Source organism: Sciurus vulgaris (assembly GCF_902686455.1).
Source record: "Sciurus vulgaris genome assembly, contig: HiC_scaffold_331_arrow_ctg1, whole genome shotgun sequence".
Taxonomy (NCBI): domain Eukaryota; kingdom Metazoa; phylum Chordata; class Mammalia; order Rodentia; family Sciuridae; genus Sciurus; species Sciurus vulgaris.
The window spans coordinates 732,536-876,714 of NW_027632716.1; the positions used below are offsets into that span (position 1 = coordinate 732,536).

The 144,179-nt window shown below is 38.4% G+C and overlaps 1 protein-coding gene, 1 long non-coding RNA gene and 1 pseudogene across 3 annotated transcripts; 1 reads left to right on the plus strand and 2 right to left on the minus strand.

The window, feature by feature from the left end:
- Positions 1–12,042: 12,042 nt before the first annotated feature.
- On the minus strand, positions 12,043–12,496 carry LOC306652612 (small ribosomal subunit protein eS17-like; the record flags this gene model as incomplete). The annotated part of the gene is made up of 1 exon (XM_079125412.1): positions 12,043–12,496. One exon carries the CDS (start codon positions 12,494–12,496, stop codon positions 12,089–12,091), a length of 408 nt encoding a protein of 135 aa, XP_078981538.1. The 3' UTR covers positions 12,043–12,088.
- Positions 12,497–40,248: 27,752 nt separating this feature from the next.
- On the minus strand, positions 40,249–108,210 carry LOC306652618. Its single transcript, XR_013761497.1, has 3 exons — positions 108,122–108,210; positions 107,854–107,947; positions 40,249–40,566 (listed from the first exon to the last, which is right to left on the minus strand). It is a non-coding gene; the product is annotated as an uncharacterized lncRNA (long non-coding RNA).
- Positions 108,211–129,499: 21,289 nt separating this feature from the next.
- LOC306652616 (valacyclovir hydrolase-like) lies at positions 129,500–130,531 on the plus strand (annotated as a pseudogene). Its single transcript has 2 exons — positions 129,500–129,586; positions 129,754–130,531. The product of its transcript is annotated as a valacyclovir hydrolase-like (transcript).
- Positions 130,532–144,179: the final 13,648 nt, after the last annotated feature.

Here is a 144,179-nt window from a genome sequence, read left to right on the forward strand (position 1 = left end):
CAGTGCAGATCTGGGGTATTGCATATTTCCCCCTATAGGCTTATAGTGGCCCTGTAGGTTTCCAAAACCCTTTGTTTAAGGTGAGATCAATATTAACAGTGCCCAATTCAGATACTATGCAATCCTAGACCAAATAGCCCCTATGAGGACAATAACAAAATTATCATAATAAACAGAATGAGTTCAAATATTATCTTCAGCAAAACAAACAAATTTGCAATAAGGTCTGCTGTTTCAAATGGAGGACAAAGAGGATGCAGAGGGATGTAGAATGTGGCTGTTAATGGGATAAGAAAAGAATATACAGATGTTCTACATAATAGGTTGAGAGTGTAAGCAAAAGAAATTGGATGTTAGCATGCAAAAAAGGGAGAAAAATTCTCTGAGGGAACAGGTAAACAAAAGGAAAAGAGAGCAAGAAAATTAAAGAAATAAAATCTTAAAATTTTTCAATAAGGAGAAAAAAGTAAATCTACAGTATAACAGTCATATATTAATGAAACCTCACAGAGTTCAGTAGCCTGATGCATGAGAGGTACTTGACAATGAGCTTCAAGCCTTCAGCAAGCATCTAGGATGGGTTTTGTCCTACCTAAAGATTGGAGCTACAGCTTCCCTAATTATCCAAATGGCCGCTCTGGCTTCGAAACATGTTGGCAAATGGGGAGCTGCAGCTCAGCATGTGGCCGTGGTCAGCTGGAGGTCCTGGAGGTGGGATGAGGTTAGTCAGGCAGGGGTCCTGGAGATCGGGTGTGTTTGGTGTGGTTGCGGGATCCTGGAGGCTGGGTGCAATCAGTCAGTCTGGTGTCCTGGTAATAGGGCACTGTCAGTTTATCTGGGGGTCCTGGTGGCAGGGAGCAATCAGTTGATGCGAGGGCCTCAGAGGCAGGGAGTGATCGGTGGGGCTGAGAGATCCTGGAGTTTGGGCTCAGTCAGTCCAGTCAGGGCTCCTACAGGGCCTGGCTGTTGTCTCAAAATGGCAGCAGTCACATGTAATCAAACCTGCATGTGCTGTCACACTGAGCTTCCAGACAATAGCAGGCAGCTGGCGCTCCACTGGTGGTTGGTAATCAGTTTGCTGACTGTTGTTGGATGATCGGGAGGTGAACCTCATGCGTTGGGTGATGAATAGGAGTAAGGCAGGCGATGGACAAGCGAGAGGCAGGCATGGTGAATGATATGCGCCTGACAGTGAGCAATGAAGAAACAGATATCCTCTGCTTGAAACCGGAGTTACGAAGCAACCAAATGATCATTTTCACACAAGCAGTAATAAAAAATATTGATGAAGACAAGGTGAAAAGAAAACACACCATTGCTGGGCATGCAAGTTAGAGCAACCACTATGGAAAAGTTTATAGAATCCCCAAAAAAGTAAAAGTAACCAGTTATGGTGGCACAAAACTGTAACCCAGTGACTTGGAAGACAGACAGGAAAACAGCAAGTTCAAATAAATCCTCAGCAACTTACCAAGGCCATAAGCAACTCAGTGAGACCCTATTCCTAAATAAAATATTTTTAAATGGATGGTGATGTGGTTCAATGGTTAAGATCAAATGCCCTTGTGTTCAATCTACAATTAAAAACAATAAAGAAAGAAAGAAACTTGAAAAAAAAATAAAACTACAAATAGCTGAACATGGTACAAATGACTTATGAGTCTGAGGTAGGCTTATAGCAAGGTTGAGTTCAGCCTGGGCCATCTACCCTGTCATTGCCTCAAAACAAAATAGAGCACTGATGAGAGGCTGGGCATAGTGGTAAAAACTATAAACCCAGAGATGTAAGAGGATAATTCAGGAGGATCAAAATTTTATAACATCCTAGAAAAAGTAGTGAGATCCTGTCTGAAAAATAATTTAAAATGGACCTGGGCATGTAACTGAGGTAATGTGCTTCACTAGTGTATGCTTCACTAGTGTATGCTAGTTCAATCACTAGCACATAAAAAATTGAAAACATAATCACCATGTGATTCAGTTATCCTACTTCTGCATGCATAACAAAAGGGAATTTAATTTGCATGCAAAAGAGATGCCTGCATTCCCATGCTCATTGATTCCCTATTCACAATTGCCAAGATATGGGATTGTGCTATGTGCTAGTCAAGGGAGAGATGAATAAAAGAAAATTTGGCATGCCTATATATTCACACACAAAGTGGAGTATGATATAGCCACAAAAGAACTGAAATCTGTCATTTTTTGCAAGTTGGGTGAAATTAAAAATATCATGTTACAATGAATAATCCAGATACCAATAAACCATGTTCTCTCTAATGCTTAACAGCCACAAATAATCAGCATGAATGTATAATGGTGTTGCAAATGGGTTGGGAGGATAAATGGAAGCTGAATTTGATTAGGGTATGTGATACACATGTATTAAAATATCATGCTGAGCTCTGTTCATGTGTAAAATTATAACTTCAATGAAAAGTTAATATGATTTTGTACTAGGATTTTAACAGGTTGCTTTTCCACTGAGTTACATACTTAGTCATTTTAATTTTTTTTAAATTCATTGTTATTGTAAACAAATGGGATACATCTTGTTTCTCTGTTTGTACATGAAGTAGAGGCATACCATTTGTGTAATCATACATTTACCTAGGGTAATATTTTTTTATTCATTCTGTTATTTTTTTCTCTCCCTCACCCCTCCCACCCCTCTTTTCTCTCTACACAGCCCCTCCTTCCTCCATTCTTGCCCCCTTCCCACCCCTTATATGTGTCATCATCCACTTATCAGTGAGATCATATGTCCTTTGGATTTTTGAGATTGGCTTATCTCACTTAGCGTGATATTCTCCAACTGCATCCATTTGGCTACAAATGCCATAAATTTATTATTCTTTATGGCAGAGTAATATTCCATGGTATATATATATACCACAATTCCATCAATTGAGGGGCATCCAGGTTGGGTTCACAATCTGGCTATTGTGAATTGAGTAGCTATGAACACTGTTGTGGCTGTATCTCTGTAGTATGTTGATTTTAAGACCTTTGGGTATAGACTCAGGTGTAGGATAGCTGGGTCAAATGGTGGTTCCATTCCAAGTTTTCTAAGGAATTGCCACACTGCTTTCCAGAGATTTTTTTTTTTTTTTTTTAACCACACCGCTGGTTAAAACTAAAATTTTTAAACTTTCAGTAATCAGGACTGGGTGGTATTTATATAAGAATAGACATAAATCAACAGAAAAAGCTAATCACAATTGTTCATTCCTATAATGTCAATACCTTGGAAAGCTGATGCAGGAGGATTTATAGATAGATGCCAACTTCAGCTACTTGGAAACACTTGTATGAAAATTAAAGAAATCCTCAAGGCTGTGGATGTATCTCAGTGGTAGAATGGCCCTGGCTGATTTTTTTTCAACAAGGTTATCAGAGAAATTGAATGTTTTTCAATAGTCTGAACCAAAGGCTATATTCACATATATATGTGGACAACTACCACATACCATAACCAAGAGTGAACTAAAAATGAACAGCATATGGGACTATCAAAACTGAAATTATAAAACCTTAAGCAGAAAATAGAAGTGTAAATCTTGTGACTAAAGTTTCTTAGAAATTATATTTATGCATGCAAGGGAAGTTGAACTTTATCAAATGTCAAATGTTTATTTGATTTAAATGATATAGTTAATAAATAAAGGGAATGGGATAAAATCAATACCAATCATATATTTTACAAAGGTCTAATATCAAAACATAGTTGAAGATCATTTTATTCAAGAGTGAAAAAAAGCAAAATTTTAAAAAGCAAGCAAAGAATTTAAATACACATTTTTCAAAAATGAGAAAAATAACAAACAACAAATGAAAAGACACTCAATTTTACCATGAAAAGTTTTAAATTCTGTAACTTGCAGAAACAGATTAAGTTGTAAAACTTTAGATAATGTTAAATAACTGGATAGGAAATAACAAGCACTGCATGTTCTAAAGAGTAAAATTCATATCATAAAAACAAAAGAGTAAAATAATCTTATTACTTTCTGATCACTTCAAGGGGGTGGAGAATAAAATTCAGAGTGGTTAAAATACACAGGAGAAATGAATTTTTATGGTCCTAGAATATAGTTGGATAACTATACTTGTTAACAAAGTGCTGTGTTCCATGATAACTAGATTAAAGAATTTTTTATGTTCTCACCATGAGAATAAAAAAACAAGGTGAAAGATACTAAATATTGACTAGACTGATTGCTTGACCACTTAGAGAAATGAATAGTTAAGTAAATTTAAAGACATCCTTACTTTTATCTATTTAGCCAATTTTAGTCATGTAAACTGAAAGGCATTTGGATCCATTTTATTGTAAATTTATTAATGCTTATTTTTCTATATATGCCAATTTTGGCATGATATACATAATATATAGACAAAAGCATATATGTAGATTCAACATACAGTATACAGTTATGCACATATATGCATACAACTGATATAAAACAAAGAATTTATAGTTTTAGATTCCCAGTTATGAAACAAAGTATCTTCAGATGTTTATTGCACAGAATGTCATATTTAACCACTGAGAAATTAAAATAAAGCCTCTCACAAATTTTTATAAAACATGCATAGGACCTTTGCAGTTGAAGACAAAAGGTGTAGAATCTAACAGCCATAGGGAAGACTAAAATCAAAGGTTCGTATGGGCTATTCATTCTCCAAGGTGGAAGATTTACTCTCATTTTAACCATTGTATATTCTCTATCCTTAGGTATTTTCAAAAGGAATATCTTCCTTTCTAGTGTATTTATGAGTTAACTTTTGAATAATTGGACTCAGTAGAGACAGTAGAAAACATTAGGCAAGAAACTCCAGGAACACAAAGCAAGACCAACTGATGCAGGACCAAAGCTGAATTCACAAAAATACCCTGGAGCTCAGAAGAATACAGAGGCTTTGAAATATGACACAGTATGAAATATTACACAACTTGATCAGATTAGAATCAGCTCAGATATAAAAAAAAATTCTGGGAGAACATGAGGTCCTCAGGAGACTCTTTGCAAAGACCATATGTACATATGGGACCCTTTTAGTTTTTCCTTACTGTGAATATCTGGAAAGAAAAATGCATGGAAATTAGAGAATTTCCTGACATTCTCAGGCCTGGTGCTCATGGCCAATCCAGATTTTTCTTTCTTTATTTCCTACTTCCTTTCTTTTCTTTCTTTCTTTCTTTCTTTCTTTCTTTCTTTCTTTCTTTCTTTCTTTCTTTCTTTCTTTCTTTCTTTCTTTCTTTCTTTCTTTCTTTCTTTCATATCATTTTCTTTATCCCTTAATGTAGAACTAACACAAATAACAGAATTGCAGAGTATAGAAAAAGAGAAATCAATCGTTTACAGCAACTTTGATTTAAAAGTGACATTATATTTCCTGTGGTTTTGAATCAGTTTTGGCATTAGCTGATGGGACTTTCATTACATACAAATATTAGGCAGGCAGTAAAAACTAAGGGAATATAACATTTTGAACATGATACTAAGAAAATTTATACATAACACAGTTTGACCATTTTTCTCCATTTTTGTAAAACAAGTTCTTTTATAAGATAGGATAATAATTTATGTTTTTTCTTCAGAGACCATTTTTTCCATTCCCTGACAGGTAATCAAGTCAGGCTCAGGTGCAGAATAAACCCAGTATTTGTTTCTTAATGTTTAGGGAGGTGTTTCCAGAGAAGTGTAACCTTGCATCCAATCTATGAGGCAGAGGAAAGACTAAGGTTATCTCCTGATATTCCCTGTCTCCTGTGAACCAGACTGTGAAGAGTGGTGACAGAGGATGGGAGAGCAGTGATTGAGACTGAGGCTCTCTGATGACCTCATGACTGGGGCATGCCTGGTGTTTTGGAATGTTTCTGTGAAATGGCAGAGGGTGCTTAACTGCTGTGGCAATGCAATTTATGAGCAGGCTCCATTGAATAGTCCTATCAGCTCTGACCTTGATCTCAGGCACAGCTTCTGGGAAGGAAGAAATTCTTATGCTAGACAACCAAAATGTTTCATCAACTCCACTTCTCTACTTCCTGCCTAGCTTATAGTAATTTTTAACAATGGATTTTCATGAGAGCTACACAAATCTCCTAACATTGCACTTTGAAACTGTGGCTTGCAACTACAGAAAAACAACATAGGATGTCTTAGTTTCTGTAACTTTCTTGAATACAAAGAATAATGGTTGTATAGTATTTAACCTGATAATGAGACATATATAAATAAAGATTGCTTGCATAACTCTTTAGATTTGCATCTGCATCAGAGAGCAGAGCTCCACCTGATCCCAGCTTAATCTTCAAGGTCTGTGTCTGTGAATATTTTCCAATCCCCCTTTGCTGCTGGCTGGACCTGGGAGTTTGGTTGCACTGGTTAAGACAGTTAGTGGCCCATATGGATCCAGACCCAGGGTAACTTTCTTCAACCATTAGAATAGGGGACACTCCTGGAGGTGCACCTTATAAGTCAAAAAAAAATCTCAAAGTTAAGGAGGTTGGGGGAGTGAATCAGAGTCAGGTATAAAATACAAAATATACAGGATCCAAAGAAAGGGATCATTATGTATCTGTCCTTAGAGATCTGCATAGAAGGAGCAATTGTTCAGTTAGACAAGCACAACTGTTAGAATTTATAAACTTTACTACTAAAACACTGTCCCACTGTTGGTGCAGTCTCAAAATGACTTTACCAAGACTCCCATGCTTAGAAAACTGGCAGAAAATGTTATGAGAATGCCCTAATTATTGCTTTTATTGTGTAGTCAGGGCTGGGGATTCACTATGTTGTGGTTAGTCAATACCAGAAACATTCTGATCCAGTGTATAGACACATAGTCACAAAGATTAACTTTGAACCATGTGCATTTACCTTTATATAATGTGTTTTCAGTTTGCCTTCTTTGTACTTTATGTAAATGGTCCTATAAAAAGGGCTATGACTGTGTTTACATCAGTTTATTCTGTGTTGTGACTAAAATACTTGACCAGAACAATTAAAAAGGAGGAAGATTTTATTTGAGAGTTCACAGTTTCAGAGATCTCAGTCCATGGAAAGCTGGCCCATTCTTTGGGCACTGAGATGAGGTTAAATATCATGGCAAAAATGTGTGGTGCAGGGAAGTACCTAATATGAATGAAGCAGAAAAAAACACTCACTCACTAGCTACACAATGTATACAACAAACAAATGCTTCCAATGAAACAACTCCTCCAGTAACACCCTTTCTCCTTTCAGTTACCACTCAGTTAATCCCATCAGGGAATTAATTTATCAATTGGTTTGGAGGATAAGGAGAACTTTCTGAATAGTTTAGGTGCTTCTCAAAGAAGTGTGGAGGAAGTGTCCCTAAAGTGAGTATGTACAGCACAGCACTTTCTATTGTATAGGAAGGTGTCTTGATTTAATTAGGGAGGGATTATTTAGATGTGTAGGGAAGTGTGTTTCTGGTGGGTAGGAAAGTTTCTCTGAGGAGGAAAAGTGGCTTCTTTTCATTGTGTAGTGATGTTTCTTCAAGGCATGAATAAGGGGCCTTCTGAAGGGTGTGGGAAGGCTCCTTTATGTATGTGGAAGGGCCCACTGTTTTTAGTTGGAAAGGCTCACAGAGGTGCATATGATATGAATAAGGAGAACACCAAGTTGTGATGGGAGATTTCTTTGAGAATAGTAGAGGGAATCTGTGGTGTTAAGGGAGGTCAGTCAAAAAAATTATGAGAACTCTCTGGTGTCGAGGTATAGCCTTTGGAAGTAAGTAGGGAGGGCACTTTGGTGAGCAGTGAGGTCGATCTGAGATGTTTGGTTAGGGTTTGCTGATGTGTGTATGTAGGACTTGAAAAGGTGTATGGTGTGTACTCACTTAGCTCTGTAGGATTTCTTTTCTAAAATGTGTAGATACAGATTGCAATATGAGTAGCAAAGACTTTTTATTATGTCAACATTTCACACTGATGTTTACAGGATGGGCTCCTCGATATTTGTAGTGAGTGTCCTGTGTTCTGTGTAATGGAAACTTCATGAGGTATTTAGGAGGATTTCACAATGTTTGTCTGAGTGCTCTTTATGTTTCTGGGAAGGACCCCTGAGGTAATTTGGGAGGGCTCACAGAGTTACATAGGAATGGAGCTCAATGAATGATAGAAAGAAATCAGTGAGTTATTTCCAGAGGGCTGTTTGATGTGAGTAGTGAAAGCTCAATGAATTGAGAGGAGAGGAAAAACTGATGTGGAAGAGAGGGCAATATGAGTTGAGGGTTATGGTTGGGCCTAGGGTAAGTGTTAGGTTCAGGATCAGGATTAGCACTTGTGGTGTACAGGAAAAGTCTTTGTTTTGATTTGAAAGGCTTCTCTGTGGTTTGTATTGAGGGCTCTCAAAGGTGCATAAATAGACCCTCTGTTGCTTAGACTGAGCTTGTGGAGAAGTATACTTAGTAGAGAGGGCCTCTATAACAGTATAGTTTGTACACACTGAGATATGTAGGGATGACTCTGTGTGGCATGTAGGGACTGCTCTTGAGTTGAGTAGGAAGACTTCCTTTAATGTGTATGGAGGGTACACTTACTGTTGCATAAATGGTTTTCAGACTTGTATTTTGTGAGATGAGTAAAGAGGGCTACATGAAGAGTGTAGCAGGGTTCTGTTATGTGTGTCAGAGGTCCCTTAGAAGTGTGTGGGAGGACCCTCTAAGAAGCATTTTGATGATTCACCCAGGTGCATAGGGAATGCATACTCAGATGAGTAGAAAAGACTCAGTTGTGTTTTGAAGGCTATTTAAAGTGAGTAGTGAGAGCTCAGTGAGATAAGTATTGAGGACAAAATGACATAGAAATGAGGAACTTATGAGTTGTTGATTGGGTGATCTAGACTGTGTGTAAGTAGAACTACCCGATACAAGCAGGTAGGGCTCTGTGAGATTTTAGTGTAGTTTCTTTGAGGTGTAAAAGTAGGGGTCATTGAAATACATAGGGACAGAACTCTGAAATGCATAGGGAGGGCTTTCAGAAGTATTTAGATAGGTTCCTATTAAGGTGTGCAGAGGGACATATGAGAGGTGTAGGAAGGCTTTATGACTGATTAGAAAGTCTATCTCAGTTGTGTAGGGAGGATCCTCTCAAGGCAACAGTGAGATATATCTAATATGAGTAGGGAGAACACACTGATCTGTGATGGGAGTGTTTATTGAGGATAGTGGATGGAATTGGAGGCATTTTAGGAGGGCACTTAAAGGAATATCTGAGGTTTGTACTTATGGTGTCTGGAGGTGTATAAGGAGGATATTTTGCTGGGGAGTGAGAGTTAGTTCATAGATGTGTAAGTAGAGTTTTTTGAGGTTTGTTTAAAGGGCATTTTAAGGTTTGTATGGAAGTCTCTCTGAGATTTGTAGAGAGGACTCTTTATTGGGGTGTATAAGGATGGTGCTCTTAGGTGAGTATTAAGAACTCCCAAGTTGTGTAGGAATGTCCCCCTAATGTGAATAAGATCTCTGAAATGAATTGGGTGGATTCATTGAGGTTTGAAAGAAGAGCTCAATGAAGTTGGTTATAGGCCCACTGAATTTTAAAAGTAGGGCATTGTGAGGTGTGCAGAAATGTGGTGTTTGGTTTTTAGTGACAGTTCTCTGAGATGTGTAGGAATTGCTCAATGAGGTGTGTGTAAAGTATTTCTGAAATGTGTATGGAAGGCACTCTGAGGTGTAAGGGCACCTGTTGTGAGCAAGAAGGGCTTTCTCAGTTGTATAGGAAGGTGTCTGTAACATGTGTAGGTAGGGTACTCTGAGGTATGGACAGAGGTACCCCTGAAGTTTGCAGTTCAGGTGCTCTGATATGTGTTGGGAGGTATCAGGTGTGCAGCAGAAATCTCTGTGGGTGTAAATGGCTTTTGTCTGTGTAGGAGTGCCATCTGGTTTGTGTACCAGGGTCCTTTGATGTTAATAGTGAGATCCATCTGAAATGAATAGGGAGAATATACTGAGGTATGATAGGAGTGTTCTTTAAGGATACTACAGGAGATATCAATGCTATTTAGGAAGGCCAAGTCAAGGAGTATCACAAGTGGTCTTTGAGTTGTGTAGGTACATCACTCAGAAGTAATTAGAGAGGACTTTGTGGTACATAGTGAGATCTATCTGAGATGTGTAGGTAGTGTTTGCTAAGGTGTTTAGCAAAGGCATTCTGTTTTTTTGTTGTTGTTGTTTTTGTTGTTTTTAAAGGAGAAAAAGTTTATTTGAGGGCTTACAGTTTCAGAGGTCTTAGTCCACAGAAGGCTGGCTCCATTCCTTGGGGCTGGAGGTGAGGCAGAATATCATGGCAGAGGTGTGGCAGAGGGAAGCAGCTCACACCCTCAGGAAGCAGTGTCTCCACTCAACAGATACAAATATATATACCCAAAATCATGCCCAGATTCCAATCTCCTCCAGTCACACCCTACCATTTCAATTAATACCACCAAGGATTCATTCACTGATTGGGTTAAGACTCTTACCACCTGTCATTTCTGCTCTGAACCTTCCTGCATTGTCTCTCATGTGAGCTTTTGGGGCACACCTTGCATCCAAACCATAGCATTCTGCCCCTATCTCCCAAAAGCTCACAACCATCTGACATTTAGTCCATGAGTTCCCATAGTCTCAACAGTTCTGAGATTGCTCAAAGTTCAAGTCCAAAGTCTTTGAGGCTCAAGGCAGTCTCACATTGTGAGCTTCTACAAAATTGAAAGCAATTTACAAATATCCAACATATAAAGGTACTGAGTAAACATTTCCATTTCCAAAAATAGAGGCATAGAAAGAAGGGATGGGACCAAAGAAAGACCGAAATCCATCTGGGCAAACAAGACGTGTAACTCCATGTCCTGTATCTGCAGCACATGGCATCTTGATTTTCTCTCTGAAGGGTTATGGAAAATAATGTTCTGTAAGACAGCTCCCCAAGAAAAGGGAGGGATGGTGAGGCTTGGAAGGAGGGAGGAGAAATTGGCCAAACTGCAAACCTCTCCCAGAGCATTCTTTCCTGATAACAATGGACCCTGGGGGAAACGGGCCACACCCAATGCTGGGTCTTAAAACTTGACCTTCCCCCATGGTGAATTAGTCCTAAATGACAATGGGCAAGATTTGAGTACTTATCCCTCAGGATCCAGACTCTTATTTCCCCAGTGAGTTTCGGCCTTTTTACAACTTCCCTCCTAAAATTAAAATTTTAACCTGTACGACTAGCCCCTAACGGTCAAAACTGCAGGTACACAGCTTCCAACGATTATATCATTGCACCCTGTAAAATCAAAAATCCCCTCTGAGGGCTATTTTCCCATCTGGAAAATTGGCCCCAAGGGTGCCCGAGTCCCTGAAGGAAGAAAAGCTTCTCTGAATCTGTTGAGGTCTGCTTCCATCCTTTTGCACTTACTCTCTCCAAATGGCATGCGTAGCTCCACCCCTGTGGCCTTGTTCCTAACAGCTCAAGTGGCCTTTCTTTTGACTTGCCTCTGCTCCTTTCCTGCGGCTTTCCTAGGATGATATCCCACGTTACTAGCATTTCTTAATTTTGGGGGTTCCGGCAGCTTTGACTTCCTCCTCACCTCTCCACACTTTGACTTCTCAGGGGGTGCCCTCAGGGACTCCGACCCTGCTGCACTTTGCCTGGCCTCCTAGGCCTTCATTGGAAATCTTGGTGGAAACCTCCATGATCCCTTAACTCCAGCATCCTGCATTCCTGCAGAACAAGCCCCATGTGGTTCAAACCAAGGTCTGCTGCCATCTCGAATAGTAGCCAAGCCTCCAGGAACCCTTGCTGCTGCAGCCTCGGAGGGTCTGGGTGGCTGAGCACGTTGAAAAAAACTTCATAGACCCCCTCGTGCAAGAAGGGTGCCCCACTGGTCTCTTCTCAAGAGAATTTTTACCTTTCGTCCCTGGGGCTTGAGATGGGGGTGGTCTTGCCAGCTCCTGAGATGCCCTCCAGCCCTCCAGCCATCTTTCTCAGTGTCTCTGGGTAAAGTCTTTAGCATTCCTCTAGTGGCAGTAATGTCTTTTTTTTTTTTTTAGTCCCAGGTTTATTGAAAATATTACAGCATAGCAGAAAGATTCAGACAGCTCCACGTGGCATTTTGAAATTCATCCCCACAGTAGGCTGAGTGACCTGCAAGTTGGAGAGAATGCCGAAGTCCAAAAGCTTCAGCATTTCCTTAGTGTCAGGATCTACTTCATTGATCCCCTGATCCAAGGCAGAGACCTCAGGAACATAATTATCTCTCCTTTCTCTCTCCTCTTCCTGCAGCTTAATGGAGATGCCTCTCACATGGCCTCTCTGAATCCCCTTCATCAGATGTGTGACATACCCTGCGATCTTGTTGCGGAGTTTCTTTCTGGGAATAATGGCGATCTCCTCGCACACGCGCTTGTCGGTATGGAAGTCGTCGCCCAGGAGTGTGTAGTATTTCTCCATAAGAACCCGGGCGGCCTTCTTCACAGTTTTGGTGTGAACGCGGCCCATGTTGGCGAGTCAGTTTCAGAGGTCTTAATCCACAGAAGGCTGGTTTCATTCCTTCGGGCTCAAGATGAGGCAGAACATCATGGCAGAGGTGTGGCAGAGGGAAGCAGCCCACACCCTCAGGAAGCAGAAAAAAAGCGCAAAGGCATTCTGAAATTTGAAATAACATTTCTCTGGAATCTCTAAGGAGTACACTTTGGGTTCTAAGAAGAGGGTTTTCTTTATTGTTTATGTGTTGCTCAACAGCGTGTTGAGGAAGCATCCCTAATGTGTGTATGTATTGCACTTTAAAGTGTGTATAATGGGCTCTTGATTTAAATAGGGAGGGATTAGTTAGATGTGTAGGGAGGTGTTTTTTAGGTGTGGAGGAAAGGTTCTCTTGGTTCTCTTTATTGCATAGGAGGTCTGTCTTAGATATGTAGGGAGGGCACATTGATGATTGTAGGAGGGCCCCTTGATGTGTGTGGGAGTGCCCCCTGAAGAGAGTTGAAAGGGTTCACACATGTGCATAGGGATGGTGCTCTTTGCTGGGTTGTTCACAGACAGCCTTTTGAGGTGAGTATTGAGAGCACTGTGAGATCAGTAGGGAAGACAAACTGATATAAAAGGGAAATAACTATAAATTTTGTGTTAGAGTTATGGTGTGGCTTACAGTTTTGAGTCAGGATCCATATTTTGCTCAGTATCAGTGTGAGGGACAGCCCTCTGTGGTATGTAGGGAGGGCTTGTGTTTATGGTTATGGTTAGGATTATGGTTATGTTAAGGGTCATGGTCAGTATTTTCAATGTATAAAGAATGACTCAATGATGAGTTGAAAGTACTCTTTGAGGTGTGTATTGAAAACTTTCAAAGGTGAGTAGACAGGCTCTCTGTTGTGTTTAAAGAAGGCTTGCCAAGAAAAATAGTAGGGAGTTCTGGGAAAGGATTATATTTTGTACCCAGTGAGGTATATAGACATGCCTCACTGATGCGTGTAGGAATAATTCTCTGAGGTATTAAGGACTGCACTTAATGTGGGTAAAGAGGGCTACCTTTGAATTGTATGTGGGTACACTCAGATGTGTAGGGAGTGCCCTCTGAGGTTGGTAGCATGTAGCCTCTGAACTCTGTAAAGAGGGCTTTATGAGGAGTGTAGGAGCATTCCATGATGTGTGTCATAGGACAATTTAATGTGTATGGATGTGCCACTGATGTGAGTTGGGAGGGGACACAGTAGTGCAGAGGAAAGGTGCTTTGTGATGTGTAGGAAGGGTTCAGTGAGTTTTGTTTGTAGGGCCTATTGAGGGAAGAAATGAGATCTCTCAGAGATGAGTAGGGAGGGTAAACTGATGTAGAAGGGAGAAAACTATGAGGTTAGGGCATAGGTTGTGGTTAGGTCTAGGGTTTAGGGTCAAGGTCATAATCATGATCAGTATTATTGTCAAGGAGGGCCCTCTATTTTATGTAGGGAGAGCTTGGGGTTAGAGTTAGGGTTAGGTTTCAGGTTAGGTTCAGGATCAGGATCAGCATTTGTAGTGTATATAGAAGGTCTATGTAAAAACTCAAAAGTGTTCTCTGAGGTGTACATTGAAGGCTCTTTGAGGTGCATAGATAGACTAATTTGAGGTATTTAGAGAGAGAGTGCAATGAAAAATAGTTAGCAAAAGGGGTTTTAAAACAAGTATAGTTTGTATTCAGTGAGGTATGTATAGATGTCTCTTTGAGGTTTGTAGAGATTGCTTTGAGGTGATTAGGGAGAGCTTTTATTTTGTGCCTGAAGGAGGCTCTATGGTGTTTAAGGAGGGCTCTCTGAGGTTAGTAGTGTATGGTCTTTGAGCTGTGTAGAGTACACTATGAGATGTGTCAGAGAACTCTATGACATGTCAGAGGGCTATTAGACATGTGTTAGTGGTCCAACAATGAGGGGTTAAGAGTGCTTGCACAAGCCTATACAGAGTGCTTGCTGAAATGAGTAGAAAGAACTATATTGAATTGTGCTCAGAGAAAAATTTGAGGTGAGCAGGGAGAGCTCTATAAAATGAGTATGGAGGACAAATTTATATAGAAAGGGAGGCATTATGAGGTGTTGAGTGGAGTAACTCTTTGGTGTGTAAGTAGAATTCACTTAGATAAGTAGGGAGGGCTCTCTGAGCTTTGTTGAGTAGGTTCCCTGAGGAGTTTGGGGAGGACTCATTGAAATGCATAGGGATGGCACACTGATATGTGAAGGGAAGCCTCAGGGGTGTGTAGGGTGGTCCCTATTAGGTGTGCAGAAGAATCTATGAATCTATGAGGCTTTATGTCTGAGAAAAATTGCTGTCTCAGTTGTGTAGGGAAGTCACTTTGAAGTGAATAGTGTGATATATTTGATCTCAGTATGGAGAACATACTAAAATTTGATGGGGGGATCCTTTGAAGATAGTATAGGGAATCTCTGAGGTGTTTTTGTAGTGCACTCAATGGAGTATCAAGAGGACTCTCTGAGTTTTGTAGTTTTGGTCTTTGGCAGTGAATAGAAAGGGCTTTTTCATGAATAGTGTAGGCTACTGAGATGCACAGGTAGCATTTTTTGAGGTTTGAGGTTTGATAAATGTCATTCTGTGGTTTGTATGGAAGCCTATCTGAGATTTGTAAAGAGGATAGTTGAATGGGGTTTTAGAGAGTGTCCTCTTTCATAAGAGGTATGTACTCTCTGGGGGGTGTAGATATGTTTTTCTAAGGTGAGTAATGGGAGAATTCTGATGTGAATAAGGAGGACAAACAGGTTTAAAAGGAGGGCTATTTGAGTGTGTAACAGAGTCCTCTGAATTGTACAAGTAGTGTAGAAAGGCAGTGTGTAGTATTTGGCAATTGCTCTCCCAGTTCTGTAGGGACTGATAAATTATCTGTGTAGTATGTGAATGTATGATCCTCTATTTTGTAAGAAGTGTGCTTGATATGAGTGTGGAGGGCTTTCTGATATGTGGAGGAAGGTGACTGCAAGGTACGTAGGAAGGGAAGGACTCTCTGAGGTTTGTTGTGTGAGCTCTCTGAAGTGTGAAGATAAATCTCCATTACGTGTACAGAAGCTATCTACGAGCTGTGAAGAATGGCTTTTGCCCATGCATGAGTGCTATCTCAGTTGTGTATTGAGGGCCCTGTGAAGTAAATAAAGAGTTCCATCTGATATAAGCAAGGAGAACACCCTGTGGTGGAAGGTCTCTTTTAGGATAGTAGCTGAAATCTCTGAGGTGTGCATGTAAGGCAACTGGAGGTGAGTAGGGAGAGTTTTTGGTGAATATTGAGGTCTATCTGAGATGTGTGGGTAGGGTTTGCTGAGGTGAGTAGCCCAAACATTCTGAGGTTTGAATTAACATTTCTCGGACATTTTTAGGGATTAATCTCTGGGGTGTATAAGGAGGGCTTTCTGAGTTGTTTAGGGTTTGCTCAATGAACTGTGGAGGGCATGTCCCCAAGGTGTGTATAGATGGGATTTAGAGTTGTGTAGGATGGGTTTTTATTGTGAGTAGGGAGGAAATCCTTAGATGTATAGGGAGGTATGTTTGAGGAAATTTGTATGAAATTTCTCCAAGGTGTGAAAGAGGTTTCTTTTCATTGTGTAAGGATGGCTCTATGAGGTATTGTGGGAGGGGTCTCTGAGGAGTGTAGAAGGGCTTTATAAGGTTCGTAGGAGGGCTAATTGACATGAGTGTGAGTGCTCATTTAAGGAAGTAGGGGTATTTTTGGTGTATATGGAAGGCCAGTCAAAAGGGATTTCTTAAGAGTGTAGTAAGGGTTTTATGAAGTTAACAGAAAGGTTCACTCCAGTGTTTAGAAGGGCTTGAAAAGGAGTATTGTATGTACTCACTTATTTGTCTAGGGATATGTCTGTTTCAGATGTGCAGAGAATTCTCTTGAGACATATAGTAAGGACATTTTTCAATGTGTCAGGAGGGCACTCAGATGTGTAGGGAGGCTTCTGTGATTTTTGTATGGAGATGATTCTGAGCTAAGAATAGAGGCTTAGTATTAGGTTTAAGGTTTGTTTTTGAGGTTAGAGCTTAGACTAGGGTTATATTTAGCATTAGTATTAGAATTAGGAGGTTAGTGTCAGAGTTAGCGGATTAAGATTTGGTTCAGTGTTGGTGTTAGGATCCAAGGCCTTGCATTCTAATGGCAAGGCTTTTTGGTGTGTTTAAATGGCTCTCTAAATTTGTTGTAAGAGCTCTCTGTGATATATTATGAGGGTTCCCTGAGGTGAATACAGAGGCTTTCTGAGGTGATTAGGGAAGGCTTCCAAAAAACCACAGTGAGTACTCACTGAGGGCTGTAATGATGTCCCTCTGAGGTATGTAGGGACAGTTTTTCAGATGTGTACTGAGAGTATTCTTTGATGTGTCAGCAGGAAACTAAGATGTGTGTACAGAGGGGCCTCTGAGGTTTGTAGAGAGTGTTCTCTGAGCTGTGTAGCCAGGGTACTATTATGTGTGTCAGAGGGCTCCTTTACACATGTGGAAGTGCCCCCTGAGATGAGTTCAGAGGATTCACAAAAGTGAATCAGAGAGGTGTTCTGTAAAGTGTAGAAAGGGCTCACTGAATTGTGTTTCAAGAGCCATTTTAGGGGAGTAGTCAGAGATTTGAGAGATAAGTAGGGAGAACAAACTGATGAATGAGGAAATGCACTATTATGTTAGGCTTAGGGTCAGGATTTAGCATCAGATTGAGGTTCATGGTCAATGTCAGTGTCAGGGAGGGCTCCATGGTGTGTAAGGAGGGCTCAGATTTAGGCTTAAATTAGGGTTAGTGTAAAGCTCTGACTTAGGTTCAGTATTTGCAATTTATAGAGATGGCCTCTGTGGTGAGTCAAAAGGGCTTTATGAGATGTATATTGAGGATTTTCTGTCATCAGTAGATAGAGTCTGAGATATTTATAGTGTACTTGCAAAGAAGTTTAATTAATAGAACTGCTTCACAAAGGAATATAATTTGTATAAACTGAGATATGTAAGGATATCCTTCTGAAGTGTGTAGGAAATGTATTTGAGGTAAGTAGAACCAACTTTCTTTGATGTTTAAAGAGGGTACTCAGATTATTTGGGAGGTTCTTCAGGTTGGCAGTATATGACTGTGAAGGGAGGGAACTATGACATGTGTAAGAGAGCTCTACAAATTGTGTTTGAGATCTCCTATTGGTGTGTGGCAGGGTTTCCTCAGGTGAGCTTGGATGGCTTACAGAGGTGCATAGGAAGGGTATTCTGTGACTTGTAGAAAGGGCTTACTGAGTAGTTTTTGGCCATTTAAGGTAAGGCACAAGAGCTCTGTAACAAGAGTAGGGAGAAAAAACTGATGTAGAAGGTTATATGTGGTTAAGGTTAAAGTTAGCATTAGCACTAGTAATATGTCAAGGTCAGGATCATGGTCATTGTCAATGTCAGCAAGGGCTCTCTGTGGTATGTATGCTGGGCTTAGTGTTAGGGTTAGAGTTAGTGTTGGGTTGTGGGTTGAGGTCAGTATTTTCAAGGCATAAGGAAGGCCTGTGTTGTGAATTGAAAGAGCTCCCTTAGGCATGTATTGAGGGCTTTATGAGGTGAGTAGAATTGCTTTTGGAGGGATATAGAGAGTACTTGAAATAAAGTGTAGTTAGTAAAGAGGGCTTTTAAAGGAATCTAATTTGTACTTGCTGAGGTATGTAGGGAAGTCTCTCTGAGGTGTGTAGAGCCTGCTGTTGAGGTAAGTAGGAAGGGCTTTCTTTGATATGAATAAAGTTTACTTTGAGGTGTGTAGAGAGGACTCCAAAGTTGGTAGCTTGCAGTCTCTGATCTGTTTAGAGGAACTTCTATAAGGTCTTTATAAGAAATCTTTGATGTGTTTCAGAGTCTCTACATTGTTTGTGGGTGGTCCTTCTGAGATGACTTGGGCGGGGGTCACTCAGCACTATAAAGAATGTGTACTGAGAGGAATAGAGAGAACTCAGTGATTGTTTCTGGAGGGATTCTAGCTGAATAGTAAGAGCTCTGTAAGAGAATTATGGAGGAAAATCTGTTATACAAGGGAGGATCTTATGAAGTGGTAAGGGGGGTCTATGTCACATGTAGGTCAGACTTGCTGAAATGTGTAGGAAAGACTCTCTGAGCCTTGTAATGTAGGTTCTCTGAGGTGTATAGTGAGGGCTCATTTAAATGCATAAGAATGGCATTCTTATGTGTGTATGAGGGTTCTAACAGGTGTTTAGGTAGTTTTATATTAGATATGCCAAGGAACCTATGGGGGTGTAATTGGGCCTTATGACTGGAGATGTTAACACAGTTGTGGAGGGAGGAACCCCTCAAGTGAATAGTGAGATCTCTCTGATATGTGTAGGGAGAACACTGTGTGTTTGGTGGAAGGATTGTTTGAGGAGAGTATAAGAACTATCTGAAGTGGTTGTGAGGTCTTTCAATGGAGAGTGATGGGGGCTCTGTTATGTGTGTATATGCAGCACCCACAGATGAGTAGGGAGCATTTTGGATAGAAATGAGATCTATCTGTGCTGTGTTTGTAGCACTGGTTTGTAGCATGGTCATTCTGAGGTTTGAATTAACATCTCTCTGGTGTTTATAGGGAGTGTTTGCTGGGATGCATATGGAGGGCTATCTGAGTTGTTTGGGTATTGCTCAAAAAAGGGTGGAGGAAGCATCCCTAAGCTGTTTATGGAAGACACTTTGAGGTGTGTAGGAAGGGCTCTTGGAGTAGGGTGAGATTACTTAGATGTGTAGGGGAATGAGTTTGTGATGTGTAGGAAATGTTCTCTGGGGTGTTAAAGCAGGTTTTCTTTGTGTAGGGAGGTCTCTCTGATGTATGTAGGGAAGGACTTCTGAAAGATGTAGGGGGGATTTATAAGGTTTGTCAGTGGACTTCTTGCTATGAGAGGGAGGGCTCACATAACTGAATAAATAGGACTTTTGCAGTTTATAAAAAAGTCCTCTGAGGTGAGTGGAAAGAGCTCTCTGAGATGTGTAGTGAGTGCTCACTGAGGTGAGTAGAAATTCTCTCTGAGGTGTTTAAAGAGCACCACATAGAAGAATAATTAGTACAAAGGTCTTGTATAGGAATATCATTTATACTCAGTAAGGTATATATGGATTTCTACCTCAGGTTGTCTACACAAGTAGGTACTACTCTTGATATAAGCATGGTTTCCATTGATATTTTTGAAGCATACTATGTGTGTAGAGAGTGGTCTCTAAGATTGGTAGTGTGCAGCTGCTGAGCTCTAAGGAGGTGTGTATGAATTGTAAAAGAGGGCTATATGAAGCTTGTCCTAGGGCTCCTTTTTTTCTGTGCATGGGCCCCCTGAAGTGAGTTGGGATGGCTCACAACATTGCACAGGTGTGTGCACTGGAAATTGTAGAATGAACTCAGTGAACTATGTTTGGAGGGCCATTTGAGGTGAGTAGTAAAATTTTGGTGAGGTGAGTAGGGAGAAAATCTGGTGTAGAAGGGAGAGCGCTATGAGGTTACAATTAGGTTAGGCCTAGGGTTAAGGTTTAATGTCAGGGTCAAGTCATGGTCAGTTTCAGGATCAGGGAGGGCTCTGTGGCAAGTAGGGAGGACTTAGGTTTATGTTTATGGTTAGGGTTAGGTTCAGAGCAAGAGTCAGTATTTGTGGTGTATAGGGAAGTCCATGGTGGAGAGTCAAAATTGTTCTCTGAGATGTATATATTGAGACCTCTATGAAGTGAGTATTTAGGCTCTTTGAGGTATTTATAGAGGGACTGCAAATAAACATTGTTTCTTCTTGCAAAGAAGTATGGTTGGAGTCCGCCATATTGGCCATTCAGTTCTAGGTTTCACTCTCCTGCTTAGGAACCCCAGGTTGCTCTGCTGTACAGGGGATAAAGATCCCTAGGGAGAAGGACTGGCTCCTGAATACCAGGAAATGGTTCAATAAACTGGAGAGATACTGCCCTGAATGAAAGCAGGGAGCTTTAAGCAGAAAGCTTCCAGAGCCATTCATGCAATAAAACTGATTTTATGAAGCACAGCAAGAACAGGAAAGCATTGAAATTATAGAGTTCCTTGAATTACCATAAAGGAAACATACCATGTACCATTGCTTACATCAAGAAATAGAACATTAATGATGTCCTGAGAACACCTTCTTGCCCTCTTCCTCTTAGTACCCCTCCATAATGTCTGATGCTCCCATTCTTCAGTAACCTGCTGCATGAGAGGAACATGACAATGAGCTTCCAGTTTCCAGCAGGCATCTCAGGATGGGACTTGCCCCACCTAATGATGGACACTTCCACTTCTGAGATAATCCAAGATGGACACACTGGCTTACAAGAACTATTGACATTCAGGGATGTGACCATTGATTTCACTGAAGAGGAGTGGAAATGCCTTCAGCCATCTCAACAAAACTTACATAGAGATGTGATGTTAGAGAATTACAGAAACTTGATCTTCCTTGGTATGCATAACTTCCCTTTATAATTTTTAATTAATTATGATTATTTAATTTTCTTCACTTGATGAACATCTTCTGGGAACTTCTCTATAAGAATGTTTTTCAGATTTGTTCTTCCAAGAAAAACAGGGCACTTTTGGTATAAATAAAATGTTAATGACATTTCTTTTAGTCTTTAATCTCTCCCTTCCTTTGTATGTTATATATCCTTCACTTAGGAAAGTGATACTGAGAGTAATTCAGTGATATAAAATATTGTGACCACACTTATAAGAAGACACAGTTGAGAAACCCAAAGTTTAAGAAAGAAGCCAAACTCAAAAATGTTGATGGAGAAGTTATCTAGCAGAAAAGATTTTTCAGAAGCTTATGTTTATTTCTCCTGTTATCATTGAATATGTACTTCCCTATGTTTATCATGTTTTAAAATTCTTTAAAATAACCTGTGTGTCTACAGCAATGTCCAAGTTCACTTAAATTAACCACCCAACTCCCCTTTGATAGTGAGTGACAGCATGATCTTAAATATTTTCTGTTATTTGTGGGCCTCCAGGTGATAATGTGCACATTTTTGAAAAATTCTAGGTCAAGCCACTTTAGTAAATTAATATCCTAATGCAGTTTAATATTATTTATATATTCATTAAAATTCACAGAGACTTCACAGAGAAGTCTCTGTGAAGTTGGTAGCACTTACATGTGCTCTTTATAAATAAATACTTGTTATGGATTTTCTGTGAAATGAAAGTCAAGTTTCACAATAAATGCTCTTTTGTGGTGTGTAGTAATAGTTACAGATTGTAGTTATATGAACCTGTTTGTAAATAATATATCTATGGTTGGTTAAATTTTCCTTTTCTTTATTCTTTCATTTTATAGACTACATTTCATGTTGTAGGAGAGGTTTCCTCAATTCATGTAACACTGTTTTATTTTTGTCTATATTTTATGAATTTATGACAATTTCCATTACTTCAGAAATTAGGAAATTTTGGAATAAAGATATGCTTATTCTTGTTTCTATTGCCAATAAAATTTTATATGCTTTAAAAAAAGAAGTATGGTTTTACTCACTGAGTTATGTAGGGACTTCTCTGATATGTGTAGGAACTGCTCTAGATTTGAGTATGGAGGGTACAGTTTGTTGTGTATGAAGATTAAACTGAGGTGTGTAGAGGTAGAGAAGTCTCTGTGAAGTTGGTAGCATGTGGGCTCTGAGCTGCTTTTTGTGGACTTTAGGAGGTGTGCAGGATGGTTCTATGATGTGTGTTAGAAAGCTACAAGAAGTGTGTGTGAGAGTCCTTTCAGTTGAGTTAAGAGGGCTGACTTGGGTGTACAGATAGGATGCACTGAGATGAGTAGAAAGGGTCAGTTAGTTGTGTTTGTATGGTTCTTTGATGTGAGTAGTGAGAGCTCTGTTAGTTGAGGAAGGAGGAGAAATTGATGTAGAAGCGAGGGTCCCTTAAAGTCGTGAATGGGCATGTATATGGTCTGAAGTTAGGAATCATGAGATGATTTTGAGCTTTGCCATGTAGGTTAACTGAGATGTGTAGTTAGGGCTAATTGAAATTCAGAGGGAGATCACACTGATGTGTGTTTGGAGGGTTCTCAGGGTTGGGTATGGAGGTATATATTAGGTGGGCAGAGGGATCTAAGAGGGCTGTAGGAGGCCTGTTTGACATAGTAGAAAGGCTATCTCAGTTATGTAGGGAGGAATTTCTACAGTGAACAGTGAGATCTCTGATATGAGTAGCAAGAATAAATTCAGGGATCCAAGATGGCAGACTAGAGGGAAGCTGTGTTCCTTGTGGCTCCGTAACTCCAGTTTCAAGTATAGGATATCTGTTTCATGGTGAGGCAGTTTTTGCTGCTTATCAATCCCCTGCTGTTTAACCCATTTGTCTGCTGTGATCACCCGCAGTCTGCCAGCATATCTATGACTTTTTTGAGTGCAGATTGCTCACTGTCAGGTGCCTATCATCCACCATTTGCCTGCCTCTCACCTATCCATCGCCTGCCTTACTCCTATCCATCACCCAACACATGTGGTTCACCTCCCAATCATCTGACAACTGTCAGGAAAATGATCACCAACCACCAGTGGAGCACCAGCTGCCTGCTGTTGCCTGGTAGTTCACTGTTACAGTACCTGCAGGTTTGATTACACGTGGCTGCTGCCATTTTGAGACAACAGCCAGGTCCCATAGGACCCCTGGCCAGACTGACTGAGCCCTATCTCCAGGATCCCTCAGCCCGACAGATCACTCACTGCTTCTGGGGCCCTCACATCGACTGACTGCTCCCTGCTGCCAGGACCCCCAGACCAACTGAATGCATCCTATCACTGGGACACCACACCAACTGATTGCACCCAGCCACCAGGATCCCACAACAACACCAAACACACCTGACCTCTAGGGCCCCTGCCTGACCAACCACACCTTGCCTCCAGGACCTCCTGCTGACCATGTCCACACTCTGAGCTGCAGCTCCTCATTTGCCAACACATTTGGAAGCAAGAGTGGCCATCTTGGATAATCCTGGAAGCCATAACTCCAATATTTAGAAGGGGCAAATCCCATCCTGAGACACCTGTTGGAGGCTTGAAGCTCATTGTCAGGTACCTCTCATGCATCAGGCTACTGAACACTGGGAGGTTTCATTAGTATATGACTGATATACTGTAGATTTTCTTTTTTCTCCTTATTGAAAAATTTTAAGTTTTCATTTCTTTACTTTTCTTGCTCTCTTTTCTTTTTTATTTACCTGTTCCCTCAGAGTCTCTTCCTCCCTTTTTTGTATGCTAACATCCAATTTCTTTTGATTACACTTTCACAATTTTTATTATCTAGAACTTCTGTATATTCTTTTCTTATCCCATTAACATCTACATTTCACATCCCTCTGCATCCTCCTTGTCCTCCATTGGAAACTGCAGACCTTATTGAAAGTCTGTTTGTTTTACTGAAGATAATATTTGAACTCATTCTGTTTACTATGACAATATTGTTATTGCCTTCATATGGGCTATTTGGCCTATGATTGCATAGTGTCTGAATTGGGCATTGATACTATTGATCTCCCCCTAAAGAAAATATTTTGGAAACCTATAGGGCCTCTATAAGCCTATAGGGGGAAATCTGCAATACCCCAGATCTGGACTGCTAGGGGGGAAGATACATGAGCAACAGGAAAAAACAAGGGAAGAAAATGATCCAAACAAATCTAGATTCTATATTAATAGAATCCAATGTCAGTATGTTAGAAGAAATGTCAGAAAAGGACTTCAGATTATCCATTATTAAGATGATTTGCAAAGCAAAGGATGACATAAGAGAGCAAATGCAGGCAATGAATGATAATATCAATAAGCTGAAAGAGCAACTGCAGGAAGCAAAAGATCATTTCAACAAAGTGATAGAGATAATAAGCCAAATAAACCAAACGAAAATCCTTGAAATGAGGGAAACAATAAACCAAATAAAAAACTCAATGGAAAGCATCACCAAAAGACTAGACCACTTGGAAGACAGAACCTCAGACAATGAAGACAAAATATTTAATCTTGAAAATAAAGTTTACCAAACAGAGAAGATGGTAAGAAATCATGAACAGAATCTCTAAGAAATATGGGACATCATGAAAAGACCAAACTAAAGAATTATTGGGATTGAGGAAGGCACAGAGATACAAACCAAAGGAATGAGCAACCTATTCAATGAAATAATATCAGACAATTTCCCAAACCTGAAGGATGAAATGGAAAATCAATACAAGAGGCTTACAGAACACAAAATGCACAAAATCACAACAGATCAACATCAAGGCATATTATAATGAAAATGTCTAACATTCAAAATAAAGATAGGATTTTGAAGGCCACGAGAGAAAAACATCAGATTACATATAGGGGGAAACAAATACAGATAGCAGCAGACTTCTCAACCCAGACTCTAAAAGCTAAAATGGCCTGGAACAATATATTTCAATCTCTGAAAGAACATAGTTGCCAACCAGGAATCCTATACCCAGCAAAACTAACCTTTAGATTTGAAAATGAAATAAAATCCTTCCATGATAAACAAAAGTTACAAGATTTACCAATAGAAAGCCTACGCTACAGAATGTTCTCAAAAAAATAGTCCAGGAGGAGAAAATGAAAAACAACAATGTAGGTCAGCAAAGGGAGGAAATACCTTAGAGAAAAACCAGTCAAAGGAGAAGCCAAGCCAAATTAAAAACCAAAAATAAGCCCAAATGACTGGGAATAAAAATCATATCTCAATAATAACCCTGAATATTAATGGCCTAAATTCATCAATCAAAACACATAGACTGGCAGAATGGATTGAAAAGAAAGACCCAACAATATACTGCCTGCAAGAGGCTCATCTCATAGAATAAGACATCCACAGACTAAAGGTGAAAGGATGGGAAAAAACCTACCACACACATGGACTCAGTAAAAAAGCGGGGGTTTCCATCCTTACATCAGATAAAGAGGACTTCAAGCCAAAGTTAGTCAGAAGGGATAAAGAAGGACATTTCATACTGCTTAAGGGAGCCATAAATCAGGAAGACATAACAATAGTAAATATTTATGCCCCAAACAATGGTGCATCTCTGTACATCAAACAAATCCTTCTCAATTCCAGGAATCAAATAGACCACAACAGAATAATTCTGGGTGATTTTATCACACCGCTGTCACCAGTAGATAGATTTTCCAAACAAAAACCAACAAAAGAAACCATAGAACTCAAAAACACAATCAATAACCTAGACTTAATAGGCATATGTAGAATATTCCATCCATCAATAAGCAGATTCACTTTCTTCTCAGCAGCACATGGAAGCTTCTTGAAAATAAACCATATGGTTTAAAATCCATAAATCAATAAACATTATCAATGTCAATAGACTTAAGAATAAAAATCATATGGTTATTTCAATTGACACAGAAATAGCGTTCAACAAAACAAAACACCCCTTTATGCTCAAAACACTAGAAAAAATAGGAATAGTAGGAACATACTTAAACATTGTAAGGGCTATTTATGCTAAGCCCATGGCCAACACCATTCATAGTGGAAAAAAAACTGAATCCATTCCCTTTAAAAACATGAACAAGACAGGGATGTCCTCTTTCACCACTTCTATTCAACATTGTCCTTAAAACTCTAGCCAGAGAAATTAGGCAGAACAAAGAAATTAAATGGATACAAATAGGAAAAGAGGAACTTAAGCTGTCACTATTTGCTGATGACATGATTATATATTTAGAAGATCCAAAAACCTCCTCCAGAAAACTTCTAGACATCATCAATTAATTCAGCAAAATAGCAGGCTACAATTTGGGCTATATGGCCTGCGAGAATATTTTGTAATTGTCAGAGGGCAGAATGAAGGTACTAAGTGATCAACAATAGGCACAGCGAAGGTATTAGGTGAGTGTCAGAAGCTTCAATGAGAATATTCTGAGTGTCAGAGGCCACATTTTTGGTATTATGTGCCAGAGAGCATATGCAGGTGTTATATTAGTATCTGAGTTTACGCAGAGGTTATTACATGAGTGCAAGAAATCACAGTGAGTGCATTTTTGAGGATCAGTGGTCACATTAGGGTATTTTATCAGTGACAATGTTTATACTTAAGGTATTATTTGAGTGCCTGAGGTCACAGAGTATAATATGTGAGGATCAGAGTTCACAGTGAGAATACTATGTCAGTGTCACCAGCCAAGTTGCTGACGGGGGTTCAGGCAGCAGGGAGAGAGAGGATATTTTATGTTTTAGAGGTCACTTTGATGGTTTTATATCAGAAGTTCCAGTGTGGAAATATGTCAGTGTCAGAGATAACAGGGAGCAAATTGTATGAGAATCACAGGCCACAGTGATTGTATTGTGTGAGTATAAAATTCAGAATGATATGTCAGTGTCAGACACCAAGTGAGGAAATTATATCAGTGTCACAGGTCACATTTGAGGTATTATGTAAGATTCAGAGACCTCACTGAGTATAATGTGTGTGTAGGAAGCCACAATTTTGGTGTTATGTGAGGGTTTGAGGTCACAATCGGGAAATAATGTGTCAGTGGTACCAATGAAGGAATTATGTAAGTGTAAGAGACCGATTGAGGACATTCTGTGTCAGAGGCCACAGCATGTTATTATATGAGTGTTTGATGTCACAATTTACTGTATTATATGAGGAACTCATGTGACAGTGAGTGTAATACATGAAAGACACTTTGTAAATGAGAATGTATTTTTTAAATGTCAGAGGCCACAGTTAGGAAAAATTTCCAATCTCAGTGGCTATTCTGAAAAAAATATGAATATATGTGAACATTATAAATATATTTGAGAGCATAAGATGCCATAGTGAATATATTTTGTCAATGGCAGGGGTCATAATAATATGTTACTGTCAAGGTCAAAAGGATGATATTGTATGAATGTCAACATAAGAGTGTGGATATTTTGTGAGAGTCAAAGGCCAAGTGAGGGTATTATGTGGATGTCAAAAGCCACAGTAAGGTATTATGTGAATGTCAGATGTCACATTACAGTGAGGGCATTAGTTAAGTGTCAGAAGTCAGTGAAAATGCTATGTATGATAGGCCATGGTGAGGGTCTTATGTGAGTGTCAGAGGCCAAGTAAGGATATTATGTGAATGTCAGAGGACAGAGTAATGTAGCATATCAGTGTAAGAGGCCACAGTAAGGGTATTACCTGAGTGTAAGAGATTATAAAGAGGGCATTATGTGAGTAAACCAGGCCATGTCAGGATAATATGTGACTGTCAGAGGCTGCATTGCTCCATTTTTGAAATTGAAAAAATGTTTATCTTGAAAGATTGACTAGGAAGTTTAAGGCAGATACCCAGGATTTCATGCATGCCTAGTACACATCTGTCTTGCCCATGATGATGAGAAAAATGGATGTGGGGTAAGAAGAGGGAATATAGACAAGAGTTACAACAGAAAATGCAACATGTTGAGATGAGGAGCCCCATATTCACCCATGAAGGGTAAGCTAATGGTTGCGAGGCCTGGTTCTTAGGTCTTGAAATGAGGACTGGGCCACTTTCCTAGCTAAGATCATTTTCTGAAAGACCATTTTCCATGCTAAGCCAAACTTAGACTGGTAACAAACATGCCCAAAGTCCTCCTAGCCACGGTATGTCATATCCCTCTAAGAGTCACAACTTGAGGTCAGTATACATGTGGCTAATTGAGGTTTAATTTTGCAGTTATTCCTTCTGGGCACATTGGATTAGGTGCTGAGTTGAAGGCTGGCCCAGATTCTTGTGCATGTCTGACATGGCCCACAGTCTCCTAGGATTTTATAACCAGTGCAAGTATTAGCCTTAACAAGAAGTATTGACAGTAAGGGTACCAGGGCTCTAGTTTCATCCTAGTGGTAAAAAGCAGCATATAAACATATGACCTTCAACAGTGCTGATGAAGGAACTGCCTTGTGGAGTCCTGCTAAGGGGGTTCACGCAGCAGAGAAAGAGAGAGAGAAAGACTCAGAGTACTACAGCAGTAGCTGGCAGATTAATCTGGCACCATTGAATTCCCTTATAATGCTAGAGGACCAGCCAAAAGCAAAGGGTTCACTTGTGAATATTCACCCTGGATGGTAAAATCCCTGATGTCAGGGTCAGGGCTCAATGCCCAGACAGCATTGACACATTCATTCCCATGGGAATGTTCATTTTAATTATGAATATTTAGGGGAAAACCGTCAAGATGACTTGGATTCTGCAATATCCAGTTCCATTATTCTTGGCATGGCACCTTCCATGGGGCAGGTCAGTTTAGGCATACCTAGATGAGCTTCCTAATATTAGTTCCCATTGGCAGCTATGTAGGGTTTGCAGGAGAGAGTTGGGTGTCCCAGACAGCTCTAAGTGGGGACAGTGAATCTAATCAGGCCACATATCTCTATATTTCTGCACACCAACCACACAAGTTTACTAGCAACACTGGAGTATGTTTGAGACCTTTTGCTCAACAAGTACATCATCAGATGGCACAGTAGTAATCTCTTCATACATGCAATTTACCATTTTTTTTAACATTTGAGTATTTTCTGAGTTACTTAAACCACCATATTTTTAACTATCATTCTTAAGTCTGCATAAGAGTTGTGTGGAACAATGTACCAATTAATTCAGCCATATTGCTTCTCTTGAATATTTAGGTTCCTCTAGTTTTTAGCTAGTACAAAAATAATCTGTAAAATGTAAAGATCTTACCAAAAATAGTAACACCAGAGTGACTGTAAAAGATTTTTGATTGGGGAAGGGATCCCTTTCCAACAAGACAAGTCTTCCTTGGAATCCTGTTTCCTTGGCACAAACTCGGCCCTTGAATTGTTCAGACCTTTGCCCCTTTATGCTGTTTGTGTTACTTGACCCTATTCAGCTCTCTCTTGGTGCAGTTGTGCTGAATCTTGAATAGTGGAAAGCAGCCTCCCCTCTTGGTTATCCCCCACCAACACTGGGATAGGACCTAGAGGTAGCCAGACTGAAGATCAGTTGTAAAATAGGACTGAGCAACAGGGAATAGAGTGGATGACTGTGAGAGAAAAGGGCACAGGCCACATCCTGACTCCTGAAAGACACAATGATTCCATAGTGCTTTCTAAGGAAGATAAAATTTAGTCTATGTACAGCATCTGGTTTAAGCAGTCACATAAACTCTTTCCCTTTTAGAGGATGGAAAGAGTTGGAGTCTTCAGGAGGAGGGTGGGGTGGGGATTTTTAGATATTTTTAGGTGACCCAAGCATGTAATTTCTATTTCTATAAGATCATTAGGGCCCAGCAGATCATGTAGTTCACCTCCCAGGTGAAAGAATATCATTGTGACTGCATTGTCATATTACAAAAACAAGATTATTCTAGACTGAAGGGTTAATAATCTGTCCTTGGAGCTAGAGCAGAATGTAATTTGAGGTGGAAATATTTTCAGTTTAATAAATGATAAACATGTGCCAGGAGTCAGGGAACATTGATTCAATATAGCTGTGCCCCAGCTGGTTGTGCAAGATGGGGAGACAAATACCCTCAGGGCTGGCTTGCTTCTCTGTACACCTGAGGGCTTTTTCCTGCATACTCTCAAAGGCCTTTTTTTCCTTTGGTGGCTCCTCTGTTCTTCCATGGAGATTGGTCTCTAGCATACATTTGAGAAGCAGGTGGACAGTAGGACAGTGGGAAAAGATGTGACTGCTCAGCCTATTTCTGCCAAACTTCCTGGGGACACTGTGCAAATCTAGTTTCATCCTAGAGCACTTAACAAGCAATAACCACAGAATAGTTAAATTGGGAGTTATGACATCACTCAATGATCAGGAAAGAAGGTGCTGGAAAAAACTGTGACCCCTGGATTAGATCACATCTAAAAGCGTATGTAGTTGGAAACTAAGGATGCAGTGACCAGGACCAGGAACCTGGTTTTGAAGTGTGTGAACTTGATTACATTTGGGATAGTATATTGTCCTGACCTACTGGCTAAGGGAAATTGGGACTTCCCTCACCTTTCTCTCAGAGTGCAATGGAGATTGAAGGAATGCCTATAAAGGTGCATGTGGCAGAAGAGCACAGGGGTCATATGTGTTCTGGTGTGACCCAGTATCTCCACTTCTCCAAGCTGAGTCTGAAGACCACGCCTCAGATGAATAATTTTGAATGGTGCACATATGATTGGTAATTAATTTAGTAGTTCTATGGGATTTTGAAGTCAATTTTTATTTGGGGCAAATGATACTCATTTTTATCAAAAATTGCCATAAACCACTGAGGTTTAAAATACTTTTTTGTAAGTATAACAGGCAAGGTGACTTAAGAAAAGTAAGTAAGCAAAAAAGAATTCAAGTGCAAAAAGTACAAAGGCAATGTGGAAATAAGTATTTGTGGAAACAACTAGAAGATGTGAGCGGACAAGAAGCCTTCCAAACTTAGCAACAAACTGGTGCAGGACCTCCATGAGGTACTATCAGGAAGTCTTCATCCTTTCTGTCTCCCTCTTCCTTCTCAAGGTCTATGATAATATTTTTTTGTAACGCAGGGAGAAAATTAGTGAGCTGGTAGACCAAGAATGATTTAAAACACATCTTTGGAGACTGGATTTGTCTTTATGTTCTGGCTCTACCACTTTCAACACCAGTGGCCTTGGGAACAAAGTTTAACACCCTCTGAGCCCTGATCTCTTCATCTATGAAGTGGAGATGTCCTGATACCTGTGGTCTTCAACAGTGTCATGAGCTGACATGGAGGTTTCCAAGTTATGTGGTGTAGTCAGCTATTCCTTGCAGATCAGAGGGGACATGGAAAATGGTGGCAGAGAATGGGCTAGCAGTGACTGAGATTGGGGGTTTCCAATGACCTCATGTTTGTGGCATGCCTGGTGCCTGGGAATGTTTCTGTACAAGGGCACAGGATGCTGGACTGCTACTGTGGCAATGCCCTGCATAAGAAGACTTTATGTAAAAGTCGTATCAACTCTGATCTTGATCTCATGCTTATAGCTCCTGGGAAGGAAGAAATTTTTATGCTAGACAACCACAATATTTCACCAGCTCCACTTCTCCTGTGTCTGCCAACTTTAGAGTATTTTTGACATTGGACTTTCTTGAGAGCTACATGTAGCTCCTAACATTAATCATTGTGAGTGTGGGTGGCAACTGTTGAAAAGCTACTTAGATGTCCTAGTTTCTGTGACTTTCCTGAACACAGAGAATAATGGTTTCATAGTCTTTAACCTGATAATGGGACATATATAAATAAGGATTACTCATACAACTCTTTAGATTTCCGTTTCCATCAGAGAATAGGGCTCCACCTAATCCCAGTGTAATCTTCAAAATCTGTGTAAATCTTCATTTCCTAATACCCTTTTGCCTCTCACTGGAATGGAAAGTTTGGCCACACTGGTCACAGCAGGGGAATCTGCCCAGAGTGTTTTTATCTGTCTCCAGTGTCTGTTTTCTCTTCTTCCAGAAGCTACTTCTAATTTTTCCTGGGATCCTTCCTCTGCATTTCACCCTATGGTTGGTGAGGTGGGAAGATGACCAAGTCTAAGAAATTAGAGCATGGAAACCCCCTGAACAAGGAAACACAGTCTGCAACTTTGGCTTGAACTGGTCCCAAAAGACTGTTTCAGAGGTCCACAAATGGCTAGTAAGAGATGAGCATGAAATGCTTACTGACATATTGTGGCTACAAGGGAGGCCAGAAAATGGGATGGAAACTAAGAGATTAAAAGACAAAAAAAAAAGACATCACTGAAAAAAGCTGTTCCTGCAGTCAGAACTACCCCCAAGATTTTCACTTGTAAAAGAAAACACTGCCCCCACATTTGTCTATGTTAGTTTGAGTTGATTTTCTTTCACTTGAAAACAAGAGTACTTACTGACCTATTGTTTTTCTCAATTCCCTTTCATTTTTAGCAATAAAGAGAGAAGAAAATGGTAACAAGGAACAACAAAAGATGAAATATCAAAAAAAATCCAATTACCTAATTAATAAATAGTCAAGTGAACTAAACAGACATTTCTCAAAAGAAGAAATATAAATGACAAAAAATATATACAGAAAAATGTTCAACATCATTACTAATTAGGAAAGTGTAAATCAAAACTATGCTGATATTTCATCTCACATCAGTCAGAATGGCATTTATCAAGAACAAAAATAATAGATGCTGGATAGGATAAGGAGAAAAAAGAACACTCGTACTATTGGTGGGATAGAAAATTAGTATAACTATAATGGAAATCAGTATGGAGACTCCTCAAAAGGCTAGGCATGGAATGACCATATGACCCAGCTATACCACTATTTGGTATTTATCTTGAAGAATTCAAGTCATCATACTACAGGGATATGTGATTACCCATGTTTATAGGGGCATAATTCACAATTGCTAAACTATGGAACTGGCCTAGGTGTCCATCAATTGATGAATGGATAAAGAAAATGTGGTACAGATACACAATTGATTTTTACTCAATCATTAAGAAAAGTGAAATTGTGTCATTTGCAGGAAAATGCATGGAACTAGAGACAACCATGTTAAGTGAAATAAGTCAAACTGAAAAGGTTAAGAGATATATGTCTCCCTAGGGAAGCTAGAGAGGGAGAAAAAAGGAAAACAAAGCTGGGGGTGAATCTCCTAAAATCAAAGGGAGATCAGTTAAAAAAATGAGACCAAGGGGTGGGACCAAGTGGGGAGGGAGGAGGGAAGTACTAGGAAATCATATTGGTTAAATAATATTGTTTGATTGTGTTCATGCTACAAATATGTAACAAATCTGAGCATTATGTACAACTATAATGCACTAATAAAAATGTGGGGAAAAGAAATTCAATCTATACAAGACTTGAGAATGACCTAATTCTGGCCATGTTTTGGAGCACATTTTTCAATAGTTCTAGAGACTTGTTTCTGCCTTCATGTGCCCTTCCCTATGCAAAGAAAGTTAACATTTATATTGTTCTAGTGGCTTGTATGAAGATGAATATAAACCATGACATATTAAATTCATTTATTTTTCTTTAGATTTCAAAATAAAACACTTCTATGAGATGTACACACTGTTTGTATTGTGTCCAATGGATAAATGGACTCTGAAAGTTCTTGCTTTTTTTTCCCATATTACATGTTGCACTTTCTCAGTAGGCATGTTTGTAAACAACTATTTGCTCTATTTTCAAGAAAATCATATCTTAATAGATCTACAGTGCATATTAATTACTACATCAACTGAGGCATCCACTGTGTGGAGGAGAAACAGTCCTGGTGTATAGCTCTATATTATCCTTTCTCCCTTTGAGTTTTCCTGAAGAGTTGGAAAAGCCAGAAAGCCTGACAATGTAGCTGAAATAAGATCAATGCAGATATTGAGAACTATTTAAAATATTTAGTGCTTACAGGACTGGTGACTTCTAGGAAACTGATGCAGTGCAAACACCCACCTTCAAATCCTGATTCTTACAATCAAATTAGAAAGATTTCAGTCATGTCACTCAAAGTAACAGACATGAGTTTACTGAAGTGATAGTATAAGGGAAAGGGGATACTCTCAAGAGAGAGTGAATTCTCTCAGAGAGGAGAGAGAAGTGTTCCTCTCCTGTATTCTAGTTTTGTTGGAGGATCTCAGCAAAGTTTCAAGAGAGTCCTGCCCAGGTCTGCCTTTTGACTTTTGATTGTCAGCTGGATGACATCAGACTATCATGATCCCATGCCAATGACAAGTCTAGGTCACCTTGGCTGATGCTGTTTCTAATTGGATTCTTAACCATAAATTCTGATAGATTATCTTTATCAGCCTGAGTTTCAGGATCTAGTCTGTGGAAAGGGTCAAAAAAGTCACCCTCTTCAGTTTAACTTGAATCCCTCTTATCAATGTTATTTCAGGCCTGTGTTTTTCCCTGCAAAATATAGGTAATTTGTTGAGGAATGTGCCATAGCCCATCCACTTAGGCCCAAAAGGGATGCAGGTAAATTGCTTCTTGGAAAAGAAAGCATGTGGGGGTCATCACAGTGGGCCCACTTTATAAAATAATTCTCTTCATTAGATAGGGGTTCTCACCACTCAAATTTGTCTGTACCTTGTTGATATGGAAAATCAGGATCACATCCCCAGGTGTTGAAGATTGACACCTGAGTGAGCCAAGGCATGTATAGAAAACAAGTTTTATTTAAAAGAAAAAACAGAAATAGTAGACTCCTCAAGAGAGGAACCGGCACCCAGAGCTGGTGCTTCTGGGCATGGGAACATCTAGCTTTTTGATAGACCCTCACCTCCTTTATTTCTGTGGATATTCCCAAAGGCAGGAGAGGGTAACCTCAGGGGGTAATTATTTGTGTTGGAACTTGTGATCCTTCTAACCTGGAGGTATTAGCTATCCCTTGATCTTGAGCTTGTAAGTGCTATGCAGAGTTTAGCTGTTAGCAACTCATTTTCTTTTCTTTGATAAATATTTAAAGGTCCTTTGCTACTGTCCTTTAGAAGTTCAGCCTAAGTCACACTAGGGTTCAGAATGTGTTCCCAACAGTGGGCCCCCATCAGCATTTGTTTCACCAGAGAATGCAGATTCTTTGGCCACACCCCAAACCTGCAGTATCTAACTCAGGGTGGCTCAGGAATTCTAATTTTCAAAATCCCTTCAGGTGCACACTTGGGGCTAAATACCTACGCCTTGCTTTGTTCTCTCCTCCAAGAACAGGATCTTTTACACCACTTTCCAAAAATGCTTTTAATGATAACCACACTCACCCCAGGCATACAGGCATTCAGTATTAGCCAATTACAACCAAGGTGCACAGACCCTGAGATACAAGGAGCTAGGCTCATGGTTCCTTAGTGCTCAGGAGTTCAGGGAATATTGTTACAGTGTTTCCTTTAAGGCCTTGAAACACAGCTAAGCCTAATAGTCAAAACCCCATAAATGTTTTGACTTTACTTCTCGGAGGTGGAAGCAAAAACCGATTCATTGTTTAGTAAGTTCTGAAAACAGTGTCACTGTTCTATGACCACTATTGAGAAGACTAGTTTGGGAGAACCACATCTTTTTTATATGGAAGATCCTGTGTTGTGGTGCATAGATCCCCACCGTTGCCCCTCGTGACCACTAGATGGGGAGGCACTTACCTGCTGGCAACTAGGGGTGCTACACAGTCAGTTTCCCTGCTTCTCTGGGTCCCATTATAGTCCCTGAAATGTCAGTGTGCTGAGGTTGATTGTAGTGAGGTGTCCAGGAAGTCATATGCATCCAGGGGCTTTTACTAGAGGGAGCAATGACCATGATACTATGGCAGAAAAGTCCTTTAGAATTTTACAGACTTCCTACCTGTGCAGGTTAAACTGATTATCTTCTCACAGTTCTGAACCTTGAGCGGTGTCAGAGCTCTGGTCATATGCCCTAATACCAATCAGGTGGAGGAGATCTCATAAAGTGGCAACAGGCCATTTTCTCTCATAGGAAGTCTAATCTGTTTGTGAAGAGAAAAAAGACCTGTCTTTTTTTGATGCTTTAAAGTGTCCACTGGGAAGGTAACTGAGGAGGTGGGAAGAGAACTAGCATTTGAATCTCCGGTACAAGCACCACTCCTGACTATTTGTAGGGGGGGTTTGACCTGTTGTTTCCAACCTGGGCTGGTTCACCTCTCCTTAGGGAACCTGGTGGTCCCCCACTCCCAGGAGGTCACCATATTGATGCCAAACTTAGTGCAGACGCCTGATGGGCAGAGTGCACTACAGCCCAGAACTTCTGGACTCAAGCGATCTTCCCACCTATCTCCAGAGTAACTGGGACTACTTGGCACCCACGTGCCTAGTTACTCATGGCTCCTCAGGATTGTTGAGGTCCCCTGGATCCCTGATTTGGTAAATGCCCCTTTGTGTTCTGTGTGCTGACGGTCCTATGAGGGTAAGCACAGGACCCCTCTCCACCACTTTATTCCCTGTTCATCCTAATTGTCCTAATCCCCCAAAAAAGGCACACACTGCCTCTGGTTGGAGTTACATGCCCCCCTGCCAGCGGCTCTACCTTCCTCTTTGGTCCTCCCAGTAAATTCACAGAAGGGATTTATCCTCCTGAACTTGGAACCTGGTCATCCTCTGTGGAGATCTTTACCAGAGACACCATGTGGGACACATGGCTGTGACATAATGACTCACAGAAGTACCCCTGCAAAGCACCAAAATATATCGGATCCTAAACACCTATTTGTTTGTTGGAAGATAGGCTCCCTTTGTCCTCCCATGGGTCCTCTATCTTAGGCTTAGGGTATTCATTGCAGGTTACTTTACAGTCCTCCTTGTTCTTGAGAGATTTATTTACTCCAAACTCGCCCCTAGGCAGAGAGCTCTGCAGCTGGCAGCTTTAAAGGCACTTCTCTCACAGAGTGGGCTTAAGGTGAAACAGAAAGAGAAAAAAATGATCCCTCCAGGCCTTCACCTCAAGAATTGTAACTTCTGAGGATGAGAAGACAGACACCAATAATAACAAAGGCCTCCCATTGTCTGCTCCTCCCCCTCTATACCCTTGGAGTGAATTGCCCTCTCTTGCTCCCTTAGGGGTTCCATCCGTGAATCATGGAGATTTAAAAATGGTCTTCTTTTTCTCCCAAGAACCCATTTGCAGCATACCCCATCAATTTGGTCCCACATGGGGGTGGAAGGTCTTGGATCCCTGCTCCACTCCCAGACCTGGCCCCCCCTTAGGAAGGCAGAAGTGAGAGAAGGTTTAGTCCCACTAGCACTGTTTATCCTATACTAACAGCAATGTATGCCTGTTTAAAGGGAGTTCCAACAGAGAATGTAGATTCAAAAATTTACTCTCTTGGACTATAGGAGAAAGTGAAACAAACCCTGTAGTTCCCCCACCCTGGGGAAAATGGCAAAGAAAACGTGGCAGAGAGAACAAAAGATTACCCCTCTCCAGCTACTCCTCTTTGTTCTCCGCAAGTAACTGGAGAACAGAACATTCCACTGCAATAAATCTAGGTGGAGAAACCTGTCTAGCCACACTCCTCATGGCCCACTTCCCACCTTAAATAACCCTAAACAGCCCAACAACCCGTGGCATGTTGAGTAAGGGGTATAATATAGCAGCCCAATTCCTCAAAAGTAGTGGGAAATATTGTTTCATGATTTTCTGCATCCAAACCTAACCTGATTTCACCAGGAAAAAGTGTTAAAAGTTCCTAGGCAATTTCCCCTGCATGGCCTTGCAGAAGCCTGTATTGGAATGTAAACTGCAGTAGTCTGAGGTGGGGGTGACCAACCTGAGAGTGAAGGAAAAAAAATGTGTCCATTTTAAACATCTTCTGGGCTCCAACACAAAACTATCTCACTTTCTCTCTCCCACTCCCTTCCTCTCACCCCTTCTCTCTGCCTTCCTCTTCCTCACTTTTATGCTATAATTGATGGTCATTTTTTTCTTTTTTTTTTAGGATTCTTGTTTTGTTTTTCTTAAATGCTATATTTTTTGAGCTCATAATTTTGATCCTACATATCTAGTTTTATGATTTTTTGATCAGTTCTATTTTTAACCAACTCTAGAATTATTTTTAAACATCTGTTATATTGCAATGGAGATAAATGTTACAAGGCCTTTGCTTTTGTGTTATGTGTCTATTTTATTGTCTAATGTCATATTGTCTATGTACCTGACAAAATTGACATGAATAATAAGTATGCATAAAATTAAAATTTAAAAAATGGATCCAAATAGTTTTAATTCAAGTAATTTTAAAAGGTTCAATTTAAATTGGGCAAACTAATAAAAGTAAAATGTCTTTGAAATTAACTTGCAAATCTCTAGGTGGTCAAACTAATTAAATGTCGATGTTTATAAATGTCTGATATCAATTTTTCTAGGACGTTTTTTCAACAGGAAAGAGCCAGCAAATACCATTCAATACTCTTGTCTAATACATTGGTTTTACAGTAAAATAAGTAAATTAGACTTAACATATATAAGATTACTCAAAAGTGTTTGTTAGAGACATCTGATTAATTTACAGTTAAAGTGCTAATTATTAAATAACATCAAGTACTCTTAACTCTTTTAACTCCAGGGGGTAACATACTTAAACATTATTGGTGTTTTCAAAGATTGGTGAATAAAAAGCAATTAAAATTTAATTTTAATAAATTTAATAAAAAGCAATTAAAATTGCTTTGTGTTATCACTAAAAAACAATGTAACTGAGAGTTAAGTCCTAACAGGTACAATTCTATATACAAAGGGCTCCAAAAGTTTCAACTGTGTTTAGATTAGAGTACTATAAACAACAAAGTATTTAATCTTGTTCAAATGGAGTAATTTAGCTAAATTCAGAAATTTCAGGATCACCTTCCTTGAAACATCAGGCCCCTGATGCCCCTGATGCACTCCCTTCCTCTTTCCTCTTACCCTCACCGTGGAGCCTGTTCTTGTTTTGAATCCATGCTTGATTTTATTCTCCATCTAAAGCAGCCAAAAGCGGAAGTGTCTCTCATTGCCATGGGAACCATGATGCCACCACTCTGTCATGCCACCCCTCTGTGACCTCAGGAGCTGTCTGTGGTGCAGACACAACAGAAGCCACTCCTCAACATCTAGGTGGCCCAAGGCCCCAAGAAAGCCTCTGGGGAGAGAGAGAAAGTGCATCCTCCAACCAGAGACTGGAAACTCTGCACCTGTCACACCTGCCATGCCCGAAGCCTGCCCCTTCCACTTCAAATAGAGTAACTCTCCCATCTTTTGCTATCATGGCACAGAAGCACTGGAATCATACTGAGGCCATTTTCAGAGTGGAACGGATTGCAGTTGAAATATTGAGAGATACCGGAAATGACTTTCAGCCACTTATCATACTCCATTAAATCTTGAGAGAAAGAGCTGCAAACATAACTAGTGGCAGATGGATATTGGATGAGGACATTTTTATTTTTCCTGCCAGCAAATTTCGGTCCTGGGACCCCAGAACCTGTGAGCCATCACCACTTCCCTTTGACTGTTAGATTTACTGACAGCATCTGGCTGAGTTGCTAAGGCATTCCCTAATTTAGGGAAAAAAGATTTGGCAAGGAGAAACACCTTCCTCTATCTCCCCCATCAATGAGATCATAGGCAAGATCCAGCACCTCTCCTAGGTTGTGCCTTTTGCCCAGATATCTCCTCATTAGAAATTTTCCAAGGAAAATGACAGGAGGAGAAAGAGGATTGAGGAAAGTATCAGCAGATTGTGATTGGAATGGTTAGGGATCCAGGAGTGAATGATCCCAGAAATCTCCCTTCCTACTCACCACCTGAACATATTCTGATTACCACTTAGGGCTGTCTCTTCTCCTGCCCCCCAACCTCCATGCTCACTGCCATCATTTTCTGCTCAGTGATCAGCTACAAGTCTTTTCCTCCTTCAATAGATAGGGATAAACTTTTCCCCTCATGACACACCCCTAGATTGTGGGTCTTGACATGCACAAAATGTTCCTTGCAGCACTGCTGTGAAAAGGAAGATGATGAGTTTCTTAGAAATTTGTTGGTTTGTCTGAGGCTGGGTTTTCTGCAGAGAATTTGACAATCAGACCAGCAGAGGATCTAGAGTGTAGCTAAAAAGGTCTCCTCTGGAGTCAAAGAAATAGCTCCTTTTGGAAAGTGCTGGCCTAGCATGTGCAAGGTCTGTGGTTCAAATCCCTGGCCTCTCAGAAGGGGAGAAAAAAACCAACTCTTCTTTTTATGCCAACCCTTCCTCATCTCAACTGTTTCTCCTCTTTCATCAACTCAATTGGCACAGTTGAAAAAGTACCAGTTGGATATGCAAATCGTTTCCAATCAGACTTTCAGCATGGAGCTCCAGTCAAAGTTAGCAGTGCTTCCCAGGTCACCTGCAGTTCTTAAGGGGAGGTGTTCCTTGAGATGAGTCAACTCTCAGGAACTGATAGGTTAGCTCATTCTCATGAGTATGCTCATGGGGGTATATCCTCAGCAAGTTCTTGAAGAAGACGATGCTCACCAGGTTGCAATGGCAGGAACTTCAAAACGACAACTGCACTCATCTTTGGCAATAACCAGGCTTCTTGGGTACACTTCAGACTCTGTGTAAGTGAAGTGGACTTGCACACCTCAGCACTTTCTACAAGAAACTCAATGTCATCTGGAAAAGCAAGAGGTGAGGATCATATATAGCTGCCCTTGGCCCTGGATTTTCTCAGTCAGTTTTCCTTTGCATCGTGTTGCAAATTCCTTAAACTCAAATTGTATGATTTGGGGATGGATATGTGTTAGTTCCTGCTGATAGCATTCAGGAGGAACAAGGGAATATTGCAACCTAGTCTCCCAGTATCACTAGAGTTCCAGTGTCAACAGTAATGAAGCTCTTTCATATACTGTTTTTAATTTGGATGGAGGTTCTCAACAGATGCAGTGTAGAATTGTGTGAAGGATATGGTGTTCTCACGTGCACCATGATTCTGGGAATGAGTGGATTGTTCTTCACAGGGTCAGGAATGACACAGGAAACCCTATCTGAAAGAAGTCACACTGAAAGAAGGCAAGCAAAGACATTAGGCCTGTTGTGTGTTGGTGGTGGATGTGAAAAAGTCCAAGAAATCGAAAGGATTTTAAAATTTGACAGAGCTTGAGGATACACTCTTCCTGCTAAGGCCTATCAAACTTTTGAATGTTCTTTAGTGTATTCTATTTTGATTTTCAGGTTTTGCCTGCAAATATCAATCCTAGGACCCCAGACCTTGTGAGCCATCACCACTTCCATTTGCCTGTTTTTTTTTTTTTTTTTTTTTTTTTTTTTTTTGTGGTACTGGGGATTGAATCCCCAGGGCCTTCTGCATGCAAGGCAAGTGCTCTACCAACTGAGCTATATCCCCAGCCCTATTTGACTGTTTTGATTTACTGAGAGCATCTGGCTGAGTTGCTGAGGCATTCCCTAATTTAGGGAAAAGGCTTTTTCCAGAAGAAACACTTTTCCACTTTTCTCTACCTCACCTTTAGGGATGCCAGGTTAGTTCTGGTGCAGGTAAGCCCTCCTGAGTGAAGATCCCCAGACTCTTGGAGTTGGGTGGAAGCAGGCTAGTGGTGAGCACCCTGAACACTAGTTTTTTGCAGGAAAGGTATACATTTTATAAGTTTCTTGCCCAATCACATTGTGCCATGGGGGATCAGACTACCAGGCTTCTATACAGTTTCCCTTGGTAATACTAGATGAACTTGAGGTGGTTGTTTACATTCCTCAGTTGGAGAATTGGAATGCTCCTCTGTGCAAGTTTACACACTTGAGACATTAACTGCTTTTAACCAAGAACTAGGATTTCTCCCATCATTTCATCACATTTCATTGTAGAAAAACTAAAAATTTTTCCAATAAAGAATAGTGGCAGCACAGACACATACAGTGCTTCCTGATGTTTCCATGAATGAATTCAGACTGACTGGAGAGTGGCCACATGATGAAAAGAGGGGCTGGGAGACTCAGTGGAGAGTCATCACAGACAGTCTGCTTCCAGATAAAACCCAGAAATACTGACATTTAGAATGAGAAAATCATCCATAGGAGGAAGAGTCCACAGCTGTTCCAGGGAAACCTGGCTGAGTGGAAGATAAAAATCTCCCCTCTAGTCAGCTGTGGAGAATACCACCCAACCAATTAGTCAATGCAGAAAAGAAGTGGACCACCAGTCATGCATGTTGGTCAAGTTCAGTGGGGATCTAACATTGAGACCTCACCACTGCCTAGGAACATCACACAGAGGAAGCTATACCCCAAAAGAACCCACACCTAAGAGGGTATCCTTCTAAATGCATGCAAAACTTCAGCCTATTAACACACACAATATGAGAAAACAATAAGACCCCTCAAAATTTTTCATAATTTCCCACTAACTGCATCCAAACACTCTTTTATTCTGACATCCACTAAGGAAGTGAACTGGAAAATTACTTATTGTACCCTAACCACAAATGTCCTATTCTAGAAGGTTGCTATTTGGTTAAAAGTTAGATGTAAAACTCATTTGAGGCTATTATCTGCCTCAACATAGAAAGGATTTCAGGGATGATGGAAGCTTTAGCCAGCATTAATGACTGGACTGTGAAATTAAAATTTTGCACCTTTGGGAATAACCATACTTGGACATAAATTAGATCAATGGCAATCACAGTTACGTATGTTCATAATTTTAACTGTTTACTCATAAGTCTTATAGTTAATGTTTTCATCAGTGAGATTTTACCAATAAAAACACAAACAATATTCAGAAAAAATACTTCAATTACTAGAATAAAACTCACTTTTAGGTTGCCATGATTTCCAATGTTATTTTCAGACTCATTAGATTGCATTAGATCTAAATATTAATTTATGACATTTAGATTCCTAAAGAATTTTGCAAAAGATCATTTCATTTAAACTAATCTACATTCTGGATGTGAGGAAAATAGGATGAAACCATGAATTCAAATTCCCATGTTTACTGGTTATTTTCAGGGACTGTGGCTGCTTATTTTCAGTGCCACTAAGCCCTTCCTCCTCTTCCTGTAATGTTACATCTAACAGTATGTCTGTTGACAAATGGATAGTTTACTTAAGTTACTTAGTACTCCTGGAAAATGTAAGAGTCTATCAAATTAAAAACTAATAATAGGCTTTATATTAGATCATAATTTACTTTCAAAACAATCATATTGTGCTGTGTGTGTTTGTGTGTGCCTGTGTGTGCATGTGTGTGTGTATTCATGTTTTGTGATTTTTATCCAGAGACTTTTCCAACCTTAGCAATTATTCTACCAATGAGTGGTATTACCAAACCAATTGTACTTTGAGACAGAGTCACTCTAAATTGTTTAGAGTGTCATCAATTATGCATTTCACCAATCTCAGCCTCCTAAAAGCTATGTTTATGTGTGACCAAGTATACCCAGCAAACACTTACTAATCTATGCATGGTTTTCCTGATCAAGAACTTCAAAACTCATCAGGGAAAAACTACATGTCAACAAGTTTAATGCATAAAAATAACTCAAAGAATTATCCCTCCAGAAAAGTTAAAAGTTCCCAGAAATAAATTTTTTAAAATATCTGAAATATTCAAATTCACAAATTTCTATTCTCTCCTTGTAATAATAACTTTTCAACATTCTCTGTTCATCAATACTGTTTCCTAATGACTGATACTTCTTGCTCATTTGTCAATAAATACATTCATATCTAAAATGTTTTTTTCCCCTATTCTAACAGATAGATATTCTTCTTTTAGTAGGTAAACTATTTGTTCAGTCCTTCAGGACTATGACTATCCTTTCTGATATAGTGTTTTTACACCTCAGGACTACCTTAGTAACCCAGCAACTATTCTACTTAGGACCTAACAAATTGACTCGTAAAAATTTTCTGTACAAATCTAATCCATTTGCTCCCAGATTGTTGGGGATGTTTTTATACCCCCTCAGTGTCAACAGTTCTAATTATTTGAACCAATAACTGAATAAGTTTTTGGTAAGAGGTAGTTGAGAAAAATGGTGCCTTTTCTGGAGGATGGTATGAAGAGAGGCTTAAGGAGTGAGATTATCAGCCAGAGACAGAAAATGATAAGAACAGGGAAGATTGTAGCATGACACAGAGAAAAGCATCAAATGGACCCGTATTTGTGTAACCATACAGGGGTGGGTGAGGAGTAATGACAGAGGACAGTATGGGCAGGAAAAGGGATAAAGGCTGATGGCTGCATATGCAGTGTAGCTAGACCAATATCAATGCTGCAGGTGGTAGACATGAAGGGCCTTTGTGTGAATACAGATGAATAATATGAAGGCAACAGTGCAGTGTGATGTTCATGCAGGCCTGAATGGAGGGAGTATTTCCAGAAACACAGAGGATAGACAATTTTCAGTTCTATGTATAGAATGAAGTTTAATTAAATGAACAAATTGAAGAAGCTGTGCCAACTGAAATGCTTCCTCTGTTTCCTTTGCATTCCTTTCCAGTTACCTAGCTCATTTCCCCTTCTTGTGAGCTATTCAAAAGCAATTTCTAGAGCTTTGGTCTTGATTCTTTTTTTTTTTTTTTTATTCTTTGTTTGGATTATTCCTACTACAATTTTTTCCCTATTCAGTAGTTGTATCTTAAAGTACATATATTGAAACCTATATGACTAAGATTCATCCACAGCATTATTTACTTACTAACTGACTAAATGACTAATTTATTTAGTTTTGAGATAACTTCTTGCTAAATTATTTCTGGCTTCATTCTTTGCTGAGGCTGGTCTAGAACCTGTGATACTCCTATACCAGTCTCTGGGTGATTTCTGGTCTGTCATTTTACTTGGTTAGAAATATAATTTTTATATCTTCCTTGTTCTTGTCATTTTCCTTTCTGCAGAGATATGCTTAGAAAAAAATTATTTGTGCTTTCACTGGATCTGGTTATGACTGAACTAATATTCAACAGCTCTTTTTTAATACTTCCTCAAGGCAGTTTCCTCCCTTGCAAATCAGAATGTGGTCCATGTATCAGGAGCATTGGAAACATCTTTAAATGTTTTAGAAACATGGATGCAAAAGCCTGTTGAGTACAATGTGCATTTTGAACATTGTCCCAATATTGGGTTCAGTAAAGTTTGAGCATTTTTGGGTATAGCTACTCTTCTACCAGTTCCTCTAACATAACTAGCTTATTTGAAATCCTCACATTTTGTCCCCCAAATTGTAGGTGTATTAGTATTTATAATCTTTCAGTGAACATTTTATCAGGGTATACTTTGCTGATCCTTTCATAAAAGTCCTACCTTTTTTTCATTTCCAGATTATATTATTCTCCACCATATTTATTCTTCTAGGAAGTCAGAACCTTTCACATAGCAATAAATTATATACATTTATGGTGGATCAAATGTGTTTATTTATAGCAAACCAAATATAGACCTGGCATGATGTAGCATGCATTTCTTAAATACTTTCCAATATTGATAAATAAAAAAACTGTTGGAAAATTTTACTCTGCCCAGTGTTGTTACTGGAAACTCAGTTTTTTTCTAATGCTGTGCTTTTTCACTTTCTAATGTTTAACCTGAGTTTACCTCCCATCAAAATGTGTGCCCACTTCTTTTGCTTTTTTTTGTTGTCTGCGATATTTAACTTTCTTTTTATTTGTTCTCTCTTCTCTTCTCCCCTTTTTTATTTACCAACTTTCCTCTGATATAAGCAATGGGAAACCATCATTATTTAGCAGAATCAAACTAGGCTGAGTCATGGGATGCAGATGCCTGATTTCCAGGAACTAACAGGCACAAAATTCTGTCCAGGATTACCAGGAAGCATGTGGTGCTATGTGCCAGTTGTTCCCTGTCTCCTTCTGGAATATCTCCCCTAAAAGAATGACTTCCCTAACTCCACTCTATCCTGTCAATCACAGAAGAAGCTCCTCCAATTCTTAGCCCACTTTACCTGTGTATTAAAAATAAAAGTGTTGGGTGAGTAGCTGTTGTTCTTAGAGGCCAGAGATGGTATGGCCAGACCTGTCATGCCCCCTCTCATTTCAAAAGAGTATGGGCTCTTTTGTGTTTCTTGAGTACATAAGGTTTTGGGAAATAGACTGAAAAACAGTCACCATCCTCCTCCAGCAGTTAACCCTTTCCTCATCCACGTGGGACATGGCAGAGAGGACCTCCACACTAAACAGATTCTGAAATGGAATTCAACTCCTTTATTGACATTCTCAATTTAATCTGTTACTAAAATTTAATAAGATATGCCACTTATTACCATTTAACTCTTTTTCCTTTCTATATATTTATTATGTTTAATTCTTCAACTATTAGAATCTACTAATACACATGTTTTTAATGAACATTATAGCCAGTTATTTTATAATATGTGGTTCTTACCTTCTATAGGTCCTGTTATGCCACGTTTTTCTCTTTGGTATGCATTACCAGACAAATGATCAATGCATTTCTGAGGAAGACTCAGAGAGAAGCCCTGGCAAAATTAATATCAATAATGAGGTGCATTAAAAAAGCAAGAATCAGGAGTTGGAATGGCATAAAATTAAAGAGCTTCTACACACCAATGGAAACAATTAATACCATAGAAATTAAACCTACAGAATGGGGGAAGATTTTTGCCACCTTATTCTCAAATATGGGATTAACATCCAGAATATGCAAAAATCTTACAACACTTATCTCCAAATAACAAATGACCTAATAAATAAGTGAACAAAAGAACTACAGAGACACTTCTTTAAAAAAGAAATAAAAATGGCAATAAGTATATGAAAAAAATGTTTAACATGTCTAGCTGTAAGGGAAATACAAATCAAAAGTACACTGAAACTTTACTCCAGTTAGAATGTCAACTATTAATGTTAACAGGGATGCAAGGAAAAGGTTCACTCATCTGTTGTTGATGGAACTGCAAATTAGCACCATCACCCTGGAAAGCATTATAGAGAAACTTCAAAACAATAGTAATGGGACCGCTGCATGATCCAGCCATCTCAGTTACTGATAATATTCAAAAGATCTAAACTAAACATATTATATATTGGTAGAAACATAATGTACATAGCAGCAAAATTCAACATAGCAGGCAATGTAATCAGTCTAGGTACCAATCAGCAGATTAATAAACAAACAATATATATATACACATTCATATATGTATATAAAGGTGTATATATGTGTCTGTGTGTGTGTATAAATGATTTTTTAAAATATTATTTGTAGATTAACACAATATCTTTATTTTGGTGTTTTTTAATGTGGTGCTGAGGATCAAACCCAGTTCCTCACATGTACCAGGCAAGTGCTGTATAACCAAGCTACCATCACAGCACCTATTAGGAAGTTTTACTATGTCATAAATGAGAATGAAATCATGGCATTTGCTGGTAAATGAATGAAACATGAAAATATATCATGCTAAGTAAATTAGACAAGAGACTTAGAATGTAAAAGGTTTCCATCATTTTAAGAATGCTTTCTTTCATTTGAAGAAGATAGACAAAAATAAAGGGTAAAAATGGAAAATATTATGAAAAATAGATAACAGATGAGTGGAGGAAATGAATTAAGACTGGAGAGAGGAGGGAAAGCAAAGAGCAATGGTGGAATAAATTTGAACACACTTAACTGTGTACACATGTGAGAATATTACTGTGACTTTGACCTTTATGTATAACCATAAAACAAAAATTAAGACAACTATAAATAAACAGAAAAATGATCTGTGGACTAGAGGACAGTAATATCAGGAGGGAGGATGAAAGGGAATGGGAAAGTATTGGGTACTTAATTGGAGAAAGTTTTATTACATGCTTTATAATTACGTCAATATTAACCCTGATCTTATGTACAACAATAATGAAGGAAGAAAAAGAATTAAACCACAATAAAAATCTACAAAAACTATATGAACACTTGGAGAATAAAAAATACATTTGCATGTTCAATGGAACACTGATGAAGTTGGGGTAAATTTTTAAAAACCTCAGAACAAAATGAGAATAGAGATACAGCATTCCAGAATCTATGGGACACAATAAAAACAGTTTGCTTTCCAGTGTTTTATTTTCTTTTATTGAAACATATTTAAACATAATAGTGGGATTATTTATGACACATACATAAATTTGCATAGTAGTCCCTTTCTTTTCCTTCCCATCTCTCTCCCCTGATCTAGCAAAAGCAGTTGTAAGAGGGAACTTCATAAAAATGACTCTCTACATTTAAAAATTTGAGAGATGTCAAATAAAAAACCCAATATTGCAATGGAAGGTATTAGGAAAACAATAAATCAATCTGAACAAGTAGAATAAAGGAAATATTATTTTTCAGAGTTTAAACTATAAAATAGGAAATAAAGGAAAAATACAATGCAATAAAGGAACAAAGTTTGGTTTTGAAAAGGGAATTGAAATTGATAAAACCCTATAGGACATAACTCTTAGTAACCTTGTTTTTACTTTAGAGATGACACAAAGCAAGTTTTAACCCTTTTATTTACCAACCTATGAAAGCACCAATAATGTTTAAGTATGATACCCCATGGAATTTAAGGAGTTAAAAGTACTCGATGTTATTTAACAATTAGCATTTTAACTTTGTAAATTAATCAGATGTCTCTACAAACACATTAGAGTAATCCCATACATGTTAACTCTAATTCACTTATTCTGTAAAAACCAAGATATCAGACAAGTGTCCTGTACAGTATTTGCTGTCTCTTTCCTGTTGAAGAAAAGTCCTAGAAACAATTGATATTAGACACTTTATTAACATCAATATTTTATGAGCTTGACCACCTAGAGACTTGTGAGTTATTTTCAAAGACATTTTGCTTTTATTAGTTTACCCAATTTGAACCTTTTTAAATCACGTGAATTAAAAGTATCTGGATCCATTTTTAAATCTTAATTTTAGGAGCGCTCAGTTTTGATACAGACAAAACATGACATCAGACAGCACAACATACAAATAACACAAAGTCAAGGCCTTGTAACTTTATAGGTGAATCTCCATTGCAATGTAACAGATGTTCAAAAACTCTAGTTGAATAAAAATAGAACTGATCAAAAAATCATGAGCTCAAAAAAACATATAATTAAAAATATAGCATTTACTTTGCTGGAGTTTTAAAGACTCTTTTTACCTTTTTTTTCCCTGGGTTTGAGACCGGTCTCCTACTGAGACTCTAGGCTTCTTTTATTTATATTTTAATGTAAGCCTTGACTGAGATCTGGAAGGATCTAACAGGTTTTAACAGAAACTTTGTGTCTAAGGCATTTTAGCCATCTCATCAGGACAGGTTGGATGTTAAAGAAAATTATGAGACCTTATTTTTCATTACTTTTGAGACTGAAGCTACTTTGCTAAGTTACCCTTCAGGGCTATCGGGAGGGGGAGTCCAGAGAAGGAACCTTTGGGGTCCACCTGAGAGTAGCCCGGGCCGAGAACCCTGCAGTTGTTCCAACCCTTCCTCCACCTTGTCCGCCACAAACACACAACAGAACCAGATACAGACGGGCGCCACTCTCTGATCCACCAATTGAACCCAATCAGTGCCCTTACCAACGGAGACTACCAGGCGTCCCTGGCTCTCCTCCACCCTTAGGGCATCCTCCAGGGCTGCAACCTGTGGCCCTCCAGGCACGTCTACCGACCACTGTTCGGCCACTCTCACGAGTCACCAAACGGTTGCCACCAAAACCGAAAGCGCACTCACACAACCAGACCAACTAACAAAACACAAGACAAAGACAGACAACTTCGGGGTACCCCTTCTTACCTCCAAGGTTGACTCCACGGATGAGGGGGGGCTGTCTTATCCCGGGTGAGCCCCCAAATGTAAGGCCCCCAAAAAGGAAACCCCAACTGTGTCCCATGGATCGAACGCAACCCCAATCAACCGCAGGAGGCATCACTTGATGCAAACCGCAAGAGGTGTTTATTCCAGCGCTCTGGGACCTGACTCGTGACTCACGCAGGAGTCCAGGAGTCGAGTCCCTAGCAGAAAATCTTGTAGGTTTATAAAGGCAGAGACCACACATGGGGATGGGTCGCACACATGAAAGGGAAAAGGGGAAAAAAAGGAAAAATGGGGAACAAAGCTGCCGGGAAATTTCAAAGGGGGTCTGGGTTTGCTGATAACATACAACATGTTTCACAATATTTTACAACAGGGCGTAGATTCTGGTCAATAGTTTCTGGTAATCCTACTGTTTGAGCACTATCTGGCTATCTGGCTCAATTTACCCTTTTACTCCCTGTTTGGGGCTGATTCCTGGAACAGCTTTAAAGGCTTTGTTCCCATTACTGGGAGGGAGATCTTAGGGAGTTGAGATAAAACAGCTTAAAAAAATGTCCATTCTTTCAGAATCACCTCAGATGTTGGACTTTAGCAATGCTGCAGTACCATGAAGACTGACTAGGACCCAGGACTGTGATGTCATCAATTGGTCATAATACTTACTGAGGCCTTAGTGATAGCTGGCCTCATAAAAACCTAATGTTTGTCCTGAGCACTGCTCATGACAGTGATCTAGTGAACAGATAGCCTTGCTCCATTTTATATTTTGTTTCTTCAGGTAGGAATTTTATTCTTGCTTATCAACTAAATTTTGGAGAGTTAAGCTTCTGAGAGAAAATTACTTGATCTGAGTGACCATCTGAAGAGTTACACCATGAGAGAAAAACAAAATAGGAAGCATTGGAATAATACATTCACCCCTCAGTTTACAAAGATGTCAATGGTATGTGTTGGCATATTCTCTAGGTTTAGATAACCATCAACTGCTTTTCAAACAGAAAGAAAGTAGGATTTCTAGTTATTTGAAAGTGAGGAGAGGTGAGGGGATTTTTAAAAATTAAGTGACTGAAGTAGGAATGAAGAAAAAAATTTTTTTTCTCTACTTCCTGAGGTCTCCTTGAGGGCTCAAGTTGTCTGAGAGTTAAGAAAATATTCAGATGATTCAATTTTGTTTCTGTGGCTTTGTATTCAAGCTACCTACCTTAACTAAGTATCTACCAATTTCCTTTTGTTATACTTATTTGTAATTAAATTGGGAAATGACTATTATTAATTTTATAATATTAATTTTTTCTTTGAATTAGAAAAAGAAATATTATCTGCATATCCAATTATATTAACACCCCTCCCACCCCTCTTTACCCTTTATACAGTACTTCCTTCCTCCATACTTGCGCCCCTCCCTAACCCTAACTCTAACCCTAACACTAACCGTTCCCTCCCCCCCATTATGTATCATCCTCCACTTATTAGCGATATCATTCATCCTTTGGCTTTTTGAGATTGGCTTATCTCACTTAGCATGATATTCTCCAATTTCATCCATTTGCCTGCAAATGCCATCATTTTATCATTCTTTATGGCTGAGTAATATTCCATTGTATATATATACCACAGTTTCTTTATCCACTCATCAATTGAAGGGCATCTAGGTTGGTTCCACAGTCTGGCTATTGTGAATTGAGCAGCTATGAACATTGATGTGGCTGTGTCTCTGTAGTATGCTGATTTTAAGCCCTTTGGGTATAGGCCAAGGAGTGGGATAGCTGGGTCAAATGGCGGGTCCATTCCAAGTTTTCTAAGGAATCTCCACACTGCTTTCCAGAGTGGCTGCACTAATTTGCAGCCCCACCAGCAATGTATGAGTGTACCTTTCTCCCCACATCCTCGCCAACACCTGTTGTTGCTCGTATTCTTGATAATCGCTATTCTAATTGGGGTGAGATGGAATCTTAGGGTGGTTTTGATTTGCATTTCTCTTATTACTAGAGATGTTGAACATTTTTCCAAATGTTTGTTGATTGCTTGTAGATCTTCTTCTGTGAAGTGTCTATTCATTTCCTTAGCCCATTTGTCGACTGGATTATTTGAATTCTTGGAGTAAAGTTTTTTGAGTTCTTTATAGATTCTGGAGATTAGTGCTCTATCTGAAGTATGATTGGCAAAGATATTCTCCCACTCTGTAGGCTCTTTCTTCGCATTGCTGATAGTTTCCTTTGCTGAGAGAAAGCTTTTTAGTTTGAATCTATCCCAGTGGTTGATTCTAGCTTTTATTTCTTGTGCTATGGGAGTCCTGTTAAGGAAGTCTGAACCTAGACCAACAAGGTGAAGATTTGGACCTACATTTTCTTCTATAATCTGCAGGGTCTCTGGTCTGATTTCAAGGTCCTTAATCCATTTTGAGTTTAGTTTCGTGCATGGTGAGAGATATGGGTTTAGTTTCATTCTGTTGCATATGGATTTCCAATTCTCCCAGCACCATTTGTTGAAGAGGCTATCTTTTCTCCATTGCATATTTTTGGCACCTTTGTCTAGTATGAGAAAATTGTATTTATTTGGGTTTGTGTCCATGTCCTCTATTCTGTACCATTGATCTACCTTTCTATTTTGGTACCGATACCATGCCGTTTTTGTTACTATTGCTTTGTAGTAGAGTTGAAAATCTGGTATTGCAATATCCCCTGTTTCACTCTTCCTACTAAGGATTGCTTTAGCTATTCTGGGTTTCTTATTCTTCCAGATGAATTTCATAATTGCTTGCTCTATTTCTGTAAGGTACATCATTGGGATTTTAATTGGAATTGCATTGAATTTGTATAGCACTTTCGGTAGTATGGCCATTTTGACAATATTAATTCTTCCTATCCAAGAACATGGAAGATCTTTCCATCTTCTAAGGTGTTCTTTAATTTCTTTCTTTAGTGTTGTATAGTTCTCATTGTAGAGGTCTTTCACCTCTTTTGTGAGAATGATTCCCAAGTATTTTATTTTTTTCAAGGCTATTGTGAATGGGGTAGTTTTCCTAATTTCTCGTTCTGAAGATTCATCACTTATGTATAAAAATGCGTTGGATTTATCGGCATTGATCTTGTAACCTGCTACTTTACTGAATTCACTTATGAGTTCTAAGAGTTTTCTGGTGGAATTTGCAGGTTCCTCTAAATATATAATCATGTCATCAGCAAACAGGGATAGTTTGAGTTCTTCTTTTCCAATTCGTATCCCTTTAATCTCTTTGGTTTGTCTAATTGCTCTGGCCAGAGTCTCAAGAACGATGTTGAATAGAAGTGGTGAAAGAGGGCATCCCTGCCTTGTTCCAGTTTTTAGGGGGAATGCTTTCAGTTTTTCACTATTTAGAATGATATTAGCCATGGGCTTAGCATAAATGGCCTTTACAATGTTAAGGAATGTTCCCACTATCCCTATTTTTTCTAGTGTTTTGAGCATGAAGGGGTGCTGTATTTTATCAAATGCTTTTTCTGCATCTATTGAAATAATCATGTGATTCTTGACTTTAAGTCTATTGATATGGTGAATTACATTTATTGATTTCTTGATGTTGAACCAACCTTGCATCCCTGGGATGAAACCAACTTGATCATGGTGCACTATCTTTTTAATATGTTTTTGTATGCGATTTGCTAAAATTTTCTTGAGAATTTTTGCATCGATGTTCATTAAGGACAATGGTCTGAAATTTTCTTTCCTTGATGAGTCTCTGTCTGGTTTAGGTATCAGGGTGATATTGGCTTCATAGAATGAGTTTCGGAGGGTTCCCTCCTCCTCTATTTTATGGAATACTTTGAGAAGTATTGGAATGAGCTGTTCTTTAAAGGTTTTGTAGAACTCGGCTGAGAACCCATCTGGTCCCGGACTTTTCTTTGTTGGTAGGCTTCTGATGACTTCTTCTATTTCACTACTTGAAATTGGTCTATTTAAATTGTTTATGTCCTCCTCGTTCAGTTTAGGCAATTCACATGTCTCTAGAAACCTGTTGATGCCTTCAGAATTTTCGATTTTGTTGGAGTATAGATTTTCAAAATAGCTTCTAATTATGTTTTGTATTTCAATCCTGTCTGTTGTGATATTTCCTTGTTCATTCTGAATTTTAGTGATTTGGGTTTATTCTCGTCTTCTCTTTGTTAGTGTGGCTAAAGGTTTATCGATTTTGTTTATTTTTTCGAAGAACCAACTATTTATTTTTTCAATTTTTTGTATTGTTTCTTTTGTTTCAATTTCATTGATTTCAGCTCTGAGTTTAACTATTTCCTGTCTTCTACTACTTTTGGTGCTGTTCTGTTCTTCTTTTTCTAGGGCTTTGAGCTGTAGTGTTAGGTCGTTTATTTGTTGAGTTTTACTTCTTTTATTAAATGCGCTCCATGAAATAAATTTCCCTCTAAGTACTGCTTTCATAGTGTCCCAGAGATTTTGATATGATGTTTCTTTGTTCTCATTTACCTCTAAGAATTTTTTAATATCCTTCCTAATATCTTCTGTTATCCATTCATCATATAATAGCATATTGTTTAATCTCCAGATGTTGGAATAGTTTCTGTGTTTTACTCTTTCATTTATTTCTACCTTCAATCCATTATGATCTGATAGAATACATGCTAGTGTCTCTATCTTCTTGTATTTGCTAACATTAGCTTTGTGGCATAATATATGGTCTATTTTAGAGAAGGATCCATGTGCTGCTGAGAAGAAAGTGTATTCGCTCTTGGTTGGGTGGTATATTCTATAAACGTCTGTTAAGTCTAAATTATTGATTGTGTTATTGAGATCTATGGTTTCTTTGTTCAATTTTTGTCTGGAAGATCTGTCCAGTGGTGAGAGAGGCGTGTTAAAATCACCTAGTATTATTGTGTTATGGTCTATTTGGTTTCTGTAATTGAGAAGGATTTTTTTGACATACATGGATGAGCCACTGTTTGGGGCATAGATGTTTATGATTGTTACATCTTGCTGATTTATGCTTCCCTTAAGCAGTATGAAATGACCTTCTTTATCCCTTCTGACTAACTTTGGCTTGAAGTCCACATTATCGGAAATGAGGATGGATACTCCAGCTTTTTTGCTGAGTCCATGTGCATGGTATGTTTTTCCCCATCCTTTCACCTTTAGTCTATGGGTATCTTTTTCTATGAGGTGAGTCTATTGCAGGCAACATATTGCTGGATCTTTCTTTTTAATCCAATCTGCCAGTCTATGTCTTTTGATTGATGAATTCAGGTCATTAACATTCAGGGTTATTATAGAGATATGATTTGGTTTCCTGGTCATTTGGTTCATTTTTTAAATTTTATTTATTTATTTGTTTGACACAACTTGTTTCCTCCTTTATTTGACAATTCCTTTAGGATAATTCCTCCCTTTGCTGATTTGCTTCTTTGTTTTTCATCTCTTCCTCATGGAATATTTTGCTGAGAATGTTCTGTAATGCTGGCTTTCTTTTTGTAAATTCTTTTAGCTTTTGTTTATCATGGAAGGATTTTATTTCATCGTCAAATTTGAAGGTAAGTTTTGCTGGGTATAAGATTCTTGGTTGGCATCCATTTTCTTTCAGGGCTTGAAAAATGTTGTACCAGGCCCTTCTAGCTTTTAGGGTCTGGATTGAAAAATCTGCTGATATCCGTATTGGTTTCCCCCTGAATGTAATTTGGTTCTTTTCTCTCACAGCCTTTAAAATTCTGTCTTTGTTTTGTATGTTCGGTATTTTTCATTATAATGTGCCTTGGTGTGGGTCTGTTGTAATTTTGTGTATTTGGAGTCCTATAAGCCTCTTGAACTTGATTTTCCATTTCATTCTTCAGATTTGGGAAATTTTCTGATATTATTTCATTGAATAGGTTGTTCATTCCTTTGACTTGTTTCTCTAGGCCTTCCTCAATCCCAATAATTCTTAATTTTGGCCTTTTCATGATATCCCATAGTTCTTGTAGATTCTGTTCATGATTTCTTACCATCTTCTCTGTTTGTTCAACTTTGTTTTCAAGGTTAAATATTTTGTCTTCAATGTCTGAAGTTCTGTCTTCCAGGTGTTCTATCCTATTGGATATGCTTTCTATGGAGTTCTTAATTTGGTTTATTGTTTCCTTCATGTCAAGGATTTCTGTTTGGTTTTTTTTCAATATCTCTAACTCTTTATTGAAATGATCTTTTGCTTCCTGTATTTGCTCTTTTAACTGTCGATTGGTGCGATCAATCAATGCTTGCATTTGCTCTTTCATCTCATCATTTAGTGCGTGCATTTGCTCTTTCATCTCATCGTTTGCTTCTCTGATCATTTTAATTATGTACATTCTGAACTCCTTTTCTGTCATTTCTTCTGCCATGCTGTCACTGAGTTTTATTGATGTAACATCTAGATTTGTTTGCAGCATTTTCTTTCCTTGTTTTCTCATATTGTTCATGTATCAGAGGACTGCTGAGATATTGCAGATTTCCTCTATTGACTTACAATGTCCCTGAAGATTTCTATATATATCCCCCCTTAGTCTTCAGTAGGCTGAAGTCTTGGAGGAAGTTGATAATGCGGTGCTCCACAAGGAAGCTGCCTCTCTAGGAGTGGTGGTCTTCAGGTTGGGTATAATCCCTGCTAGTGGGCAGAGGTGCCTCCACTTGTTGACCAATGGTCATCCAAAGGGGACCTAGGCTGTGGGCTGAGGCAAGGCCTGTTTGGGCCTGAGTCTCTGGTTTTACTGTCCTTGTGGGGAAACCTCACCCAGCAGGGAAGACTCACCCGGTGGGGAGGTCTCGCGGATCAGTTCCCTCCTAGAGGTTCCCCTCAATTTACAGCTACCGCCTGGGCTGGGCTGCCTTCCTCTGCAAAGTTCCCAGGGGCCCAGCCCTACCTCCTGGGCCTGGGAGCCTCACCCTTTGCAGATGACTCTCCTTAGGCTGCCCTTCCTCAGAGAATCTGCCCACAGGCCTGGAACCTTCGCTCCGCCCTAAGCCTGTCTCTGTGCGGCTCTTCCACCAAGAAGCCTCCTAGATCCTGGGACCCTGCTCTGCGCCTAATCGCCTGGCTATGCGGCCCCTCCTCTGAGCAGCCACCTGGGGCCCTGTACAATCGCTCTGAATCCCAGAGACCCGCCACACGCCTCTTCCTCTGGACAGCCGCCCAGTATTCCGGTGGGGTCACTAGGAGTCCAAGAAACTCACTGCGTGCCTCCACCTCCACCAACCACCCGTAGCCCTGGGCAATCAATCACTCCGAGTCAAAGTGACCCTCCCCGTTCCTCCTCCTTCTCCAGATAACCCCCGGGGTGTTCAGGAGTGGTCGCTCTGAGTGGCTCTGAGTCCACGTGACCCGCAGCAAGGGTCCTCTGGGCAACCGCCCGGAGCTCTGGTGTGGCTACTCAAGACCAAGCGTCCCACCACGCTTCTCCTCCAGGCAGCCCCCCTGTGTTCAGGAGCTGTCCCTTTAAGTCCAAACAACTCACCACTCGCCTTCTCCTCTGAGCAGCCGCCTGGAGCGCTAATGCAGTCTCTGTGAGTCCAAATGACCTGCCGTGCTCCTCCTCCTCCTCCTCCTACTCCTCCGGGCAGGCCCCGGGGTTCAGAAGTGGTCTGAGTCAAAACAGCTCGCCACGCAGCCCCTTCTCTGGCAACCGCCTGTAGCTCTGGTGTAGTCACCCCAATCCAAGCGGCCGCGCTCCTCTTCCTCCTCCTCATCCTCAGGGCAGGCCCCGGTGTTCAGAAGCGTCGTTCTGAGTCCAAACAGCTCGCCGCGCAGCTTCTCCTCTGGCAACCGCCTGTAGCTCTGGTGCAGTCACTCCGAATCCAAGTGGCCACGCTCCTCCTCCTCCTCCTCAGGGCAGGCCCCGGTGTCCTGAGTCCTAACACAGGTTTTATTGTCAATATATGCTAAAAAGAAACAATATAACTTTTTAGAAAATGAAGTTGAAATTGGCTCCTAGAAATGAGAAAAATATTGAAAAATATTAAATATTTTAAAACGGATTGTAAAGGGATGCATATGAAGTCACACAGAAGTTATGTACTCAGGAATAAAAAAAAACTGCCTTGTTTCAAACTCAAAGATAGAAATCTGGGTATCCTTTGTGAACTATAAAGAGAAAAAGATACACACACATACACACACTCATACACATACTTCTTAACAGTGTAAATTGAGATAATATTTAGCTCTTTATGAGAAAGGAGATAGTGGTTATAAATATACACAGATTAACTGTAAATTACTCCTATGGGAGAGAATATTATTACATGATGGTAAGAGATGAATTGGAGCAAAACACAACATTTTAAATTGTGGTTAATATCTCAGAGGACAATCTGATACTTCAAACAAAAATTTCTGAATATAACCTGATATTTTCAATAACATTTGCATCTTTCATGTTTCCTAATGGTCACATGAAGAGGCCTGGATAAGCATGTTTTCTTCAAGCACCTTCAATAAAATCCACGCATATTCAATATCTTACTGAGTATAAACTGAGACATGTCAAGCACATTTATCTCTTCATATTTATGTGGATACATAAACATCAAACACATCAATAGTTTAGGGGAAGATACATATTTACATTTGCCTTAATTATCCATTTATTCTGTACCAAGTGAGATTATTTGCCTCTCAAAAAAAATTTACATCCTGAAATCATAGAAGTAACCCAGGTAATAACAACTTCCTGAGGAATTTCCTTCTTAGATAAGAATTCAGAACACTGGTGCAGGCAAAAATGGTAAGTCCCCTCTATGGTCTAATTCACAATTCACAGAGCATGATGGAAGAAAACTTTGTCATCTTGAGCACAGAGTTTTCTAGGGCAACTTTGGCTTATCAATATCCCAGAAAACAAAAAGGAAAGAGCATGGAGAAGTGTGGAGTTTTGTGTGGCTGTGCCTGGCAGTGGCACTTTTCACTTTAAATCATTTTAAATTTTAGAAAGTTTAACAAATGATCAGAGCTAGCTGTGAGAAATTTTGATAACTATAACACACTGGTATGCCCAGGTTGAAGGGATATAGCTTACAGTCTCTACTCCAAAAACATATTACACATTGTTCAAATTACAGTCATCCAGATCATGCATGGACACAATAAATATTGTAGTACATTTTAAAAATTTAATGGTATAGACCAGAAGGGAAATCATATGTTTATTGCAATAGTCACAGAATAGACTTTTACTATATGCTTAAGGATAGATCAATACACATGAACTTCAAACAAGAACCCCATTTCCTACTTGTATTTATTTTCTTGGGCAAGGTAAATTTATGCAAAGTTGTTTTGGAGGATGTACAAGAGGTGAACTGAAGGGAAAAGCATATTACCTAATACACATATGACCAACTATGATCAATATGCCAGCAAAAGCCAGCAGAGAGCATGTTGAACTGTCAGAAGAATGTGAAATTACTAACATCTTCCAACAGGCACATACTGATGAAGCCAGAATTGGGAACAACAGGCTGTTAGTGTAGAAATAGGGGATCGGGTTAAGTAGAGGAAATGGAGGCCATGAAAACTATCTGCCTCTGTTAATTGGACACTGCCCCTGGGAGAATGGAATGTCAAGGATCCCTGAAGCCCATTGATTACCAAATTTACCTGTTCTTGTCAAGTACTACAGGCAAGGAACTGTTGATTAATGCCCTCCGGGCCCTTACCTGACTGAATCACATTGGCCCTCCCCCTGCCATCTGATGCTCACCTTTTCTGCTATGTCACCTGCAACTCCTGGGCCTAGTCATGTAGGCAGGAAGGAGAGATAAGGGGGGAGAGAAAAGAGCAAGGGAGACCTTAACCTATAAAACATGTAGGGCATGCTCACTTCTTGGGATTCTAAAGCATCAGCCATAGGCCCCTTCTCCCTTTTGGGAGAAGTATGTATTATTACATTTAAATAAAACCTGCTTAATATGCTTGCCTTGGTGTGCTTCTCTGAGTTATACTTCAACACCTGAGGAAGCAAAACTCATCAGTGGTAAACAGCGGTATCACTGGTAGGATCCTCAAGAACTCAACTTGACACAGTTCAAGAACACAAAACACCTATGTATTTTCATATGTTAGATGCTAACATTATTTCTTCATAGACCAATTTCACTTCCCACCCTCATCTCTCATTTCCCAAACTATCATATGCCCATAAATTTTGCTTAGCTTTTGTTTCTATCTTAAAACCAGACACAACCACTTTGATTTCACAATGACCCTAAATTCATGGGCTTTTTAAAACTTTTGTGTATACAGAAATATAGCCATATATTTTTTGCCTGGTTCCTTTCACCCATCATATGTGAAAATGTCACCCATGTTTCAAATGTCTCTAGTTTGTTCATTCCCATCACTGCATATGATACAAAAATAGCAATAAATGCTTCATGTGTTACACATAATCCTGTGTTTTGAAAACCCACATGATTTGGTTATGCACATTGATTTTTACATTGTCATATTCTTTGTTTCCTTAGATTTCTATATGTACTTATTGTTGTAGACTTGAAAAGAATATTTTTATTCATTACTTGAACAATTAAACCACATAAAAGTGTACAACACAGTAATTATTCATGCAGAAATTTGACAGTCCCTAATTGGGGGGGGGGGCAAAAGTAGACATGTCTTTTCTTTTCAAAGAAAACTTTCATATTCATACTTTAATCACTCTGTCAATATTAACCCTGACCCAAATTTAATCAACGTGCCATGAACATATTCACACCAGGCACTCATTCACCACAAACTATTGGACTTCTATATGTTGAAAATATATATGCCTGAAACATTCATGATAGATCTTGGTAATCCTGTACAGTTAAATACTAGGTGGTATGCTTGGTTAATATTTTAAACAGGGGGTGACATAAGATCATACATATTTAATGATTTTGAAAACAAAATTTTGCCAAATATTGGATTTAAGGTAGTATATCTCTAGGATATGAGATGGAGAGAATGAAAATGTGAAAATACAGGGGAACATTAGAAAAGATCTTAACTAAGTTTGGTGATTTTGCAGGGTGATGAGGGTAGAATCTAGGTGAAAGAGCAGAGTATTTAAACATACCAACTTCTTGTTCAAATGAGGGGTAATTGTAAAGGACAAAATAAATATTTTTGGTGTGGGGTTGGCACATAATGTTCAGAAAAAATTTGATGTGAAAAAGTCAATGAACTCCTACTACAATACCATGATTTCTCTTCTCCTTTCTTGGAGCTCCAATTTTATACATGTACTATCCATATACTCTATACTCTTTGGAGGACAAAGCATCAGTCCTAGAGGAAAACTGTTTATTCTCTGACTCAGGTAATTTATCTTCTGACTCCTCTCTCTACATATACAGTCTCTCTCTCTCTCTCTCTCTCTCTCTCTCTCTCTCTCTCTCTCTCTCTCTCTCTCTCATGGCAGAAATGTGAAAAGAAGAGAAATGCTAAGTATAACAGGAGAGTAGTAATCTGAACATATCTGAAGAAATTCAGCTGAGCATCTCTATTCAGTCTCTGAAAGAAAGATGTACTTTGGGCCCAGTCCTAATTTTCAACTCCTCTCTCCTTTGTTGAGATTCTGGATTTCAGTTTCTGTAACATCAACAGAATCTCATCAAAAATATATTTTTATTGTGGCAGGAAGGGAAGAAACTCTGTTTATGTTCTTTGAATAAAATCATCATATGGGAGGGAAGAATAGGTGAATTCATAAGAACAGTCTCATCAAATTGTATTGAAAGTCAGAACTAAAAGCAAAAAACAAGGAAAATTAAACCATGCCTAATAGTAACCCAGTAATGCCTCTTGTGTAAGAATTTGAAAAAACTGATAATGAACATTTAACAATACTTTGAACAATCTTATGGACAATAACTTGTCAAACATGAGTTAGCAGCAGGGCATGGTAGCACATGCCTGTAATCCCAGCAGTTTGGAAGGATGAGATAGGAGGATTATGAGTTCAAAGCCAACCTCCATGAAAAGTGAGGTGCTAAGCAAGTCAATGAGACCTGGTTTCTAAATAAAATACAACATAGGATGGCCTATGAGGCTTAGTGGTCGAGTGCCTCTGAATTTAATCACTGGTACACACACACAAACATAATATGAGTTAGCAATCTTAAATTACAAAGCATGTAACTAAAAGGTAGATCCTTCGAATACAACAAAATATAAATTGTAGTACAAAATGTTATTCCACCATTTTGAAGGGGTATCACAAATATATGATTAAATATTCTGAGGATATAAAACACAGTCAAAATACTATTCACAAATACTTACAAACTAATCAGTGGTTTCAAAAATGAGTAAGATCATCCTAAAAGTTATTTGTCATTTATGAATGAATGAAAACACCCCATAATTCCTTGCATGATTAGTCTGTAGCCTTGAAATATGCAGTAACTAGAATTTCAGAGATGAAAACATTCTGCCTTTCAATTGCCATTTTATAAAACTTTGCATTCAAAGATATGCCACATCCTTCTGAAAATAAAGTCAAAAAGAAAGTGAGAAAATCTTTAGTGATTTTGTTGTATATTTGAAATCTGTGACACAGGTATATTTGACTCAATAGTTCCCAAAATATACAAGAAAAAAAACCACTCAGAATATGCCCTTATATTAGAAATTTTCCATGACATTCTCTGAGTTTGATAATTAGAAAGGGCAAGCTTTGAATCCTGTGTAGATGAGGGACACTGAGAATGATCACCACAGACCAGACCAAGCTGTGAGTAAGTAGGTACCCCAAAGGGGAACTCTGACTACTGTTGGAGGTGCATTCTGGAGCCATTGTTAGAGATCCCAATGGAATCTCCTACTCAAACTTAGAACTCTCCACTTCTCACAATGCTCTGCTCCTGCAGATTTCTGGCAACAGAAGCCATGGAGTAGATATATGGAAGACAATGAAATCAGGAAAGGTATGTCAATTTGTTGTTTTCTGTATCTTCAGTCTTTGAGAACTTTATTATAGCAAACCAGCATGAACAAAACAAAGCACTTGCACAACTCTACCAAAGTGTATGAGCTGCTCATGCATGACACAAGACTACCAATGACAATTATGGAGAATCCAGTCCTACCCAGTTATATCATCCCAGAAAATATTTTTGTATACCTAGGTTTTGAATTTTGAAGAGCATTTAAATCATAATTCTCAGGAGGACAAGTGCCATGTGTGTTATTGTACATGGAATATTTGGATGATTGTTGAAGTCAATAATATGGCACATTTGAGTCTCACTTTTTCAATAATCTCAGATTCAGATACATACAATATGTAATATGGAGTGTCTATGTTGGCTCAAGAACACATACAGACAGTAGAGGACACTGACTCTGAAAACAACTTCTGTGACTCTTTGGTAGATGAGCACTATGTGAAGTTCCTAGCAGATCCTTAGATAATTCTAATATTTAGCTAGCTATCATCTATCCATGTTTTCAGGTACTTCTCTCACTGTCTCTCCATAGATATGTGTATTTATCTGTGTTCATATATGTACATATATATATATATATATCAAGGTAAATATTTCTTCATAAATTCATACTCTGTTTCCTTAATTTTTACTTCTCAAGAGGAAATTGAGCTAACAATAATACTATCCTATCTAGAGTGAATGAATATCATTATAGGTATGAGTGAATTTCCAATATTTTGTATAGTTTACAAAACTGTCATATATAAGAAATCCTATTCCAGTGATATTCAACACACACACACACACACACACACACACACACAAACACACAGAGACACACACACAATTATAATAACTGCTTTGTAATTTTATTTTGAAATTTTAAATTAAAACTTACGTTAAGGAGGAAATAAATATCTGAAAGAGTAATTTTCATGACTAGTAAAAATGCCTAAACAGAATATCCAAGAATCAAATATGTGTTTTATTGTACAGAGACCTGATAAATCCTTGTATCAATTATTTGTTTTTGTCTCTGCTATTGTTGTTTCTTTAGAAATCCAGAAGTCTCACAAAGTTGCTCCTGAGCCATGTGTTGTGCTCCAGCTGTACTCAGGCAGCAGGAGACAGTTTTTCTGCCTCAGTTTACTTCATCTATGTGTCCTCAGTGAGCAACCTAATTCCCATTGATGACCATAGTGAGACAGTTGCCCAGGTGGGATCTGAGCTAGAGCAAGAGTTGTGGCTGACCTGCATGCTCAACCCTTGCTCATATCATATTCCTTACCAATACAGAGCAGGGATTCAGAGCAGAGGGAGACAAATAGGAAATGAGCCTTCAAAAACAGGACAAGGTTCCCCATCACAAACCTCCATATGAACACTGGGTCAGCTATAGATGTGAGAGTGACAGTGTGATATGTTTGTGGGAATTTTATCAGAAATCCTCTCATGTGATAGACTCAAACTCACACTTCCATGTTACCAAATTCCTACTAAATATGACTCAATTTCTCCTTTTTCTTTTTCTCTAACTTAAGTATCTCTTCTTTCTCAAGCCATTGTTCCCATTCTCTATTAGCATTATGCAGCCATTACCTCATACCCCTATCTGTATTTCCACACTAATGGATTCAATGTTTTCACTACTCCCATAATTACTTCACAGTGCTCCACACGTCTGAACTGCTTCCACTGTGTTAGGGTTGACTGGACTCTAAAAACCTCAAGTGTCCTGAAGGGAAAATACTTTCATATATAGATTTTTCTCATCTGAATTTTGATGGGTGACCCTGTTTCAGGAATGACTTTCAGAGATGTGCACCTTTACACGGGTAGTAAATACTGTTAGAATACACACAAAGACACACTCATTGTCATCCATTTAAATAGCACCAGAAATATTCACCCAATATGTATGACAATATAAATAGAATTCCACAAGGCATACCACAACCTCATTCTGAATATTTGTGTCAGGTACATACCTCAGATAATATACAACACACACAATTCTCATACATCAAAGTACATTTACCCACAGTATACAGTCCTAAAAAGGGAAATTTCAATGGACATTTCTAAAAGAAAAACTGTCCCAGCCCTCCCACCCAAATAAAAATCCAAATGTCACTTAATTTTACTACCCCAGAAGAAGGCATGAGAAAAGCAGCAGCAAAACTCTGACAATTTCACCATGGTTCATGTCAGAGACAAAGAAATATTCAAAACAATCATCAGTAAGATCAGTTGTGCTCATCATTTCTGTAGTCGTTTCTTTCTCCCATTTTGCCTCCACAGCCTCCTGGGTCTCCTCTGTAACCACTTGTTCTCCTCCATAGCACACACCACTCCTGTCTCCTCTGTAGCCTCCACTTCAGTCTCCACCATAGCCTCCACTACCACCACCACCACATTCTCCTCCATAGCCCCCCTGGACTTTGCTCTCCTCCATTGCCACCTTGGTCTCTGCCATAACCTCCTTCTCTGTCTCCACCATAGTCACCTCCTCTGTCCCCACAATAACAAACCCAACTTCTGTCTCCACTATGCCCCTCCCCACTTCTGTCTCCACCATAGCTAATGCCACTGTTGTGGAAATGGCACTTGGAAACTAGGAGAAACCAAACTTTATTTTACAGCAGCGGGCCCAGAGGAGATTAGCACTCCAAAATTCTGAGGCCTGATCCACAGTTTCTCACAATATTTTTAGGTTATTTGATGTCATCTTAGACCCATCCTATCATTGTTTTTTTTTTTTTTTTCTCTTTTGGTAAAAGAATTCCTAATCTATACAGCTGAAGGTCTTGTACAGGGTCTCTAAATTAAAGCATGCTCACAGAACAGAGAAGAAGAAACAGCTCTTTTCATAAACATCTACTACATTTTAGGAAGGAGCAGTCAGACTCTTAGTACAGTTATTGACAATGTAAAAGGTAGGGACACTCCTGAAGAAAACCTAAGAGAGAGGAGGAAAACTGACCCCTTCTCCAGGCATTGAATGCTTACCATAATATTTTTGTAATTTCACTCCACAACCAGGTCTGATTTTGCCATCACACCACCACTTTTTTTTCCTCCATAGTCACCCCAACTTCTGTCTTCACCATAGCTGCATCAGTCTCCACCTCTGCCCTCATGACCTCTGTAGTCTCTCTCTCCACTGTAGCCCCTCACCTGGAAATCTCCTGAGGGATGAGAATCCTCTGATTTAGGTTAATTGCACTGATTACAGGTATTCCTTTGAGCAAAGTTCATATTTCCACATGATGGTTTAGGACAAATTCATTGGCCAGTTTGGGGGACACCACCTCTTCCCTAAAAGCCTCTGTGGCCTCTATAACTTTTGACCTTACTGCCCACCTCCACTTCCCCCTTCTTTCATAAATTAAGGTCTTCTGGTGGCAAAGGACACTAATGATGTTGTCATGGACTTCTTTACTGTCAAACCACCCAATGGCTGCCTTAGCTGAAGGAGGATCATCAAATGAGAGTTGCCTCCCCTTTTGGCTTTCCTGTGCCTTTGGGTAAAGATATATCATTGACTTTCCAGTCTTCTTGTTTGTCTTGATAATACCTATTTGCTTAAATGACTGTCCCACTTGATCTGTAGACACACCCTCCCCACATTCATGCACAAAGATTGTGTTGTTATCTGAATTATCATATTCTGAATCAGCATCCAGTCTTGGTCCATAATCCCTGTTACCTTGATTCTGTCATAGGACCGCTTCCATCCTTGTCATATTCCCCATGCCCTCTATCTTCTCCCTGTGACCCACCATATCCTCTATTATCTTCTTCATACCTACTCACATCACCTTGGTCATCTTGTGTGTGGTGGTTAGAGTTTTCCCTTTGTGAATGACTTGATTGCTGATTTTGATTATAGGAATCAGGATACTAGAGGCGATATCAATACTGTTTAGGAAGGCCAATCGAATGAGTATCACAAGTGATCTTTGAGTTGTGTAGGTACAACACTCGTAAGTAATTAGGGAGTGCAGAGTGCCGCTGCTGCTTGCAGATGGGCTGCTTCAAGCGGCTCGCGCTGCTCTTAAGAAACACCGTGGCTTCTTTGCCCAGTGGCTCCAAGTGGCTCCGCCTACGGAAAGCCGCTTCTCACACTTTCAGTCCCACCAGCGGGACAGAAGACACATACTCTTTAGAAGTTTATGAAGAAGCTTCCCGTTTATTCCAATAACACCCTCAATATATAAGCAGTCTCATGCATAAGCAATTGTAACGAGATATGTCCATCCAATCCTGTTAAAGGTCAAGTAGTCACTCACTGGAGCATACATACAAAATATATCTGTCCACATGCTAGGCAGCTGAACGGATTATCATACAGCCAATTGTAAACGCGTTCTGCCTTTCTCCATGCATATTCAGAATGCCGTTTGCTCTCTGCCAGTCGCCATCTTTGGATGCACGTGGCGTAACCCTGGGCCCTGGGTTTCGCCCGCCACAAGTGAGGACTTTTTGGTGTGTAGTGACATCTATCTGAGATGTGTAGGTTGTGTTCACTAAGGGGTTTAACAAAGGCATTCTAAAGTTTGAATTAACATTTCTCTGGAATCTCTAAGGAGTACTCTTTCAGGTGTATGAAGAGGGCTTTCTTTATTGTTTAGGTGTTGCTCAAAAACGTGTTAAAGCATCCTGAAGGTGTGTATGTATGGCATTTTCAAGTGTGTATGAAATGTTCTTGATTTAAATAGGGAGGAATTACTTAGATATGTAGGGAGGTGTGTTTTAGGTGTGGAGGAAAGTTCTCTTGCTTCTCTTCATTGCATAGGAGGTCTCTCTGAGGTGTGTAGGGAGGACCCATTGATGGTCATAGGAGAGCCACTAGATGTGTGTGGGAGGGCCCCCTGAAGTGAGTTGAAAGGGTTCACAAATGTGCGTAGGGATGGCATTCTTTGCTGAGTAGAAAAACCTCAGTAAGTTGTTTACAGACAACCTTTTGAGGTGAGTATTGAGAGCAATGTGAGATCAGTAAGGAGGACAGACTGATATAAAAGGGAAAGAACTATAAATTTTGTATTAGAATTAGGCTGTGGCTTACAGTTTTGGGTCAGAATCTATATCTTGCTCAGTGTCAAGGTCAGGGACAGCCTTCTGTGGTATGTAGGGAGGGCTTGTGTTTATGGTTATGATTAGGATTAGGGTTATGTTAAGGGTCATGGTCAGTATTTTCGGTGTATAAAGAATGACTCAGTGATGAGTTGAAAAGACTCTTCGAGATATGTATTAATTGCTTTCTAAGGTGGGTAGACAGGCTCTCTGTTGTTTTTAAATAAGCCTTGCCAAGAAAAATAGATAGTAGGGAATGCTTGGAAAGGAATATATTTTGTACCCAGTGAGGTATATAGACATGCCTCACTGAGATGTGTAGCAATAGTTCTCTGAGGTGTTTACAGACTGCTTTTGATGTGGTTAGGGAGGGTTACCTTTGATTTGTATGAGGATACACTCTGGTGTGTAGGGAGTGCCCTCTGAGGTTGGTAGCATGTGCCTCTGAGCTGTGTAAAGAGGGCTCTATGAGTTGTGTAGGAGGGTTCCATGATGTGTGTCATAGGACAATTTAACGTGTGTGGATGTGCCACTGATGTGAGTTGGGAGGGCACACAGTAGTGCAGAGGAAAGGTGCTTTGTGATGTGTAGGAATCGTTCAGTGAGTTGTGTTTGTAGGGCCTTTTGAGGAAAGAAGTGAGACCTCTGAGAGGTGAATAGGGAGGGCAAATTGATATAGAAGCGAGAAAGCTATGAGGTTAGGGTGTGGGTTGTGGTTAGGTTTAGGGTTTAGGGTCAAGTTCATGATCATGGTCAGCATAATGATCAGGGAGGGCCCTCTATTTTATGTAGGGACACCTTGGGGTTAGAGTTAGGATTAGGTCTAAGGTTAGATTCAGGATCAGAGTCATTGTGGTGGATATAGAAGGCTTATGTAATGACTCAAATGTGTTCTCTAAGTTTTACATTGAAAGATTTCTGATGTGCATAGATAGGCTATTTGAGGTATTTAGAGAGGACTTGCAAAGAAGTATAGTTATCAGAAGGGGCTTTGAAAACAAGTACAGTTTGTATACAGTGAGGTATGTATGCATGTCTCTCTGAGGTGTGTAGAGATTGCTTTGAGTTGATTAGAGAGTGCTTTTATTTGTGTGCATAAAGGATACTTTATGGTGTGTAGGGAGGGCTCTTTGAGGTTAATAGTGCATGGTCTTTGAGCTGTGTAGAGTACACTTATGAAGTGTGTAGGAGAACTCTATGACATGTCAGAGGACTATTAGACATGTGTGGGTGGTCCAACTGTGAGGTGATGAGAGGGCTCACACAGGTCTATACTGAGTGTTTACTGAAATAAGTAGAAAGTACTGTAGTGAGTTGTGCTCAGAGAACAATTTGAGTTGAGCAGAGAGAGCTCTACAAGATGAGTATGGAGGACAAATTCATAAAGAAAGGGAGGCATTATGAGGTGTGTAGTGGAATAACTCTTTGGTGTGTAGGTAGTATTCACTGAGATGAGTAGGGAGGGCTCTCTGAGCTTTGTTGTGTATGTACCCTGAAACGTTTGGTGAGGACTCATTGAAATGCATAGGGATGGCACACTGATATGTGAAGGGCAATCTCTCAGGGGTGTGTTGGATGGTCCCTATTAGGTTTGCAGAAGAATCTTTATGGGGTGTAAGAGGGCTTTGCATCTGAGGAGAATTGCTGTCTCAGTGTTGTAGGGAAGGACCTGTGAAGTGGATAGTGTGATATCTTTGATTTGAGTATGGAGAACATACTAAAGTTGGATGGGAAGATCGTTTGAAGACAGTATAGGGAATCTCTGAGGTGTTTTGGGAGGGCACTCAATGGAGTATCAAGAGGACTCTCGAGTTTTGTAGTTTTGGTCTTTGGCAGTGAATAGAGAGAGCTTTTTGGTGAGTAGTGCAGGCTACCTGAGATGCACAGGTAGCATTTTTTTGAGATTTGAGGTTTGATGAAATGGTATTGTGAGGTTTTTATGGAAACCTCTCTGAGATTTGTAGAGAGGATAGTTGAATGGGATTTTTAGGGAGTGTCCTCTTTGGCGAGAGCTATATACTCTTTAAGGGGTGTAGATATGTATTTCCAAGGTGAGTAACTGGAGAATTCTGAAGTGAATAAGGAGGACAAACTCAGATTTGAAAGGAGGGCTCTATGAATGTGTAAGAGAGTCCTCTGAATTGTAAAAGTAGTGTAGAGAAGCGGTGTGTAGTATTTGGCAACTGGTCTCTGAGTTCTGTAGGGACTGATAAATGATGTGTGTAGTATAGGCTTCTATGGTGAGAATTGATGGTCCTCTGTTGTGTAGCAAGTGTGATTGATATGAGTGTGGAGGGCTTTCTGAGATGTGTAGAAAGTTGACTGTGAGGTGTGTAGGAAAGGAAGGGCTCTCTGAGATTTGTTGTGTGGGCTCCCTGAGGTGTGTAGAGAAGTCTCCATTAGGTGTGCAGAAGCTGTCTATGTGATGTGAAAAATGGCTTTTGCCCATGCAGAAGTGCTATCTCAGTTGTGTATTGAGGGCCCTGTGAAGTAAATACAAATATTCATCTTATATAAGCAAGGAAAACTCCCTGTGGTGGAAGTTTTCTTTTAGGATAGTAGCCAAAATCTCTCAGGTGTGTGTGTAAGGCCCTTGGAGGTGAGTAGGGAGAGTTTTTGGTGAATATTGAGGTCTATCTAAGATGTGTGGGTAGGTTTTGCTGAGGTGTGTAGCATGAGCATTCTGAGGTTTGAATTGACATTTCTCTGGCATTTTTAGGGATTACTCTCTGGGGTGTATAAGGAGGGCTTCTGAGTTGTTTAGGGTTTGCTCAATGAAGTGTGGAGGGCGTGTCTCTAAGGTGTGTATGGATTGGATTTAGAGATGTGTAGGAATGGTTCTTATTGTGACTATGGAGGGAATCCTTAGATGTATAGGGAGGTACTTTTGAGTCATATAGTAAATTTCTCTGAGGTGTGAATGTGGATTCTTTTTATTGTGTAAGGAGGTCTCTATGAGGTATTATGGGAGGGGTCTCTGCAGGGTGTAGGAGGGCTTTATGAGTTTTATAGGAGGGCTACTTAACATGAATGTGAGTGCTCAATTAAGTAAGTAGGAGTATTTTTGGTGTATATGGAAGGCCAGTCAAAAGGGATTCCTAAAGAGTGTAGTGAGGGTTTTATGAGGTTAATAGAAAGGTTCACTAGGTGTTTAGAAGGGCTTGAAAAAGAGTATTGTATGCACTCACTTATTTGTAGAGTGATATGTCTATTTTAAGTATATAGGGACTTCTCTTGAGACATATAGTGAGGACATTTTCAATGTGTCAGGAGGGCACTCAGATATGTAGGGAGGCTTCTGTGATTTTTGTATGCAGATGATTCTGAGCTGAGAAGGAAGGGTTACTCTTAGGTTTAAGGTCAGTTTTTGAGTATAGGGCTTGGATTAGGGTTATATTTATAGTTAGTATTAGAATAAGGGGGATAGTGTTAGAGTTAGAGGGTTAAAGTTCAGTTCAGTGTTGGTGTTAGAATCCAAATCAGTATCTGCATTGTAATGGAAAGGCCTCTGTTGTGTGTTTAAAAGGCTCTTTGAATCATTGTAATGACACTCCATGGTGTATTATGAGAGTTCCTTGAGGTGAGTACACAGACTCTCTGAGGTGATTAGGGAAGTCTTCCAAAAAACCATAGTGAGTACTCACTGAGGTCTGTAAGGATGTCTCTCTGAGATGTGTAGGGACAGTTCTTTAGATGTGTAGTGAGGGTATTGTTTGATGTCTCAGCAAGAAACTAAGATGTGTGTACAGAGGGCCCTCTGAGATTTGTAGGGTGTTTACTCTGAGCTGTGTAAGCAGCTATTATGTGTGTCAAACGGCTCCTTTACACATGTGGGAATGCACCCTTGAGATGAGTTGAGAGGGGTTCACGAACGTGAAACAGGAAGGTGCTCTGTAAAGTGTAGAAAGGGCTAACTGAATTGTGTTTCAAGAGCCATTTGAGGTGAGTTGTCAGAGATTTGTTAGATGAGTAGGGAGAACAAACTGATAAATGAGGAAAGGCACTATTATGTTAGGTTTAGGATCATGATTTATGGTCAGGTTCAGGTTCCTGGTCAGTGTCAGTGTCAGGGAGAGCTTCCTGGTATGTAAGAAGAACTGAAATTTAGGCTTAAATCAGGGTTACTGTCAAGCTCAAGGTCAGGTTCAGTATTTGCAATTTATAGGAAAGGACTCTGTGGTGAGTCAAAAGGGCTCTATGAGATGTATATTGAGGACATTCTGTCATCAGTAGATAGACTCTCTGAGGTGTTTATAGTGCACTTGCAAAGAAGTTTAATTAGTAGAACTGACTTGCAAAGGAATCTAATTTGTACAAAATGAGGTATGTAAAGATGTCCCTCTGAAGTGCTTAGGAAATGCATTTGAGGTAAGTAGAACCAGCTTTCTTTGATGTCTAAGGAGGGTACTCTGAGGTTATTTGGGAGGTGCTTTAGGTTGGTAGTATGTGACTGTGGATGGAGGGAACTATGACATGTGTAAGAGAGCTCTATGAAATGTGTTTGAGATCTCCTAGTGGTGTGTGGGAGGGTTTCCTAAGGTGAGCTTGGAGGGCTCACATAGGTGCATAGGGAGGTTGTTCTGTGAATTGTAGAAAGGGCTTAATGAGTAGTGTTTGGTGGGCCTTTTAAGGTAAGGCATGAGAGCTCTGTGACATGAGCAGGGAGAAAACACTGATGTAGAATTGAAGGTTCTATGAGGTTAAGGTTAATGTTAGCATTAGGATCAGTAATGTGTCATGGTCATTATCATGGTCACTGTCAATGTCAGCAAGGGTTCTCTGTAGTATGTATGGTGGACTTAATGTTAGGGTTAGAGTTAGGGTTGGGTTCTGGTTTGGGGTCAGTATTTTGAATGCATAGGGATGGCCTTTGTTGTGAATTGAAAGGGCTCCCTTAGGCATGTATTGAGGGCTTTCTGATGTGTGTAGATGGGCTTTCTGAGGGATTTAGAGAGTATTTGAATTGAAGTGTAGTTAGTAAAGAGGGCTTTTAAAGGAATCTAATTTGTACTTGCTGAAGTGTGTAGGAAAGTCTCTCTGAGGTGTGTAGAGACTGCTTTTGAGGTAAGTAGGAAGGGCTTTCTTTGACGTGAATGAAGGTTATTTTGAGGTGTGTAGAGAGAACTCAGGTTGGTAGCTTGCAGTCTCTGATTTGTTTAGAGGAACTTCTACAAGGTCCATAGAAGAGATTTTTGACATGTGTCAGAGGTCTCTATCATGTTTGTGGGTGGTCCTTCTGAGATGAGTTGGGAGGGGTCACTCAACTGTATAAACAATGCATACTGAGATGAATATAGAGGACTCAGTGAGTTGTTTCTGTAGGGCCTTTTATTTGAGTAGTAGTAGTATTTCTTTTATTTGTAAGAGAAGTAGGGAGGAAAAACTGATATAGAATGGAGGACCTTATGAAGTGTGAAGGGGGGCCTATGTCATGTGTAGATCAGACTGCTGAGATGTGCAGGGAAGACCCTCTGAGATTTGTAGTGTAGGTTCTCTGAGGTGTATAGTGAGGGTTCGTTTAAATCATAAGGATTGGATTCTGATATGTGCATGAGGGCTCTCACAGGTCTGCAGGAAGTTTTCTATTAGATATGCCAAGTAATCTATGGGGGTGTAATTGGGCCTAATGACTGATTAGAGATGATAATGCATTTGTGGAGGGAATGAATAGTAAAATCTCTCTGATATGTGTAGGGAGAATACACTGTGTTTTGATGGAAGGGTTTTCTGAGGATAGTGTAAGAAATCTCTGAAGTGTATTTGAGGACTTTCAATGGAGAATGATGTGGGTTCTCTTAGGTGTGTATATGCAGTACCCAGAGATGAGTAGGGAGCATTTTTGGATGGAAGTGAGATCTATCTGTGTTGTGTACGTAGCACTGGTTGAGGTGTGCAGCATGGGCATTCTGAGATTTGAATTAACATCTGTCTGGTGTTTATAGAGAGTGTTTGCTGGGATGTACATGGAGGGCTTGTGAGTTGTTTGGATGTTGCTTTATACAGTGTAGAGGAAGTATCCCTCCGGTGTGTATTGATGGCACTTTGAGGTATGTAGAAAGAGCTCTTGATGTGAGTAGTGTGGGATTACTTAGATGTGTAGGGGAATGTGTTTCTGGTATGTAGGAAATGTTCTCTGGGGTGTTAAAACAGGTTATCTTTGTGTAGAGAGGTCTCACTGATGTATGTAGGGAGAGCCTTCTGAAAGGTGTAGTGGGGATTTATAAGGTTTGTCAGTGGACTTCTTGCTATGAGATGGAGGGCTCACACAACTGAATAAGTAGGGCTCTTGCAGTGTATAGGAAAGACCTTTGAGCTGAGTGAAAAGAGCTCACTGAGATGTCTAGTGAGGGCTTTCTGAAGTGAGTGGAAATTCTCTCTTAGGTGTTTAAAGAGGAATGCATAGAAGTATAGTCAGTACAAAGGTCTTGTAAAGGAATATAATTTTTACTCAGTAAGGTATATATGCATGCCTACCTGTGGTTGTCTACACAAGTAGGTACTCCTCTTGATATAAGGATGGTTTCCATTGATGTTTACGGAGCATACTATGATATGTGTAGAAAGGGGTCTCTAAGATTGGTAGTGTGCAGCTGCTGAGCTGGGTAAGGAAATCTGTATGAATTGTGTAAGAGGGATATATGATGCTTGTTCTAGGGCTCCTTTTTGTTTGTCAGAGGGCCCCCTGAAATGAGTTAGTATGGCTCACAGAGTTGCACAGGGTGTATGCACTGAAAATTGTAGAAAGAACTCATTGAGCTGTGTTTGGAGGGTCATTTGAGTTGAGTAGTAAGAGTTTGGTGAGATGAGTAGAGAGAAAAAATGGTGTAGAAGGGAGAGCACCATGAGGTTAGGGTTAGGATAGGCCTAGGGATAGGGTTTAGGGTCAGGGTCAATACATGGTCAGTTTCAGGGTCAGGGAGGACTCTGTGGCATGTAGGGAGGACATAGGTTTATGCTTAGGGTTAGGGTTAGGTTCAGAGTAAGAGTCAGTATTGTATAGGGAAGGTCATGCTAGACAGTCAAAATTGTTCTCTGAGGTGTGTGTATTGAGGCCTCTGTGAGGTGAGTATATAGGCTATTTGAGGTATTTATAGAGGGCTTGAAAGCAAACATTGTTTCTTCTTGCAAAGAAGTATGGTTTTACTCACTGAGTTATGTAGGGACTTCTCTGATGTGTGTAGGAACTGCTCTAGATTTGAGTATGGAGGGTACACTTTGCTGTGTTTGAAGGTTAAACTGAGGTGTGTAGAGAAATCTCTGAATTTGGTAGCATGTGGCCTCTGAGATATGTTTTGTGGACATTATGAGGTGTGCAGGATGGTTCTACGATGTGTGTTAGAGAGCTACAAGAAGTGTGTGTGAAGATCCTTTCAGTTGAGTTGGGAGAGCTCACTCAGGTGTGTAGATATGGTGCACTGAGATAAGTAGAAAGGACTCAATTAGTTTTGTTTATAGAGTTTTTTGATGTGAGTAGTGAGAGCTATTAGATGAGTAAGGATCACAAGTTGATGTAGAAGGAAGGGTCCCATGAAGTTTGGAAGGGGGATCTATATGGTCAGAAGTTAGGAATCATGGAGATGAATAAGATGGACTCTGAGATATCCCATGTAGGTTAACTGAGGTATGTAGTGAGGGATAATTAAAATTCAGAGGGATAGCACTATGATATGTGTTTAGAGTACTATCAGAGGTGTGTAGGAAGGTCTATATTAGGGGGGCAGAGGGATCTATGAGGTTTGTAGGAGGCCTGTTTCAACAGTAGAAATGCTATCTCAGTTTTGTAGGAAGGGACTTCTACAGTCTACAGTGAATAGTGAGATCTATGATATGAGTAGCAAGAATAAACTCAGGGGTGGTGAGAGAAATATTTGAGGATAGTAAAGAGAAACTGTGAGATGTTTTGGTAGGACACTTGGAAGTGTATTTTGGGGGTTGTTTTTGCTTTGTAGTTTTGACCCTTGAAGGTAAATATGGAGGGATTTTTGGTTAGTTTTGAGAGCTACAAGATATGTGTAGGTAGGGTTTTTAAAGGTTTGTTGAAAGGGAATTCTGAGGTTTGTATAGGAGCCTCTCGGATTTGTAGGGAGAAATGTTGAATGAGGTATAAGGTGGGTTCTCATTGGTAAAAAGTAAGAGTTAACTGAAGTGTGTATTTGAGGATATCTATGGTGAGTAAGGAAAGAACTCTGAGATAAATGAGGACAAGCTGAATTTTGAAAGGAGGGCTCTATGAGGTGTGTAACAGGGCCCTCTGAATAGTGAAATTATGGCATCTGAGGTGTGAAGAGGCATGATGTGTGGTGTGTAGTAACAGTTCTCTGGTCCCAACATTGATACAGTGACTGATATATAATGTGTGTAGGAAATGTGTCTATGGTGTGTATGGATGGCCCTCTGAATTCTGCAGAAAGAGCACTTGATATGAATAGGTAGGGCTCTGAGCTATGTGGAGAGGTGACTTCTATGTGTGTAGGAAGTGTTCACTGAAGTGTGATAGGAAGGTTCTCTGAGATTTGTAGTGAAGATGATTTGATGTGTGTAGGGAGGCCTCTATTAAGTGTGCAGGAGGAATCTTTTAGGGGCATAGAAGGACTTTTGTCTGCATAAGAGTGCTCTCAGTTTATAGTTAGGGCAATCAGAAATGAATAATGAAATCTATCTGATATGACTAGGTAGAACACAATGAGATGTAATTGGAGTATTCTTTGAGTATAATAGGGGAAATACCTACATTGTTTAGGAAGGTCACTCAGGAGTGTCTCTGAGGTGTGTCAGACCAACCCTCAGAGGTGAGTAGAGAGGGCATTTTGGTGAGTAGTAAGTTGTATCCTAGTTGTAAAGTAGGGTGTGTTGTTGTTTATAGCATGGGAATTCTGAAGTTTTAATTAACATTTCACTGGAATTTATAGGGAGTACTCTCTGGGATATATAGGAAAGGCTTTCTGAGTTGTATAAATGTTGCTCAATAACTTGTGGAGGCAGTGTCCGTACAGGGTATATGAAAGGAAATTTGAGGTGTGTAGAAAGCTCTTGGTATGTGTAGGGAGTCATTTTTTAGACATGTAGGGAAGTAAGTTTGATGTGTGAAGGAAAGATTCTCTGAGGTGTTAAGTGGGTTCTCATTTTTATGTAGGGTGGGCTCTCTGACATGTAGGGAGGGTCCTCTGAAGAGTGTAGGAGGGTCTTATGAGGTTTGTAGGAAGGCATATTAATGAGAGTGTTAGTGTTTACTTAAGTGAATAAAAGAGCTATTTTCAGGGTATAGGAAAGGTCTCTGGTGAATCAAAAGTTTTCTCTGAGGTGTGTATTGCAGGCTCTCTGAGGTAAGTAGAAAGACTCTCTAAGGTGTTTAGGAAAGACTTGCTAAGAAGTATAGTTACTAGGGCTTGTGAAAAACTAGTTTATACTCACTCAAATATGTAGTTATATCTCTCTGATGTGTGGATAGAATGATGTAAGTTGGCACTCTTATAAAGGATAGTATCACAGATTTATCAATATGAAATTAAATGAGTCCAAATATGAGACACAAATATAAACACACACAGAAAAAAAAAACTTCTGAGATCTGGTTCTATCTAAATGAGCATCTGAGTGGAGGAATAGACTCTACTCACTTCCAATGGCTTGTCCTGTTTCACCTCTGGTCTTCTTGGGAAATATCACCAGAGTTGTTGGTCCCAACATTGATACAGTGATTCTGATCTTTGAAAAGGCCCCTACTAGGGAATTTTCTGAGAAATAAGCATCCAAAGATGAGTAAACAGCAAGAACTCATGGCTCTGGACTTGCTGTCTCAACACAAGAGAGCAGAATGGGAGTTTATCGGAAATGTGGGTGCCTAGCTACTAGGGTTCCAAGTACTGTGTGTTCTACTGCCAAGGAAGTGAGGTCACTTCCTTGGGGACTCCATACCCAAAGCTCTTTCTCACACAAGAAGGTTCTAATGGCCCACTGAGATGCAGGTTTCTCCCATCTTCCCTTGACATATACACAAGTGGACATGGTTACAACAACACACCTGAATCTAGTCCCCAGACTGTCTCAGGTGTAGCCAACACAACTGTTCAGAGAGACAGTTTGAATCAGATCCATTTCCTCCTTCTGGCCATGTGGGTGGTCATGAAGAAGTCATTATGCCTTACAAGGCCTGAATCATTTTGACATGTATTACCCTGTATGTGATTATTCTAGTATGTGCTTTTTGAAGTTGTCATAAGGTATATAAGACCATTTATACATGTACTCCTTGGGAATGCTAATGTTTGAGTCATGTGTATGTAATGCACCAAAATATAGAAAACACAACACAGAAAGGAGAGGGACAAGTGATGACATACAATTCTACCATGATGTGATTCCAACAGTAAAAGAGGGGAAATCAACTTCTAACTTTCCCTTTTTTTCACTCTGCCCCACTGGAAGTTTCTCATGACTGATTTTCAGAGATAGAATCCCTGTGCCATAAACCTTATAAGGCTTCCTGTGGAATTTAGAATTGTTTCAATATTTCTTCTCATTGTATGATGTGGGTACACTACAAAGAATCACTGGCACCAGAGAATTCTATGGTCCAAAATCTGTAGATTCCCAATCTAAATGAATCCACATCAGCATCTGATTTCAAAGAAAAACAAATCAGCAAGAGTCATGGTATTTCACTTCCAAGATGTAGTATTCAGAAGTCTCATTGATTTTTCTCCATAGTCAGTCCCATTGCAGTGACACTGCTATAATTCCAGAGATTTTTTTTGGAAAAGTTTGTGTGGCAGTGGGCAAAGTTCCAGGGACTCCATTAAATATCAAGGAACTGGCATTTCTGTTTCCATTTCTAAATGCCTCACATAGATGAAAGTATTTTGGTTATAAAATTCATGAATGTAATTTTTCTCAAGAAAAAATAATGGTATGAAATTGCCAAAACTTTGTTCAATACCATGGTCATAAACAAGGTAGTGAAATTCTCTTTCTCCTTTTCTTTAGGGAACATCTTCATTGCTTCTTTCAAAGTCACAGCAGGTCACTTTTTTGTGTGTGTGCTGTTGAAAACAGTTTCTTTCTATTCTTCTAACTAAAATTTACAAAGTCCCCAGCAGAAGAACAAAAAGCAAATCAGAAGGCAATATTTATTCACTAGCTAAGGTTACTGGAGAAGAGAGAAGGACTGACAATTCAGTTTTGAAAAATGGAAAAGGACTAGGTAACCACTCTCTTTAGGGAATAGTCATTACTCTAATGCAGATTCACTGAGTGTCCTGTGCCCACTTTTGAATGAACACAAGAATATGATCTCCTTCTCTTCTATTAAGAAATGTCAAAAATTATTAAACCATCTCAAAAGCTTAGAACCATCTTCTGCACAGAACTAATTGGTTTCTCATTACCTTCCCACAAATGTGAGAGTCTGATGATAGACAAGTGGCTTGGAAAGACTTGAATATCAGTACTCATATGTGCAATCACCCCCGTTGGAGGGCTCCCAGGGTAGAGCATTGCTGAATGCTTCTGTGTTCCTTGAAATTTACCGGGGAACAACAAATGGGGAGGGTCACCACAAGGAAGACCTGCAACTCAGAATGGTGCTGAGTTTGGTAAGCCCTGAGGTATCAGTGAACTTGAAAAAAGGAAATAGTCTCTGCTTTTTAAGCTGGTAAAAATCAAAGTCATGGAAATTTCTCCCCTCTTATCTTCTGCTCCTGTAGGTATTCATCTTTTGACATTATGGCATTATGTGATAACATTATTTATCCACTAAATTTCTTTAGGAAGAAGAAAGAGCTCTGTATGACTTTTGGCAGGTCTGATAGGACAATGAAATGAGCAGAAGTTCAGTCAGTTTCCAAGTCACTGTAGAAAGCCTTTAAGCTAAGAAGGTCAGCTGATGATAATTTCTTTTCATTGTCCACTCTTGGAAAATGCCTAAAAATAGATTTGCTGGAATCGTTGCTTAATTCTCCAAAACAGGAGAAAAAAGAAATCACAGAAAAGGGCTGATGAATCCTGGGTTCCAGAGGGGTTTGATTCCACTGGAAACAGATTCACTGTCTTAACCAAGAAGTAACATGAACAAGTATATCAATAAAGCTTAACTGAGTGTTAGTCCCTTGCCTCTAATACATCTTTCTACCAATATCCTCAACATGGTTTTGTACCCAGTTGTCCCAGTCCTGACTTGCACACTCTGAAACACAGCATCACCAGATCCAAACAGTGAGGCACCAAGCTCTGAGGGCTGTACTATTCCATTTCTAAGAAGAGCATCCAAGACAAAGGTGTAGTGTGCCAAACTCTCAATTGAAAAATCCAAGAACATACATTCTTTTAAAATTATGATTATTCTTACAGCTAGACCAACATAGACAAAATAAAAATTTTAAAGTGACATATTATGACCACAGCTTTCCTACTGAAATCCATACTAGGCAAAAACAGTGATTAAAGGCACAGTGTGAAGCCCAGAACAATCAATGTCAGAGTGAGATTGAGACATCCTGGAAACACAGCCCACAGACTTTGCCCACTTGTCTTGTGTTAGCAAGGAGCAGCAAGACAGTGCAGGCTGCATATGTCCTTCCTCATGTCCTCATATCTGCAGCTGTGTACTCAGGGTATGGTGATCCTGACAAAGAGACCATGGAACTTAGGGGCCACCTGGTTGGTCTCAGGTGAAAGACTGAAACTCAGATCTGAAGGGTGAAATCACAGGTGGCATGGAACCCTGTGTACAACTGAGGGATATTTCATTGCAGTTGCATTATTGGTGACATGTTCCTCTCAGAGAAGTGGGACACTGGTGATGCTTTTTATGTGTCTTGATCAGCTGCCTTCTAAACTCTTTCAGTTACTGGGCATGGTTTGTTTCTAATGGAGACTGTTTAGAACTTGCGTCCTGGTTTCAGTTAGTGCTCTGTTTTACCTCTCTGCTCACTGCCAGTGAAGCTCACGAAGAGCAGTCCTAGTCATGAGAATTCTATAATCATATGGATTCTATAATATGACTACAATCCACAGGACAACTATTATATCACTTTTGGATAGTGTAGTATTGGTATTACTATTACTAACTAAGGACAGATATTGAATTATCTTGAGGTGTTTTATTATGATATTATTTTTGCATAATGGACTACAAAACAGCAATTATATTTGTTATGTATGTTATTGCACACCTCTTCTATCAGTATTCAATTAACAAAATAGAAGGTATTATGTTAATATTAAATGCTATACTATGGATAATGTAATAGTATTAAAACCTCAGGGCAATTATTATATTCATTGTACTTCCTATAGTATAAATAGTACATCAATTTTAAAAGTCAGTTATAATATCAGTTTGATATGTCATAGTATGAATATCATATTAGTATTAAAAGACACAAATAAATCTTTAGGTCATTTTTAGAAGCTCAAGTATGCATATCAGGCTGGGGTCGTGGCTCAGTGGTAGAGCGCTTGCCTAGCATGTGTGAGGCACTGGGTTCGATTCTCAGCACCACATATAAATAAATGAATAAAATAAAGGCATGCTGCCCATCTACAACTACAAAAAAATTTTAAAAAGTATGCATATCATCTTAGCATTAAAATCAACATGTTAATTAATACATTAATTTTAATAACTATAAAAAGTTTTAATGCCAAAAATGCAGGTATTTTATTAGCATAAGGTTGTATAATATAAACATGTTAATGTTAAATGCTACAGAACACCAGTTTATTAGTTTTCTAGTTATATCAAGGATATTAAATGAATATTAAAATCCACAAGTAAGTTATTATATTGGTTTCAGGGTTTATGGAAGAGATGGCATATAGTAATATTAAAAGCTACAGGACATATATTTTATTGTTTTTTTAGGCAATAATATGGATGTCATATTCGTATTTCAATATATAGGGGAGCTAGTATATTCATTTTAGATGCTAGGCTATGAATAACACATTAGATTTAGAGGTCACAGCACAATTTCTATATTTGTATTTGATACTCTAATATGGATATTATATTAGTGTTTGAGTACTCTGAATGGCTGTGATATCCATTTCTGATGTTGTAATATAGGACAAATTATATTACTATTAAAGGCAAAACAGTTATTGTATAGTTTTCCATGCTATTGTATGCATATACTGTTAAAAAAAGGACATGGAACAGCCAAAATAGGAATATTTTATTATTATTGAAGTCTACAGGGGAGCTATTATATGTATTTTAGATGGTCACTATGGATATTATAATCATCTTTAAGGTCCCAGGGAATCTACTATATTAGTTTAATATGAAATAGTAAGAATATTTCTTTAGCATTAAAGACCACATGACAGCTATTAGTTTTAGAGGGTACAACAAATTTATCACATTCATATTAAGGGTACCAAGCCAGGCAGCAATTCTGTTAGGTTTAGATTTTATAGAATGGAAAGCATGTTAGTATGAACAGCCAGGGGCTAGTGATTACAGCAGTTTTCATGCTATAGTATGAACACAATATCAGTATAGAAAGAACAAGGGACAGTTTAAAAAATAACATAATTCTTTTTGAAATTTAATTTATTTATTTTTTATGTATTACTCAGGATTGAACCAAGTGCCTCACTTGTGATAGGCAAGTGCTCTAAAGGAAGCCACAAACCCAGAACCAAAGGACAGTTTTTATATGAGTTTAAGGGGCTACATATCCCATATTACATAAATTTGAAATAACTTGGGGAAACTATTAATTTTGGATGTAAAATAATTGATAATATGTTGGCATTAAAAGTCAAAGGACAACTACTACATTAGTTATAAATTCTCATGTATGAATATTATGTTACTAAAGGACACAGTGCATACTAAGGATATTTTGTGAGTATCAGAAGTCACATTAATAGTACTAGTGTCTTCAGTCACAGTGAGTTTATTATGTAAATGTCAGGTTCCACAGTGAGGATATTATGTTAGTGTCAGAGGTCAAGTGTAAACATTATGAGTGTCATAGACCAGAGTGTGGGTATTTTTGTGAGTTCCTTGTGTCATAGTTATGATATTAGGTGAATGTAAGTGGTCAAATGAAGTAGGTATTAGATATTGTTTTGGTGAATATTCATGTGTGGAAAAGCATGATACAATGATCTCAATCACACAAAATGTGCTGTTGTGTAGGTACACTCATGACCTGGAAGGCATGTCCAAGTAAGCGGCTTGCAAATTAATAACTTGATCTTTGCTTGTATTTTTATTTTTTCTCTAATTTACATTTAAAAATATAAATGGTATTTTAAAAAAGTAAATGGCATTTTTTAAAAAAGTGGTCAAGTGTGGATTGTATATGAATGTGAGAGTCCACATGCAAATACTTTGTGAGTATTTTAGGCCACAGTGAAGATATTATGAGTGTTAGAGGTCAAGGGAGAATTTTATGTAAAAGGGACCAGAATGAGGATAAGTAAGTGTCATAGACCACACATAAGGATATTCTGTGTCAGTGGCTATAGTGAGGTAATTACCAGAGTGTCACAGACATTGTGAAGGAATTATGTGAGTGTTGGTAGGCAGATTAAAGATATTATGTGAATGTGAGCTGCCAGAGTGAAGACATTATGTATCAGAGGCCAAAGTGAGGGTAATAATTAGATTTCAGTGGCTACAGTGAGAAAAGTTTGTCAAGGTTAGTCATCAGAGTGAGAATATTATGTGAGAATCTGAGGCCATAGGAAGGATATTATATGAATGTCAGAGACCAGATAAGGACTTTATGCAAGTGTCAGATGTTATAGTGAGGGTGTAATGTGAGTTTAAGAGGCCACATGGAGGATATTTTATGTGTCAGAGACCACAGGAAGTGTATTATGTAAGAGTCAGAGGTTACAGTATGGACATTAAGTGCATGTAATTATTTATAGTGCAGATATTATGTGAGTATCAGAGTCCAAAGTGAGGGTATTATGTGAGTGTGAGAGGTTACATGTTATTATGTGAGTTTCAGAGGTCACAGTGAAGATAGTATGTGAAAGTCAGAGGCTACATTGAGGTTTATATGTGAGTGTCAGAGGCCACAATCAGGGTTTTATGTGAGTATCAAGGTAAGAGGGAATTTTTTGAGTCAGACCAAGGGAAGATATTATGTGATTGTCATGGCAATAGTGAGTGTATTATATGAGTGTCAGAGGACACAGGATATTATGTGAGAGTCAAAGACCATAGTGAGGATATTGTGTGTCAGAAAGCACATTAAGGACTTTATATAAATGTTTGAGACCACACTGATGACATTATATCAATGTCAGAGACCAGACTAATTTTATTGAATGTCAGAGGCCTTAGGGAATATACTCAATGAGTGACAGTGGTCATGGTAGTCACATTGAGAATATTATGTGTCAGTGGTAAGAGTGATGATATGTTAGTGTCAGAGGCTACAGTGAAGGAATTATGTGAGTCTTATTGGCCACAGTGAGGGTATTATATTAATATCAGAGGCCACATTGAGGATATTATGTAAATTTCAGAGGCTACTGTAATGGTAATTTGTAAGTTTCAGAGGCCAGAGTGAAGGTATTAAGTAAATGTCAGAGGTTTAATTGTGTATATTATGTAAGTGTCAGAGGCCACAGTGATGGTATTTTATGAGTGTCAGAACCAAATGAGGATATTACATGAGTGGCAACTGTCCCAGAAAGGATATTGTATGAGTGTCAGAGGCTACAGTTGGAATATATTGTCAATCAGAGGAACAATACTGTGAAAATTATGTGGGTGTCAGTTGCCACAGTGAGGATATTTTGTCATATCAGGGGCCAGCATGAGGATATTATGAGTGTCCCAAGTCACAGTGACTGTCTTGGACCATAGTGAGTGTATTATGTGAGTGTCAGAGGTGACAATTATATTATGTGAGTGTATAAGGCCACATTGAAGGTACTTGGTAAGTATATAGAGGCCACATTGAGGGTTTTATGTTAGTGTGAAGGTAATAGTGATGGCATTGAGTGTCAGATGAGAAGTGAGGATATTATGTGAATGTCAGGGTCAAAAGTGAGTATATTAAGTGAGTATGGGAGGTTACAGTTAGAATATTATGTGAGTGTTGGAGGCCAGATTGAATTTATTATATGAATATCAGAAACTAAATGTGGATATTATATGAGTGTCAGAGGCTATATTGCAAGCATGAAGTGAGTGTCTCAGGTCACAAAAAGGTATTATATGTATGACAAGTCACATTGAATGTAATATGTGAGTATAGGAGGCCAATCTATGGGTATTATGTGAGTATCACAGGTAGAATAAGGATACTATGTCAGTATCAGAGACCAAAATGATGACATTATTAGTGCAAGAATTCACAGAAAGGAAATTATATCAGTTTCAGACATTACAATGAGGGTATTATGTCAATGTCAGAGGTCAAACTGGGGATATTTTATGTGTGTCAGAGGACACAGTGATAATATTTAAGTGACTTTCAGAGGACAGAGTGCAATATTGTATGAGTGACAGACCAGAGTGGTAGTAGTCTGTGTCTGTGTGTATTATGTGATTGTCAGAGACCATAATTGGGGATTTGTGTGTCAGAGGGTAAAGTGAGGATATTATGTGAGTGCCAGAGGTCACAATATAGTTGTTATGTGTCAGAGACCAATTAAGGCTCTAGTGTCTGGTTCAGAAGTCAAATTGAATGCATAATATGAGTGTCTGAGATCACAGTGAGTTTATTATTTGAGTGACAGTGGTCAAACTGAGAATATTACATTAGGGTCAGAAGCCAAGTGAGGATATTTTGTGAATGTCATAATCCAAATTGAGGGTATTACATAAGTAACAGAGGTCCCAGTGAGGTTACATTGTAGTTATAAGAGGTCACAGTGAGGACATTATGTAAGTGTCAGAGGTCATGTGAGGATATTATGTGACTATCAGACTCAGAGTAAGGATATCATGTAAATGTCACATAACAAGTGAGGAAATTTGGTGAGTATCAGAGGCACCAATGAAGATAAATGGAAGAGTCCAAAGTCACTTCAGAAAATAATGTGTGTCAAAGATCACAGTGAGGACATAATATGAGTGGCCACAGAGGTATTATGACATTTCTAAAAAAGAACAATGAGAATATTATTTGAGTATCACAGGACTCAGAAGGGGAATTATGTGAGATCCAGAGGACACATTGAGGGTATTCTGTGAGTGACTCAGGTCACATAAAAATATTATGTGTGTGAGAGAGGTCACATTGAGGTTATTATGTGAGTAACAGAGGTTACACTGAGGAAAATATTTCAGAGTTAGAGGCCACAGGAGGGTATTATGTGTCTGTCAGAGACCACAATGAGTATATTTTATGAATGTCATAAACCACAGTGAGGGTATTAAGTAAGCATTAGATGTCACAGTGAGGGTAATCTATGAGTGTGAGATGTTAGATGAGGGTATTATGTCAGCGATAGTGGCTAATGGAGGACATTTGTGTCAGAGGTCAGAGTGAAAGTATAATGTGTCAAATGTCACATTGAGGGTATGACATTACTGTCAAAGAGCAAGTGAGGATATTTTTGAATGTCACAAGTAACAACAGCTTATTTTGTGAGTGTGAGATGTCAGAGTGAGAATATTGTTGAGTGTCAGAAGTCAAATCAGGATATTTTGTGACTATCAGAGTCACAGTGGATATATTCTTTGATTTTCACATGACATAGGGAGGTAAAGTGAGTACCATAGGAAGCAATAATTATATTATGTCAGTGTCAGGTGGTGCTATGAGTGTATTATGTCAGTGTCTGAGGTCACGCTGAGATAATTATATGAGCAACAGAAGCCACAGTGAGGATATGATGTCAATTAGAGGATATATTGAGGGTATCAGGTTTGTGTTCCAGGTCATGCTAAAGAAATAATATAAGTGACACATGTCACTGCGATGGTATTATGTCAGAGGTCAGAATGAGGGTATTATGTGAATGTCAGAAGCCAAGTGAAGATATTATGTGAATCGTGTAGGATAAAATGAGGGTATTATGTTGAGTGTCAGTGGCCACAGGAGACTTCTATATGTCTGAGATTATACTGACTATCCTGTTTTTATGTCAGAGGTCACAGTGAGAATATTTTGTGGGTGACAGAGGCCATATGACAATAATATGTGAGTGCCTGAGGCCATAGTGAGAATTTTGTGTGTGTGAACAGAGTCCACAGTTAGGGTATTATGTGAGTGACACAAGAAAAGTAAGGATATTATGTCAGTATCAGAGGACAAATGAGAATATTATGTGAATGCCAAAAGCCACATGAGGGTATTATGGGAGTGTTTGAGTCACAGTGAATACATTATATAATGTCAGAGGTCTGGTGAAAATATTGTGAGACTGCCACACTGAGGATATTTTGTAATTGTCAGAGGGCAGAATGAAGATATTATGTGATGGACAATAGGCACAGTGAAGGCATTAGGTGAGTGTCAGAAGCCCCAATGAGAATATTCTGAGTGTCAGAGGCCACATTTTTGGTATTATGTGTCAGAGAGCACACGCAGGTGCTATTTTAGTATCTGAGATCACACTGAGGATATTATATGAATGTGAGAAATCACAGTGAATGCATTTCACAGTGAATGCATTTTTTGAGAATCAGAGGTCACATTAGGGTATTTTATCAGGGACAATGATTATACTTAAGATATTATTTGAGTGCCTGTGGTCACACTGAGGGTATTATGTGAGTGTGGTCATACTGAGGTAATTATGTGTCAAAGGTCTGAGAATATAATATGTGAGGATCAGAGGTCACAGTGAGAATATTATATGAGTGTCAGAGGCCAAGTTAGGATATTTTTGTGTTTTACAGGTCACTCTGATGGCTTTATATCAGAAGTTCCAGAACAGTAATATGTGAGTGTCAGAGAAAACAGTGAGCAAATTGTATAAGAGTCATAGGCTACAGTGAACATATTATATCAATATAAAATTCAGAATAATATGTGTCAGACACCAAGTGAGGATATTATATCAGTGTCATAGGCCACATTCAAGGTATTATGTAAGAATAAAAGATCTCATTGAGTATAATACTTGTGTAGGAAGCCACAATTTTGGTATTATCTGAGTGTCTGAAGTCACAACGTGGATATAATGTGTCAGTGGTAATAATGAAGGAATTATGTAAGTTTCAGAGACCAATTGAGGACATTCTGTGTCAGAGGCCACAGCATGGTATGAGTGTTTGATGCCTGAGTCTATTATGTGAGGAACTCATGTGGCAGTGAGTGTAATATGTGAAAAACATTTTGTAAATGAGGAGATATTTAAATATCACAGGCCACAGGAAAAATTTTCAATCTCAGGGGCTATTCTGAATAAATATATGAATATAAGTGAACATTGTAAATATATTTGAGAGCATCAGATGCCATAGAGCGTATATTTTGTCAATGGCAGGGATCATAGTGATATTATGTGACTGTCAAGGTCACAGTGATGATATTGTATGAATATCAACATAAGAGTGAGGATATTTTGTGAGAGTGAGAGGCCAAGTGAGGGTATTATGTGAACATCAACCGCCACAGTAGGGCATTATGTGAGTGTCAGATTCCACACTGAGCATAACATGTGAGCATGAGAGTCCCCAGTGAGGGCATTAGTTGAGTGTCAGAAGTCAGTGAAAATGCTATGTGTGATAGATCATGGTGAGGGTGTTATGTGAGTGTCAGAGGCCAAGTAAGGATATTATGTGAATGTCAGAGGCCAGAATAATGTAGCATATCAGTGTGAGAGGCCACAGTGAGGATATTATGTAAGTGTAAGAGATTACACTGAGGGCATTATGAGAGTGAACCAGGCCATGTCAGTAATTACGTGACTATCAGAGGCCACATTGCTCCATTTTTGAAATTGAAGAAATGTTTATCCTAAAAGATTTACTAGGAAGTTTAAGGCACATACCCAGGATTTCTTGGATGTCCAGTACACAGCCATCTTGCCCATGATGATGAGAAAAATGGATGTGGGGTAAGAACAGGGAATACAGCCAAAGGTACAACAGATAATGGAACATGTAGGGACCAGGAGCTCCACTTTCCTCCATGAAGTGTAAGCTAATGGGAGCCAGGCCTGGTCCTCCTGTCTTGATATGTGGAATGGGCCACTTCCCTAACTAAGACCATTTTCTGAAAGACCATTTCCCTCGCTAAACTGAACTTAGACTGCTAACAAATATCCCTAAAGTCCTCCCAGCCATGGTGTGCCATGTACCTCTGGGAATCACAATTTTAATTCAGTACACCCTTGGATAATTGATTTTTTTTTATTTTTCCCATTTTTTAAAATTTATTTATTTTAATTAAAAATTATAAATTTAAATAGGGCAATGTTGTTTGATTCATTCTGTTATTTTTTCCCTTTCCCCCCACCTCTCCCACCCCTCTTTTCCCTCTATACAGTCCTTCCTTCCTCCATTCTTACCACCCTACTTATCCCTAACCCTAAACCTAACCCTAACCCTAATGCTAACCCCTCCTACCCCCCCTTATATGTCCTCATCCGCTTATAAGCGAGATCACTTGTCCTTTAGTATTTTGAGATTGGCTTATCTCACTTAGCATGATATCCTCCAATTTCATCCATTTGCCTGCAAATGCCATAATTTTATCATTCTTCATGGCAGAGTAATATTCCATTTTATATATATGCCACAGTTTCTTTATCCATTCATCAACTGAAGGGCATCGAGGTTGTTTCCACAATCAGGCTATAGTGAATTGAGCAGCTATGAACATTGATGTGGCTGTATCTCTGTAGTATGCTGATTTTAAGTCCTTTGGGTATAGGCCAAGGAGTGGGATAGCTGGGTCAAATGGTGGTTCCATTCCAAGGTTTCTGAGGAATCTCCATACTTCTTTCCAGAGTGGCTGCACTAATTTGAAACCCCACCAGAATGTATGAGTGTACCTTTTTCCCCACATCCTCGCCAACACCTATTGTTGCTTGTGTTCTTGATAATTGCCATTCTAATTGGGGGGAGATGAAATCTTAGGGTAGTTTTGATTTGCATTTCTCTTATTACTAGAGATGTTGAACATTTTTTCATATATCTGTTGATTGCTTGTACATCTTCTTCTGTGAAGTGTCTGTTCATTTCCTTAGCCCATTTGTTGATTGGATTATTTGTATTCTTGGTGCAGAGTTTTTTGAGTTCTTTATAGATTCTGGAAATTAGCGCTCTATCTGAATATGAGTACAAAGATATTCTCCCACTCTGTAGGCTCTTTCTTCACATTACTGATAGTTTCCTTTGCTGAGAGAAAGCTTTTTAGTTTGAATCTATTCCAGTGGTTGATTCTAGCTTTTATTTCTTGTGCTATGGGAGTCCTGTTAAGGAATTCTGATCCTAAGCCAACAAGTTGAAGGTTTGGACCTACTTTTTCTTCTATAAGATGCAGGGTCTCTGGTCTGATTCTGAGGTCCTTGATCCATTTTGAGTTGAGTTTTGTGCAGGGTGAGAGATAGGGATTTAGTTTTATTCTGTTGCATATGGATTTCCAGTTTTCCCAGCACCATTTGTTGAAGAGGCTATCTTTTCTCCATTGCATATTTTTGGCACCTTTGTCTAGTATGAGAAAATTGTATTTATTTGGGTTTGTGTCCATGTCCTCTATTCTGTACCATTGATCTACCTGTCTATTTTAGTATCAATAGCATGCCGTTTTTGGGCTAATTGATTTTTATTTTTGCAGCCATTCCTTCTGGGCACATTAGGCTAGGTGCTGAGTTGAAGGCTGGCACAGACTCTTGGGCATATCTGACATGGTCCACAATCTCCTAGGATTTTCTAGCCAGTGCAGTATCAGCCTCAACAAGAAGTAATGACAGTAAGGGGACCAGGGCTCTAGTTTCCTCCTAGTGTTAACAAGAAGCATATCAACATATGACCTTCAACAGTGCTGATGAAGGAACTTCCTTGTGGGGTCCTGCTGAGGGGATTCAGACAGCAGGGAGAGAGAGAAAAAGACTCAGAGAACTGCCACATGTCTGGCAGCATAGTCTGGTGCCCTTGAATTCCCTTACAATGCTAGAGGACCAGCCAGAAGTCAAAAGTTCACTTGTGAATATTCACCCTGGATGGTAAAATCCCTGTGGTCAGGGTCAGGGCTCAATGCCCACAACATTGACACACTCATTCCCATGGGAATGTTCATTACAATTATGAATATTTAGGGGAATACCCTCAAGATGACTTGGATTCTGCAATATCCAGTGCCATTATTATTGGTATGGCACCTTCCATGGGGCAGGAGAGGTTAGGCACACCTAGATGAGCTTCCTGACATTAGTTTCCAGTGGCAACTGTGTAGGGTTTTCAGGAGAGAGTTAGGTGTCCCAGGCAGCTCTGAGACTCAATGTGGGGACAGTGAGTCTAGTCAGGTCACATATCTCTATATTTCTCTACACCACCCCACAAGTTTTTCAGCAGCACTATAGCTGAATATGTTTGAGACCTTTTGCTCAAAAAGTACCTCATCAGATGGCACAGTAGTAATCTCATCATACATGCAATTTTCTATTTTTTTTTTTTTTACATTTTCTGAGTTACTTAAACCACCATAATTTTAACTAACATTCTTAAGTGTGCATAAGAGTTGTGGAACAATGTACCAATTGATTCAGCGATATTGCTCCTTTTGAATATTTATGTTCCTCTAGTTTTTAGCTAGTATGAAAATAATCTGTAAAATTTAAAGATCTTACACTAAAATAGTAAAAGCAGAGTGAGTATAAAGGATTTTTGGTTGGGGAAGGAATTTTGTTGTCTCCCATCCCTTTCCAACAAGATCAGTCTTCCTCGGAATCCTGTTTCCTTGGCACAAACTCGGCCCTTGAATGGCTCAGATCTTTGCCCCCTTCGACTGTGTCACTTGCCCCTACTCAGCTCTCTCCTGGTACAGTTGTTCTGAATCTTGGATGGTGGAAAGCATCCTCCCCTCTTGGTTATCTCCCACCAACACTGGGAGAGGTCCCAGAGGTAGCCAGACTGAAGCTCAGTTGTAAAATAGGGCTGAGCAACAGGGAGTAAAGTGGCTGACTGAGAGAAAAGGGCACAGACCACAGTCTGAATCCTGAAAGACACAATGATTCCATAGTGTTTTCTAAGAAAGAAAATTTAGTTCATGTGCAGTATCTGATTTAACCAGTCACATAAAATCCTTCCCATTCAGAGGATGGAAAGTCTTGGAGTCTTCAGGAGTAGGGTGGGGTGGGGTGGGGTGGAGATTTTTAGATATTTTTAGGTGACCCAAGCCTGTGATTTCTATTTCTATAGGATTATTGAAGTCCAGCAGATCATTTGGTTAACCTCCCATATGAGAGAATATCATTGTGACTGCATTGTCATATTACAGAAACTTGATTATTCTAGAGTGAAGGGTTACTAATCTGTCCTTGGAGCTAGGAGTCCAATGTAATTTATGGTGGAAATATTTTCTGTTGAATAAATGATAAACATGTGCCAGGAGTCAGGAAACATTGATTCAATATAGCTGTGCCCCTCCTGGTTGTGCAAGATGAGGAGAGAAATACCCTCAGGGCTGGCTCATTTCTCTGTATATTGAGGGCATTTTCCTGCATGTTCTCAAAGTCCCTTTTTTTCCTTTGTTTTGTCTTCTGTTCTTCCATGGAGATTGGCCTCTAGCATACATTTGAGAAGTAAATGGACAGTAGGACAGTGGGAAAAGATGTGACTGCTCAGCCTAGTACTGCGCAACTTCCTGAGAACACTATGTATACCAGTTTCTTCTTCCTAGAGCACTTAACATGCAATAACCACAGAATAGTTAAATTGGGAGCTATGACATGACTCAATGATCAGGAAAGAAGGTGCTGGGAAGAACCATGACCCCTGGATTAGACCACCTCTAAAAGGGTATATGATTGGAAATTAAGGATGCAGTGACCAGAACCAGGAACCTGGTTTTGAAGTGTGTGAACATGACTACATTTGGGGTAGTATATCTTCCTGGCCTCCTGGCTGAGGGGAATTGGGACTTCCCTCACCTTTCTCTCAGAGTGCAATGGAAATTGAAGGAGTGCCTGGATAACTGCATGTGACAGAAGAGCACAGTGCTCATTTGTGTTCTGGTGTGACCCAGTAGCTCCAGTTCTCCAGTTCTCCAGGTCTCAAGTCTGAAGACCCTGCCTCAGATGAATGATTTTGAATGGTGCATATATGTCTGGTAATTAATTTAGAAATTCTTTGGGATTTTGAAATCAATTTTTATTTGGGTTAATTAGTACTCATTTTTATTGAAAATTGCCATAAACCACTGAGGTTTTAAATACAATTTTATAAGTATAACAGGCAGGGTGACTTAAGAAAATTAAGTAATCAAAAAATAATTCAAGTGCAAAAATTACAAAGGCAATGTGGAAATAAATATTTGTGGAAACAACTAGAAGATGTGAGCAGACAGGAAGTTTTCCAAACTCAGCAACAAACTGACTGGTGATGTGCTATCACAGAGTCTTCATCCCTTCTGATTCCCCTCTTCCTTCTCAAGGTCTATGATAATATTTTTGTAACTGAGGGAGACTATTAGTGAGATGGTAGACAAGAATGATTTAAAACACACCTTAGGAGACTGGATTTGTCTTTATGTTCTGGCTCTACCACTTTCAAGGCCAATGGCCTTGGGAAGGAAGTTTAACATTCTTTGAGCTCTGATTTCCTCATCTATGAATTGGGGATATCCTGATACCGGGATTCTTCAACAGTCTCATGAGCTGACATAGAGGCTTCCCAGATCTTTGGCTTAGACAGCTATTCCCTGCACATCAGAGCGGAGTGTAGATAGTGGTGGCAGAGAATGGGACAGCAGTGACTGAGAATGGGGGTCTCTGATTACCTCATGTTTGTGGCATGCCTGGTGCCTGATAATGTTTCTGTACAAGGGCACAGGATGCTGGACTGCTGTTGTGGCAATGCCCTGCATGAGAAGTCTCCATGTAAAAGTCCTATCACCTCTGATCTTGATCTCAGGCTTATAGCTCCTGGGAAGGAAGACATTTTTATGCTAGACAACCAAATATTTTAGCAGCTCCACTATGCCTGTCTCTACCCACTTTAAAGTAACTTTTAACAGTAGACTTTCTTGAGAGCTACACAAAGCTCTTAGCATTAAACTTTGCAACTGTGGGTTGCAACGGTGGAAAAGCAACTTAAATGTCCTAGTTTCTTTGACATTCCTGAATACAGAGAATAATGGTTTCATAGTCTTTAACCTGATAATGGGACATATATAAATAAGGATTACTCATATAACTCTTTAGATCTCTATCTCCATCAGAGAATAGAGCTCCACCTAATTCCAGTGTAATCTTCAAAATCTGTGTGAATCTTCATTTCCTAATCCTGTTTTGCCTCTCACTGGAACTGAAAGTTTGGCCACACTGGTCACAGCATGGGAATCTGCCCAGAGTGTTTTTATCTGTCTCCAGTGTCTGTTTTCTCTTCTCCCAGGAGTAACTCCCAATTTTTCCTAGGATTCTTCCTCTGCATTTTACCCTATGTGGGGTTAGATGGGAAGATGACCAAGTCTAAGATATCAGGGCATGAAAACTCCCTGAACAAGGAAACACAGCCTGCCACATTGACTTGAACTTGTCCAGACAGACTATTTCAGAGGTCCTCAAATGGCTGGTAGGAGATGATCATGGAATGCTTACTGACATCTTTTGTCTACAGGAAAGACCAGAAAATGGGATGGAAGCAAAGAGATTAAAAGACAAAAAAAAAAAAAAAAAATGACATCACTGAAACCAACTGTGCCTGCAGCCTGAACTACCCCCAGGGTTTTCACTTGTAAAAGAAAACATTGCCCCCACCTTTGTCTATGTTAGTTTGAGTTGATTTTCTTTCACTTGAAAACAAGAGTGCTTACTGACCTACTGTTTTTCTCAATTCCCTTTCATTTGTAATAATAAAGGGACAAGAGAATGGTAACAAGGAACAACAGAAGATTAAATATCCAAAAAAATCCAATTACCTAATTAATAAATAGGCAAGTGAACTAAACAGACACTTCTCAAAAGAAGAAATATAAATGGCAAAAATATATATGAAAAAATGTTCAACATCATTACTATTTAGGAAAATGTAAATCAAAACTACACTGATATTTCATCTCACATCAGTCAGAATAGCATTCATCAAGAACACAAATAATAGATGCTAGAGAGGATATGGAGAGAAAGGAACATTCTTACACTTTGAAGGGCCTAAAAATTAGTATAACTATAATGGAAATCAGTACGGAGTCTCCTCAAAAGACTAGGCATGGAATGACCATATGACCCAGCTATACCACTCTTTGGTATTTATCTTGAAGAATTAAAGTCATCATACTACAGGGATACATACTTATGCCATATTTATACGGGCACAATTCACAATTGCTAAGCTATGGAACTGGCCTAGATGTACATCAACTGATGAATGGATAAAGAAAACATGGTACAGATACATAATTGATTTTTATTCAGTCATAAATAAAAATAAAATTGTGTCATTTGCAGAAAAAAGCATGGAACTAGAAACAACCATGTTAAATAAAATAAGTCAAACTGAAAATGTTAAGGGATATATGTCTCCCTAGGGAAGCTAGAGAGGGGAAAAAAAGGAAAACAAAGCTGGGGGTAGATCTCCTAAAAATCAAAGGGAGATCAGCTAAAAAAATGGGACCAAGAGGTGGGACCAAGTAGGGAATTATATTGGTTAAATAATAATGTTTGATTGTGTGCATGTACAAGTATGTAACAAATCTGAACATATGTACAACTATAATGCACTAATAAAAATGTGGGGAAAAGAAATTCAATCCATACAAGCCTTGAGAATGACCTAATTCTGGCCATGTTTTGGAGCACATTTTCAAAGAGTCCTAGAGACTTGTTTCTGCCTTCATATGCCCTTTCCTATGCAAAGAAAGTTAAAATTTACATTGTTCTAGTGGCTCATATGAAGATAAATATAAACCAGGACATATTAAATTCATTTATTTTTCTTTAGATTTCAAAATAAAACATTTCTATGGGATGTACAAACTGTGCCTATTGTGTCCAATGGAAACATGGATTCTGAAAGTGCTTGCTTTTTATTTCTATATTATATTCACACTCTCTTGGTAGGCATGTTTGTAAACAACTATTTGTTCTATTTTCAAGAAAATCATATTTTAATAGATCTACAATGCATATTAAGAACTACATCAACTGAGGCATCCACTGTGTGGAGGAGAAAGACAGTCCTGGTACTTAGCTCTATATTATACTTTCTCCCTTTGAGTTTTCCTGAAGAGTTGGAAAAGCCAAAATGCTTGACAATGTAGCTGAAATAAGATCCATGCAGATCTTGAGAACTCTTTGAATGCCAGGGTCCAGCCCTAGCAGCAGTCGGGGGTCCGAGGTGGATGAGAGGCATCAGCACGGTGGAGAAACAGCACACAGAGACACCAATTGTTCTGAGGCTGAGTCTGAATCTTTATTATTCACAGAGTCTTTTTGTATGTTTTTTTTTTCTTTGGAATTGATTACATAATTTCATGGTTAATACAAGGAAATGTTAAGTAAAAAATCTTCAAGAGTAATAAGTAATAAGATAATAAGTAATAAGTAATAAGATAATTAGTGATCTTATTAAATAAACATGTTTTTACTGTATGATATCTTAAAAAGAAAAACAGTTCCCTGCAAGGTAACGGGCACCATGCTCCATTTAGTTTTAATTTCCCTTAAAGAATACATCATTAAGTTTCTGTAAAAATTACCCCTTCCAAGAACTCTAATGTTAGTTATTAACAGTGGAGTGCTTTTTTTTATTACTAACACAGAATAGAGGAATCAGCTTATAGTTAATATTTATTCTATTTCATGTACTCAATGACGGACTAAAACTCTAACTAGACAGGAAGAATACAAATTGTACCCATGATTAACCTATTTATTTATTAAGTGGAAAAAATATCCTTAAACTGAATCATAAACACTAAGAAAGCAATGAAGAACAAATTCCACATCAAAGCTCAGAAGAATATATTCTCATATATAATGTTAGAGAATTTTGTATACTAAGATAAATCACAGGCTTACAAATTTGAGCAAATCAGAATTGCTTATTTATGAGTTCATCTACATATTAATATTAAAATTTATTGTATGTTATTTTGTGTCCCAGCACCATGAAATCTCCCCAGTATTCTCTATAATCTGAATCTAAGGATATATTGATTATTAGTATTAAAAGCAACTGCACATGGAAACATGCCATATCTATGACCCCCAGGAGGGAGGATGATCTTTCTACAGAATGGTGTCAAGTGTTGGAAATAGGAAATAGTTGTGGCATTTAAAATATATAGTGCTTACAGGACTGGTGACTGCTGGGAAACTGATGCAGTGCAAAGACCTACCTTCAAATCCTGATTCTTGCAATTAAATTAGAAAGATTTTAGTCATGTCACTCAAAGTAACAGACATGAGTTTAATGTAGTGATAGTACAAGGGAAATGGGACACCCTCAAGAGAGTGAATTCTCTCAGAGAGGAGAGAGAAGTGTTCCTCTCCTGCACTACAGTTTTATTGGAGGATCTCAGGGAAGTTTCAAAGAGTCCTGCCCAGGTCTGCCTCTTAACTTTTGAGGGACAGCTGGATGACATCAGACTGTCATTACCCCACTGCCAATGACAAGTATATGTCACCTTGGCCGATGCTGTTTCTACTTGGATTTTTAACCATAAATTCTTAAAGATTATCTTTATCACCCCGAGTTTCAGGATATGGTCTGTGGAAAGGGTCAAAAAGTTGCCCTCTTCAGTTTAAATTGAATCCCTCTTATCAATGTTATTTCAGGCCTGCATTTTTCCTGCAGAATATAGGTAATTTGCTGAGGGATGTGCCATAGCCCATTTACTTAGGCCAGGCAGGGATGTAGGTAAATTTCTGCTTGGAAAACAAAGCATGTTGGGGTCATCAGAGTGGACCCAATTTATAAAATAATTCTCTTAATTAGACTGGGGTTCTCACCAAAAAGTTTACTCTCTCAGACTATAGAAGAAAGTGAAACAAACCTGTAGTTTCCCCCACCCTTGGGAAAATGGTGAAGAAATCATGGCAGAGATAGAAAAAGAGTACCCCTCTCCAGCTACTCCTCTTTGTTCTCCTCAAGTAACTGGAGAACAGGACATTCCTCAGCAATAAATCTAGGTGGAGAAACCTGTCTAGCCAGACTCCTCATGGCACCCTCCCCACCCTTAATAATCCTAAACAGTCCAACAACCCATGGCATATCACAGTAAGGGGTATAATATAGCAGCCCCATTCCTCAAAAGTAGTGGGAAATAATGTTTCATGATTTTCTGCATCCAAACTTAACCTGCTTTCTCAACCAGAAAACAGGATTGAAGGGTCCTAGACAATTTCCCCTGTCTGGCCTTGCAGAAGCCTGCATTAGAATGTAAACGGCAGCAGTCTCAGTGGGGGAACAACCTGAGACTGAAGAAAAAGAAAAGTGTCCATTTTAAACTTCTTCTGGGCTGCAACACAGAACTAATTCACTTTCTCTCTCCCACTCCCTTCCTCTCACCCCTTCTCTCTGCCTTCCTCTTCCTCACTCTTTTATGCTATAATTGATGGTCATTTTTTATTTTTTTCTAGGATTCTTGTTTTGCTTTGTTTTTCTTAAATGCTATATATTTTGAGCTCATAATTTTGATCCTACATACCTAGGTTAATGAATTTTTGATCAGTTATAATTCTATCCAACTCTAGAATTATTTTTAAACATCTGTTACATTGCAATGGAGATAAATGTTACAAGGCCTTTGCTTTTGTTATGTGTATATGTTATTGTCTAATGTCATATTGTCTATGTATGTACCTGACAAAATTGACATGAATAATAAGCGTGCATAAAATTAAAATTTAATAAAGAGATCCAAATACTTTAAGTTCACGTTACTTAAAAGGATTCAATTTAAATTGGCTAAAGTAATAAAAGTAAAATGTCTTTGAAATTAACTCACAAGTCACTAGGTGGTCAAACTAATAAAATGTTGATGTTTATAAATATCTAATATCAATTGTTTCTAGGACTTTTCTTCAACTGGAAAGAGTAGCAAACACTGTTCAATACTCTTGTCTGATATGTTGGTTTTATGGTAAAATAAGTAAATTAGACTTAGCATATATAAGATTACTCAGATGGGTTTGATAGAGACATCTGATTAATTTGTGAGGTTAAAATGCTAATTATTAAATCACATCAAGTACTCTTAACTCCTTTAATTCCAGGGGGTAACATACTTAAATATTATTGGTGTTTTCAAAGATTGGTGAATAAAAAGGGTTTAAATTTTCTTTGTGGTATTACTAAAAACAATGTAACTGAGAGTTAAGTCCTAACAGTTCCATTCACAATGGGCTCCAAAAGTTTCAACTGTGTTTCAATTAGAGTACTATAAACGAGAGTGTTAAATCTTGTTCAAATGGAGTAATTTATCTAAATTCAGAAATTTCAGATTCACCTTTCTTGAAACATCAGGCCCCTGACCTGCACTCCCTTTCTCTTTCCTCTTACCATCAAAACAGAGCCAGCCCTTGTTTTGAATCTACTCTTGTTTCCATTTTCAGTCTAAAGGAGCCAGAAGCAGAAGCATCTCTGGTTGTCATGGAAACCATGACACCACCTCATTGTCATGCCATCCCTCTGACCTCAGTTGCTGTTTGAGGTTCAGGCACAACAGAAGCCACTCCTCAACATCCTAGTGACCCAAGGCCCTGAGAAAGCCTCAGGGAGAGAGAGAAAGTGAGTCCTCCAACTAGAGCCTGAAACCTCCATGCCCTTCACACCCACCTTGCCTGAAGCCTGCTCCTTCCACTTCAAACACAGTCACTCTCTCATCTTTTGCTCTCACTGCACAGAAGCACGGGAAGCCTACTGATGCCATTTTTAGAGTGGAATGGATTGCAGCTGAATGAATGAGAGATCCTGGATATGACTTTCAGCCACTTATCTCAATCCATTGAATCTGGAGAGAAAGAACTACAAACATAACTAGGAGCAAATGGACATTGGATGAGGATTTTTTTTTTTCCTGCCAGCAAGTATTAGTCCTGGGATCCCAGACCCCATGAGCCATCGCTACTTTCCTTTGCCTGTTTAGATTTACTGACAGCATCTGACTGAGTTACTCAGGCATTCCCTAATTTAGGGGAAAAAGCTTAGCCAAGGAGAAACACCTTTCTCTACCTTCCACATCAATGAGATGGTAGACAAGATCCAGCACCTCCACTAGGATACACGTTTTGCCCAGATATCTCCTGCTTAGAAATTTTCCAAGGAAAATGATAGGAGAAAAAAGAGGAGTGAGAAAGGAATCAGCAGATTGTGATTGGAATGGTTAGGGATCCAGGTGTGAATGATCCCAGAAATTTTCCTTCCTACTCACCACGTGAGCATATTCTGATTCCCACATATGCTTGCCTCTCTTACTGCCCCCTGACCTCCATGCTCACTGCCATAATTTTCTGCTCAGTGATCAGCTACAAGTCTTTTTCTCCTTCAATAGACAGGGATAAACTTTTCCCCTTATGACACACCCCTAGATTGTGGGTCTTGATGTGCACAAAAGGACCCTTGCAGGATTGCTGTGGAAAGGAAAATGAAGAATTTCTTAGAAATTTGTTGGTTTGTCTGGGGCTGGGTTTTCTGCAGAGAATTTGACAGAGTAGAGAAACTAGAGGGTAGCTAAAAGGGGCTCCTCTGTATTCAAAGAAATAGCTCCTTTTGGAAAGTGCTGGCCTAGAATGCACAAGGTCCATGGTTCAAATTCCTGGCCTCTCAAAAGGGGAAAAAGAAACAATTCTTTGTATGCCAATCCTCCCATCATCTCAACTGTTTCTCCTCTTTTCATCAAGTCAATTGGGCCAATTGAAAAAGTACCAATTGGACATGCAAGTCTTTTCCAATTAGACTTTCAGCATGGAGATGTGGTGAAAGTTATCAGTTCTTCCCAGGTCACCTTCAGTTCTTAAGAGGAGGTGTTCCTTGAGATGAGTCAACTCTCAGGAACTGAGTGGTTTGATCATTCTCACGAGGCTACTCATGTGGGTATATCCTCAGCAAGTTCTTGAAGAAGATGATGCTCACCAGGTTGCAATGGCAGAAACTTCAAAATGACATCTGCATGAGTCTTGCAATGACCAGGTTTCTTGCTCACACTCCAGACTCTGTGCAAGTGAAGTGGACTTGCACACCTCAGTACTTTCCATGTGAACCTCAATGTCATCTGGAAAAGCAAGAGGTGAGGACCAAAGAGAGCTGCCCTTGGCCCTGACTTTTCTCAGTCAGTTTTCCTTTGCATCTGATTACAAATGATTTGAAGTCAAATTGTATGATTTGGCGATGAATATGATTTAGCTCATGCTGATAGCATTCAGGAGGATGGGGGACTCTTCAACCTAGTCTCCCTGTATCATTGGAGGTCAGTGTCAACAGGAATGTAGCCCTTTCATAGACTGTTTTTAATTTTGATGGAGATTCTCAAGAGATGCAATGTAGAATTGTGTGAAACATATGGTGTTCTCACATGCACTATGGTTCTGGGAATGAGTGGATTGTTCTTCTCAGGGTGAGGAATGACACATGAAGCCCTATTTGAAAGAAGTCACACTGAAAGAAGGTAAGCAGAGACATTAGGCCTGTGGTGTGTTGGTGGTGGTGAAAGTCCAAGCAATAAATAGGATGTTAAAATTTGACAAAGCTTGAGGATACAGTCTTCTTGATCACTAAGGTCTATCACACTTTTGGATGTTCTTTAATGTATTGTGTTTTGATATTCAGGTTTTTCCTGCAAATATTGATCCTAGGACCCCTGCCCCTCTGAGCCATCACCACATCCCTTTGCCTGTTTTGATTTACTGACAGCATCTGGCTGAGTTGCTGAGGCATTCCCTAATGGAGGGAAAAGGTTTTTCCCAGGAGAAACACTTTCCTCTACCTCACCTGTAGGGGTGCCAGGCTAGATCTTGTGCAGGTAAGCCCTGCTGAATGAAGACCCCCAGACTCTGAGAGTTGGGTGGAAGCAGGCTGGTGGCTTGCACCCTGCAAACTAGTTTACTGTAGGAACAGCTATATGTTATATAAGTTTCTTGCCCATTCTCAATGTGCCATGGGGAATCAGACCACCAGGCTCCTATACAGTTTCTCTTGGTAACACTAGGTCAAGTTGGGGGAATTGTTTACATTCCTAGGTCAGAGAATCAAAATGTTCCTCTGTGCAAGTTTACACACTTGAGACATTAACTGCTTTTAGCCAAGAACTAGGATTTCTCCCAACATTGCATCATATTTCATGAAGAAAAACTAAAAATTCTTCCAATAAAGAATTGTGGCTGCACAGACACAAACAGTGCTTCATGATATTTCCGCAGATGAAGTCAGAATGACTGGATTGTGGCCACATGATGAAAAGAGGGGCTGGGGGATTCAGTGGAGAGTCAGCACAGACAGTCTGCTTCCAGATAAATCCCAGAAATACTGGCCTTTAGAATGAGAAAAACATCCACAGGAGGAAGAGTCCACAGCTGTGCCAGGGAAACCTGGCTGAGTGGAAGATAAAAAGCTCCCCTCTAGTCAACTGTGGAGAATCCCACAAAATGAATCAGTTAATGCAGAAAAGAAGGACAATAAGCCATGCATGTTGGTAAAGTTCAGTGCTGATCTGACACCGAGACCTCCCCACTGCCTAGATAAATCACACAGAGGGAGTTACACCCCAAAAGGACCCACACCTAAGAGGGGATCCTTCTAAATGCATGCAAAATTTCAACCTATTAATACACACAACACGAGAAAACAACAAGACCCCTCCAAAATTTTCATAGTTCCCCAATAACTGCATCCAAGAACCCTTTTTTTCTAACATCCACTAAGGAAATGAACTGGAAAATTATTGATTGTACCCTAACCACATAGGTCCCATTCTAGATGGTTGCTATTTGGTTAAAAGTTAGATGTGAGATCATTTGAGACTATTATCTGCCTCAACATAGACATTGATTTCAAGGGATGATGGAAGCTTTAACCTTGGCACTAGTGACTAGTCCTGTGAAATTAAAATTTTTCACCATTGGGAATAACTATTCTAGGACATAAATGAGATCAGTGGCAATCACAGTTATTTATGTTCATAATTTTAACTGTTTATTCATAAATATTATAGTTAATGTTTTCATCAGTGAGGTTTTACCAATAAAAACACAAACAATATTCAGAAAAAATGCTTCAATTACTAGAATAAAACTCAAGTTGAGGTTGCCATGATTTCCAATGTTATTTTTATATGCATTAGATTGCATTAGACCTAAATACTAATTTATGACATTTAAGTTTCTAAAGAGTTTTGCAAAAGGTCATTTCATTTGAACTAATTTACATTCTGGATGTGAGAAAAACATGATGAAAATATGAATTCAAATTCTTATGTTTACATACCTGTGACTGCTTATTTTCAGTGCCAATATAAGCCCTTCCTCCTCTTCCTCTAATGTTACATCTAACAGTAGTCTGCTGACAAATGGACAGTTTACTTAAGTTCCTTAATACTCCTGGAAAGAGTAACAGTCTATCAAATTAAAAACTAGTAATAGGCTTTATACTAGATAATTTACTTTAGAAACTATCTTATTGTGCTGTGTGGGTTTTGTGTGTGCTTGTGTGTATGTGTGTGTGTGTGTGTTTGTGTGTGTTCATGTTTTGTGATTTTATCCAGGGACTTTTGCAACCTTACCAATTACTCTATCAATGAGTGGTATTGCCAAACCTATTGTACTTTGAGACAGAGCCATTCTAAATTGTTCAGGGTATCATCAATCATGTCATTTACCCATCTCAGCCTCGTAAAAAGCTATGTTTATGTGTGACCAACTATACCCAGCAAATATTTACTACTCTATGTGGGGACGCCTGGCAACCCAACCAGTGCTTGACAAGGATCCACTGGGGGAAGATGTTTGCAAGGACTCATTGTCCCGGGAGGTGTCAGATGCTTGCCTCTGGGCTCTGGTCCTTTTTCTGCATTGTTTCTAATATTATATTACTCATACTATTCCTTGGTAGTAATCACTGAGGGTGAAGGGAATACTACAGAATTTCCCAAGAGTATTAATAAAACATTATCAACTATAACTCCTTCTCAGCCACAAGTAGTAAAAAATTTTTTACCACTGTGTGATGTGTCTTCTTTCTCGGGTGCTTGTTATGAACATGTAATGCAGTACATAAATTTGGCTATGGAACTGTCTGTCTTTCCAACCATGAGTATGCAAAAAACGCCTCCCACAGTACCTACTAGATACGAACTAGCTCATTTTACCTATGGCAAGCCCTGCTACCCCCCTAAAGTCAAGTCCCTAGAGAAGGTAGCTATAGATCTCCCCCAGTCTCTTACAGGGTGGTTTAATCCAGATGATGGTTTTGTTTATGTGTGGTGGAAAGGTAAAAGAATAAGGTTTCATAACATTCCTTCCTTCCTACAAAGAATAGGTCATTCCTATAATTAACATTGGTACACAATGTCCTGTTCTGAGAAAAAGAGCTACATAAGATGATGTAATCTATTTGGTATAAAAACTTAGCCATGGGAACCATTGGGACTGTTGCCCTCCTGTAACTTAGCAATTTAGATATTAATCAGATGGACCTAGTAGAAATAGTCATGTGAGATTATTTGTCTATCACTTTAACCGCAAGAATAATAATAGTCTTAGATCACATAGAGTTTAGATATTAAGGAAATAAACATTGTATTAGCTCATTGACTTAGTTAAATATTCTTAAAATAATGGTAATCTGTACGGTTACTGATTTCTCACAATCTTTCGGTAAAAACAATTTCTGCCTGTGCCTTGGAAACTTCTTTGATTTTATTAATCATAAGCCTGTAATCATAGCCTGAAGAAAAGTGTATATAAACCCAGCCTTCCCCAGAATAAAGTGGGATTGATTGCACCAGAACTAGAGTCTGTGTCTTTCATTCTCCATCCATCGCTGATGCTGTCTCCCTGCACCCCGTTTACCAGTGTGGAACTCATGGACTCCTGCTAGGGCTGGACCCCGGCAACTCTACGTATGCTTTTCCTATTTGAGAACTTCAAAACTCATCAGGGAAAAGCTACATGTCAGCAGGTTTAATGCATAAAAATAACTCAAAAAATTATCCTTCCATAAAAATTAAGAGTTCCCAGTAATAAATTTTTAAAAATACCTACAAAATATCCAAATTCACAGTTTGCTATTCTCTCTTCATAATAATAACTTTTTAATATGCTCTGTTCATCAATATTGTTTTCCTAATGTCTGATACTTCTTACTCATTTGTCAATGAATACCTTCATATCTAAAATGTATTTTTACTATTATGACAAACTGATTTTCTTCTTTTAGAAGGCAAACTATCTGTTTAGTCCTTCAGGACTATGGCTATCCTTCCTGATATAGTATTTTCCTCCCTTGGGGCTACCTTAGTAATGAAGCAACTACTCTACTTAGGTCCTAACAAATTGACCTAAAATTTTTCTGTACAAATCTAATCCATTTGCTCTCAGATTGCTGGGGATATTTTTGTTGTTGTTGTTTTGTTTTTGTTTTTGTTTTTCTAATATCACCTCAGTGTCAAGAGTTCTAATTATTTGAACAAATAACTGAGTAAGTTTTTTGGTAAGAAATAGTTGAGGAAAAAAGGTGCCTTTTCTGGAGGTTGGTATGAAGAGAGGCTTAAGGTGTGAGATTATCAGTCAGAGGCAGGAAATGGTAAGAACAGGGAAGGCTGTAGCATGACAGAGAGAAAAGCACCAAATGGACCTGTATTTGTATGACCATATAGGGATGGGTGAGGAGTAATGACAGATGAAAGCACAGGCAGGAAAAGGGATAGAGGCTGATGGCTGCATATACAGTGTAGCTAGACCAATATCAATGCTGTCGGTGGTAGACATGAAGGGCCTTTGTGAGAATACAGATAAACAATGAGAAGGCAACAGTCCAGTGTGACATTCATGAAGGCCTGAATGAAGGGAGTGTTTCCAGAAATACAGAGGATAGACAATTCTCAGTGACCTGTATAGAATGAAGTTTAATTAAATGAACAAATTTTAAGAAGCTGGGCCATCTGAAATGCTTCCTCTTTTTTCCTTTGCATTCCTTTCCAGAGTTACCTAGCTCATTTCCCCTTCCTGTTAGCTATTCAAAAGCAATTTCTAGAACTTTGGTCTTGGATCATTCCTACTACAATTTCTTCCTATTCAGTAGTTGTATCTTAAAATACATATAATTGGTACCAGAAATATAACCCAGGACACCTATACAACTGATCCTCATCCTCAGCATTATTTACTTACTTACTAACTTTCTGACTTATTTATTTATTTATTTATGAGATAACTTCTTGCTAAACTGCTATGGTTTCACTCTTTGCTGAGGCTGGCCTAGAACCTGTGATCCTCCTGTACCAGTCTCTGGGTTCATTGTGATTTCACTTGTGTCATTGTACTTTGTTGGCTAGAAATATAATTTTTGTATCTTCCTTGTTTTTGTCCTTTTCCTTTCCCCAGAGATATGCTCAGAATAAAAAAAATTGTGCTTTCACTAGATCTGGTTATGATTGAACTAACATGCAACAGCTCTTCATTTAGACTTCCTCAGGCAGTTTCCTCCCTTGCAAATCAGAATGTGGTCCACAGATTAGAAGAATTAGAAATATCTTTAGATGTTTTAGAAATGTGAATGCAAAAACCTGTTAAGTACAATGTGCATTTTGAACATCATCCCAATATTGGATTCAGTAAAGTTTGAGCATTCTTTGGTATAGCTACGCTTCTACCAGCTCCTCTAACATAACTTGCCTATTTGAAATTCTCATATTTTGTTCCCCAAATTGTAGGTGTATTAGTATTCATAATTTTTCAGTGAATAATTTATCAGGGTATATTTTGCTGATCCTTTCATAATAGTCCTACCTTTTTTTCATTTTCAGATTATATTATTCTGCACCATATTTACACTTCTAGGAAGTCAGAAACTTTCATATAGCAATAAATTACATACACCTATGGTGGATCATATGTGTTTATATTTATTTATGGCAAACCAAATATAGCACTGCATGTTGTGGCATGCATTTCTTAATTACTTTCCAATGTTGATAAATCAAAGAACTGTTGGAAAAATTTACTCTGTCTCTCAGACCAGTGTTGTTATTGGAAACTCAAATTTTTTTCTAAAGCTGTGCTGTTCCACTTTCTAATGTTTGAGTTTACTTCCCTTCACAATGTGCACCCACATTTTTTGCTTTCTTTTGTTGTATGTAATATTTAATTTTCTTATTCTTTGTTCTCTCTTCTCTCCCCTTTTTTATTTACCAACTTTCCTCTGATATAAGCTATGGGAAACCATCTTTATTTAGCAGAATCAGACTAGGCTGAGCCATGGAATGCAGAAACATGATTTCTAGGAACTAACAGGCACAAAGGTCTGTCCCAGATTACCAGAAAGCACGTGGTGTTGCATGTCAGTTTTTTCCTGACTCCTTCTGGAATATCTCCCCTAAGAGAATGGATTCCCTAGCTCCACTCTATCCTGCTGATCACAGAAAAACTCCTCCATGTCTTAACTCCCTTTACCTGTGTATTAAAAATAAAAGAGAGTGGGGTGAGTAGTTGTTGTTAGAGGTCAGAGATGGAATGGCCAGACCTGTCATGCCCCTCTCATTTAAAAAGAGTATTGGCTCTTGTCTGTTTCTTGAGTACATAAGTTTTTGGGAAATAGACTGAAAAACAGCCAACATTCTCCTTCAGCAGTTAACTCTTTCCTCATCCATGTGGGACATGATGAGAGGATATCCACACTAAGCAGATCCTGAAATAGAATTCAACTCCTTTGTTGACATTCTCAATTTAATCTGTTACTGAAACTTAATAAGATATGCCACCTACTACCATTTCACTCTTTTTCCTTTCTATATATTTATTATGTTTAATTCTTCAACTACTAGAATCTACTAGTACCCATGTTTTAAATAAACATTTTTGCCAATGTTATTTTATAACATGTGGTTCTTACCTTCTATAGGTCCTGTTATGCCATGTTTTTCTCTTTGATATGCATCACCAGATAAATGACCAATGCATTTCTGAGGAAGACTCAGAGAGATGCCCTGGCAAAATTAATATCAATAATGAGGTGCATAAATGTTTATTAATCACCAAGGTGACACCCAATTTTCCAGTTTTGAAATAAATTAAACTTAAATCTAGAGAATTACACATTGATAGCTGACACATTTTATACCATAAGATTGTATATTCTCTGCAAATAAAGTAAATTTTACCTTCTTTTCTTCAGCTGGCAAGGGTTACATAACACTTCCTGGTAGGCAAGGATGAAAGTTTCTCACATTAAAGTCTCCAGATGAAGCATTGGCCTGTTTGGAATAGAATGGAGAAGAAACAAAAAGAAATAAAGTTGCTCCACAGAAATTTCCCCAAGCTGGCATATTGTACAACTAGAAGTTTTGGAAACAAGTGTCGACATTTTAATTATATCAGGAATGAGAAAACCATATACTCCTCTTGGTCTTAAATTTTTAAATGTCTTCCATGTTTTTGCTTATCATTTATGTTTTTATGTTTCTATTTCATATGCTCTTTTCATTGTTTTATTGGTTTTCTTTGCACTTGCTTTCTTGTCTCTCATCTGTATCTGCTCAATATTCCATTTGTAATATTCATCCTCATTCTCCATCTTTTTCCCCTCCACGACTTACTTTTCAGTACCAGGGATTGAACTGAAGGGTGCTGAACCACTGAGCCACATTCCCAGGCCTTTTACATTTTCTTTATAGAGTCTCACTGATTGTTTATGGCCTTGTTAAGTTGCTGAGGTGATTTTAGACTCATGGTCCTTCTGTCCCAGCCTTTGGAGCCACTGTGATAACAGGTGTGCACCACAGTTCCCAGCCCACATTTGCCTATATATTTTAATATTAATTTTGGAATCACTAGTGGCTAAAGTGTTGTTCATTGTACATTATCACTCATCACTTCTCATTGTTATTAACATTACAGACATCATTTTAATGTTTTATAAGTTAAACATGTGCTTTGCTTCTAATATTTTGTTACCACTGGTATTTATTCTTTATTCTTAAAAAAGTTTGAATGAGTGAGTGATCCTGGATCTTTTGTCACACTGAGTTAGGACTTTGACAATGAAATATAAACCATGATCAGGTTATATCAAAAGAGAAATTGTTCAATAATATGACGACAATTAAGAAGGGAAAAGAACTCTATTCAAAGGCATGCACAAGTCTATGCATATTAACACAGAAAACATGAGAGAGCAAGGCAATAAGAAACCACCAAAAGCTCCTAGTTCCCTGAGAACTTAATCCACAGACAATTTTGTGGAAGATATGCTATACAAAAATTCAAATAATTGGTTGTAAATAATTGAGGAACCAAGAGAATTAAGAAATAAATTAAAGAACTCAATACAGATTTTGAAAGAACATTCCAACAAGGAATTTGAGTTCCTGAAGAAACTCCAAAAATGATAAATTTGCTAACTCAAATAAATATCTGGATGGGAAGTATCATCAAAATACTGTATCAAGCAGAAGGAAGAATGTTAAATTTTGATGATGTGGATGAAGTAGACTTTCATATAATAATAAAAGTGAAAGACATTAAACAAAAATTACAAGAGTTCTGGAACAAGTTTAAAAGATCCAATGGAAGACTCATATCTTGAGGACGGAATGGAGATATAGTCCAGTTTCTTTTTTTTTTTTCTTTTTTATTTTATTGTAAACAAATGGGATACATGTTGCCTCTCTCTTTGTACATGGCCCAAAGGCATACCATTTGTGTAATCATAAATCCACATACAGTAATGTTGTTTGATTCATTCTGTTATTTTTTCCCCTTCCCCCCACCCCTCCAACCCCTCTTTACCCTCTATACAGTACTTTCTTCCTCCATACTTGCCCCCCTCCCTAACCCTAACTCTAACCCTAACACTAACCCTTCCCTCCCCCCCATTATGTGTCATCCTCCACTTATTAGCGATATCATTCGTCCCTTGTCTTTTTGAGATTGGCTTATCTCACTTAGCATGATATTCTCCAATTTCATCCATTTGCCTGCAAATGCCATAATTTTATCATTCTTTATGGCTGAGTAATATTCCATTGTGTATATATACCACAGTTTCTTTATCCACTCGTCAATTGAAGGGCATCTAGGTTGGTTCCATAGTCTGGCTATTGTGAATTGAGCAGCTATGAACATTGATGTGGCTGTATCTCTGTAGTATGCTGATTTTAGATCCTTTGGTTATAGGCCAAGGAGTGGGATAGCTGGGTCAAATGGAGGGTCCATTCCAAGTTTTCTAAGGAATCTCCACACTGCTTTCCAGAGTGGCTGCACTAATTTGCAGCCCCACCAGCAATGTATGAGTGTACCTTTCTCCCCACATCGTCGCCAACACCTGTTGCTTGTATTTTTGATAATCGCCATTCTAATTGGGGTGAGATGGAATCTTAGGGTGGTTTTGATTTGCATTTCTCTTATTATTAGAGATGTTGAACATTTTTTCATATGTTTATTGATTGCTTGTACATCTTCTTCTGTGATGTGTCTGTTCATTTCCTTAGCCCATTTGTCGACTGGATTATTTGCCTTCTTGGTGTAGAGTTTTTTGAGTTCTTTATAGATTCTGGAGATTAGTGCTCTATCTGAAGTATGATTGGCAAAGATATTCTCCTACTCTGTAGGCTCTTTCTTCACATTACTGATAGTTTCCTTTGCTGAGAGAAAGCTTTTAGTTTGAATCTATCCCAGTTATTGATTCTTGCTTTTATTTCTTGTGCTATGGGAGTCCTGTTGAGGAAGTCTGGTCCTAGGCCAACATGTTGAAGATCGGGACCTACTTTTTCTTCTATAATCTGCAGAATCTCTGGTCTGATTCCAAGGTACTTAATCCACTTTGAGTTGAGTTTTGTGCAGGGTGAGAGATATGGGTTTAGTTTCATTCTGTTGCATATGGATTTCCAATTCTCCCAGCACCATTTGTTGAAGAGGCTATCTTTTCTCCATTGCCTATTTTTGGCGCCTTTGTCTAGTATTAGAAAGTTGTATTTATTTGGGTTTGTGTCCGTGTCCTCTATTCTGTACCATTGATCTACCTGTCTATTTTGGTACCAGTACCATGCCGTCTTTGTTACTATTGCTTTGTAATAAAGTTGAAGTTCGGGTATTGCGATACCCCCGGCTTCATTTTTCCTGCGAAGGATTGCTTTAGCTATTCTGGGTTTCTTATTCTTCCAGATGAATTTCATGATTGCTTGCTCTTTTTCTGTAAGGTACATCATTGGGATTTTAATTGGGATTGCATTGAATCTGTATAGCACTTTTGGTAGTATGGCCATTTTGACAATATTAATTCGGCCTATCCAAGAACATGGGAGATCTTTCCATCTTCTAAGGTTTCCTTCGATTTCTTTCTTTAGTGTTCTGTAGTTCTCATTGTAGAGGTCTTTTACCTCTTTTGTGAGATTGATTCCCAAGTATTTTATTTTTTTCAATGCTATGGTGAATGGGGTAGTTTTCATAATTTCTCTTTCTGAGGATTCCTCACTTATGTATAAAAATGCATTGGATTTATGAGCATTGATCTTGTAACCTGCCACTTTACTGAATTCACTTATGAGTTCTAACAGTTTTCTGGTGGAATTTCCTGGTTCCTCTAAGTATATAATCATATCATCCGCAAATAGGGATAGTTTGAGTTCTTCTTTTCCTATTCGTATTCCTTTAATTTCCTTGGTCTGTCTAATTGCTCTGGCTAGAGTCTCAAGAACGATATTGAATAGGAGTGGTGAAAGAGGGCATCCCTGTCTTGTTCCAGTTTTTAGGGGGAATGCTTTCAGTTTTTCACCGTTTAGAATGATATTAGCCATGGGCTTAGCATAGATGGCCTTTACAATGTTAAGGAATGTTCCCACTATCCCTATTTTCTCTAGTGTTTTGAGCATGAAGGGGTGCTGTATTTTATCAAATGCTTTTTCTGCATCTATTGAAATAATCATGTGGTTCTTGACTTTAAGTCTATTGATATGGTGAATTACATTTATTGATTTCCGGATGTTGAACCAACCTTGCATCCCTGGGATAAAACCCACTTGATCGTGGTGCACTATCTTTTTAATATATTTTTGTATGCGATTTGCTAAAATTTTATTGAGAATTTTTGCGTCAATGTTCATTAATGATATCGGTCTGAAATTTTCTTTCCTCAATTTATCTCTGTCTGGCTTGGGTATCAGGGTAATATTGGTTTCATAAAATGAGTTTGGGAGGGTACCCTCCTCTTCTATTTCATGGAATACTTTGAGAAGTATTGGAATGAGCTCTTCTTTAAAGATTTTGTAGAACGCGGCTGAGAACCCATCTGGTCCTGGACTTTTCTTTGTTGGTAGGCTTTTGATGACCTCTTCTACTTCATTACTTGAAATTGATCTATTTAAATTTTGTATGTGCTCCTCGTTCAATTTAGGCAATTCATATGTCTCTAGAAACCTGTTGATGTCTTCGAAATTTTCTAGTTGGTTAGAATATAGATTTTCAAAATAGCTTCTAATTATGTTTTGTATTTCAATCCTGTCTGTTGTGATATTTCCTTGTTCATTCCGAATTTTAGTGATTTGGGTTTTCTCTCGTCTTCTCTTTGTTAGAGTGGCTAAGGGTTTATCAATTTTGTTTATTTTTTCAAAGAACCAACTATTTATTTTGTCAATTTTTTGTATAGTTTCTTTTATTTCAATTTCATTGATTTCAGCTCTGAGTTTAACTATTTCCTGTCTTCTACTACTTTTGGTGTTGGTCTGTTCTTCTTTTTCTAGGGCTTTGAGCTGAAGTGTTAGGTTGTTTATTTGTTGAGTTTTACTTCTTTTATTGAATGCGCTCCATGAAATAAATTTTCCTCTAAGTACTGCTTTCATAGTGTCCCAAAGATTTTGATATGATGTTTCTTTGTTCTCATTTACCTCTAGGAATTTTTTAATTTCCTTCCTAATATCTTCTGTTATCCATTCATCATGTAATAGCATATTGTTTAATCTCCAGGTGTTGGAGTAGCTTCTGTTTTTTACTCTTTCATTTATTTCTAACTTCAAACCATTATGATCTGATAGAATACAAGGTAGTGTCTCTATCTTCTTGTATTTGCTTACATTAGCTTTGTGGCATAATATACGGTCTATTTTAGAGGAGGATCCATGTGCTGCTGAGAAAAAAGTGTATTCGCTCTTGGTTGGATGGTATATTCTATAAATGTCCGTTAAGTCTAAATTATTGATTGTGTTATTGAGATCTATGGTTTCTTTGTTCAATTTTTGTTTGGAAGATCTGTCCAGTGGTGAGAGAGGCGTGTTAAAATCACCTAGTATTATTGTGTTATGGTCTATTTGGTTTCTGAAATTGAGAAGGATTTGTTTGACATACATGAATGAGCCACTGTTTGGGGCATAGATGTTTATGATTATTATGTCTTGCTGATTTATGGTTCCCTTAAGCAGTATGTAGTGTCCTTCTTTATCCCTTTTGACTAGTTTTGACTTGAAGTCCACCTTATCTGAAATGAGGATGGATACCCCAGCTTTTTTGCTGAGTCCATGTGCATGATATGTTTTCCCCCACCCTTTCACCTTTAGTCTATGTGTATCTCTTTCTACGAGGTGAGTGTCTTGCAGGCAACATATTGTTGGATCTTTCTTTTTGATCCAATCTGCCAGTCTATGTCTTTTGATTGATGAGTTCAGGCCATTAATATTCAGGGTTATTATTGAGATATGATTAGTATTCCTGGTCATTTGGTTCATTTTATTTATTTATTTATTTATTTATTTATTTATTTATTTATTTTGAGACGACTTGGTTCTTTCTTTATTTGACAATTCCTTTAGGATAGTTCCTCCCATTGCTGATTTGTTTCTTTGTTTTTCATCTCTTCCTCATGGAATATTTTGCTGAGAATGTTCTGTAATGCTGGCTTTCTTTTTGTAAATTCTTTTAGCTTTTGTTTATCATGGAAGGATTTTATTTCATCATCAAATTTGAAGGTAAGTTTTGCTGGGTATAAGATTCTTGGTTGGCATCCATTTTCTTTCAGGGCTTGAAAAATGTTGTTCCAGGCCCTTCTAGCTTTTAGGGTCTGGATTGAAAAATCTGCTGATATCCGTATTGGTTTCCCCCTGAATGTAATTTGATTCCTCTCTCTTGCGGCCTTAAAATTCTGTCTTTATTTTGTATGTTGGGCATTTTCATTATAATGTGCCTTGGTGTGGGTCTGTTGTAATTTTGTATATTTGGAGTCCTATAAGCCTCTTGTACTTGATCTTCCATTTCATTCTTCAGATTTGGGAAATTTTCTGAGAGTATTTCATTGAATAGATTGTTCATTCCTTTGGTCTGTTTCTCTAAGCCTTCCTCAATTCCAATAATTCTCAAATTTGGCCTCTTCATGATATCCCATAGATCTTGGAGATTCTGTTCATGATTTCTTACCATCTTCTCTGTTTGTTCAACTTTGTTTTCAAGGTTAAATATTTTATCTTCAATGTCTGATGTTCTGTCTTCCAGGTGTTCTATTCTATTGGTTATGCTTTCTATGGAGTTCTTAATTTGGTTTATTGTTTCCTTCATTTCAAGGATTTCTGTTTGGTTTTTTTTCAATATCTCTAACTCTTTATTGAAGTGATCTTTTGCTTCCTGTATTTGCTCTTTTAACTGTCAATTGGTGTGATCATTCAGTGCCTGCATTTGCTCTTGCATCTCGTCATTTGCTTCCCTGAGCATTTTAATTATGTACATTCTGAACTCCCTTTCTGTCATTTCTTCTGCCATGCTGTCGTTGGGTTTCATTGATGTAACATCTAGATTTGTTTGCAGCATTTTCTTTCCTTGTTTTCTCATATTGTTCAGGTATCAGTTGACCGCTGTGATATTGCAGATTTCCTCTATTGTCTTATAATATCCCTGAAGATTTCTATTATATCCCCTCTTAGTCTTCAGTAGCCTGAAATCTTGGAGGAAGTTGATAATGCAGTGCTCCACAAGGGAGCAGACTCCCTAGGGGTAGTGGCCTTCTGGTGGGGTATATTCCCTGCTAGTGGGCAGAGGTACCTTCACTTGCTGATGAATGGTCATCCAGAAGGGAAGTAGGTTGTGGGCTGATGCAAGACCAGTTTGGGCCTGTGTCTCTGATTTTACGGTCCTTTTGGGAGAACCTCACCCAACAGGGAGGAGTCACCCGGTGGGGAGGTCTCGCTGGTCGGATTTCCTCCCAGAGGTTCCGTTCAATTCACAACTACCGCCTGGGCTGGGCAGCCTTCTTCTGCAATGTTCCCAGGGACCCAGACCTACCTCCTGGGCCTGGAAGCCTCATCCTTCGCAAACGAATCTCCTTCGGCTGCCTCTCCTCAGAGAAGCTGCCTGCAGTCCTGGAGCCTTCGCTCCGCCCCTCAGTTTGTCTGTGGGGCCCTTCCACCAAGAAGCCGTCTAGGACCCTGCTCTGCACTTTTCACCTGGCTATGCGGCCCCTCCTCTGAGCAGCCACCTGGAGCCCCTTACAATCGTTCCGAGTCCCAGTGACCCACCACACGCCTTTTCCTCCGGCAGCCACCTGTTGTTCCGTGCAGTCGCTCTAAGACCAAGTGACCCACCACACACCACTTTCTCCACCAGGCAGTCACCCAGAGATCTGGTGCGTCACGAGTCCCAAGAACTCACTGTGCACCTTCTTGTCCCAACTGCCTCCCGTAGCCCTGGTGCAGTCACTTTGAGCCCAAGCACCCCACCGCGCTCCTCCTCCTTCTCCAGACAACCCCCCTATGTTCAGGAGTGGATGCTCTGGGACCAAACCACTCACCACGCTCTTCCACCGGATAGCCACCCAGAGCCCTGGCGCAGCTGTTCCAATTCCAAGCGACGTGCCGAGCCCGTATTTCTCCTTCTCCTCTGGGCAGCCCCCTGTGTTCAGGGGTGGTCACGTTCAGTCCAAACAGCTCACCAAACACCTTCTCCTTTGGGCAGCCTCCCAGAGCATGGGTGGGTTGCGCCGAGTCCAAGCGCTGTGGTGAACAGCCACCTCTCCAATGCTGCCAGCTGTCTGCAATCACTGCTCCGGCGGGGGGAGGGGCCCCTCGCCCGCAGTTCTACTTTGCAAAGATCTCTGCTTTCGGGGCTACCGCCCTGTCCGGGGTCTACCGCCCCATCCGGGATGCCTGCTCAGTGGGAAACACTCACCCGGCTGCTTTGAGTTGGTCCCAAGTCTCTCAATATCTCCTTTTCTTGAGTCCTGAGTCCACGCTGCTCCTCCGGATAGCCGCCCGGAGCCCTGGCGCAGCTGATCCAATTCCAAGTGACGTGCCAAGCCCGTATTTCTCCTTCTCCTCTGGGCAGCCCCCTCTTCAATGCTCCCAGGTGTCTGCGATCACTGCTCCGGCGGGGGGAGGGGCGCCTCACCAGCCGTTCTACTTTGCAAAGATCCCTGCTTTTGGGGCTACCGCCCCGTCCAGGACTCCTGCCCCTTCCGGGACGCCTGCCCAGTGGGAGACTCTCGCCTGGCTGCTTTGAGTTGGTCCCAAGGCTCTCTATATCTCCTCTTCTTGAGTCCTGAGTCCTGGAGCAACACAAAACGCAGCCACCCTCTAGTCCGCCATCTTGAATCCCCCTATAGTCCAGCTTCATAGAAAACTTATTCAGTGAGCATATAACTAAACAGTTCCTTACTTGTGGGAACAATGTACATCCAGGCAAAGGATGCATTTTGAAGCCCAAATAAATGTGGCCTATACAGAATCTGTCCAGGTTACACTTCAATGAAAGTGCCCAAAATTCAGAGAAAATCATTGTTTGTATACATTCAGGAAAGAAGCATCAAGTCACTTATAAAGGCTGATACATCTGAATAACACTAAAGGCCAGCAGCACATTTCAAGTGATAAGACAGAAATTTTGCCAACCTTGCTTGCTATCTGTGTCAAAGTTTTTCTTCAGAATCAAAGCAGAAATAAAGACCAAGACAAGTATAAACTGAAATAATTTATGACAAGTAAGTAAACATTGTGCAAGTACACAGAGAAATCTGATGTGAAAAAAAGAAAAGCAAAATCAATGAGATCATAGGAAATAATACATTTTACTAGAATAATAGATAAGCAGATGAGAATTAATAGTGAATTCAGTATTAGAAAGCAACACGCACCTCACTATTTTAACACTGCATGCAAAATGTCTTAATTATTAATTCTCCACTTAAACTATATAGCCTAAAATACACCCAAATGTATATTATCAGCAAGAAACACTGCTGCCTTCCAACAATGTTCACATACTAGTACTGGAAGGCTGAAAAACAATATTCCATGCAAATGAAAGCCAAAGGAAAAAAGGGTTGTTATTCTCATACTTGATGAATTCAAGCAACAATTATCCACATGTGACAAAGAAGGTAACTACATATTTATAATAGGAAAAACTAAAAAAGAAAATAAAGGGCTGTAAGTATTTATGCTTGAGTGATAGTGCACCCAATTTTACATAATAAACACTACTTATCCTCAGGGACAGATAAGCTCCAAAGAACAGGCAACTTTAATACAACAAAATTAGTGAGAAGGTCAAATGAATAAAATATCAATAAAGTTCCTCAAATTTAACTCAGAATGACTTAACAGTTGTCTACAGAATGTTTCATTTGATAACAGAAGAATACACCTAGTTTTCAGAAGCACAGGAACTTTATAATATATCAAGTGTTAGAACACAAAACAAGGTTTAGTAAATGAAGAAACAATTAAAATAAAGACAAGCAAAATCAATCATAAGACTCATCACATTAAAATGGAAGGATATTAGAAAACAACACACAACACATGGTCCTCGGAAAACCATGTATCCATATGAAGGTGAATGAAATTTGATCCCTATCTCTTTCCCTTCACATAAGTCAACTGAAAGTGGATCAAAGACCTAGGAATTTTTCTAGTAATGCTTCAACTGCTACAAGAAAATTAAAGTTGAATACTTCAACAGGTTTGCATGGGCACTATTTTCCTTAAAAAGACTCCTAAAGCATGATAAATAAAACCAAGAATCAGGAGTTGGGATGGCATCAAATTAAAAAGCTTCTACACACCAATGGAAACAATTAATAACATAATAAGTAAGCCTACAGGATGGGGGAAGATTTTTAGCACTTTATTCTCAAATATGGGATTAACATCCAGAATAAGTAAAAATCTTACAACACTTATCACCAAGTAACAAATGACCCATGAAATGAATGGACAAAAGAACTACAGAGATACTTCTTTAAAAAGGAAATGCAAATGACAATAAGCATATGAAAAAAATGTTCAACATGTCTAAAGTAAGGGAAATACAAATCAAAAGTACATTGAAACTTTACTTCAGTTTGAATGTCAACTATTAATAAATGTTAACAGGGGTGCAAGGAAAATGTTCACTCATCTGTTGTTGACGAAACTGAAAATTAGCACCATCACCCTGGAAAGCATTATAGAGAAACTTCAAAACAATAGTAATGGGACCACTGTATGACCCAGTTATTTCAGTTATTGATATATATTCAAAAGACCTAAAATAAACATATTATATATTGAAAGAAACACAATATATATAGCAGCACAACTCAGCAAGCCAGGCAATGTAATCAGTCTAGGTACCCATCAGCAGATTAATAAACAAACAATATATATATACACACACACATATACATATATGTATATAAATGCATATATATGTGTGTATATATATATGATTTTTTAAAAATATTTTTATTTGTAGATGAACACAATATTTTTATTTATTTATTTTTTTAATGTGGTGCTGAGGATCCAACCCAGTTCCTCACAAGTGCCAGGCAATGCTCTATAACCAAGCTACTATCCCAGCCCCTATAATAAAGTTTTACTAGGACATAAATGAGAATGAAATCATGACATTGCTGGTAAATGAATGAAACAGGAAAATATATCATGCTCAGTAAAATAGACAAGAGACTTAGAAAGTAAAATGTTTCCATCATTTGAAGAATGTTTTCTGTCATTTGAAGGAGCTAGACAAGAATAAAAGGTAAAAATGGGGAATTTATGAAAAATAAAAGAAAGAACAGATGAGAAGAGGAAATTAATTAAGGTTGGAGAGAGGAGGGAAAGCAAAGACAGCAATGGTGGAATGAATCTGAACAAACTTTCCTGTGTACACATGTGAGAATACCACTGTGACTTTGACCTTTATGTATATCCATAAAACACAAATTAAAACAACTATAAACAAACAGAAGAATGATTTGTGGACTAGAGGTAGGTAACATCAGGAGGGAGAAAGGAAGTGAATGGGAAAACATTGGGTAGTTAATTGGAGAAAGTTTTATTCCATGCTTTATAATAATTTCAAAATAAACACTGATCTTATGTACAATAATAATGAACTAAGAAAAAGAATAAACCACAATAAAAATCTACAAAAACTGTATGAGCACTTGGAGAATGAACAATACATTTGCATGTTCAATGGATCACTGATGAAGTTGGGGTAAATTTTTAAAAACCTCAGAATGAAATGAGAATAGAGATACAGCATCCCAGAATGTATGGGATACAATAAAGTTATTTTTTTCCAGCATTTTATTTTTTTATTCAAGCATATTTACATGTAATATTTGGATTCTTTATGACATATACATAAATTTGCATATTATTCCCTTTCTTTTCCCTTCCCGTCTCTCTCCCCTGATCTAGCAAAAGCAGTTGTAAGAAGGAAGTTCATAAAAATGACTCTCTACATTTAAAAATCAGAACCTAACATTGCCACCCAAGGTATAAGAAAAACAATAAATCTATTTGAACAAGTAGAATAAAAGAAATATTAATTATCAGTTTAAACTATAAAATAGAAAATAAAGAAAAAATACAAAGTATTAAAAGATCAGATTTTGTTTGTAAAAAGGGAATCAAAATTGATAAACCCCTACCAAGGTAATGAAAGGAAAGAGAAAGAAGAAACAAATAAATAAACCCAGAAACCAAAAGAGAAATATTACAACAAACATCACTGAAATCCAGAACACTACTAGGAATAATCTGGAAAACTTATTTTTCAATAAACAGGAACATTTAGAAAAACACTATGAAGACCAACATGGTAAAAAATGGGAATCCTAGAATATATGTATGAAATAGTTGATATAAATCTAACCAACTCAAAATATGAATCAAAGGAATGCAAAAATCCAACCTAATAACAGACAATTATATTGAAGCTGCAATAAAAAGCCTCCAGGACCAGAGGTGAACACAGGGCTGAATTTTATCAGATATTGAAAGAAGAACTAATACCAGTGCCCCATCATTATATGTAAGAGAGAAGGAAAGACACTTCCAAAGTAATTCTACAAAGTCAGTATTACCCTGAATGAAAAGGAAAATAAGAACACAACAAGGAAAGAAAACTACAGTCTAATATTATTGAGGGTGGCAGTCTAAAAATCTTTATAAAATACTTGAAAAATATACTCAACATCACATTAAAAACAACAAACGCTGCTGGAAAAAGTGATGTATTTTGCACTCCCAGAAATTCAGGAGGTTGTGTCAGGTGATTTGTAGTTTCAGTCAACCTAGGCAATTTAGAGACTTGGGCTCAAAATGAATAACAAAAGGAACTAGAGGTGTGACCAGTTGTAGAATACACCTTGGTTAAGTCTCTTGGGTCACACACACACACACACACACACACACACACACACATACACCATACACCATGAGCCAGCTGGTTTTATTCAAGGGATGCAAGAATGTTTTAATATATGAAAACTAATAAAACTAATACACCAGATAAAGAATCAAGGACAAAATCATAAGATAATTTCAATACCTGGAGGAAAATCTTTGACAATATTCAATGACCCTTCATTACAAAGCCCTGAGGAACTAGAAAGAGGAGGAACTTACCATAACATACCAAAGACTAAGTATAACTTTCCCTTCATAAGTGAATTTTTTCAATTTATATTAATCAAGCCATACTTTTGGATTGCATTCTGATTCTTTTGTTATATGATGACTTGCCACAAAATTGACTACTCGCACCATATTCTGCAAATGTTGATTCTATACATATACCACAACTGTTGCTATCCTTCTTATTAGGACTGTGAGGCCTTAAATTTATATCTAGGTTGTTTGGCATCATTATGTGCATATGAGAGATAATATGTAAGAACAATAAAGAAAATATATTTTTATTAATTTTACCTTTGGGCTAACTAATGTGAAGAGAAAATGTGGATTGCTCTTTATGCTGCAATATTCTAAAAGAGTGGTTTCAACCATCTTTTTCTTTTTATGATCAGCATTATAGTTGTCAGGTAATGTTCTTATTTCTGGTTCCCTAGTGTCAGTGTTTGCTTCTGTAATAATAAAAGCAAAGTGGAAAGTATATGCAAATGTTCCATAATTTAAAATCAATGAGCAACTCAACAATAGGTATTCTTCATATAGTTTACCCTCTTTCCTTGATTCATTGGAAGCTTGATGTGATTCTCCTTCTTCTTTGGGGACATTCTAAGAAGAAAAAATATTTAGATGTAAATGCACCAAATATGAAAATTTATCATAATAGTTTCCTTTAATGCAGGATACAAGTGAAAGAGAACACATTTCTGAGCCATTCCAATATAAAATCAAACTTCAATTCTTCAACTTACTAAGCTATGTCTTCTTATGGGGGTGAGAATGATGAGAGATAAGAGAGAGATCTGAAATGTTACTCCCCTTACCTCTAAGACAATTGCTCAAACACTGACATTCATAAAACTATTTTATTAATCCAAATTACCTAGGATAAATTATAGTAATCTGTAGTTTACAGTGCTTTTAAAAACTTAGAAATTTAAATGTGATTTTTTGAATGAGCTTTTGTGACTTATATTGGAACAAATTATCTCATGAGGTGAAAGCATGAGACCTGAGCCTTAAGAGTACCTTATAAATAAAATAGGTTGGAATCACAAAGATTACACACTCTGTCCATCCTATGTGTCAAATAGCTAACAATAAATGTGAATATAAATGTTGATCCATCCAAGAAAGAGAAAAAGAATGCCACAATCTTGTGAGGACAGTAAATGGAAACCACACACAGTTACTAAAATAAAAGATTTACAAAATAACCAAGGAATGGTGACTGAGATGACTGAAAGAACAGATATTGGAGAGATGTTTTCTTCAAGGAAACACTGAGTTTTTGAGTAAATCATTTGAAAAAATAAGGAAATATTCATTTTAAGTCCAAATATATGCGTCATGATTAGAGAATGATTGGAGAATATTCTGGTTCCTACTTTCTTATTTATGACTTTTCTCTAACTTGATTGCTTCTTTTTATGGCAACAATTCAAGATAACTTACCTAAATTTATATATCCCTGACATTAAAAGTGAATACAAATTTAAAGCATAATATTTAGAATTCATTAGAGTTAACTGATTGTCATTTCATGCATATTATTTAGAGCACTTCATTATATAGCAAATTTTTTCTACAAATTTATTCATGTTCAAAAAATTAAGTAGTTTTTACATTCAAAACCTTATTGTAGCTGCTTCAGAAAATATGCAAATATATTTATTAACTTTGCAAATCTCATTAAAAATTGAAAGGTATAAAGTGAATAGTTACATAACTAAGCAAATAACTTTTAAAATTTAGGATCTCACAAAGTGACATAAGGACCTGGATACTTTTAGACACTATGATACAACAAACTATGAAACTAACATCATCATATGGTTATTGAGAGTCTCTGCTTCTAGAACTGGTTGTTATTTTGCAGAAGACATCTATCTTCAATTATATGAAGTGTTTTAAAAATACTGTTTATGGAAAGAGCCAGAAAGCATGGTCAAGTCCTTTATAAATGCAAATATTTAATAATTTTATTGTATTTTCATACCTTTATTTATTTACTTAGTTTTATGTTATGGTGAAGAATAAACTCAGTGTCTCACACAGACTAGGCAAGTGCTGTACAATTGTGTTACACCTGCAGCCCCTAATCCATAAATTAATATACATACTCTAATTTTCTATGTTTCCATAATTTCTAATATTACTTTAATGTAAAAAATGGGGCAAAGAATAGAAATAATGAAAAAGTTCTCCTGGAAATGTATGGTAGTAAAATATAAAGGGTCCAAAAAAAAAAAAAAAAACTGCAAGCAATGTGCTTTACTTATTTCAAATTAAAGGCATGAGGAAAATTCCATGATTCTACAAAAAATAACTTGAGCATGAATGTTAAAAATCATGTAAGTATGATTTAATTTTCACACTAATGTAAACCTAACAAAAAATCCTTGACCAAAAATTTCGTATTTCTTCTGCAATGAGAAATTTTTTCCTAATACTGTTTTACTGTCATATGTATTTTCCAGTCCAGTTTCCTCCAGTCCCCCTATGCTAAAATACTCAATGTAACACTGGCATTTATACATATTAAAAAATATCAATGTAATTCTCTTAAATTTTTTTTCTGAGCCAATTTGCAAAAAATATATCAGGGAAACCATTGCTAAGTTTCAAGTATTAACACCTCAAAACTCAATATTAAGAGCAAGAAAAATAATTCCACAAAAGATCACTTTAACTTTTAAATGAGATTGATAGTAGAGCTCATCCAATGTAAAACAGGCACCATCAGGATCAGTTTCAGTGGGACCACTTTGGAGCAAAAATGTATAATAAAGTGGGTAGGTAGCTTTTTCTCAAAAAACTCATAAAAATTAGGATTCACCTATATGAAATGCTATTTCTTGACTGATTTGATTAAAACATACGCTGTTTTATAAAGCTCTGCCTCAAGTTTGTCAAACTATAAAATAGTCAATGAACATACCCATTTTGTTGGTAGACCTTCAAATAATTAATTTATTTCTCTATGTGTGGTGCTGAGAATCTAAATCAGTGCCTCACATGTCAGACAAGTGTTCTACACTGAGCCACAACCCAGCCCCTCAATGAACACACTCTTAATTCCATTTCAGAATGACAGTCACTATATTGGCAGAACTTGAGAACAGTTTATTCTCAGAAACTGACTGTCTTGAAGGCTGAACTTGAAATCTAATTAATAGCTATCACAATATTTTCTTTTTACCTGAATTGGAACAGACCTTTGATAACCCAAGACAAGGTAGCAAGATGTAGACTGCCCTCTTTCTTAGTTATTGATGGATCAAAGACTAAATACGCTGGCTTAAAAACTGTGGTACTGGTTCTTCAGCATGGATATCACCTACAAAAAAATACCCCATTTTGCAGGGTGTTGTGATGCATGCCTGTAATACCAGCAGCTTGGGAATTTGAGGCAGGAGAATTTTAAGTTCAAAGCCAGCCTCAGCAAACTAGTGAGGCCCTCTACAACTTGACAACACCCTGTCTCAAAACAGAACCTAAAACAAAGTGGCTTGGGATAAGTCTCAGTGGTTAAGCATCCCTGGGTTTAGTTGTCAGTACAAAAATGAAATGAAAAACAGAAACAAAAATAACAGCACAAGCAAGGTACTAAGCAACTCAGGGGACTCTGTCTCTAAATAAAATATAAAATAAGACTGGGGATGTGGCTCATTGGGTGAGTGCAACTGAGTTCAATCCCCAGGACCCATCAAAATAGAAAAATAAATAAATAAACCTATTGCTTCTCTTTACCCACAAACAGTATACTGAGTTTCATAAAAAACTTAAAAAATTTTAAACACTGAATGTTCAAGAATATGTTTTTATTGAGAATACTATTGTCAGGCACACTGAAATATTATAAATCATAAAATATCTTTTTACCTCTCTAGGTCTCATTTTATTCAGATCCAGATGAACTAGCAATCACTTACATTTACAGGCAATCAGATACTCAAGAGGAAAGATTGCTACAAAATCAGAACACTGGTAATTGTGCCTGTGTTTCCCTAAATATAATTTAAATATCATTCTTCCACTTGGATCCAACTCCTCAGTCTCTCATTTTCAGGACTCAGTGTCACTCTCCATCTTTTAAATCTACATCCTGTGAAGATGCAGATTCCTGACACAAGGTTACACTCAAAGGACCAAGAGTCAGAGCTCTTTCTGTTTTTGTTTTGCATTCTTGAAAATAAGCTAAATGGGATCTCAATCACAGGCCTTTACATAAACATACTACCAACTACTGAAGTGAAGCTATTTGATGACTTGCTCATCAGTTATCTCCATGATCTACCATGATCTATCACACATATATATGTGAAGGACATCAGTGAGTTGGGAAAAGGAATGGAGGACAATGGACACTTGCTAGAGGCTGTACACCCATGTATTCAACAGATTCTAATCCCCAGTGTTTTAGTCTCTAAGCAATTCTCACATCTCTGTAAACTCTGGAAACTTTTCCCAGTGTCTCAAATTATTTTAGTATCTTTCAACATAACCTTGAATTTTGTCACCTATTCCAATTAAACAAACAAGAGTATAATGGGACTATCAGAACTTCCTTCAAATTCTATTTTAATATGCCTTTCTAGAGGGCATCCCACACTCTATGTCCTGAATATCTGTTTTGTGTTAATCAAACTGGTCATAAACCCCAAGGTTTTGTTCTATTTTATATATCCCTTATTTCTACCTAATGCAGTGATGTTCCTATTCAGTCTTGCCCTTCCCTTGGCTAGTTTCACTCTGATACTCTATCACTGGCCTCACTTAGTAATCCCATTCTTATCCACTTCAGTTGCTATCCACAGTCACTCCTACCCTGTTATGTCTGTTGTAAACATTCACTACACAGTGATAATTAGGAAAAGCACTGAGTTTAGAATTGAAAAGCCTCATTTCAAATCTCATAGCTACAACTTTCAATACTCAGAAAAGTCCCTTTAATATCTATAAGTTCAGGCTCACCATCGTGACCATAATTTGACCAGCATGTCAAACACATATTGAAGGATGAGTGAGTACATTGATTAGCTGCTAAAATTTCTTCAAATTCTGAAGTTCACTGAGTTTTTGATTCAGTCAATAGACAAAAAGAATATTCAATTGAGGGAATAAAAAATAAACAGCAAGAGAGCACAACAGAAAGTAAAAATAAAAATTTGAGAAAAGATTTTAATCATAGAAAAAGAAAAAAAAATATTATAAAGGACAAATTTCTTCATAAAACTAAATATGAATAGTAACGTGAAGATAAATGTAATTCTTGATTTATTAAACAGCTTTATAAAAACAGAACTACATGAGGGTAGGGTATTGAAGGAAACCAAACAGGAAAATCATGAAGTAGAGATATCTATACAGAGGGTTAATATATCTAATATAATATAGTCTACACAAATGTATTCTTGACTTCAAGTAAAATAAGTCCTCTACAGAACTAGCCTGATCTTGTTTATGAAGAAAACATGTGACCACAGCGCTGTGAGATTTTTCCTAAAACTCTATAAGCAGGACACTCAGATAAATAATGAATCAGAATTAACATACAACTGATTTTGCCTTTCTGAATTGATGATATAGACCTGCATCTTTATTCTAGTTCTGCACTGGCATTTACCTATACAGTGGAGGAATACAATGGAGTTGTCAGTCAGGCAAGCTTACAGTCTAACTGCAGGCCTGGCACTTATTAATTATGGGAACATGGGACAAAGAGTCAACTTCTATTAATGATAGCTGCTTTATTAGTAAATAACAGGTTATAATAGCACAAGCACTTTCAAAGTCACCATGATGACTTTAATAAACAAGTGTTAGGAACAATTGTCTATCCCAGACTGGAACACTCAAAACATTGTTATTCCTTTTATCTACATTCTCTAATCAGTTACCATAGTATTTTGTAAAATATATAAAATTCTACATGTTTAAAGGGTCACTTGTAGAATTTAAAAAAATCCTCAGGTCCTCAAAAAATTAAAAGATGGTAGAAAAGCTAATATTCAGGGGAGAGTATAAAGATTTTTCTGCTCAACTGGGCATTTCAAGATCTAAATAGCTAATTCAGAAATCAAAGAGTGACATGGTTTATACCCCATGGTCAGGCCCATGGTCAGGGATTATACTTGGAATGACAGAGATAAGGCTGGGATCCATGATGATAAAATCTCTAAAACCCTAATATACTGGCTAGTGATGCATTTCCAAGGTACAGCAATTCACTAGCATGTATAAGGAGATGAGGAAAGAAAAGAGAGGAGAGGGAAGAAAGGACCCTTGGAGAACTCATACTCATCACCACTTCTAATCTAGACTCTTAGAGGACTGCTGGCTGATGAACTACTCTAATGCACTATTGTTTCATACATAGTTGTACCATGAAATTTCACCTCATGTGTAAAATGCAATAGCTGTTATTATTTTGAACCTCCAATCAAGGTTGATTAGTATTTTAATGTAAACACTTACCCACTATGACCACTGGCAGCAGCATAAGCTAATGCCATCTGTCCAAAGTTATCTGTAGCAGAGACATCAATACCATTCTGGAGAAGCAGTTCAGCTATGTGTTCTGATTCATGTTCCAGAGCAAGCATGAGGGCTGTTCTACAATAACATAGATAACTTCAAATTTAAGTAATTTAATAGAATTAGTTGAACAGCTAATTTATAATATTTTTCCAACTCAACATCTTTACAGATACTAATACACATAAACATCTTGGGAGAGCAAATGTTCAGTTTTGCAAATCACCTCAAAGTCAAAAAGGAAAAAAAAAGAAACTTCTTTCCCAAGCAGGGAGAAGTTATGAACTTAAAATCCTTCAATCAACAATAACGACCATGAAGTCATTTATCAGAAAATGGTAAAGATTTCAATTAAGAAAGCTCCATTTGTTTCCTAGTGTGATGCGATGTGTTGTAACTCACAGTCAGCTAAAGATGAAACAAAATAAATTATTTCCAGATTGATAATAATAATAATAATAATAATAATAGTGATCAGGAAATATATTTATATTTAGTCATAAGTATTATCTTCAAGGTGATGCATTACAAAAGCGAGGAAAGAAATCTAGTTGTGCACGAATCTAAGACTTATCTTTTTTCTCTTTACCAACTGTCTATATCTTTATTAAAGGAAACATTTATCCCATTAAAATTATTTCTTTCTACATGCCCCTTTCAATTAAAAACAAAAATATCATAATATATTAAAATTTTACAGCTTCTGGCAATAGAAATTAATAATCACTTAGGAATAAAGTAACATCAATATTCTAAAAGGAAAGAAAGTTAGATCAGTCAACCAACTGACAAAATATTTTTAAATGCTTATTTATGCTCAATACATCATTTCAAAAAGAACAATATATCGGAAGTTAAAAATACGAAGAAAGTTTTAAATTTTCAATACTGAATCAAAATGTAAAGTAAATGTCCATACTTTGCAAAACTAATAGGAAAATTCTTTAGCTAACAAAATATCACATGACCACAAACCAAATAATAAACATCTGACAATACTTTTGAATCATATTCAGGCTTATTCATATTGCTTAGCTTGAATAATTGATTTTCTATCCTAACTCTGGTTTCTGTTTATATTTATCATTCTATTCTAAATAGTTGTATTAATATTGTCCTTCCTATTGAGCTAATAATTTTTGCTTGAGTGATTTTTACTATACCACTAAGGTTTTATAAATGAATAAAGTACTTCAGGTCAACACCATGTATATTTGCTTTCCTCTGAATTAAAGTCTCTACCATCAGCTTTTTTTATACTTATGGCAAGTAAAAGTGGTATAATGCCACTCTGGAAAACAACAAAAACTGGAAATTTTCCAAATTCCACAACTGAACTAAAACTCTTATGAAATGCTGTCTGAATATGATAAATAAGTAAATTAAGGGTAATTTCTCCCTTCTCATTCCACTGCACTTCCATATGTGCTGATCCTTCTTTTTGCAATGCTGCTCCTCTGCCTAGAGTTGCCACATGAACTTTAGTCATTTCTTGAGAACACAGTCGCATCTTTTTTCTCAATAGTCCTATACCCTAAAACATATGAGTAAAGGATGTAAATAATTTATTTAACTAATAAGCCAAATTTTCAACTCTATATCAGGGTTTATCAATCTACATTCCAAAGAATATCTACTTTTCCAGAAATATCAAGCATTATCAGAAAGGTACCCTGGTTCACTGTTACAGAAATTTTACAAAAATGTGCATTATGTATCCTGTATTACGGACACATCTTTGCCACTGCTTAACAGTTATTTCACATTGATTTTTCATAGCAAACATTTAAATGTGAAGAACTAAACTTGCAGGTATAGGCTTTTCAATAACATGGAAGTTTCCTCGATGTTACTCAAGTCCTCTTGATTCTCTTCCATTTATGGTGTTAGAATCCCAGATATCAGCAGCACAACCTAGGATCATGTTGGTGAGACTGTGCTACTGAGGCAGGCTGCTACCGCGGCTGCTCTTCTCACCTCAGAAGCTCAGGATTTACTTCCCCGTGGCTGGGCGTGTGGTCGTGTACAGGTTTTACTAAGTTGCTGAGGATCTCACTAAATGACTGAGGCTGGTCCAAAGCTGATTCTCCTGCTTCAGCCTCCCAAGAACCTCAGTGACCTCTGCCAAAGTGTCTGTTAATGGTGTTCACCTGCATTATCAGCAGACTGGAGAGGGCGAGCATGCACTCCTATTGCTTCCTGGGATGTTGGGATGTGGAGAGTTTGATTTTGCACCCCAGCTTAAGAACCTAAATAAGAAGCTCTTCACTGTGGTGGCCTGGGATCCTCAAGGATATGGACATTCCAGACCCCCAGATAGAGACTTCCAAGTGGACTTTTTTGAAAGGGATGCAAAAGATGCTGTTGATTTGATGAAGATGCTGAAGTTCAAGAAGGTTTCCCTGCTGGGATGGAGTGACAGTGGCATAACTGCACTCTTTGCTGCTGCGAAATATCCATCCTATATCAATAAGATGGTGATTTGGGGAGCTAATGCCTATGTCTCTGAAGAAGATGAAATAATTTATCAGGGTATCTGGGATGTTTATAAATGCAGTGAAAAAAACAAGGAAGCCTCTAGAAGCCCTGTATGGATATGACTACCTGGCCAAAACCTGTGAAAAGTGGGTGGATGGCATAGGACTGTTTAAACGTCTATCAGATGGAAACATCTGTCGGCACTTGCTACCCCTGGTTTGATGTCCCACCCTAATTGTGCACAGGGAGAAAGATTCTCTTGTCCCACGTTTTCATGCTGACTTCATACATGAGCATGTGAAAGGGTCACGGTTACATCTTATGCCAGAAGGCAAACACAACCTGCATTTACATTTTGCTAATGAATTCAACAAGTTAGCAGAAGACTTCCTGCAATGAAAATGCCCCTAGGAACTTTTGTGTCATAGTGGTTCCTTAGCATCCCACTTCATCACATCACTGCCTGTTAGTTACCATGATGCCCTGAAGCTCAGAAACTCCCTGCTTTCCATCACAGTTCAGTTCACCTATCTTCCCAGGCTCTATACCCTCTGAACAATGTGATTCACCAAACAGGAATAATGACTATGGGCAGCAGTCTCTAGCTTTAATAGTTACAGAGATGAAATTTTATTTTTGAACAAAAATTTTTGATTTTCTGTCATTGTCTTAAAAGTAAATCCCAATTGGTTTCAAGATGGTGGACTAGAGGGTGCCTGCATTTTATGGTGCTCCAGGACTCAGGATTCAAAAGAGGAGATATTGAGAGACTTGGGACCAACTCAAAGCAGCCTGGTGAGTCTCTCCCGTAGGTGAGGCATCCCGGATGTGGCGGTAGTCCTGGAATGCAGGGAACTTTGTGAAGTAGAGTGCCCTGTGAGACACCCCTCCCCCCGATGGAGCAGTGAACTCGGACAACTGGGAGCATCATAGAGGTGGCCGCTCAGCACAGTGCTGGGACTCAGAGCAACCACTGGTGCTCCGGGTGGCAGCCCAGAGGAGGGGCTGCAAGGGGAGCTGTATGGACTCAGAGCAACCACTCCTGAATGCCAGGGCCTGCCCAGAGGATATGGAGGAGGAGGAGCGTGGCCGCTTGGATTCGGAGTGACTATACCAGAGCTACCGGTGGTCGCCAGAGGAGTAGCTGCGTGGCAAGCTGTTTGGACTCAAAGTAACCATTTCTGAACACCAGGGGGGCTGCCTGGAAGAGCAACAGGAGTGCAGCGGGTCGCATGGACTCGCAGTGACTGTGTTGGATCTCCAGGTGGCTGCTCAGAGGAGGAGGTGAGTGGTGAGTTGTTTGGACTCAAAGTGACCACTCCTGAACACCGGGGGACTGCCTGGAGGAGGAGAGCGGTGGGTTGCTTGGTCTTGAGTGGCCACACCAGAGCTCCAGGCGGCTGCCTGGAGGAGGCGTGTAGTGAGTCAGGTGGACTCAGAGCAATTCAGAGCGACTCAGGGTGGCTGCACCTGAACACCCAGAGGGCTACCTGGAGGAGGAGGAGGAACGTGGCGAGTCACTTGGACTTGGAGTGACTGCCCAGGGCTACGGGAGGTTGGCAGGAGGAAGAGGAGGTGCGCAGTGAGTTGCTTGGACTCCTAGTGACCGCACGGGAACACCGGGTGGCTGTCTGGAGGAAGAGGCATGAGGTGGGTCTCTGGGACTTGGAGCAATTGTACAGGGCTCCAGGTGGCTGCTCAGAGGAGGGGGCCGCATAGCCAGGTGATTAGGTGCAGAGCAGGGTCCCAGGACCTAGGAGGCTTCTTGGTAGAAGAGCCGCAAAAAGACACGCTTAGGGGTGCAGCAAAGGATCCAGGACTGCGGGTAGATTCTCTGAGGAGAGACAGCCTAAGGAGACTCGTCTGTGAAGGGTGAGGCTTCCAGGCCCAGGAGGTAGGTCCAGGCCCCTGGGAACATTGCAGAGGAAGGCAGCCCAGCCCAGGCGGTAGCAGTAGATTGAGGGGAACCTCTAGGAGGGTAACTGATCAGCGAGACCTCCCCAGCAGGTGTGTCTTCCCTGGCAGGTGAGGTTTTCCCACAAGGACGGTAAAATCAGAGACACAGGCCCAAACAAGCCTTGCCTCAGCCCACAGCCAGGTTCCTCTTTGGATGACCATTGGTCAACAGGTGGAGGTACCTCTGCCCACTAGCAGGGAATATACCCCACCTGAAGGCCACCACCCCTAGAGAGGCAGCTTCTTTGTAGAGCACAGTGCTATCAACTTCCTCCAAGACTTCAGCCTACTGAAGGCTAAGAGGGGATGTACTAGAAATCTTCAGGGACATTATAAGTCAATAGAGGAAATCTGCAATATCTCAGCAGTCACTGATACCTGAACAATATGAGAAAAGGGAAGAAAATGCTCCAAACAAATCTAGATGTTACATCAATAAAACCCAATGACAGCATGGCAGAAGAAATGACAGAAAAGGAGTTCAGAATGTACATAATTAAAATGATCAGGGAAGCAAATGATGAGATAAAAGAGCAAATGCAGGTATTGAATGATCACATCAATCGACAGTTAAAAGAGCAAATATAGGAAGCAAAAGATCATTTCAATAAAGAGTTAGAGATATTGAAAAAAAAAAACCAAACAGAAATCCTTGAAATGAAGGAAACAATAAACCAAATTAAGAACTCCATAGAAAGCATATCCAATAGGATAGAACACCTGAAAGACAGAACCTCAGACATTGAAGACAAAATATTAAACCTTGAAAACAAAGTTGAACAAACAGAGAAGATGGTAAGAAATCATGAACAGAATCTACAAGAACTATGGGATATCATGAAAAGGCCAAATTTAAGAATTATTGGGATTGAGGAAGGCTTAGAGAAACAAACCAAAGGAATGAACAATCTATTCAATGAAATAATATCAGAAAACTTCCCAAATCTGAAGAATGAAATGGAAAATCAAGTTCAAGAGGCTTATAGGACTCCAAATACACAAAATTACAACAGACCCACACCAAGGCACATTATAATGAAAATACCAAACATACAAAATAAAGAGTAAATTTTAAAGGATGTGAGAGAAAAGAACCAAATTACATTCAGGGGGAAACCAATAAGGATATCAGCAGACTTTTCAATCCAGACACTAAAAGTTAGAAGGGCCTGGAACAACATTTTTCAAGCCCTGAAAGAAAATGGATGCCAACCAAGAATCTTATACCCAGCAAAATTTACGTTCAAATTTGACGATGAAATAAAATCCTTCCATGATAAACAAAAGCTAAAAGAATTTAAAAGAAAAAAGCCAGCATTACAGAACATTCTCAGCAAAATATTTCATGAGGAAGAGATGAAAAACAAGGAAGCAAATGAGCAAAGGGAGGAATTACCCTAAAGGAATTGTCAAATAAAGGAGGAACCAAATGTCAAATAAATAAATAATATTTAAAAAATGAACCAAATAACTGGAAAACTGAATCATATCTCAATAATAACCCTGAATGTTAATGGCCAGAATTTATCAATCAAAAGACACAGACTGACAGATTGGATTAGAAAGAAAGATCCAACAATAGGTTGCCTACAAGAGACTCACCTCATAGAAAAAGATACTCATAGACTAAAGGTGAAAGGATGGGGGAAAACATACCACGCACATGGATTCGGCAAAAAAGCTGGAGTATCCATCCTCATTTCAGATAATGTGGACTTCAAGCCAAAGTTAGTCAGAAGGGATAAAGAAGGACATTTCATACTGCTTTAGGGAAGCATAAATCAGCAAGATATAACAATCATAAACATCTATGCCCCAAACAGTGGCTCATTCATGTATGTCAAACAAATCCTTCTCAATTTCAGAAACGAAATAGACCATAACACAATAATACTAGGAGATTTTAACACACCTCTCTCACCACTGGATAGATCTTCCAAACAAAAATTGAACAAAGAAACCATAGATCTCAATAACACAATCAATAATTTAGACTTAACGGACATTTATAAAATATACCATCCAACCAAGAGCGAATACACTTTTTTCTCAGCAGCACATAGATCCTTCTCTAAAATAGACAATATATTATGCCACTAAGCTAATGTTAGCAAATACAAGAAGATAGAGACACTACCTTGTATTCTATCAGATCATAATGGTTTGAAGTTAGAAATAAATGAAAGAGTAAAAAACAAACTTCTCCAATAACTGGAGATTAAACAATATGCTATTATATGATGAATGGATAACAGAAGATATTAGGAAGGAAATTAAAAAATTCTTACAGGTAAATGAGAAAAAAGAAACATCATATCAAAATCTCTGGGACACTATGAAAGCAGTACTTAGAGAGAAATTTATTTCATGGAGCGCATTCAATAAAAGAGGTAAAACTCAACAAATAAACGACCTAATACTACACTCAAAGCCCTAGAAGAAGAAGAACAGAGCACCATCAAAAGTAGTAGAACACAGGAAATAGTTAAACTCAGAGCTGAAATCAACAAAATTGAAACAAAAGAAACAATACAAAAAATTGACAAAATAAGTAGTTGGTTCTTTGAAAAAATAAACAAAATTGATAAAACTTTAGCCACACTTTCAAAGAGAAGACGAGAGAAAACCCAAATCACTAATGTACGGAATGAACAAGGAAATATCACAACAGACAGGATTGAAACACAAAACATAATTACAAGCTATTTTGAAAATCTATACTTCAAAAAAATAGAAAATTTTGAAGAAATTAACAGGATTCTAGAGACATATGAATTGCCTAAACTGAACGAGGAAGACATACACAATTTAAATAGACTAATTTCAAGTAATGAAATAGAAGATTTCATCAAAAGCCTACCAACAAAGAAAAGTCCAGGACCAGGTGGGTTCTCAGTCGAGTTCTACAAAACCTTTAAAGAAGAGCTCATTCCAATACTTCTCAAAGTATTCCATAAGATAGAAGAGGAGGGAACCCTCCCAAACTCATTCTATGAAGCCAATATCATCCTGATACCTAAACCAGACAGAGACACATTGAGGAAAGAAAATGTCAGACCAATATCCTTAATCAATATCAACACAAAAATTCTCAAAAAAAATTTAGCAAATTGCATACAAAACATATTAAAAAGATAGTGCACCATGATCAAGTGGGTTTCATCCCAGGGAAGCAAGGTTGGTTCAACATCAGGAAATCAATAAATGTAATTCACCATATCAACAGACTTAAAGTCAAGAATCACATGATTATTTCAATAGATGCAGAAAAAGCATTTGATAAAATACAGCATCCCTTCATGCTCAAAACACCAGAACAAATAGGGATAGTGGGAACATTCCTTAACATTGTAGAGGCCATCTATGCTAAGCCCATGGCTAATATAATTCTAAATGGTGAAAAACTGAAAGCATTCCCCCTAAAAACTGGAACAAGGCAGGGATGCCCTCTTTCACCACTTCTATTCAATATTGTACTTGAAACTCTAGCCAGAGCAATTAGACAGACCAAAGAAATTAAAGGGATACGAATTGGAAAAGAAGAACTCAAACTATCCCTATTTGCTGATGATATGATTATATACTTAGAGGAACCAGGAAATTCCACCAGAAAACTTTTAGAATTCATAGGTGAATTCAGTAAAGTAGGGGATATAAGATCAATGCACATAAATCTAACACATTTTTATACATAAGTGATGAATCTTTGGAAAGAATAATCAGGAAAACTACCCCATTCACAGTAGCCTCAAAAAAAATAAAATACTTGGGAATCAATCTCACAAAAGTGACGAAAGACCTCTACAATGAGAACGACAGTACACTAAAGAAAGAAATTAAAGAAAACCTTAGAAGATGGAAAGATCTCCCATGTTCTTGGATAGGAAGAATTAATATTGTCAACATGGCCATACTACCTAAAGTGCTATAGAGATTCAACGCAATTCCAATTAAAATCCCAATGACGTACTTCACAGAAATAGAGCAAGCAATTATGAAATTCATCTGGAAGAATAAGAAACCCAGAATAGCTAAAGCAATCCTTAGTAGGAAGAGTGAAGCAGGGGGGTATTGCAATACCAGATCTTCAACTCTACTACAAAGCAATAGTAACAAAAACGGCATGGTATTGGTACCAAAATAGAATGGTAGATCAATGGTACAGAATAGAGGACACGGACACAAACCCAAATAAATACAATTTTCTCATACTAGACAAAGGTGCCAAAAATATGCAATGGAGAAAAGATAGCCTCTTCAACAAATGGTGCTGGGAGAATTGGAAATCCATATGCAACAGAATGAAACTAAACCCATATCTCTCACCATGCATGAAACTAAACTCAAAATGGATTAAGTACCTCAGAATCAGACCAGAAACCCTGCAAAGTATAGAAGAAAAAGTAGGTCCAGATCTTCAACATGTTGGCTTAGAACCAGACTTCCTAAACAGGACTCCCATAGCACAAGAAATAAAAGCAAGAATCAATACCTAGGATAGATTCAAACTGAAAAGCTTTCTCTCAGCAAAGGAAACTATCAGCAGTGCAAAGAAAGAGCCAACATAGTGGGAGAAAATCTTTGCCAATCATACTTCAGATAGAGCACTAATCTACAGAATCTATAAGGAACTCAAAAAACTCTACACCAAGAAGGCAAATAATCCAGTCGACAAATGGGCTAAGGAAATGAATAGCCACTTCACAGAAGATCTACAATCAATCAACAATCATATGGAAAAATGTTCAACGTCTGTAGTAATAAGAGAAATGCAAATCAAAACCACCCTAAGATTCCATCTCACCCCAATTAGAATGGCGATTTTCAAGAATACAAGCAACAACAGGTGTTGGCAAGGATGTGGGGAGAAAGGTACACTCATACATTGCTGGTGGGGCTGCAAATTAGTGCAGCCACTCTGGAAAGCAGTGTGGAGATTCCTTAGAAAACTTGGAATGGAACCATCATTTGACCCAGCTATCCCACTCCTTGGCCTATACCCAAAGGACTTAAAATCAGCATACTACAGAGATACAGCCATATCAATGTTCATAGCTGCTCAATTCACAATAGCCAGACTGTGGAACCAACCTAGATGTCCTTCAATTGATGAATGGATAAAGAAACTGTGGTATATAAAAATAGTGGAATATTACTCAGCCATAAAGAATGATAAAATTATGGCATTTGCAGGCAAATGGATAAAATTGGAGAATATCATGCTAAGTGAGATAAGCCAGTCTCAAAAAACCAAAGGTCGAATGATATCGCTAATAAGTGGATGAGGACACATAATGGGGGGAGGGAGAGGTTAGTGTTAGGGTTAGAGTTAGGGTTAGGGAGGGGGGCAAGAATGGAGGAAGGAAGAACTGTATAGAGGGAAAAGGGGTGGGAGGGGTGGGGGGAAGGGAAAAAATAACAGAGTGAATCAAACAATATTACCCTATGTAAATGTAAGATTACACAAATGGTATGCCTTTACGCCATGTACAGAGAACAACACGTATCCCTTTTGTTTACAATAAAAAAATTAAAAGAAAATAAATAAATAAACCAAGAAAAAAAAAAGTAAATCCCTGCCACATTTTATTGTTTTTATTTTTTTATTTTTATTTTTTTGAGGTGCTGGTGATCGAACCCAGGACCCTGTGCTTGTAATGCAAGCACTTTTCCAACTGAGCTATCTCTCCAGCCCCATATTTTATTTTCAAATAAACTTTAAGTGAAAAAAAGAAAGTATCCCAGATATCAGTATCAGACACTTGTGCTCCAAATGATTCACAAAGAAATGGGGCTCTGAATTGAAAAGATAAGACTAAGTAGACTCTTTCTTTTCCTTAATTTGTTCCTGTGTTTTCTGTTATTATTAGATGGAAGATATTGACCTTATAAGTTAGAAAGCTGAATACAAAAATATATTCTACCCAGAGAATGGGAACTCCACCAGTAAGGTATAAATATCCAGCATACATAACTCAAAAAGCTTCACGCACCCCAAAAACAACCTAACAAATAAATGGGTAAAAATACTGAGAGGAAATTTTTTAAAAGATGAAACACGAATGGACAACGACCATACAAAAAAATGTTCAACATCTCTAGCAATCAGGGAAATGATACAATAAGATTTAAGATCACTCCAGTTGGAATGGTAATGATCAAGAATACAATGATAAATGCTGACAAGAATGTGAAGAGAAAGGAAACTTGTGCATCGTTGGAAGCACTGTAGACTAGTACAATCATTCTGGATAGCAGTTTGAAGATTCCTCATAAAACTAGAGAAGGAACCACAACATCCCATTCCTATTTATTTTCGTAAAATAACAAAAATCAGCATACTACAGTGATACAGCTCCTTCAATGTTTATAGTAGTCCAATTCACAAGAATTGCATCATAAAATCAATCCAGGGACTTTTCTCTGCTTTTTCTTCTCTTCTCCTCACTTTCATGCTCCTCTCTCTCCTCCTTGCTTTCATTCTGTCTCCTCACTTTTCACACTCTCTCTTGCACTCTCTCTCTCTCTTTTCTCTCACTTTCTCTCTTACCCTTCAGGGAGACACTCTGTTTGCTTAATAAACCCTCTTATGTAAAAAATAATAATAATAAGTAAATAAATAAATAAATAAATAAAATAAAATCAATCCAGATGCCCATCAATGGATGAAAGGATTGAGAACTTTTTGTATATATACACAATGTCATTCTACTTACCATATAGAAGAATTAAACTATGTCAACTGCTAGTGAATTGGTGAAAATGGAGAATATCATGTTAAATGAAAAAAGTCAAACTGAGAATCTCAAAGGTCAAATGTATTCTCTCCTTAGTGGAAGCTAGAGTAAAATAAAGGAAAGGAGGAGAAAAGGACATAATTATGAGAAGATATAGGGAAGATCATGGTGTAGAAGAATATTGAGGGGCCAACTGGAAGGACTGGAAAGAAAAGGCAATGGAGAATGAACTCTTCAAAAATGATGGCATGTGCATGCATAAATATACCTCATGGAATTTCACTGTTATTAATAAGTAAAAAGAATAAATAAAAACTAAATAAATACACAAGGGAAAGGACGCCTATCAGAGAAGAGGAAAGAGATCAATGGAGGGGAGGAGTGACAGAGGGAAAGAGGGCAGGAAAGGGATTGAACCATGAACTAAAATCAAATTCCATGCATGTGTAATTTTTTTGGGATAAACCTGACAATACTACTATGTACAACAATGACTATCTATATATTAAATACTCAACTCCTATGTGTAACTATTAATATCAAATCAAAATAAGACTATGAAATATGTTCTCAGTCTTAATGCAATTCTAAGACTCTAAAACACATCTACTTTTCAAAATTCTTTTACTCTGATGCCATTTTAGTGGCTACTTAATGTGATTTAGAAATTTAGGCAAAACATAATTCAGAAATTGTACATATCAATGAGCTTAATACTGATCAATATTGATGAACTATTGTTTGCATAATTAAAGACACTAAATTATTTTTATTTTTAATTGACAAAGCTGAGGAGAAAGAGAAGGTGTTGCTTGAAATGGGCATATTTTTTAATTTGTATAAATGTGTAACCTAACAAGGCTTAAACTATTACAATGGGAATATAATATTTATAGTTAACATAGAAAAATGTTTTTTAAATGCTAATTTATGAGAATTGGTAGACAATAGAGTATACGAAGTTGCATTTCAAGCTGTAAGAACAAAGCAGTGGGTGTGAAGCTTCTTAGTCTAGATGGGTGAAGGAGAGATTTTACCAAAATTAAATACTGAACACTGAAACTGAAAGAGCCTTATAGGCTCAGAAATTTAGTATGAGAACCAGAATAAAAACACCATAGCCCACCACCAGTGTCTGCTGGAGTGGATTTGGCACAGCTTTGTGGATTTACAAGTGTGAGCAGAGGAGGCTAAATTACAACCTGCACCTTGGAATGTATTGGTACAGAGAAACCCAATATCAAAAACACTGTCTAAACTTACGCAACTCAGAGACTGCACTATATATTGTTGCATAAAAACTATACTTTGGTTCTTAAAAATCAAGCTCTGTGTCTGAACTGGCCATGAAGAGCTGAGGTGGAGCCACTTGGGGATAAGTGTGCCACTATGGCATCTGCAGGACCTGTGACATCAGGAAACACATATTATGCATGTGCACACACACACACACACATACATAAATGCACAGCTGCAATATCATAGAGGGTGACTATTAAGGAGCCTAGGCTGTGCATGACAGAACATGAGAGAAATGGACAGAGTAGACTGCACATAGGGAGATTCAAGCTGAAAAGGAAATGGGGGGCTGTACTCCTTTCTCCTTTGTGTTTGGCAGCTCAAAATCATTTGAAAGGGGCCAACAGCCTGAACAGTTGAGGGTTAATTCACTCAAAGCTTAAATCCAGAGAGACTTGCCCATGGCTGCAGTGAGTGGAGAATAAGCCCCATGAACCATCATTGGATTTCTTGGGAGGCTCCTGAGTACAAGCTCCACTGAATTGACTGGCTGCTGTGTAGCCCAGGAGCAGGTCAATTAATTCTCTCCAAAGAAGGTTCCATCCAGCAAATCCTGATTAGATCTGAAGCCAATTAGATCTCACAGCCAGCTGCTGGAACATCCCTTAAATAAAGCTGCAGAAGTAGCCTGGGAGTGCACCAAACTGGTCCTAATGGATTATAAGCCAACTGACATTAAGCCCTAACACATTCCACTGCATGCAGGAGAGAAGAATATCTGTCTTAAATAAAACAGCTTCAGTATTAGAACACATCAAATGGTAACACAAAAACAGGAAGAGGTTAACACCTCCTTCCCTTGCTCTAACAGTACATAACTCAAGAAAAACTGAAAAAAATACTATTGGAAATAGAAAAGGACCACCAATTCCAGTCAAATATTTGACCACCTCAGTGGAGTTTTCATTTGTCTCTTAAGATTTTGGATAGTTTAACCTTTTTGTTATGTCTTATTACTTTTTATTCTCTTCACATGTGTGGGTGCCTCTGAGTTCCAGCTGTGCTGATTGGTTCAGAAACATACATAAATACATGTATTTGTCTCTTTTCTCTCATATATAAATAATGTAACATAATTATTTGCTTTTAGCATTTCTTGTAAGGAATCAGCTTTTTGGATTGTATATCATGGTTTATTTTGTATTACTTTTGTTATTTTTCAACACTCAATCTCTTTTTTAAATTTAGTTGTAGATGTACAAACTATCCCTATTTAACTCATTCTTATTTGGTGCTGAGGATCAAACCCAGTGCCTCACATGTGCTAGGCAAGTGCTCCACCACTGAGCATCAATCCCAGCCCTCTCATTCTCTCTTATCTTCTAGTAACAAATTCTATTGTTCTCTTTCCCTTTTGCCCAAAATCTTGTTTCTTCTATATTTCTCACCCTTTTATGAACATTACCTACCACATATTGTCTGTGTTCTCTGTCCAGTTTCTTATAAATCTTAAAAAACATTCTGAGACACATTCTTTTTCCCTAATTAACTGTAGTTTTACATTGTAACTCCTGCCCCCACCATTAAAGCTACTATAATCATTACTGTTGTTGGTGATATGGCTGACACCTGCTATTGGATTTAAAGCTACAGGTAGTTCATGGTTACTGGTTTTACTTTTAACAATTACTGAATTCACTGTTCTACTTTATTGGTACCAACTAATGTTTAAGACATCAGTGTAGGATCTGGGAATTTATTTTTTAACTATTTGGTATGTCTGCAACAGTAATCACTATTGTCTATTGCAACCATATTCCATGATGGGCTGGGAATCCATAGTGACAACAAGAGGTCACAGGTGGAGAGAATCTGCTGCTGAACTAAACATTCCATGACATTACTTCAACTCAGAAAAAGGAGGAGAAAAAATGTCCAAACCATTAACAATAATCCAAGGAGGAATAAAAGAGAGAAAACTTGGGACAAACTCCTTGGCATCTACTCATATTAAAAACAGAGATGTCCCAGAAAAAATAAATAATTACACATAAAAGGACATATGGAAAAAGAAGAAGAAGAATCCACCATAATTGGTACACAAGACCAAGATCTCTGAAAACATGAGAAAACAGACAAATAAAATTCCTCCCAAATTTACAATCCCCCAACAAAGATCCCACTGATGAGGTGAACTAAAACCCAGGGAAATAGTGTTTTAATAAACTTTATTATCAAAATGATCCAAGAACTAGAAGAAAATATAAGGAAGGAATTAAGAGAGAAATTACAGGAGATGAAAGACCACTTTATTATAGAAATACAAATATTGAAAAGAAACCAAACAGAACTCCTACAAATGAAAGTCATGATCAATCAAGTTAAAATTTCACTTGAAAGCATTACTGACAGATTAGATTGCAAAAATAGTAGAGACTCAGTCCTTGAAGACAGAACTTCAGGCATTGAAGATGAAACGTACGTTCTTGAGGACACAGATGGTACTACAGGGAAAAACTGTAGAACATGACCATGACATGCAAGAACTCAAGGACAACTTTAAAAGACCAAACCTGATAATAATTGAGATAAAAGAGAATATGAAGATACCAACTAAAGGCCTAAATAACATTTTCAAAGAGGTAGTTGCAGACAACTTTTCCCACAGGAGAAATGAGATAAATATCCACAAAAAGAAGACTTACAGGACCCCAAAGAGGGGGCTTAGAGTAAAAAGAAAAGCTTGCTGAGAAATACTAAATCAAAATGCCTAGCATATAGAAAAAGGAAAGAATATTAAAAGCCACAAGAGGGAAACAACAGGTCACAAATTATAAACAACTCAAAAAGGCTCACTTCTGATTTATCAGTTGAGACACTAAATTCAAGAAGTCATGGCATGAGATATCCAAGCCCTAAAAGAAAACAACTATCAGCAAAGATTACAATATACAGAAAAACACAGTTTAACATTTGAGGGGAAAATAAAAACATTCAATGACAAGAATTTTTGTAGATTAAATACAAGTGAAATATTTTTACAGTAAAAAAGGGAAAAAACAAAAAGAATTCATGGGGACCACGCCAGCATTACAAAGTATACTCAAAGATATAGTACACAGAGAGGAACTAAAAAACAATTCTTAATGACCATGAACTGAGGAAGTTAAACAGAAGAATAATCCACTAAATGAGAATCAAATCAGGATAAAATATAACAAAAATTATGACAGGAAACAACAATCACATATCCATACTAACAATAAGTGTTAATGGTTTTAATTTCTCAATTAAGACACAGATTAGTAGAATGTGTCAAAGCCAGAATATAACTCTATGATGCTAAGAAAAGACAGTTTATAGGCAAAAACAATCCCTTACTGACGGTAAAAGGATGGCAAAATATATATATTTTCCAGGCATATGGTCAAAGAAAACAGGCAGGAGTAGCTATTTTTCAATTCTTGTAAAATAAATTTCAAGGAAAAATTAATCAGAAGAGAAAAAGAAGACCAATTTATCCCAGTAACATGAACAATCCAACAAGAAGTTACAAGAGTAGTTAACAGTTATGCCACAAATGTGAACATACACAATTACACAAAAGAAATACTACACTATAACATAATACTCTGTATTATGCTAAATGAGTTAAATTCCAACCCCCAAACACTGGGTGATTTCAACACACCCCTGTCACCAATAGACAGGTCATCAAAATGTCAAACATACTTTAAGCCTAATCAACACTATAATAAAGTGGACCTAACTGATAACCAACATAATAGTCCAATCTCAAAGAGCTGAATTTACCTTCTCAGCAACATGGAAAATGTTTTCAAAATAGATCATATTTGTGGCTAAAAATCAAATATTAGCAAGTCAAAATCTGATGTAATCCCAAGTAATCTATTAGAAAAGAAAAAAATGTAAATGACATAAATACAGGGAGGTTGAACAATGCTCACCTATCTGAAAAACTGATCAAAAAAGAAATGAGAATAGAAATTAAGAAATTCTTAGAAACTAATGAGATCAAAGACTGAGCATATCAATGTATCTGGGATTGTATAAAAGCAGTTCTATGACACTGTTTGCCTACCTTTAAAAACTTGACAGATTCAAAATAAATAAGCCTATATTTCACCTCAAGTCCTTGGAAAAAGAACAGACTAACCCCCAAAATCAGTAGAAGACAGGAAATATTAAGATCAAAGCAAAAATCAATGAAATTGAGACTAACTGAACAATACACAGGATAAATGTAATGAAGAGTTGGTTCTTTGAAGAAGACAAAGTGACAAACTAACTAAAATAAGGAGGAAAAAAAATCAACAATATCCATGATAGAAAGGATATTGCACCCTAGATCCTTCTGAAATCCAGAGGTTGAT